General features: G+C 42.6%; 1 protein-coding gene across 1 annotated transcript; it reads left to right on the top strand.

Annotated features, from left to right (window-relative positions):
• The first annotated feature begins 8,104 nt into the window (after positions 1-8,104).
• Positions 8,105-98,296, top strand: LOC126183322 (very-long-chain 3-oxoacyl-CoA reductase-like). The gene is made up of 6 exons (XM_049925182.1): positions 8,105-8,261; positions 81,207-81,268; positions 81,346-81,421; positions 88,338-88,678; positions 97,305-97,520; positions 98,019-98,296. The coding sequence occupies exons 1-6, from the start codon at positions 8,105-8,107 to the stop codon at positions 98,130-98,132; spliced, it is 966 nt and encodes a 321-aa protein (XP_049781139.1). The 3' UTR covers positions 98,133-98,296.
• The last annotated feature ends 45,883 nt before the right edge of the window (positions 98,297-144,179 follow it).

Genomic DNA, 144,179 nt, shown 5'->3' on the forward strand with positions numbered 1-144,179 from the left:
CCGGTCTAGGAATGGTAGAACGATGGGTTCGATGACGGTTTGGATGTACCGTGCACTATTCAGTGTCCCCTCGACGATCACCAGTGGTGTACGGCCAGTGTAGGAGATCGCTCCCCACACCATGATGCCGGGTGTTGGCCCTGTGTGCCTCGGTCGTATGCAGTCCTGATTGTGGCGCTCACCTGCACGGCGCCAAACACGCATACGACCACCATTGGCACCAAGGCAGAAGCGACTCTCATCGCTGAAGACGATACGTCTCCATTCGTCCCTCCATTCACGCCTGTCGCGACACCACTGGAGGCGGGCTGCACGATGTTGGGGCGTGAGCGGAAGACGGCCTAACGGTGTGCGGGACCGTAGCCCAGCTTCATGGAGACGGTTGCGAATGGTCCTCGCCGATACCCCAGGAGCAACAGTGTCCATAATTTGCTGGGAAGTGGCGGTGCGGTCCCCTACGGCACTGCGTAGGATCCTGCGGTCTTGTCGTGCATCCGTGCGTCGCTGCGGTCCGGTCCCAGGTCGACGGGCACGTGCACCTTCCGCCGATCACTGGCGACAACATCGATGTACTGTGGAGACCTCACGCCCCACGTGTTGAGCAATTCGGCGGTACGTCCACCCGGCCTCCCGCATGCCCACTATACGCCCTCGCTCAAAGTCCGTCAACTGCACATACGGTTCACGTCCACGCTGTCGCGGCATGCTACCAGTGTTAAAGACTGCGATGGAGCTCCGTATGCCACGGCAAACTGGCTGACACTGACGGCGGCGGTGCACAAATGCTGCGCAGCTAGCGCCATTCGACGGCCAACACCGTGGTTCCTGGTGTGTCCGCTGTGCCGTGCGTGTGATCATTGCTTGTACAGCCCTCTCGCAGTGTCCGGAGCAAGTATGGTGGGTCTGACACACCGGTGTCAATGTGTTCTTTTTTCCATTTCCAGGAGTGTATTTCAAACACAAACAAACTGACTGACTCCAACAGTGACTTATTGATAATGTACCCATACTTCTCTGCGTTTTGTAAAATGCAAAACTGTATACAGGGTGATTTTGTGATGTTACAAACTTCAAGAGATGATTGAGCAACGTGTATCAATCTGAGGTAAAGGACCCTGGTCCGGAAACGACCGAGTCGTAAGTTATAAGCGAAAATGTTCTACTACCTCTGACAGTGGAGTACGTGTACTGGTACTGTTGCTAAGACTGTAAGAGCACTTACGTGTTGAGGCTGGGATGGTAACTCGACTAATCCAAAGCGAATGTCGTACTGGAATACAATATCCGTACTGTAGCAGACTGCAATCTGTGTATACAAGCTGAAATAATAACGTCGACCAGCCCTAACCAAATGGAGTTGTAGCCGGTGACGGAACTGGGCAAACAAATTGAAGAATCAGGGAAGTGGCAAGGTTGTATAGGACCAAATATTCGAGAAGAAAACATCCGGCTCATATCATGTTTCCAAGACTGTTCCAACGGTTAAGTGAAGCGGGGTAATTGGTGCCACACTACAACGGCCGAGGAGACGATGATCTACACGGACTCCCGACTTGGAAGATGCGACGCTTGCTCTAGTGGATCAGGCGCCTGCAATCAGCATGCGAAATTCATTTTTCACAGAGTAGGGAAGGACAGGGTACGTTTATGCCCGGGGCACGTTTACGCAGAGCACTTTTCTCGGGAACCGTCCTTGCTAGAGCGCTACCGACAATGCAAGATTAATACTGCCATCCACTGAGGCACCAGTTAATTGCGAAGAACATATGTGTATTTTTGTGAAAGGTAAGTAAATTTTATTACTCAAATATCGAGGCTCCTAGGGAGCATAATTTTAGAACTGAGAGTAAATAAACGTAAGTTCGTTTACAGGAGAATATTTTACTTTACAAGGTATATTAGCACAGTTTGAAACCCTGAAAGCTATTACTGTAGTTTCAAAACTAATTCAAACGTGGTGATAGGGCACTGTTACGCATTTCTGTTGGGACGCGTTTACGCACTACTTTGCTTGCCATACGGACTGACACTCCCGTCGAGGAAACTTTAAGACAACAGCAATTGTAAACGCAATCTAAAAAATTCGAGACACAGGTGAATACAATATAAAAATGGCTAAGAAAGCTATTTGAATCTAATGAATCTGAAACACAAAGAATTATGCTCGAGACATGCTTACTTCTAATATCGCCATTAGCGTTTACCCAAACGCATGTTTTCACATGGTAGCTCTCCATGCTCTCTTATCTTCAGTCATTCTCTTCAGACCCGCGTAATTTCCGCTTTCCTTTATGTCGACCATCATCTTGTATCTCCTCTTTTCTCTCAATGGCCTCTCACAAACTAGTCCCTCCGAAGCATTCGGTGGCAAGCACTCCTGTTTCAACGAATGTCCCATCCAGTTATTCTTCCTTTCTCTCATAAGCTACAACAGTCCGATTAAGAGGATGAAAATTGCCTTTGTCTTTACTCTTGAAACAACAGAAAAAGAACGCGAGAATGAGTCCAGTACCATAGCATTAAAACGTGGGCTCACGACGATTGTCACACAGGAAATGCATTCTTTTTGTGTGCATAAATTGCAGCTCGGAAATAATGAATAGGCCTTTAAAATTAAACTTCTATGTAGGCTGTGTTATGCTAACAGGTGGAAGTTCGCCAAAAAATTTGTTTAGTGTGCCAGTGAAATTTTTGTATTTTACCAAGTTAATTGGTGTAAATAAGCCTGTAATTTTGTTTACTGCTTATGAAACACATTTTCATAATTTTATTAGCCTGTTTTGGTTACTCATTATTGTATTCTGTGGCGCGTTAAAGTGCCTCGATAGGCGCGTAAACCTGCCCCGTACCTGGGGGCACATTAATGCACTCGACTTGAGTCTATATAAACTTATTTTGAATTCTTAAATTTAATGTTGAGTTATAATTATATATACCAAGTTATGCTTTAATAACCGAGTTATAAGACTAAATAATTTTAAACACGATTAATCTAACCAAAAAATTTAAAAATTCAGAAATGAAATCCACGAAAATATGCCCGCGTATCCCTGGTATGGTGTTTACTATAGGAAATGCAGCTACATCCCTACCATTCACATAAAGTGGATGCTGACTTCGGACATCATGTCACGTTCAGCGAACGGTTGTTCTAGCGCCTTACAGTCGATCCTCACTTCCCTGCGTATGTACTTTCCACGGACGAAGTCTGGAATGCAAAATAGTCGCAATAGTCGTATTTGGACCAAAGAGAATCCCCATCCTACAGTTCTGAAGAGTCATCAACACAGATTATCAGTCAGTGTGTGGGCATTTATAGCCATGATTACGTACTGGATACGTTTCTTCTTCCTTCCCACTCAAATGCAGCAATGTACATAGTATTTATCAGAGACATACTACTCAGGTCCCTGGAACATTCTCCTATTGTTACTCGTCACCGTATGCGGTTCCAACATGATAGAGCCCCACCTCGCTTTGGACTGAGGGTTTGTGAACACCTGTATCAGACATTCCCTGTGAAGTGAATAGGCAGGAGAGGCCCTGTTTCGTGGCCAGCATGTTAACCTCATCTCACCCCACTTGTGGGGCCGTATGAGAAGTCACGTGTACGAGACTGAAGAGGATCTCCTGGCAAGAATTCTCACTGCTTCCAGCACTCATCAAACGGGCCCAGGATTATTACAATTGGCACGACAGAACTTTTTGCGACGACGCCATGCCTGCATTGTCGCTGGGGGACGTCATTTTGAACAACTTTTTTCAATGTAGCAGCTTGCGATACTTGAGTATGTACGAGGTGCATTCAAGTTCTAACGCCTCCGATTTTTTTTCTCCGGACTGGAAAGAGATAGAAACATGCGCATTGTTTTAAAATGAGGCCGCATTCATTGTCAGTACGTCCCAGAGATGGCAGCACCGTACGACAGATGAAATTTTACCGCCAGTGGCGAGAATGAGAACTGTTTTAAATACTTAAAATGGCGACGTTTTCCTTACTTGAACAGCGTGCAATTATTCGTTTTCTGAATTTGCGTGGTGTGAAACCAATTGAAATTCATCGACAGTTGAAGGAGACATGTGGTGATGGAGTTATAGATGTGTCGAAAGTGCATTCGTGGGTGCGACAGTTCAGTGAAGGCAGAACATCGTGTGACAACAAACCGAAACAATCTCGGGCTCGCACAAGCCAGTCTGACGACATGATCGAGAAAGTGGAGAGAATTGTTTTGGGGGATCGCCGAATGACTGTTGAACAGATCGCCTCCAGAGTTGGCATTTCTGTGGGTTCTGTGTACACAATCCTGCATGACGACCTGAAAATGCGAAAAGTGTCATCCAGGTGGGTGCCACGAATGCTGACGGACGACCACATGGCTGCCTGTGTGGCATGTTGCCAAGCAATGTTGACGCGCAACGACAGCATGAATGGGACTTTCTTTTGTCGGTTGTGACAATGGATGAGACGTGGATGCCATTTTTCAATCCAGAAACAAAGCGCCAGTCAGCTCAATGGAAGCACACAGATTCACAGCCACCAAAAAAAATTCGGGTAACCGCCAGTGCTGAAAAAATGACGGTGTCCATGTTCTGGGACAGCGAGGACGTAATCCTTACCCATTGTGTTCCAAAGGGCACTACGGTAACAGGTGCATCCTACGAAAATGTTTTGAAGAACAAATTCCTTCCTGCATTGCAACGAAAACGTCCAGGAAGGCCTGCGCGTGTGCTGTTTCACCAAGACAATGCACCCGCACATCGAGCTAACGTTACGCAACAGTTTCTTCGTGATAACAACTTTGAAGTGATTCCTCATGCTCCCTACTCACCTGACCTGGCTCCTAGTGACTTTTGGCTTTTTCCAACAATGAAAGACACTCTCCGTGGCCGCACATTCACCAGCCGTGCTGCTATTGCCTCAGCGATTTTCCAGTGGTCAAAACAGATTCCTAAAGAAGCCTTCGCCGCTGCCATGTAATCATCGCGTCAGCGTTGTGAAAAATGTGTACGTCTGCAGGGCGATTACGTCGAGAAGTAACGCCAGTTTCATCGATTTCGGGTGAGTAGTTAATTAGAAAAAAAATCGGAGGCCTTAGAACTTGAATGCACCTCGTAGATGGAATACATTATTACAGTATGAGATTTTCACTCTGCAGCGGAGTGTACGCTGATATGAAACTTCCTGGCAGATTAAAACTGTGTGCCCGACCGAGACTCGAACTCGGGACCTTTGCCTTTCGCGGGCAAGTGCTCTACCATCTGAGGTACCGAAGCACGACTCACGCCCGGTCCTCACAGCTTTACTTCTGCCAGTTTTACATTATTACAGTACCACGGATTTAGAATTTTTGGTCTCTCTGACATCAAGTTACATGCACCATTACTAATCCATCAATCATCTGACGGTATTCGGGAGCATTCAGCGGGAATTCGGTAGGTCATGATCACGGGCCCTTAAATCGCGGCCGGCCAAAGTGGCCGAGCGGTTCTAGGCGCTACAGTCTGGAACCGCGCGACCGCTACGGTCGCAGGTTCGAATCTTGCCTCGGGCATGGATGTGTGTGGCGTCCTTAGGTTAGTTAGGTTTAAGTAGTTCTAAGTTCTAGGGGACTGATGACCTCAGAAGTTAAGTCCCATAGTGCTGAGCCATTTGAACCATTTTTGAACCTTAAATCGCGGTTCGAGACAAAGGCGGAACTTGAGTAGATTTTCGCTTGTACCTTTCGACTCGGGGTCCCATTTAAATCACGTTGTCAGTTTTCGCACCACTTTGAAATTTTATCAAGATCTACCTTTGATATGTGTGCAGCCTTTTTCAGTCAACACATCATTACAGATAACTGCATTATCTGAGAAAAATCTACTGTCATTATTTACTATTATTTTTGTTGGTTCGTTGGTTGGTTTGGGGGAGAGGACCAAACAGCGAGGTCATCGGTCTCATCTGATTAGGAAAGGATGGGGAACGAAGTCGGCCGTGTCATTTCAAAGGAACCGTCCGGACATTTGCCTGAAGCGACTTAGGGAAATCACGGAAAACCTAAATCAGTATGGCCGGACGCGGGTTTGAACCATCTTCCACCAGAATGCGAGCCCAGTGTGCTAACCACTGCGCCACCTCGCTTGCTACACTTTTGTCTGGAGAGCAAGATATGATATTTCAGTGCCTGTGTGATTCCTAATTACGATGTTCATGCATGCATGCATATCTGAAGGAACAGGCACTGCGGCGACTACAAGTGTTATGAAATACACGAAATGTATTCGCAGTTGCGAATATGGACTATGAGTTCGAGTCCATGTCTGGCACAAATTTTCACCGTCGTCATTCCGTTATACCGCTATAGTCCATATTCGGAACTGGGAATACATTTCATGTGAACGACAAGAGTCGCAGTACACTTCCCTGCGACGCGTCCGAAGTTAATTCATCTTTTGTTGATGACTCTCCAAGCGAGGTAATACGCTGCGCCCTCCTTACCAAGAAATCCATAATCCACTTAAAAATTCTGTTTGATACCTAATAATATAAGACCTATACGATCATATTTTTTAAAATGATTTCGTACCGCCTCCAGCTGTCATTTTTATTTATTGGTTGGACTATTGTACAATTTCGGTCCTAGATCATTTTTACGTATCTAAAATAGAAGCATCACATACACAATGTGTTGGCATCAGTTAAGAATTAAACGCAAACTATGTCTCATGTCAAGATGTGGTACGAAAATTACTATTACATATGCCATACAAGTATTTGCTTCTGTGTGTAGTTAATTAGCGTTCATAGTTGTTGTGCTTATGACTATACGCAACTATCATAAATTTGGAAATGTTAGCTCAGTTATTTATGGAAGCATGTCGTTATCATTAGTTGTAGAGATCTTATTCTAAATATACACTGATATACGAAGCTGATGTATTGAACGTCCAAAGATTGTGAACAACACAGGTTATTCTGTCATATGGACGTAAAAGTAGTAAGATTAATTACATTAAAAGAAAATCAAGGTACAAAGTTTACCATTAGAGCATTTATAGTCGTACAATGAAAAATGAATTAAAAATTGTGGAATCAGAATAAGACTGCCATGATTTATTATATGTTTGCGTAATCTTCATCGTAATGTGGCTCTACATGTTCACGATTATAACAATGATTGTGGTTTCTATGGCTCTGCGACGTTTAGTCGTAGAATTGGCGGAAAATTGTCCACAAATTTCTCATTGCGTAGTTCTCTTTGTTCGTTTAAAACTCTGTCAGAGGATTCGTTTAGATGGATGTAAAGTTCAGTCTCTTCCATCACGTCAATGATTTTTTCTTTCTGTATTTTATGCAGGATCCACTGTGATTTATTAATACTCGGTGTTTTGTAGTTGGCGTCTTTTAAGTATGCAGCAGAGGTGGAGGGATTACTGTCACTTATTGTTGTGTACCCTTTAATCCGGGCGCTAATAATTCTTCCTGTTTGTTAATAAACGTTGGTGTCGTACAGAGTAAAAATCTTTTCATAGTTAAAAAATGTTATATTCAACTGCATAGTTTGATCCGTGGTTTTCAGTTCATATGAGAAAAACTCGAGTTGGTAATCGCAAGACCGATTTTAAGAAATCCGTGCTGGTTGGTACGGACGAGGTCATTCAGTTCGTGATGCCTCATTATGTTTGGGCTCAGAATGTTTTCTAGGATTCTACAACAGATCATTCCTGCTGCTCTTCTTGTAGACATGTGTAGTCTATGCTTTCTTCCAACCACTGGGCACTCCTATCTCACTGCTCATTTTGGTGAGCCGTAAATATAGATGAACATGAGTAGATACAGTTCGTCTACGAAGAGAAGTCTGCTAATGTAAAGTGACGATTAATTACGTGTTAATGCAAAACACACGTGTGCTTCGCGGCTCGTCTGAGTGTTATTTAGGACTGCGAAAGCGCGGCGCCAGGGAGGGGGCAGAGGCAGCTCCCAGCAGCCAATGATGCGAAGAGAAATTGGCCGAGCTGCGCATGCGCAGCGCGAAGCTTTCTCTGGCGGTTAGCGTGCCCGCGGTGTATTCGTACGTCTCATTGTTGCGACGCGACGCGCCTACTGAATTTTGACTTCGAAATGGACGCGTCTGTGGCGACTGATGGTGAAGACGCTAGCGTGCCTTACGTGAAGATCGGCGTGTCGTGCCTGGTGGCCGCGGTCATCGTAGTGGCGTACACCGCCTACAGGCTTACTCACAGGCCGCCAAACTTGAAGACAATGGGACAATGGGCAGGTAAAATATCAGCATTTATCTTTTGTAAATAGTTTAATCGCGCCTCTATCAGATATTTCGTCATTATAATATATACTCACATCTGAGAATGTTAATGCTGAGATTTCGAGAGCAAGAAGCTGAGTTAGCGGTGATTCAAATAATTTAGTTGGTCGTTTTTTAACAATCCTAAGACTTTTCAAAATCATTTTAGGCAGAGCTCACGGCTGATTCGCGTTCCTGCCTCAAACAGAGCAGGAATTATAGGTATTCTAGATATATAGACAAGTAATAGTACAATTATGATAAGGTCGCAGTACTCTTTCGATAACCACAGAGCGAGTGCAAACAGTTACAGTGGGCCTGAGTCGTCAACAACATAACTGTCTAATAGCTTCGGTGACGCATTTGTAACGATGTGACAGCAACATATTCAAGGAGAGCAGCACCGTTATGTGTTGTGCTTCTCCGTGAAGTTAATCTACATTGTTTGACACCTTAGTCACTGTTAAGTAGATATCAGCTCCGATCAACGCCTTGAGAGAACTAGTGTAACAGTACTGCAGCGACTAAAACGGACACTGCTCCGAAATATGTATTATGTACAGGAAAGACCGAACTCGACAATCAGTGTCGGACGCTGTGTTGAAGTATGTCGGCTGAATGCCTTCCATGTGAGCAATTAACGTCTTCAGCCCCTTATTGTTGAGTTACTTGATAGTACTGTGCTAAAATCTATTAAAGACGGGTCATAATATATGTATTGTTCACTTAGTTATTCTATACTCGGTGTCGGCTCGAGAAAATTTTTCCACACAAGCGACATATCATTTTACGTCTCTCCCAATCCCCTCCATAACGCATCAGTTGCCTTTCCTTGAGCTCTTGGTATGACATTCAAAAATAAATTTAAATGTCGTGATCGTGGAAATACGTTGTTTTTCCTTTAAATTTAAGCTCTACATAGACATTCCTATGTAACAGAAATACGAGGATTGGGACTTTAATAGTATCAAGTATTTATTTATTATTTATACAAAACAGATACATGTTTGAAAGTTTTACTGCACTTCAAAGAAGTCACCAACTTGACAGCATTGTGTAAGTCGTAGGATACACTTAGCAGTGCCAGTTGTGTTGATAGTGAGTGGAGAGGTTACTGTCCGACCAATCTCAGTAAGAGTCCTGAAGAGAATACCATTAAGTGACTCCTTCAATTTAGAAATAAGTTTTACATCACTCGTCCTTAATTCCGGGGAGTGAGGTGGGTGGTAAAAGACTTACCAGCCCCATCGACCGAGCAAATCAGTCGCGACGTGCGCCATAAGCGCCCGAACATTGTCCTGCAAAATGATGGACAAGCCCTGCAGAAAGCGTCGCTGCTTCTTTCTCTAAGCTGGTCACAAGCTGTGTTCCAAAAATGAACAGCTTAGAGAAAGCAGCGCTGATGCTTTCTGCAGGACTCGTCTGTCATTTTGCATGACAATCCTCGGGCGCTGTTGTGAACGATTTATTCGATCGATGTGGCTGGGAAGTGTTGTACCGTCTACACACTCCACAGATTTAAGCCTTTATGACGTCAACTTAATTACTAAATTGAAGGTAGCATGCACGATATTCCCTTCTGAACTGTTATGGAGATTCATCGGGCAATAGGCCGCTCCACTCGAACTACCAACAATTGACGCTACTAAGGATATCCTACAACTTCCACATCGCTGGCAACGGGTTATAAAAAATCTTCGTGAATATTTTAAAGGACAGTGAAACTATGAATCATGGATCTATTTTGTATAAGTTGTAAATACGTACAGCAGCTGCCACCAATAAAATTCCCCCTGGTAAATTACTGAAACTTATTCCAGTGCTAAATATTAAAACACGAAAATTCATTGCCATTGTAAAACCTGAGATCTGCAAGAGGAGAAGCGGAAAGAATTAGACCTACTGTATTACTCTAGCTTCAATAAAAATGTGCTATCTATTAAGCCAAGTGGAAAGAATGAAAATATAAAATGTCTGTTGCCGTTTCTGGTTTAATACTGGAATTGTATAATTCTATAATTTATAAATTCTTTCACTTACCATCGGAAAAGTGGAACAGATGTAACATGCTGCAGTATATTATATTTCTTGTTAAGGAAGTCCTTGAGTGAAATTTGAGTCCAATTAGATGGGGACTTAATCGAAAAATTGACACTTCAAATAAATTTATACAAACTGTGAAAATATTATATACTGAAGTCAGTGGCAGCTCGTAACCACACATACGCAGTGACAATTGCCACTACTAATTGTGATACATTCTGCACACTAATTCCGTTGCGAATTCCTATCCAAAAAATGGTTCAAATGGCTCTGAGCACTATGGGTCTTAACATCTGAGGTCATCAGTCCCCTAGAACTTAGAACTACTTAAACCTAAGTAGCCTAAGAACATCACACACAACCACGCCCGAGGCAGGATTCTAACCTGCGTCCGTAGCGTCGCCCGGTTCCACACTGAAGTGCCTAGAACCGCTCGGCCACACCGGCCGGCAATTCCTCTCCTGTGCCAATCTTTTCATATCAGAGTAGCACTTGCAACATATGTCCTCATTATTTGCTGGACGTGTCCCAACCTCTGTTTTGCTCTACAGCTTTTACCCTCTACAGCTCCCTCCAGTACAATGGAAGTTACTCCGTGATGTCTTAACAGGTGTCTTATCATCCTGTCCCTTCTTGTCAGTGTTTTCCATACATTCCTTTCCTCGACGATTCTGCGGAGAACTTCCCCATTCCTTCCCTCATCAGCCCACCTAGTTTTCAACATTCTTCTGCAACACCACTTCTCCAATGCTTCTATTCTCTTCTGTTCCGGCTTTCCCTCAGTCCGTGTCTCAGTACCATACAATGCTGTGCTCAAAACGCACATTCTCAGAAATTTCTTCCTCAAATTAAGACCTATGTTTGATTCTAGTCGACTTCTCTTGGGTATGAGTGTTCGTTTTGCCAGTGCTAGCCTGCTTTTTATTCCCTCCTTGCTCCGTCCGTCATAGGTTATTTTGTTGCCTAGGTAGCAGAATTCCTAACTCCATATACTTCGTGATCACAAATTATGATCTTAAGTTTCTCGCTGTTCTCATTTCTGCTGTCTTCTTTAAATTGGCTGTGCTGCCACTGTTACATTATTTTGATAACATTGTTGCACAAATAATAAAACGACTATTACTATTTACAATTCGTACGCCTACTACAGCAGCAACACTTACTACTGTGTGCCTCACCATTACTGCTTCTATAACTACTGTTATCACTGATCACTTCTATCTCCGCGGAATCGTCGTGCGTTTGCGACAGACTATGAAACGTCGTTTTACCGTTTGTCGAAAATTTGGAGGTTGACACTGAACAATTACTTTAATGAGACCACTGTTCATTTCTCCTTGTAATGCTCCAAAGCATGACTATCAGTTGAGTTCGCATCAATACTGCAACACGCATGAATGAAGCGCATGCGAGAAGCCAATTCCGTTAACAGAGTTAGCGTTTGACATTCCAATAACAGCAGTTCCATCACGTGCATAAATAATGGGAGAATCGTTCGTGGTCTTGCTGTCGCTAAAGGAATTAATGTGGCTTTCGGTGCAGTTGATTAAGGAAACGAAAATGAGGACGAGCGGGCTCTAACTCGAATTGAAAGTAACTCCACTCTGTGACCAAGACGCCACTTTCTTCGCAGCAAATGTGTTGAATAACGTATTTTTCCTGTCTCAGTTTCTAAACAGCTGCTATTAATGTTTCGCTGAGAGGTAGATAGATAGTTAAAAATCTTTCAGACGTGAATCGTGGCACATGTGCATCTTTTTTTGCATGCACCACACATTCTCAACAGTAATAAAATTTTTGGCCAATACGAAAAGCATGAACCTCACGTAGCGCGATAGAAATATCTCTACATTGCCGTTGCAACTTCTACAAACTGGCGCGGAGAGGATTATTAGTATTGCCGCTGTCAAACTTCTTACTGTTTTGTACGTAACGCGAAATGAATAGGCTACAGTCTCAGCTGTCTTGGCATTATACTTCTGAAGCATAGTTAACGGCTGTTTTTGCTTTGGGTGTAAAATTCTGTTCGCAATGACATGAATAGAGAGATCTCGATTTAATTTTATTTACGAACAGACCGGTTGAGGTGGAACTCGGGAACAGCCCAGTATTCGTGTAGAAGACTATGGAAGAGAGTACGAGATTAACATTTAGCCAAGCTGGTAGGTCGATAGCTATCTGCCAGTCAACTAATTCATTAACATCAGTCACAGACTCGTGTAGAAACAGGAAGACAGTGCGGGTACTGAGCCATACGTTTGACGGAGGGGTGAACTCTGATGATTCAACTTTCCGAATTAAAAATAGTGTAAACTCAATTAATGTCAAAAACTATATATGTCGCATGACATCTAAAACATAGTGATCTGTATGAATTAGAGAAAAACCGAAGGGCTTGAAACTATGGGTAATGACGATGAGGCAGACGAAGTCACGAATGGGGGTCTATCGATCGAGCTGTCACAACGAAATTTTGTTATTAATAAAGGAAATGAATCCTTGAAAATGGGCAACTATGAAATTTTATGAATAATGTTATCTAAATTGCTTCATTAAGCGATCTTCTCAGTATTATTTGCGAAAATACGTTATAGTCGAAACCAGCTACTTCCTGTCTGGTCGTCTGCACTAAGGTTTCCGTAAAGTGCTCTAGTAGAATACCTAGTCTGTGGCACAATCAATGGCGCGGCAGGTTCCATGTCCAATCCTTGTTTAAACAGAGCTGTTTCTTTATCTCAGTTTGTCCAGCTGTCGACGAGACAAGAATGCTATTGACTGAGTCAAACGCTGTGGAGCGCCGCCCCTGCTTTGATGTCCAGAACTTGGAATTTTGGGTTTTTGAGCTACGACATCGCTTAAGGTAAATGCCGTGGTGGTTCCTTCGACAGGGCCGATTTCCTCCACTTTACTTATCCGATCCCAGCTAATGTTCTGTCTCTAATAACTTCAACGTCAAGGAGGCGTAAAACCTTAATCTCCCTTCCTTCCCTCTGAATAATGTCGTTGGTAGCTTAATAGCTCTGTACGTATGGGCCCAGTCTAGTGACAATGAGCTACACGTCACCTTGTATCCTAACAAGGCGGCCCAACTTCGACGATGAAAATTCATTTCACCATATAAACTGAAACAACTAGTCTCGCATTGAGAGTCATCTCAGCACTATAATTTAGCGACCAAGGCCACGGAGGCAGTTCAGAACCAACAACTTTGATTCGAATTAGTGAGTCAGGTGCAGTCTTGGTCTACTTGCAGCGTGCAGTGTAGTACTGCCGTTCATTTGTCCACGCAGCATATGTCTTGGCCTCGCGTTAAACCGAACGAGGTGGCGCAGTGGTTAGCACACTGGACTCGCATTCGGGAGGACGACGGTTCAAACCCGCATTCGGCCATCCTGATTTCCCTAAATCGCTTCAGCAAATGCCGAGATGGTTCCTCTGAAAGGGCACGGCTGACTTCTTTCCCCTTCCTTCCTTAATCCGATGGGACCCATGACTTCGCTGTTTGGTCCCCAAATCAATCAACCAATCAACCTCAAGCTAAACTTTGCCGACACTATCCAGAAGCACGTATTTTGAGAAATGGCGAGTAGGCGTACTTCCGGTTACAACCCTTATATGCGAACGTTAGTGGGTTTGCCTTTGTAGACGATTCGATAAAGAATACATACTCGATCATCCCGTTGAGGTAGTAAGCTCCTCCATAATTAAGTGTTAACCGCTATTTCGGGAAAAAATGTATATCTCTTATCAGACAAAAACCGCATTCTAAGGCAACAGAATTGTGTAGCATTTCTGGTTTACAAACTGTCAGCTCACTAGCGCTATGGGATGTTCGGAAAAGGAAGGAAGGTTTAAGTTAGGAGAGCTAGCTCAGTTGGGGAAAGATGAGGAAGAGAGCACCAGTGACCAGTTTAAGCGCGAAGCCCGCAGTTTGTCTGGTGCGAATTATGGAAGCCACGAAAATCCTACAATTTGACCGTTGGACAAGAATTTAAACCTGCTCCTTATTACGAGCCCAACGTCTTTACCACTGTGCCGTCTAGTTGGTTGAGTTTGCCGTGCTCATATCCTGTTCGTGGCCATAAAAGAAAAACTGTATTCTTCCTTTTTTCAAATATGATCAAGATCAAATCCAGGAGACAGCGACAACAGTGTACCTAAAATTTAACAAAGAAAAAAATTTCTTTTAATATGTTAGCTTGGTTTAGAAACGCCCCGATTACTCACTGGAAATAAATAGAGCTCAATTACTTCTTCTGCGTTGGACGCTCCGTCGACAGTCATTGGAGACGGAGCTCTTATCTCAGCTTGATACGGTAGCGGACGGGGGGCAACTGTATAGAATTTTACCTTTTTTTAGTTTAAATAGCTCAGCTCAGGATAAGAGAACAGGAACTTGGAGCGAGCTACTTCCAAATACGAGTCCAATGATTTATCTATACGTCCCATCGCTCGGGTCGCATTTGACGACTATGTGGTCTGTTGCCTTTTCTATGCCTGTTTCATTAGGCAAACGACATGTCTATTTCGGACACTGCAGCATGGGTTTAATCGTCGTCGTCTTCCGCAACTTGGAGGATTCCATTTATCTGTAACATTCGCGTACTGGAAGACAATTTCGTTCTTCCATTATAAATGATAATGAGAACAGTTACTGATCTGTATGCGGTGTGGTATTTATCATCGTACTGAATATTAAGGAAATAAAAATGCGTCCTGTTTCTATAAATTCCGTGAGACGAACTGTTAATAGTCTTGGCCACAGTATCGAATGACTTGCAACTGCGTTGACTTTAGGACGATACAGAAACCTTAAGCGCCGCCAGTCAATCCAGCAGGATCTGGAAAAAGTAAGTATTCTTCGTTGCAACCACAGGATTGTCCCATTGGAAATGAAAGTTGAAACCGCACTGATCTCCAGAGTCAGAGATAAGACAGGGAGCGCAGTTCAGCTGAAGCCGCAGAGAGGATGGATGAGAGTTCTCGGGTATTTAGCCACGCGGTGTCGTCCAAATGATGCGATATTTCGGCAGGCTGACTTGTTGCCATCTTCAAGAGGTACTGATTTATCTGTCTTCCGCTGAGCGCCGTCTTATTATAGCCTCCCTCCCGCTTTCGAGATTTTTTAATCAAACTTCTAAGTATGTGTCAGGATGGCATTATTTAGAAAGAGGTACTTATGGACACGGGGAATATGTCACCGAAATACGCCGAGGTAAGAAAATCAAGAACAGGAGAAAAAAGTACAAGGCAGATAATTTTCTTCTGCTTTGTTTACCGAAAGTTTGTTTCCTACCGCTGCCTATCGGAGTGGCGCCGTGCGTAAATCACTGCTTTCGTTATAGATAAGAGCAAGGCCCAAATCCCCTGCGAAGTTTTTCTAAATCACTTCAGGCTAAAATCATCTAAAAATATTCTGCAAGTTTACACAGGTCTAATAGCGTGTAAGACATCGAAAATCGGCACTCGGAAACATCCCACTGTCATTGCAAAAGCTATTGTCAACATCGGTTGCAACAAATGCGCAAAATGCTGTCCTTACACAAGAGCAAGTTTTACACTGCATTGAACTGTGCAGCCAGTTCTCGGAAGAAGGCCTTATCAAAAAGGCACAAACGTCAGATCAGAAGTTCTATAAGAAAGACGCGGTGCCAATAACCAAAAACATTTAATATCGTCGACAACGGCTGCAAAAGCCTATGTTCCTATGTCACAACTCCACTGATGATATTCGGCTTCCTTGCTGAAATATTTCAGTGGAAGTAATAATGGTATTTGTTTCATATCAGCCCCTTATAGTAACTTAAAGAAGCTAGTTTTTCTGTTTTTTATATGCTTCTAAGATTTGTACACCTAATATTACACCAGTACACGAAGACTTTGGTACTGATATCAGAACGGTAGCTCAAATACGTAGAATGCATTTCAAAGGGGAACAGTGTGTTATTCTGAATTGAAAGTGTAATTCTGACTCTGTTAATACACAGGGCGTCTCTTCTAAGAGTCGTACTGCACATTTTCTCTGTTGTTTCCGCAGATACTTGCAATTTCGTTTTTACAATGAGTAGCTAACAAATCCTCACCCTTTTCATGCAATGCTCAGCGTCGATGGAATGCGTCTCTTTATTCCCCTTTACAAACGGAATGATTTTTAAATAGGAATTTTACATGCCCATTCGACAGATCAGTCCCAATTTATTCTAGTGCGATATTAGTTTTATTTATGTGTGTTAACAGGGAAATAAAACATGAAGAATAATCAGTACTACAGCACTGGCCGGGCCCGTGCTGACGGCTACCACCATGCAGAAGGGTAGCTCAGTCGCTACGGGAGTACTGATTATTATTCGCGTTTTAGTGTCCCTGTTAATACATATAGAAAAAACGAATATCGCACTGGACTAATCTGGGACCGCTCTATCGAACGGACACGCAGAATTCCGATTTAAGAATCTTTTTGCTTGTAATGTGAAACAGACTGACGCTTTCCGTCGGCGTTCGGCGTCGAGGATTTACCTGTAGTATTGTTGAAGGAGACATCCCGGGATTCTCGTGGCGGAATTTAAGGAAACCACACCTTGTACTAGGTCTGATACTATTTAATAACTAGGACAGTATTTACCTGTGTAAATAATATATGTTACAAAAGTGTTTTGTGAATTTCTGCATCGCTCATCTATCGGGTACAAGAAGAACTCGGTTTGAGGAATAAGGTGACGTATGTGCTTTATATACATTGGATGTAGATCACAGAACGTTTAAAGACTTCGTACCTTAAGCTAGTTGATAACTTTTCTCCCGTCCAAGTCCGTGAACAGTGGCTCAGGACTGTGACAGTAATTTCATCATAATAACTCGAGTTAGACCCGGGAGCTTTCGTATCAGTTTTATCACTGTTTTCCTCTCTTGGCCGAGACTGTCGTGCAAGTGAGCCGACGAACTGCGAATTTTCTCTCGTGAAGGCCTGTATTGTGGAGACTGGGAAGACGTAAATAATTTGTATAGAACGCCTCGCCAGTACATCCTTAAATGGAATCTGTTGACATAATTATCCAGAAACGTACGTCAGACAAACAGGCTCTTGGTGAAGTGTCGCGAGGTATGGTAACCTTTATAAGTAATCGTGTTGTTTGTGTTCCTTTTAAATGAATAGACTGGAATACCGCTTGCTCATAAAATTCTTTCTTTCGGACAGTTTATCATCAACGGAATTTTATCAAAACTAAGCGAAAATGTTTAATGAGTATGTTACTCACAAATGATCGGCTGATTATCAAAGTGGTAAACTTTACTTGAAGAGGATCCACGTGTAGCACGTCCCAAAACTGAAACTACACATTTTCATGTAGATTGCCTTATAAATGGTAAAATAATAACTGGCTAATACTAAGCACATATTCTGGGCAAGCTGTATGAAGAAGTATGTGGAAAAAGGCTTGGACTACAATTACCATTGTTGTTCAGGATAGTGCACCATCGTCACAATGATGCTTTGACAACTGGAAATTTTCGCATTCTATGGCTTTCCCCTATCCGGACGTCTAAAGAAACTGGTAGTTGTAAGGCGCTTTCAACTTAAGCCAGTCGCAGAGGGACTTTTTTTTTTTTTTTTTTTTTTAGATCTTCCATTATCATAGCACAGGGATGACAACTACTCATGGATAAAAGGTTGGCAAAAGTGCATTGGTCTAAAGGGGGAATAAATCGAAAAATTAATATATTTAGAAAAGAGTCCCCCATTGTTAGACAGAGAATTTATCTGTGCTGCCTAGCATTCTACCTTAGGCACACGTTTCACGTCTCTTCAACTATTCATTTGTTCGTTCTCCATTTTTTTAAAACAAACTGTCCTTTTACGTGTTATTGGACTTGGCGCCTCGTATGAGGTGTGTATTAGGTAATGTAAAACATTTTGTCACTTACTGTCCGTTTTTATTTTCACTTCGGAGAATTTCGTTAAATTTTGCTCGATATTTTCGGAGGTACACACTTGCAAGAGAAGCGCTAAAGCGAAGTGACCGAATTCTTTTATTCAGCTCGTTGCGGCATCACTGGCGAGAGTAACTCAAGAGCGTTATCATATTACTTAAAACATGGCAAACTTGTAAGATTCCAATAAGCAGTAAGGCGTAGCCTGAACGGATTTTATGTCATTGTTACTCACCATGGAGCGAGAGCAGACCTGAAGGATAGTTCATATTTGTGTGTCCTGGTTTCCACATTCAGAAGACCAGTAAACCACTAGCAGACACGAACAACGCATGCTCGCCGCGCTGTTATAAACACGGCGTCTAACGGTTTGAAGAAACTGTCCTTTCACATATTTTGACATCACACATGACAAGGAGCGAGGAGAGTAAACAGGTGGATGGTTCGTAAACGCCTCAGGTCATCTATTTGGTAAAGGAGACTGACAACGTGTTAATCAACAACAATCAAGGACTCCAACACTTCATGGAATCACATAAAAAGAAATAACTGAACAACACAAGTTATATGGATACATGATAATAAAGATATGGACGGTAAGGGATGTCACAAAAGTTAGTTTACACGTTTCCTCCACTTTTGTAATAAGGTATGTAAGTGATGCAGGTTACGAGACTTCCCTACCGACGCTGAACTCAGGTGCATGGCTACAAATAACAGCTGCTACTATGTGTTACCCCAGTCTTCTACTTCGACAGTCTTACGCGTGGGTTTGGGTTATTTCCTCTTTCTCAGTAAAAGTTCCAAATTGACACGCAGCCCCCTTTCGATACGAGCCACCCAGTTGATAATATTCCTAAGCTGATTATCGTCATATCGCAGCCTCAGCATTTTACTGCAACCGAGTTTGTTATTAATGGGATGTTCGGTAAATAACTAATCTTCATGACTGTCAAAGCTGACCAGTGTGGCCGAGCGGTTCTAGGCGCTTCAGTCCTTAGGTTAGTTAGGTTTAAGTAGTTCCAAGTTCTAGGGGACTGATGACCTTAGATGTTAAGTCCCATAGTCCTCAGAGCCATTTGAACCATTTTTTGACTGTCAAAACAAAAATAGCATTCCAGAATGAATTTTCAGTCAGAGACTCGAAGCCGGAATCTTTGCCTTTCACTGACTGACCTACCCATTTAAGACTCACGACCCGCCCTCGTCGCTTGTGTTCCGCCATGTACTCTTCTCCTACCTTCCAGACTTCACAGGAGTTCTGCATAGCTTGTGGGACTAGCAGCACTCCTGGAAGAAAGGATTGCTGGTCTCGCAAGATATGCAACAGAACTTTTGTCAAGTTTGGAAGATGGGAAGAAAGGTAGTGGTGGAGCTGAAGCTATGACAGCTGATCGTGAGTCCTACCTGGGTAACGCAGTCGGTGAGCAATTTCACGTGAAAGGCAAAGATTCCGGGTTCGAGTCCCGGGTCGACACACAGTTTCAATCGGCCAATGATATCTGGGTACCACGTGACCCCGGTGCTGCTGGAAATTTGTGGTAAGGTCTTATGGGACCAAACTGCTGAGGTCATCGGTCCCTAAGCTTACGTACTATTTAATCTAACTTAAAATAGCTTACGCTAAGGACAACACACACACCCATGCCCGAGGGAGGACTCGAACCTCCGACGGGGGCAGTCGCGCGGACCGTGGCAAGGCGCCCTTAGACCGCGCTTTTACCCCAGGTGCTGCTGTTTGGACAAAGACATACAGCAAGTTAATTTCCATTTCCTTCCTCCAAACTGTGCATCATAGATCAGATACGTAACAGTATCGGGCTGATGATCGTAGTTGGTGATTCTGCAGGGCGAAGTTCTAACTGTGTTGCTACCTACAAATATTGAATATCAGAAAGCGAGAAGATTAAACCCAATGTCGGCAGTCTACTCCTCTCGAAAGCACCAAAAGAGCTGTCGATCTCAAGCTCCTCAAAACATTTATTTAAGCACTGGCTCCAGTAGACACTGAGGAAAGGTTTGCAGTTAACATGGGGCCCTGACGCTCACTCGGATGGTCAGGAGTTATATATCGCCACGTCATCTTTTCTTGACAAGAAAATTTTTTCGACTAGTCGGACAACAATAAGCTTTCTCTGGATCGAGCTCCAGTGAATCGTCGCACTTCAGCAACTTCGGCCATCGAGGCACGAGCAGTTGAATATTGGCGCTATTTGTCTATTTTCGCTTCGGACACAGAGTATTCAGACAATTTAACAAGTAACATACATATCAGAACTTACATAATTGGCGACAAAAGGCGGACACAGCAGCTTCTCCTTGTGTTTTAAGTTAGTATTATTAGTGGTTGTATCATATTAGAGGAATCACAGTGGTCTTGCCACTTCCGTCATACCTCAAATTTACAAGGTAACTTCCAAAGCAATGCATGCTAGGCTGACGGAAAAAGCAGACCATCAAAGTGGGAATCGTCAAGCAGATACGGTGTCTGAAAAGAGTACTGGAAGATTACGTTCCTAAGGGTCTGGTAGTTGTCTTCCTCCACCTTAAGAAAGCGTACGATTCGGTCGATCGGGAAGTATTTGGTGGCATATTAATAGAATGCAGAGTGGGCCCAAAAGCAGTGCAAATTTTCAAGCAAACTCTCACACGGACATAGTTAAGTATAAAATCCATCGTAAAACTCCCCAAATAGCTTGCAATGAAAGCTGTGGTCCGACAATGTCATAGACTGTATCCAGTTCTCTTCATCTGCGTGTTAGTGAAGGTTATCCGAGAATGGGAAAAGCAATTAGCCAGGAAAAGTTACTAAACAATATTCAAATCCGAGGCTCACATGGCGGTGTATCAACGACCTTGCATATGCTGACGATATGGTGATTCTGTCAGGAAACAGACAGCTGTAGAATAGATAAACACACTAGAAGGAATAAGGAGAAAATGGTGGCCTCCAAATTTGTTTCTAAGAAAACAAAGTACATAATCAACACCCAAACAGCGCCTCATCGTCCAACAGCAGAATACGGTAAAACAAAGAAAAAAAGAAGAGACGGTTTCAGATACAGTATAGCTAGCGAAATAGAAGCTAGTAATATCACTAGACAGAAGATAGCCGCCGTTTTTCGTAGCATGTATACAGCATACAAGAAAAAGGCAATCTCAGTAAAAGCTAAACTCAGGAACCATAACACTATGATTAAAACCGAATGTCTATACGCAAGTGAATGCCCCAAAATAACAAGAACGGCCGGACTGAGAGAAGCCGAGGCGTTTGTGCAAAATCCTTCGGAAAATAGTGAGTCCTAAGGTAATAGAGGGACAGTACAGGCTGGGAGGAAGAGAAGACTTATTCAGGGCTAATTGATGGCCGATGGAGTCAATAACACACTACATTTGTGGGCACGCGTAGTTAACGGATCAGTCTATGAGATACTGTTACAATACCAAGAAAATTACCTAACGAGTAAGACGCAAGAAAGCTTCATCCGAGTCTCTGTGTTCCAACAAGACTTACAAGGACTTCCACATGTAGAATGGCATACGCAGGGTGATCAGAACGGGCTGAAAATCTTGTAAGAGTGTTGCAGGGTAGATTGTGCTGAGAATTAATTGTTAAGAAAAAAATTCTGTACGTTGCGCCTTTTCCGAGTTAATTAACATTGAAGTTAGTGGATGAAGCAGCTGCGTGCGCGAATTCGTGCAAATTCGTTTGGTTTCCTAAAACCGAGCGATACAAAAATTGGACATCATCTATGCTACGAGAACAACTGACACGAATTGTATGTAGCGGGCAGGTTGAATTTGCGCACGCAATGGCCTGATCAGCTAACTTCAATGCCTATTAACGCGGCAAAAGTGCAATGTATCTATTTTTTTTCCTTAACAGTTATTTCTCAGCACAACCTACCCTGAAACAACCTTACAACCTTTTCAGAATGTTTCTGACCACCGTGTACAATGCGTGTGTGAGAACCAGTCAGGGTCTAAACCCAGTCCGCACAACCACAAGTAGGTTACTGCGGCTACTGTAAATCGTTTGTGACAGATACCCAGATTTTTCGCTCGAAAAGGACGAGGCCGATTTCTTTCACCACTTTTGTCGAATCCAGGCTTCTTGTTGCTCTCTAATTACCTCATCGCAAACAGGACGTTAAACGCCAATCTTCATCCTCTAGCCTACATTCTTAGTACAGAGACGTGGATTTCTGTACTATTGTAAGTGTGTGCAACAACATTTATATCTTTGTTAATTTTCGATGCGTGAGTTGGTTTGCAAGGGTTTTTCTTCACTATTCTCTCCAGTCCTACGCCATTCTTTTCGATTCTGGCTACGAAGACCGCGAAAGGCCTTCTTTAACATTCTCAGTATACATCACCCTGTCTACCTATTGCATTCTGTCCATCTGGAGAACACTCTACTTTGTAATAGATTCCCCCGCCTCAGTATACGACCCACCCCGGAGTCAAAATGGTTCAAATGGCTCTGAGCACTAAGGGACTTAACATCTGAGGTCATCTGTCCCCTAGAAGTTAGAACTACTTAAACCTAACTAACCTAAGGATATCAGAAACATCCATGCCCGAGGCAGGATTCGAACCTGCGACCGTAGCGGTCGCGCGGTTCCAGACTGAAGCGCCTAGAACCGCTCGGCCACACCGGCCGGCCACCCAGGAGTCAATTGGAAATTTGTGGTAACGTCTTACGGGACCAAACTGCGGAGGTCGTCGGTCCCTAAACTTACGCACTACTTAATCTAACTTAAACTAATTTACGCTAAGGACAACACACGCACCCATGCCCGAGTGAGGACTCGAACCTCCGACGGGGGAGCCGCACGGTTCGTGACAAGGCACTCTTGACCGAGCGGCTATCCCGCGCGGCACCCAGGAGTCACTTCATGCCTTAGTGATACGCACCGTATCTCAAAAGCATCCATTCTTCTCTTCCCCTCTAACAAGTTTTCTACGTTTCGAATTCATATAGGAAACACTCTTAATCACAGTTTCAGTACACTGTTCGCTTTAGACCAAAGTGATGTCGACTGACGTGAAAATGCTCTCGCTGTTGAAAGCTGCCACAGGCAGGTTTATTTCGAACATAAGATCTTTCAGGCTGCGTCCATGTGTGTGGTACTCAACATTGCCCAGCACTACTCGTGTAGACTGAACAACTCTTCCTGGCGTTTAGTTCGGTTTCGGTGAGGACGAGTGCAACGGACACCGGACCGCAACTGTGCCAGCGGGCCGGCCACTGACCTTGACGGCTTTCTCTATCGCTGGCAGCTGTTCCCCTCTCGGTCGCATTTCTCCTTTCTCCAAACTCCCTGTCGCGCCGTATCGCGGAAAACAACACCACGTCGGCGCCTGCAGACCTCAGCCTCGAATAAACGTTTCAGCGGTACCTGGACTGAAGTATCTTCACTGTTGTGAGATTTACGCCGATTACGACTCTCCTAGAGGAAAATCTGAGCACCGATTCGGGACTCGAACCCCGCTCCTCGCCTTTTGCGACAACGCTTTCCCAACAGAACCATTCGAGACCAACTTACAGCTTCAAATGCAAGTATTTCTCTCGTACAGTACCTAACTTCAAGCAGCGTCTCACACGATGCGGGTTGGAGAGACGTCTCTGAGAGCAAGAAGAACAGTCATTTTTCGGTAATTGTCATCACACTTAGTTTTTGAACTCACAACAGTAATTTTACTTCCTTCGAGCTCTGAACTACTACTGTGGCAACCCTCAACTGACATCAGTATGAAGAAAACACGGAGCACATGCAAGGGTTGAATGCCTTTTTGACAAAAGGAATGAATGTCCCCACGTGGTCTGTGACACAGCTGAACCCAAACACTAACTGAAGTATGTAATAACGAGAAAAACGTTACTTCGCTGAATTACACCGACCGTGACAGTCGATGAAAAATGCTATAAATTTACAAACGTTTCTTAAGATTGGAACATCCAGAAGTACGAGTGGGTGAACACAAACTCTAAGGGTATGAAGAGAAATGGCATACACGGAGGACTAGCAAACACTTCACGTATGTGACGGAAAAATTAGTGCTATATGAAGCTCAGCCGCGAACGAACCGGAAAAAGAAGTGGAAAAAATGATTCGTCGATGTCCAAGGGCACAACATCAAAAAAATGGTTCAAATGGCTCTGAGCACTATGGGACTTAACATCTGTGGTCATCAGTCCCCTAGACTTAGAACTACTTAAGCCTAACTAACCTAAGGACATCACACACGTCCATGCCCGAGGCAGGATTCGAACCTGCGACCGTAGCAGCAGCCCGGTTCCAGACTGAAGCGCCTAGAACCGCTCGGCCACAACGGCCGGCGCACAACATCAGTCTAAATGAGAAAATGGATGGGGTACAATGGTCGGTCTATGGGAAAGGATTTCTCATGAGTGCAAAGGATAAGACGCTACAGCAGAGATGCATTTATGGAATCAGTGAATAGAAGAACCTCGTCCCCTGCGACGAAATGGTACTGGAGAACGTAATGTGACCACAGTTGGGAACGATGGCCATGTTGTCTACAGGAGCGCAGCAAATCGTGTAATTACTGTTTGTCCGATCAATGCCGGAACACATGTGGACCTGTCTGCGTCGACGGGTCAACGGCATCCGCTCTAGAGGAATACTTGGACATGCAGCTTTCGTTCCTGCCAAGAGCTCTCTGATATTTGAAACAAATGACTGGAATTCCATCGAAAGTCGCTTTAAGAAGTAAGGGCTATCCACTATTTATTGGTAGTGACTAGTTTCGGACATTATGACCATTTTCAAACCATCCTGTAAAAACAAAGCTACAATGGATGTTACAATAATGAGGCATCAATTTAGGCATTAGTTCTTGTTACATGAAAGATTACATACCACCTTCGTAAATAATTAAAACACAGTCAAAGGTGCATGCTTGGAAATAGCCATAGAAGCTGATCCGGAATAGCAGTATACATAGTTGAAGACACAATAAACAACCCGTGGTGAACAGTACAGAGAGAAGACACCAGCAGGTAGCAGGTTAAGGTGCCAGAGGCCGCTACCAGCCGTGAGCACCAACGACCCAATTGTTTGTTATCGAAACAAACGTTCTTCTATTGTAATGATAGCATTACAAATTACACAATGACAAATAAAATAAAATAAAACCACGTTTTAGTTTTAATCGGCTCAAACTCCATTAAAACAATAGCGAACCACGCGAAAATACTGCGCCACATACCGCGTGATTTGTAAGTTACATAACCAGGATACAGTGAAAATTTCCATTAAGAGAAACGATTTTAAAAATTACAAAATAGAATACAAATATCTACGTAATACTCGCAAAAGGCACTTTAGTGTTACAAACGATGTAACATGTAGTTTTGTATTCGTACAGATACACTCCTGGAAATGGAAAAAAGAACACATTGACACCGGTGTGTCAGACCCACCATACTTGCTCCGGACACTGCGAGAGGGCTGTACAAGCAATGATCACACGCACGGCACAGCGGACACACCAGGAACCGCGGTGTTGGCCGTCGAATGGCGCTAGCTGCGCAGCATTTGTGCACCGCCGCCGTCAGTGTCAGCCAGTTTGCCGTGGCATACGGAGCTCCATCGCAGTCTTTAACACTGGTAGCATGCCGCGACAGCGTGGACGTGAACCGTATGTGCAGTTGACGGACTTCGAGCGAGGGCGTATAGTGGGCATGCGGGAGGCCGGGTGGACGTACCGCCGAATTGCTCAACACGTGGGGCGTGAGGTCTCCACAGTACATCGATGTTGTCGCCAGTGGTCGGCGGACGTGCCCGTCGACCTGGGACCGGACCGCAGCGACGCACGGATGCACGCCAAGTCCGTAAGGTGCTACGCAGTGCCGTAGGGGACCGCACCGCCACTTCCCAGCAAATTAGGGACACTGTTGCTCCTGGGGTATCGGCGAGGACCATTCGCAACCGTCTCCATGAAGCTGGGCTACGGTCCCGCACACCGTTAGGCCGTCTTCCGCTCACGCCCCAACATCGTGCAGCCCGCCTCCAGTGGTGTCGCGACAGGCGTGAATGGAGGGACGAATGGAGACGTGTCGTCTTCAGCGATGAGAGGCGCTTCTGCCTTGGTGCCAATGATGGTCGTATGCGTGTTTGGCGCCGTGCAGGTGAGCGCCACAATCAGGACTGCATACGACCGAGGCACACAGGGCCGACACCCGGCATCATGGTGTGGGGAGCGATCTCCTACACTGGCCGTACACCACTGGTGATCGTCGAGGGGACACTGAATAGTGCACGGTACATCCAAACCGTCATCGAACCCATCGTTCTACCATTCCTAGACCGGCAAGGGAACTTGCTGTTCCAACAGGACAATGCACGTCCGCATGTATCCCGTGCCACCCAACGTGCTCTAGAAGGTGTAAGTCAACTACCCTGGCCAGCAAGATCTCCGGATCTGTCCCCCATTGAGCATGTTTGGGACTGGATGAAGCGTCGTCTCACGCGGTCTGCACGTCCAGCACGAACGCTGGTCCAACTGAGGCGCCAGGTGGAAATGGCATGGCAAGCCGTTCCACAGGACTACATCCAGCATCTCTACGATCGTCTCCATGGGAGAATAGCAGCCTGCATTGCTGCGAAAGGTGGATATACACTGTACTAGTGCCGACATTGTGCATGCTCTGTTGCCTGTGTCTATGTGCCTGTGGTTCTGTCAGTGTGATCATGTGATGTATCTGACCCCAGGAATGTGTCAATAAAGTTTCCCCTTCCTGGGACAATGAATTCACGGTGTTCTTATTTCAATTTCCAGGAGTGTAGTTTTGTATTCGTATAGAGAGCGTCTTTGATGGGAACAGACCTCTCTCTGACGTCCCATAAACTCTCGACTGAGTTCGCGTTTGGCAAATTAAGGAACCAGGCTATTGATTTTAATTCTCCATAACGCTCATCAAAAAATGTTTGGGTGTAAATCGATGTGCTCGTCGTGTCAAGTGTTCTTCCCGTTCCTGGAAACGTTAAGAACATCAATGAGTGCAAATAATCTCCAAACAGTCTACCATGGAGATTACGATCAACTGACCTTTGTAGGAAGAATTATAGAACCAATAAATGTCACAAGAAAACACGCTACATATCGCACCTGAGTGACACAACTCAAAAACTCAGTACAGGGCTATTACAAATGATTGAAGCGATTTCATAAATTCACTGTAGCTCCATTCATTGACATATGGTCACGACACACTACAGATACATAGAAAAACTCATAAAGTTTTGTTTGGCTGAAGCCGCACTTCAGGTTCCTGCCGCCAGAGCGCTCGAGAGCGCAGTGAGACAAAATGGCGACAGGAGCCGAGCAAGTGTATGACGTGCTTGAAATGCACTCACATCAGTCAGTCATAACAGTGCAACGACACTTCAGGACGAAGTTCAACAAAGATCCACCAACTGCTAACTCCATTCGGCGATGGTATGCGCAGTTTCCCCTTACAGATACCTCTGTAAGGGGAAATCAACGGGTCGGCCTGCAGTGAGCGAAGAAACGGTTGAACGCGTGCGGGCAAGTTTCACGCGTAGCCCGCGGAAGTCGACGAATAAAGCAAGCAGGGAGCTAAACGTACCACAGCCAACGGTTTGGAAAATCTTACGGAAAAGGCTAAAGCAGAAGCCTTACCGTTTACAATTGCTACAAGCCCTGACACCCGATGACCAAGTCAAACGCTTTGAATTTTCGGCGCGGTTGCAACAGCTCATGGAAGAGGATGCGTTCAGTGCGAAACTTGTTTTCAGTGATGAAGCAACATTTTTTCTTGATGGTGAAGTGAACAGACACAATGTGCGAATCTGGGCGGTAGAGAATCCTCACGCATTCGTGCAGCAGATTCGCAATTCACCAAAAGTTAACGTGTTTTGTGCAATCTCGCGGTTTAAAGTTTACGGCCCCTTTTTCTTCTGCGAAAAAAACGTTACAGGACACGTGTATCTGGACATGCTGGAACATTGGCTCATGCCACAACTGGAGACCGACAGCGCCGACTTCATGTTTCAACAGGATGGTGCTCCACCGCACTTCCATCATGATGTTTGGCATTTCTTAAACAGGAGATTGGAAAACCGATGGATCGGTCGTGGTGGAGATCATGATCAGCAATTCATGTCATGGCCTCCACGCTCTCCCGACTTAACCCCATGCGATTTCTTTCTGTGGGGTTATGTGAAAGATTCAGTGTTTAAACCTCCTCTACCAAGAAACGTGCCAGAACTGTGAGCTCGCATCAACGATGCTCTCGAACTCATTGATCGGGACATGCTGCGCCGAGTGTGGGAGGAACTTTATTATCGGCTTGATGTCTGCCGAATCACTAAAGGGGCACATATCGAACATTTGTGAATGCCTAAAAAATCTTTTTGAGTTTTTGTATGTGTGTGCAAAGCATTGTGAAAATATCTCAAATAATAAAGTTATTGTAGAGCTGTGAAATCGCTTCAATCATTTGTAAAAACCCTGTACTTGAGAAAAATCGACTTAACAATTAAGTCCATAAACCTTATGTTAGTATAAGCTTCCTTAAATTTAAAAAAAGTACTGTTGGCAGTAAATTCCATTACATTTTTCGTGCATGTTGGGATATTTTACATGTATTTTTCAGTGAGGAATTAAAATTTGCGCTTTTCGACTTTTGTCATTTCTCTTGGCAGGATACGATATACAAGTGTTCAGTGCCTTATTGACACAAAGGGCCCATTACCTGATGTGGACTGCGATACTCTTGAATCCGAATGCCAGCTTTAAACAGTCGATGTCGTGACTCATCTGATTATGTCTCTTGTTTCCTGCCCTCCACAGTACCACCAGCGATTTCACGACTGTCCACTACACGTCGGCCTTCACAGGGACACTCTTGTGCGTCTTCAACTCTCGTATCTCATTGAAATTAACGAGCACACTTTTGTCCTGTCGGATGCAGGACTACATCTACATCTACATACATACTCCGCAATCCACCATACGGTGCTTGGCGGAGGGTACCTCGTACCACAACTAGCATCTTATCTCCCTGTTCCACATCCAAACAGAACGAGGGAAAAATGACTGCCTATATGCCTCTGTACGAGTCCTAATCTCTCTTATCTTATCTTTGTGGTCTTTCCGCAAAATATAAGTTGGCGGCAGTAAAATTGTACTGCAGTCAGCCTCAAATGCTGGTTCTCTAAATTTCCTCAGTAGTGATTCAACGAAAAGAACGCCTCCTTTCCCCCAGAGACTTCCACCCGAGTTCCTGAAGCATTTCCGTAACACTCGCGTGATGATCAAACCTACCAGTAACAAATCTAGCAGACCGCCTCTGAATTGCTTCCATGTCCTCCCTCAATCCGACCTGATAGGGATCCCAAAGGCTCGAGCAGTACTCAATAATAGATCGTATTAGTGTTTTATAAGCGGTCTCCTTAACAGATGAATCACATCTTCCCAAAATTAAACGTGAAGCTACGTTAATCAGTTTGGTATTTTAATTATCTCGAACAATCATGAAGTTTCTGTGATCAGGTACAGTGTTGTCAGAGGTGTAATATTCCCCGTAGATTCTTAAGCTGAGGATTCACAAATATTCAAAGTCAACATAAACTCAAGATGAAATGTTCTATCTACTGGGAACTCAGTTAATATCGCACTCAAATACCGTAACTAAATGCTGTTCATTTTGCCATATGTAGGATCATTATATGTAAAACTGTCAGCGAATATGCAAGACGGTGAATCGTGTATATGCTTTTGCAACACTAGGAAGGAGAGCAAATAAGACAATTTTACTGAGTATAATAAAGTTGAAAGAAAACAGGGTTGAAGTTTTATGTTACTTAAGGCATACGTGGTGCGAAATTTGACGGTCAGAGCTAGCCTCTGGCTGCAGCGAAGGCTGCGATCAGACTGAGCGTCGAGTCGAACTGAATGTAAATGACAGATAAGGGTACGCCATTCTCGTGCTGCTTATCTCTATGCCATAGTTTACAAATCGTAGTGGCAGTCAGAGTGGGCGAACCATTTTGAAGGCTGTTAACAGAAGAAAGGACAGAGTACAAGGAACTAAAATTGGAGATACGAGAGAACTAGGAGGGTGAAAAGGTAGAGAAAATAACTGCGAAAGGGGTACAGATTGCGGCTACACAGATGGAAATAGGGAAATCACCAGGAAATGTACCAGTAGAATTAGTGAGGTATGGCCCAGGCATTCTGTACAGATATCCAGGCAAGTTATTTAATAAACGTACGTGGGGTGGGGAGGAAATTCCAGCAGAATGGAACTTATCGTATGAAGCCCCATACATAAAAAAGGAACCAAGAAAGTTTGTAGCAATTATCGTGGCATAAGTGTCACAAGTACAATAAGCAGGCTGTACGGGAGAATTTTAAAATCAAGAAAGGAGAAGTCAGTAAATGAAGTGGAAGAACAAAGGGGCTTTAGAAGAGGCAGATAACATCTTTTCCCAAGACACATCATGGGGAAGAGACTGGAAAGGAATCTAAGCAGTCATTTGATCTTCATGGGTCTTGATAAAGCACATGACACAGTGCCACTAAAGCTACTGTTCGAGGTGCTGAGGTCAAGGGAACAGTCAAAAATTAATGTAAGAACCTCTACAAGTCAGCAGAATGTGTCCTTCAAGTAGGGAAAGAAAAACTAAAGGACTAAAGCAAGGATGCCGTCTGTCTGTCACACTCTTTACGATATATGGACGGAAGGCACTGGATATGTGGCGAAGAAAGTGCACGGGCATGGGGACTGAAGTAGGAACCAGTGTACACACATTCCTATGCTAATGATCAGGTCATTTCAGCAAACGATGAAGACGATATATCTCACAATCTTAGGAAGTTGTTGGAAGAGTTTAAGAACCTGGGTAGTATACTATCACGTAATGGGAGATATGACAGAGATATTTAACAACAGATCAGGTAGGGAAAGGCGGCTATCCAAAAATTAAATCCTGTACTTTGTTTCTCAAAAAGGAGCTTAAAAGTTATAATAAGAGACTACTTTCGTGGCAACCTCCTGGAAGGAGAAGAAGAAGAAGATCACGGGAAATGTGACTGAGTGGTATCCAGGAAGTGATGGAGAAAAGAGGAATGGAAGAGGATGATGAAAAATGGCGAGATCGACGTAATTGGCGACAGAGATGGGGGATGCGGCGGCAGCTGTAGGACCCTCTTTTCAAGAAGAAGACGCGGCTGGCGAGTGGTAGATATGGAGAACGTGCTGGCCTGAGCAACAGTCCAGCATCCTCTGTATCCAGGTAGGTCAGCAGAGCACGGGTAACATGCGGGCTTGCGTTACTTGTCGAAAGATAACGTCACGGAGACTCCGTGTTAGCGAACTGCCGCTGATCTCAACACTCCAGTCATGTAACGGTTGCTGCCTAAATGACCGTTTATATGAACCAGAGGTACGTCAATCGTCACGCTATATGTTGAGCCGGGACTTGCCTGAAAAGACATTGTGACTAGACTTGTCGGTGCGCCTCATTCCTCTTCCCCTTTAGGCCTAATGTCCACTAACAGCGTAAACTTGCGATGAAGCGTCGCACGATTTTGCACGACAATGTGTAGAAAAAAAATACTTCTAGAGTAATGTGGGCGTTATTAGCGAGAGCGAACTGGTCGTGCGTTGTTGAGTATTGTCTCGCTTCATATTAGTTTGAATTTTCCGAGCCTGTCGTGCAACACGGTGGTGGTTAGCGGGAAGCTAGTCAGCCTTGTGTAAGCACGTAAATGTTTATGGGCTCAAAAAACGCCTCATCGGATGACGAATGTTATTATAAAGTTGCGGGAGGAGGTGTCTATGGAATTAGAAGGGACAGGTAACTTTTTTTTCTTTTGTTAGTGAGCAATGAAGACGTTATTATAAATGTGTTTTTCCTACACACATCAAAAAAAGTTTTGCATCATCCCGGTTGCCAGAAATCCTGAAGATAGACGTTGACTGTGGATATTGTATCACAGACACAGTCACTTTGACTGTTCAGAGATGTCACTAAATCCGCCCAAAGATGTAAACAACCATGCATCAGCAGCACTTATTAGACGGAGGGGGTCCGACAGTCTATCAGTTCCAGCCATTCCACCAGGAAGGAGGTACACGGTTCGTGTTGTATGTAGTTCAACCATGCCTAGAGGGTCAATACCACGGTTCGATCGCGTCCTCATTGTTACTTTGTGTCAGGAAGGGCTCTCAACAAGGGAAGTGTCCAGGCGTCCCGGAGTCAACCAAAGCGATGTTGTCCGGACATGGAGGAGATACAGATACACAGGAACTGTCGATGACATGCCCCACTCAGGCCGCCCAAGGGCTACTACTGCAGTGAATGACCGCTACCTACGGATTATGACTCTGAGGAACCCTGACAGCAACACCACCATGTTGAATAATGCTTTTCGTGCAGCCACAGGACGTCGTGTTATAGGCTGCATGATGCGCAACTTCACTCCCGACGTCAATGGCGAGGTCCATCTTTGCAACCACGACACCATGCAGCGCGGTACAGATGGGCCCAACAACATGCCTAATGGACCGCTCAGAATTGACATCACGTTCTCTTCACCGATGAGTGTCGCATATGCCTTCAACTAGACAATCGTCGGAGACGTGTTTAGAGGCAACCCGGTCAGGCTGAACGCCTTAGACACACTGTCCAGCGAGTGCAGCAAGGTGGAGGTCCCCAGCTGTTTTGGGGTGGCATTATGTGGGGCCGACGTACGCCTCTGGTGGTCATGGAAGGCGCTGTAACGGGTGTACGACACGTGAATTCCATCCTCCGACCGATAGTACAACCATATCGTCATCATATTGGCGAGGCATTCGTCTTCATGGACGACAATTCGCGCCCCCATCGTGCACATCTTCTGAATGACTTCCTTCAGGATAACGACATCGCTCGACTAGAGTGGCCAGCACGTTATCCGGGCATTAACCCTATCGAACATGCCTGGGACAGATTGAAAAGGGCTGTTTACGGACGACGTGACCCACCAACCACTCTGAGGGATCTATGCTGAATCGCCGTTGAAGAGTGGGACAATCTGGACCAACAGTGCCTTGATGAACTTGTGGATAGTACGCCACGACGAATACAGGCATGCATCAACGCAAGAGGACGTGCTACTGGGTATTAGAGGCATCGCTCTGTACAGCAATCTGGACCACCACCTCTGAACGTCTCGCTGTATGGTGGTACAACATGCAATGTGTGGTTTTCATGAGCAATAAAAAGGGCGGAAATAATGTTTATGTAGATCTCTATTCCAATTTTCTGTACAGTTTCCGGAAATCTCGGAACCGAGGAGATGCAAAACTTTTTTTTGATATGTGTATTTTGCCTCAAATTCTTAAAAGCATTTTGTATTATATTTAAACAATAATAACGGTAACAATTTTTGCTCATGTTAAGGAGTAGGTGTAGTCTAGCGCGTTCTCTTCCCCTTCCCTGTGAACTACCCTAAATAAAAATGAACTCTGGCAGGAAATAAGCGTCACATGCCAAATCTGAAAACGAATATTCGAGTCGTGTTAAATCCATTTGTTTCTGGACCACAAATACCATAGGATTTCTGTAATGACAAAATGAAGATTAGTAAAATAAGGTTTTACATTTGATTAGAAGATAAGTTTAAATAAGTAAACTACTTGTGTAACTTAACTAAAAAGAAAATTAACAGCCTTGTAAAACCATTCCTAATTTCCTCTGAGGTATCACATCATAGTATTTTATTTCATATATCGACAAACATGTTCACGTTATGCTACTATACATACGTAAATGATGACAGTATTATTTAATAATACAGTACATTGTCAAGTATCTGATATTTGGAAGTATAATTTTTGTTTTCGTTTCATAGTAATCTCGATAAAAAAGTTCTAAGCTTTTCTCTCACTTCTAACGCCGCAACCGCACTTCTGTTATGCGATATGTGAAGTGGTAAATGTCTGTACTGATTATTTGTTTCAGCCAAAATCGATCTAATGCCTGCAGAGCCTTCTTGGTCTATTACTAATGTTGTGTACCAAACTATTACATGTTACATTGTTTTATGCTTTGAAAGGGCCAACTTTAATTTTTCAAGTAACAGACGCGATTTATTTGTCATTAATCAGAAAACGCATTCGACCACTTCTCTTGCGTGCGACAATCGTTTGTAGAATACCATACGCTGATGTATCAAGTTTCTGATGGAATATGGTCACATGAGATACTTCTTCAAGGATAACTCCTACCAAGACATTTGGTAATCTTTCTTCACTTCCAGGAACCTGTTTCTCTCTGCTGAATTGCAGAGTAACATGTTCTACCAGTCTGCAATACAACTGAACTATTTATTGTAGTCATAGTACATACGTCCAGAATGCTTTGGAAACTTGACTATAACATTATGTTTGCCGATGCAATGAGGAAATTTTCATTTGCCCCAAAATTTTGTCGCGATGCATTCAATTTCTCGCGTTAATGATGGAAATGGCATGTGCTGATTGTGTAAAACTTCACCCATCACACGACACATTTCGTAAATGATCCTCCCAACTGTAACATTGAACAGCCTATACAAATAACCCAGATTCTTGAATGATAAGTCGGTTGTGAGATACCAGGAAAAGTCTTAAAGTGTATCAATAACATAAATAACAGACATCAGACGACCGAGCGAGGTGGCGCAGTGGTTAGACACTGGACTCGCATTCGGGAGGACGACGGTTCAATCCCGCGTCCGGCCATCCTGATTTAGGTTTTCCGTGATTTCCCTAAATCGCTCCAGGCAAATGCCGGGATGGTTCCTTTGAAAGAGCACGGCCGACTTCCTTCCCCGTCCTTCCCTAATCCAATGAGACCGATGACCTCGCTGTATGGTATCCTTCCCCAAACAACCCAACCCCCAGCCATCAGACGGTATTATCGTTTTGTTGTTGTTACTGAAGTGAAGGAATGATGGCGAAGTCTGAGAGATTGCTTTCGGGGAGAAAAGAAAAATATGAAGATAATACATGTGACTAAGGTGGGACTGCATCCAAACACTGGCCTTTCTTCTTTCGGATGACCTTCCTCACGGACAGCGTCAGTTCAAACAACACCCAAAGCAACATTAACGGTAAAACGCAAAGCACTGGTTCTGCTAACGGAGATATAAGGAATCAGGTTGACTAGAATGAAACCTGTCGTAGTGTAGAGCAGATTACAAATAATGAAGATCATTTACTCGCAAATGATATTCAGAGACAAGGATCACAACCTAAATATCATGCAACGGCCGCAACGCAAGACAAGAGTTTTAAGCGCTTGCCCAGAAATGAAATTCAGTAGATAAATTACGATGAGAAATTGAAAATACGAAGGTTTTCTTGTTTCAAAAACAGGCCGCACAGAATTAGTATAGTAATTATCAGTTTTTGATAACTAAGTTGCCACTACTGTGTAAGGTTCCTCTACATTAAGAAGGTGAGTATACGTGCCTCCTAAGGAACAAGAGCAACGGATCTTCATTCAACAACATTCAAGTTCGTCATCTGAAATTTTCATGTCATGTGTACATTAATAGAGACGACAACGATACTACGGATTTGTGCTACAGTATTTTAATCCTCAGCGTCCTCTTTACAAACTCGGTTTTACTTTACTCTGGGTGAACTACTTCTTATGTATACATTTTGCTTGAAATTTTTGTTTCGTAATAGCAATGAATAAATCACTTAACTTGAAGTAAGCGCCAGACATTCTTCGGGCGTAACAGTTTCTCTGAAGTTGCTATATTTTTTGACGCGATCCTCAACATGGGTCAGGACGTACACATACTCATTCTAAGGTAGATGAAGTAGTGCTCATCAGTTTCTTGAAAGTCCTTATGTAAGTGACAAAATTCTCCATACCTACTTCTTTTCTATAACATGTCATTCATCCATTCTTGCTTCTGTTTTTTACTTCTTCATGTAGGAAGCCCCGTTGTATCTTACGCATATATAAAAAGTAAATCGAAGAAAGACATGGAATCCTCGTTATCCAAAAGGCCGACTGCACTCGTTTAGTTGCAATTCATTGTGAGCAAAGGACACGGAGTTGCCGCGCTATAATGTGAGGCACAATGTACGACGGTCTGTCGCATATTTACGCATCCAGTGGACACCTAGCCGTAAGGGAACCCGCAACAATGCTGACAGTCAGTGGAGTTCCGGACGTTGTCGCAGTTCTGATGAATACTTGTCTCAGCGCGAACAAGCACACTTCCTGATTTAAGGTGCGTGATAAGCTGTACGATCCTACATGTTCGAGCGAATAGTGCGTCTGTCCTCTCGGGCGCTAGTAGGGTGGGGCCGCTGTTCCTACCCGCTTCATGTGGTTGCACTGAAATCATTAGCAGATGCAATTTTGACAGTTTGACATTTTCTGCGTGCCACTTTCATGCAGTTAGTTTTAATGACCAGTAGTGTATATTGAATGTTCATTCAGTGTTCGCTGAGGTGACAAAAGTCATGGGATACATCCTAATATCGAGTCGGGCCTCCTTTTGTCCTGCGTAGTGCGTCAGTTCGGCGTCGCATGAGCTCAACAAGTCGTTGGAAGTTCCCTGCAGAAATACTGGGCCAATCTGCCTCTATAGCTGTCCATCATTGCGAAAGTGTTGCCTCTCGATTGTTCGATAGCATTCATGTCGGGCGAACCTAGTGGCCAAGTAATACGCTCGAATTGTCCAGAATGTTCTTAAAACCAATCATGAACATCTGCGGCCCAGTGACATTTCACACTGTCATCCATAGAAATTCCATCATTGTTGGGGGACATTGGCTCTGGCTCTGAGCACTAAGGAACTTAACTTCTGAGGTCATCAGTCCCCTAGAACTTAGAACTACTTAAACCTAACTAACCTAAGGACATCACACACATCCATGCCCGTGGCAGGATTTGAACCTGCGACCTAGTGGTCGCGCGGTTCCAGACTGTAGCGCCTAGAACCGCTCGGCCGCTTCGGCCGGCTTTGGGGAACATTAAGTCCATGAATGGCTGCAAATGGTGTCCAAGTAAACGAACACAGACATTTCCAGTCAATGATCGGCTCAGTTGGACCGGAGGACCCAGTCCACTCCACGTAAACACAGCCCACACTATTATGGACAATATGGGCCCAAGACCTCGTGGGGTTGTACCACGCTCAAACCCTACCATCAGCTCTTACCAACTGAAATCGGGACTCATCTGACCAGGCCACGGTTTTCCAATCGTCTAGGGTCTAACCGACATGGTCACGAGCCCAGGAGAGGCTGCTGCAGGCGTTGTCTTGCTGTTAGCAAGGACACTCGCGTCGGTCGTCTATTGCCACAGCCCATTAACACCAAATTTCGCCACACTGTCCTAATTAATACGTTCGTTCTACATCCCACATTGATTTCTGAGGTTGTTTCATTCAGTGTTGGTTCTCTGTTAGCACTGACAGCTCTATACGTAAACGTCGCTGCTCTCGGTCGTTAAGTGAAGGCCGTCGATCTCTGCAGTGTCCTTGGTGAGAGATAATGACTGAAATTTTATATTCTCTGCACACTCTTGATACTGTGCATCTAGGAATATCGAATTCCATAACGATTCGGAAATGGAATGTACCATGCGTCTAGCTCCAACTGCCATTCCGCGTTCAAAGTCTGTTAATTCCCGTCGTACGGCCATTAACACGTTGGAAAACTTTTCACATGAATCACCTGAGTACAAATGAGAGCTCCGCCAATGCGCTGCTCTTTTATACCTTGTGTACGCGCTACTAACGCCATTTGTATATGTGCATATCGCTATCCCATGCCTGTTGTCAACTCATTGTATAATGGGCGCTATCTTCCTGTGTCATTAAGCTCCTACAGTCCAAAGGAATACGTTAGAATATCACGCACACTGTTAATCCTCTTATGTACGACCAATCGGCTCTTACAACAGAGCACTACGTAGCCTCAACGCAACGATAAAAATAGTAACAACGCACGCTAGATAAACGAAGTGTAGAGAGAAAAAAAACTCGGTTGCCCGTTTATATCTGAGTCTTGCGCTTCAGTAAATCGTTTCACTTGAATGGACAGACTGGTTGATTATAACATCGTAGGCTGTACATTTTAGAAAAGCTTTCACATTTTACTTAGCCTCCGAAGTTTGTAGGGCAAGTGAAAGAGAGAGATAGCGAGAGGAATTTACGTGTGTATTATAAATCCCTTCCCTCGAAATTTTTTCCCTTCATACATCCTCTATGTTATCATAGATGACTTATTTATTTATTTTTATATATTATTTTATGATGTGTGTCTGATTTCATTTGTACTAAGACTTCAGAACACGCCCTGAGTGGAATGCGTATGTTCTGAATAATGTTCACCAAACACCAGTCTTCCATAGTTGTCCGCGACGCAGAAAACAGCACGTAGGTCATGAAACCGTTATCTTGAGGCTGTAATAAAATGTTAGTGAGGACCTGGTATTGTATAAATAATTAAATTTTGAGTTGGTTTATTTAAACAGGATGCCACTCGTTTTTTATTAGCAGAATACGAGAAACTGCACAATTATAGTCCACTTTATGAATTACAAATAATTTCCGTTCTTCACACTTTCACAGAGAAAAACAAAATAATGAACTACTTGTACTAGTTCTCAGTTACACGTCCAAAAACCAGAGACTGCCATTTAAGTTCTTAACCAAAACCAACGGCGGCAGACAACATGTTTGTCCTCCGAGAGTACCGATCGAGCCCTGATCTGACAGCCGAACCAAATCGCCCGCCATCCAAGTTAGACGCGACACGAAGATCTCAGAAGTGCTTCGTCTGCCTTTTTGTTTAGCAATTGTTTATTATTTGAAATAATGGAATGATAGCCTGCTATTGAGATATGCTTTTATATTAAATGCAAGTAAATTCACTGTTTAGTTTTTCTAATATTAATAACAGAAATTTATCATTCTGGCGCGCTGTTTGCGAACACAGAAGCTAATAGCGGAGTAGAAGCACAATTTAGGCGGTCTTTCTCACGATACACATACCGAATAAACCAACTGGCGCCGGTACCTCGCACCACATTACGTCATTTTCCCACTACTGTCTTCTCAACTGCTCTAAGAAAAGGTTCTTGTACCTGAATATGATGGCAGTAAAGCCAGAAATATTACAAGCTGTCACTGTTGCTGAAATGACGCATCTACCATACAGAGCATTCCTCACTGCAAACGTTGTTGCTTCGACTTTTTTTCCAATTACCGGGTGTAGAAGTATGAAACCGGAATTTGGTTGGAATAATTACACATCTATTGTTTGAAACTGATAAACAATATGTTATTCAAAATAATTTCCATCGCTATTCATACATTCCTCCACCTCTCTAGCAGGCTGTGAATGCCACGTCAAAAAAAATAGAAATCAGTTCTTCTTTTGAAGCGAGCCAGTCAGCGAGCCATTTTCGTCTATTTTCATACGAACTGAAGCATTGTTCGGCGAGATGGTGTCGCAGTGATGCAAATACAAATAGATGATAATCGGACGGAGCAAAGTCTGAAGAATAAGCCGCATGCCCTAGTGATGGCTTTTTCACGCAACAAAGCCGTCACTCAACAGGTAATAAACCTTAGACCCTGATCAAGAAGTGAAAAGGTCTGTCGTTATTTGATATAGGACATATCATAGGTATCTGGAGGACCAGTACTTCGATTCTTCGATTTAAAGGCATCTGTTTTCACATGTATCGAGGTAGGTATCAACGAGGGAGGACGCTAAACACTCAGCACAACTGTGAGGGCAGGGAGTTGTCCACAGTTGAGACGACCGCCGAGATCCCTTTCAATAATGAGTGGGTTAATTTATCGCTTTGCTAAATATATTAAGTGAGAATTTTTCTCCAAGAAGGAGAGGGCCTCTTTGCGACGACTGGCGTCATGTGCTGCTCGTTCTAAAGTTCCAAACGATAAAACGGGCGACAAAGGTCGATGGGCTAATGAATCACGAACTTTGCTGGACCATGGAGAGGCTGTAAGATTTGTACATCTACCAGACAAGCACATACGGTGAAACCAATACGTACTCGCGGTTCTAGGCGCTCAGTCCGGAACCACGCGACTGCTACGGTCGCAGGTTCGAATCCTGCCTCGGGCATCGATGTGTGTGATGTCCTTAGGTTAGTTAGGTTTAAGTAGTTCTAAGTTCTAGGGGACTGATGACCTAAGGTGTTAAGTCCCATAGTGCTCAGAGCCCTTTGAACCATTTTGAACCAATACGTACTAGTCCACAATAACAATGTGGCAGACACTAGTCTGATTTCAACTCCGATGAAAGATGAAAAATAGGAGACGTAAAATATAATCTGAATTGTGAACGAGAAGGTGTGAACATAAGCTTCGATTTATATACGGGGACAAGATGAAAATGGTGGTAATGTACGAGAGTGATAAAAGTAGGTAAGTTTCACCTTAACTGCCGAATAGTTTTTTTGCACGATTTTTAAAACGTGGTCGTGCTCGAGAAAGCTTCATACATGATGGATGTGGCATCTGTGAAATGCCGAAATAATGCAAAAACGAAAGTACATGTCTCAGCAATAGACAATCCAACTGATTTTGAGCGTCTATTTTTTGGTTTGGATGAGACGTCGGTACAGCACTTCACTCATAAACGAAACAGCAAATAAAGCAATCGGTGAAAGCCACTAAACTCGCGCCAAAATGACGAAGCGAAGTGTATTTCATTTATCAGAAAGGCAAAAGGGATGATTGACTGCCTTGCAAAGAGTAAAACAATAGGTGGTAAATACTATGCAAGTCTTCTAGGCCAACTGGGAGAAAAAATACGTGATAGGAAACCTGTAATGCCGGCCTGTGTGGCCGAGCGGTTCTAGGCGCTTCAGTCTGGACCCGCGCGACCGCTACGGTCGCAGGTTCGAATCCTGCCTCGGGCATGGATGTGTGTGATGTCCTTAGGTTAGTTAGGTGTAAGTAGTTCTAAGTTCTAGGGGACTGATGACCTCAGATGTTAAGTCCCATAGTGCTCAGAGCCATTTGAACCATTTTTTTGAAGCCTGTACTACAAAAGAAAATAATTATCTTTCGTCAGAACAATGCACTTGCCCACAAAAATGCATTGAAAGTGGTGAAATTGAGAGATTTTAAGCGAGAACTGTTAGAACATCCATCTCATTCGTTATATTTGGCACCTTCTCACATCTAAAAAATTAGTGAGTATAAAATTGTTTGAGTCCAATGAAGATGGTACAGTTCCCGTATATGGATGTTCTGAACATATTACAAAGTCGCACTTCAGGAGTTGAATCTACCCAAGGAATATGCTACGAATAGTGTGCATCGACATACAGGATAATTTCTCAACCTGGAGGTTCGTTTAAACCCCGGAGAGTTTTTCTAGGGATGGTCCTATGGAGGATGCTACGCTTTTGCATTTCTATGACGTCTAAATTAACTTACACAGCAAGCTATATCGGGACCTACAGTTTAATACGACCTCCGAATGAAGGTATAACTTGGAATTTTTCACATTAACAAATCAGTGCCAAAGGTTAAAAAAAAAAAAAAAACGAAAAGACATAGAAACAAGTCCAAGGGCAGACTGGTGATCTAATCTTGAAGTTTTGTTGTGTGTTACGTAACTAGTGATCCATCGAGCCACTACATAGTTTAACAAGTTTGTTTTAACGTTAGAAATACTTTATTTTGCTTCCAGGAAGAGATTGGGTTGGGTTGCTTGGAGGAGGAGACCAAACAGCGAGGTCCTCGGTCTCATTGGATTAGGGAAGGCCTTTCAAAGGAACCATCCCGGCATTTCCCTGGAGCGATTTAGGGAAATCACGGAAAACCTAAATCAGGATGGCCGGACGCCCGGAAGAGAAATTTCATGTTTCCACAGTAGAAACGGCCAAATGCTGTAGTCCAAGATTCTGACGTTTTACCGCCACAAGAATGAAATGCTTACCTCGATGTGGAAGAGTAAAGGGTCAGCCGCTAGTTGTGGCCACCTCTATGTTTTATCTGCGTAGCACACAGTTTGGAGTTCAGGACGTGTATCCTAATTCCATCCTGACTGGTGGGTTTTCGTTGCACGGTTCAGTAGTTGCAGCACTGCCTACAATAACCATCACTTCGACTGTTATTTGTGATCCACGATTTAATATTCAATTGCAGTCCTGAACATTCTACAGATGATGTGCACGTGATAATAAAAAATGTTTCACTGACATTTTAATGTTGTTTTCGAGAGAGAAAAATGAAGTATAACGTCGGGAGCGCATCTAGGAACCGTGATAGCACCCTGCAGTACTCAATATAGACGTATAAACTATATGTGAACAAGGCGAACAACTCCGTTAAATTGTTAGCTCATAAATTTGCACATGGTTGAGGCCAACCACGTGGAATCACGATAGAGAAATTCAGAACGACTTGGATGAAACTTAATGTACTGAATATCAGCTTACCTTAAAACAAAACACGTTCAAACACAGTGTTTAGTGGTCTGCCGATGGTCTCCGTCTCAACCGTTAAACACCTGGACGTTCCAACGAACTCATAAAATCAGTTATCCAGAGGAACACTGGGAGCTTCGATATAAAGGCAAAATTCTGAGACAGTGTTGCCCACACACAGAAATGACTGCGTACACGACTTCGTTGTTGTAGTTATGGTCTTCATTGTGGACACTAGTTGAATGTAGCTCTATGCGCTAGTCTGTTTTGTGCAGGTCTCATCATCTTTGAGTAATAACTGCAACTACTTTAACCTGTTTTACAATTCCTATAAGTTTATAGCGGAATCTCCGAACATGTCTTTAACAAAACATTTCTTGCTGTATAGGTGCTCCTCAAACGACTATGTCAACGTAAAGAAAAGTAACCATTGTTTTAATTTTCGTGCCCGTAAAATGGAATATGTCTAGTTTCACGGTATTACTATGATATTCTATACCTCATGGAAAGGGCCTGTCGTGGTTTTTCCTATCCCGTTCTCTTAATCCTGTCGGGAAAGGCATAGCACTAGACAGTGTTTCAAAAGCGGCTTCTCAGTTTCTCGTAGGTGAATATAGATTACACTCTCTAGTACAAGAGAAACGACTTTCGCTCATACTTCTCAGATAGAGTTTCCTTCCCAGCCGTAACCCGCAAAATTTAAAACTCCTATGCGAAGTTCACTGCCGATCTTACTGTGATTACCTCCGTTATTATTGCCAACTTTTTTTTCAATAGTCTGCGATCTACTTTCAAAACTGTAAATATCAGCTCGTAGATAGATGGAGTGCACAGACGGTCGTGAAATGTAGTACTGCAAGAGGACAGCAGGTTGTTCAAATCAGCGTACTCAGACATTTGGTATTAGTTCAAAACCAATGTATTCTACGAATTACATTGTAATGTATTTATGGGATACATCAAATCAATTTCCAATCCAATATGTTTTTGCGATTAAATTCTAATGTATGTAGCTGTCACACACGCCGTAGCATCACATTTAAACCCTAAGGCTAGACTGGAATCCGTTACCAACACTTTATTAATCTAAGATGATCTATTTGGAGAGACTAAAAACTTTTTGGGAAATAATCGTACCTTAAAACAAGGTTTTGTGCGCTATTTTATCGAAATAATGGTTTGCACTACGAGTGACAGCAGTCTACATTATTGCTTTTTGCTCAATAATATGATATTATCTTCCTAGTCCTAAAGCACGCTACGGTCGCAGGTTCGAATCCTGCCTCGGGCATGAATGTGTGTGATGTCCTTAGGTTAGTTAGGTTTAAGTAGTTCTAAGTTCTAGGGGACTGATGACCACAGATGTTAAGTCCCATAGTGCTCAGAGCCATTTGAACCTAAACTACGATTTGATGTGATGCTCTAGCAAACTCTTCAACACGTGCGAGAAGGTAAACACCCATGTGTTTACTAAGAGGTTTTCTACTTTTTGTTCCTGTTGTGCTGCGAAGAAAACGTTGCTACTGTTAACACCAGGTGGATGGGCATTATCTTGCTGAAGTGTAGCACCAAGGGAATGCTGACGGTAGGTTTTTTTTTTTTATTTTATTTCTTCTACCACTACCACTTCTTTGGAACAGTGGTTGCTGCTGAGGGTACCAACAACAAAACCAGCGGTCATCATTGATGATAAAGCATGGTACGTCCTGAGTCATGTGCATTGTTAGTATAGCCGAACTTTACAACAACCATAAATTCGTCACCTCAGGCTACAATTAGCACAAGAATACATGTACTGCCTTGCAATGACAGGTTTTCATACTTCTCTTGGATTAAAATTTGTTCAAATTTTTGGAAGAGGAGATTAATGTTTAATGTCCCGTCGACACCGGGGTCAATAGCGACGAGCACAAGCTCGGATTAGGGAAGGACGTAGAAGGATGTCGGCCGTGCGCTTTCAAAGAAACCGTCCCGGCATTTGCCTTAGGCGATTTAGGGAAACCAGGAAAAGCCTAAATCTGGATGGCCGGACGCGGGTTTGAACCGTCGCCCTCACGAATGCGATCCAGTGTGCTAACCAATGCGCTACCTCGCTCGGTTTCAAATTTTTGACGCTTCTTTCACACGCGCCATAGACTTTTTCAAACTGAATCGTTTTTTATCGACTAGAAACATGTCTGATATCACTTGATGATCCTGGAGCGCTGCAAATGTCACCCCCAAAACTATGGACGCACACTGATAGTGTGTAGCAGGAAAGATCTCTGAAACGCATACCTGATTAGATGCCAATTTATATAGTTCTTATTGCAGCTCCCTCCTTCTGCAAATATTGCTTTTAATCCCAGTAACGTGGAATGTACAGCGTATTTACTACACAATATGGGATAAGTATAATCGAAGCTTAAACGAAATTAATGATGATGATTTATTGATCCATTTTCATCTACACAGCCGGCCGAAGTGGCCGTGCGGTTAAAGGCGCTGCAGTCTGGAACCGCAAGACCGCTTCGGTCGCAGGTTCGAATCCTGCCTCGGGCATGGATGTTTGTGATGTCCTTAGGTTAGTTAGGGTTAACTAGTTCTAAGTTCTAGGGGACTAATGACCTCAGCAGTTGAGTCCCATAGTGCTCAGAGCCATTTCATTTTCATCTACAGCTGCACAATGCGCAAGAGATATTTGGATTTTTATGTTAATATTAACAATTTTATATATAATTATAACCTTGTACATAATAACACACAATAATATATCAATTAATGACGAATACTTAAATAAATGTTGTTATGCTTATACAGAGTGATAATATGCAAATGTTCTTTTGTATGAGACTACATTGGGTTAACATAGAACAAATTATTTTGGTAGATATTCATTTACTGTGTTTAAGCAGTGATCAACCAAGTACGACTTCAATTTCGATTTGAAGTGACCAATGTTCTGTATGTGTTTAATGCTATCTGGTAATGCATTGTATAGTTTGATACTATGATGGATAAGACTGTTCCGAAATAACTTTGTGTTGGCAATTTGAATATGAACATCCAATTTTTGTCTTTTATCATTGTGTAATTTTAGGTGATGAGTGGTCTTTTTGTGTATAAGTTTTGTTTTAAATACATTGTATTTTCAAGTATATATGCACAAGGAAGAGGCAGGATCATCTTTTTTTGAAACAATGGTCTACATGATTTGCAATTATCTGCCCCTTCCATTACTCTTATAATTTTATTATTATTATTTTTTAATTTTTAATGTTTTGATGGCATCTCCAGAATTTCCCCAGAACGTAATCCCTTGCCGGAGGTGAGATTGTACGACTGCATAATATACACACTGAAGAGTGTTGTAGCTGGTACATTTTTTAATGCACGCAACACAAAACAAGAAGTACTTAATTTTTTGTTCATTTGCTCAATATATGCTTTCCATTTCAAATCATGAAGAGTAGTAGAACGGAGAATAACGATTTGTTAACGGCAACGCTTAGTAGGAAGATATTGTAGTAGAAGAATGGTTCAAATGGCTCTGAGCACTATGGGACTTAACTTCTGAGGTCATCAGTCCCCTAGAACTTAGAACTACTTAAACCTAACTAACCTGAGGACATCACACACATCCATGCCCGAGGCAGGATTCGAACCTGCGACCGTAGCGGTCGCGCGGTTCCAGACTGTAGCGCCTAGAACCGCTCGGCCACATCGGCCGGCTGTAGTAGAAGAAAGGAAACAATAATTCCCCTATCCAGGAACCAAGATTACACAGAATGACCGAAGCGGGTAAGATATCAAAAATAGATTGGTGCAGATGAAGAAAGCCTGCTTCGACAAAAGAGCTCTCCAGATGTCAAATGTTGACATGGAATTGAGAAAGGAGCTTCTGCAAACGTACGCCCAGAATTGAAGCGCGGACAGTTCGAAATCAAGAGAAGAAGAAATCGGAAGAAACATTTAAAATGTGGCGCTACTGAACGATGTTAAAAATGAAGTGGACAGATACCGTATAGGATGAAATGAATGGGTACAATGGATAGATGAACCCACAAGTCCCTCGTTAGTGTGGTGTCAGCTATGGCATTCACACACAGTCAGCGCTGAAAAGAGCGGAATAGGAGAAAAATTGCTGGATCGTACAAAATCTAAAATGCAATAAACAAATTAATGAGGATGTTAGTTGTAGCACGTCTGTGAAGATGAAAGCATAAGTGTTGTTGCTGTCATGAGTCCGACGACTAGTTTGATATCTGTTGCCAAGCCTTTATCTTCGTTTACAATTTTTACCCCTTATACTCCCTACCATTACCAAGTTAAATATTCCTTGATGCGTCAGACTGTGTCATATCAACCTGTCCGTTCATTTTGTCAAATTCTGTCATAAGTCTCCTGTCTCCTACGGTGTATTCAGTACCTCTTCATTAGTTACTCGATTTGATTGTCGAATCTTCGATGTTCTCGAACAGGATAAGATAGAGGACGCCAGCAAACCAGTCCACAAACTACGATCCAGTATATCAACATCCATCTCTGAACCATCATTATTTACATGTTGCATAAAGTACACACTTTTCTGAAGATTCCCTAGTAGTAAATCAATATTGTCTGCGATGGTGGGCCTTTAAACGCGTAGTGTAGTGTGCCCATAGAGTCTGGGTACATAGGGAATTCTAATAAATAATAAAGCACATTTTAGCCACTTTTATGTTAACAAATAATATTTTCAACATGAACTCCGTGCGTTTCAATGCATAATTTGATGCGCTTTGCAAAATTAAGGCGAACGCAATCGAATAGGTCTGAATTGCTGTCAATTTTAGCACGCTGACTGGTAATGCGTTCTGTCAGGTGGTTTATCTTCCTCTAGTAAACTTTCTCTTTCAGCATACCCCACAAAGAGGAAACAAGGGGAGAAATTTCTGGTGGACGAGGGACCACGCCACATGACCACTTCTCCCAATTTAGTGAGGGAAATTGTCATTCAAGCAATCTCTAACAGCTGCAGCAAAATAGGCACGGGCCCTATCGTGTTGAAACCAGTCTGGAAGTCCCTCATCCAAAAGCTCAATTTGAGGCATCAATTTGTCTCTCAGCGCATTCAGACAAGTCTCACCGCAATTTTGCGATACGACCATCCTTCTCGTCCACTTAAGAGTATCGGCTCCACTTCTTCTTCTTTAGACAGAGCCATCATTCAAAAAACAAAATTTATTAGAATTATTAGAATTAATTTTATTATTATTTACTTATTTATTAATATTTATAGAATACAGAATATTTATTACAATTTATTAGAAATCCCTATGTACCCAGACTTTGTGGATTCCCTGTACATTCGCGATAAACGAAACATACAAAAACTGAATAAAAGTTGCACACAATATTTGGCGTATACGTCTATGAAATTAGAGTGGCGTTGAATTAAATGTAAGACGTGAAATCTTGTTGTCTGCCTGGCAGGATATATGGTTTGCAGTTGCCAGTGTAACTGGTCTTGTACACTAATAAACATACACATGCAGTTAGTACTGTGGCCGGCACCAACACTTCCGCAAGAAAAAAAAGCAGCTAGAAGTGAGTAGAGCAGTGCCGAATGCTCCTGCGCCTGCGCCGTTAGCAGATCTACCAAAGCGCCCCCTCCCTCCCCCCCCCCATCCCACCCCTTCGGTAAAATTAACTTACGGTAATCTTTTCTAGAGATGTAGCAAATTAAAAATTTAATAATTTTGTAAAAAAATTTTATTAAAATGAAGCATGTTCAAAAATATTCTTAGCATCAGTTGCCATGCACACCGATCTCTCGTTTCAGTTGCGGCTTGAAAATGACGGGTTGTCCACCTGCCGAAATATTGGTGGTTGTCGAGCCCCTTACCTGGCTCCATACCCGTAAGTTATTTGAACATTCGATACGGAAGAGGCTCAAGTTTCAAGCGAAAATATTAGTTAGGGGGACTAATAGACTACATATACTCTCGGTCTTTCCTACCTCTTTCCTCCACTGTCGTGTCTCGCTTCACTCATCAGAAGGCAGACACAGGGTAAAATCGGAAGCATTCGGAGGACAAATAGTATATATCCTTCGGCACCAGCGCGCCACTCTGAAACCTTAAAATACCGTAGCGCAATAGTTCCACAGTCGAACGTAGGTGGACTGTGTAGATGGCAGTTGTATCAACCGAGCGCACTGTTGCCTCTTAAACCACGTTAGTGACAGATGTCTCTTCGGTAGTAATCGTTCTTTTGTGATGCTACTTGGACAAAGCGACACCGTAGAAATAACAATACGACAACAGTGTGCGTTTACAGTCGCGGGCTGACGGGTAAAGCTCCTTTTCGTGGTCAGAGGATAAGAACGTGAGAGACAGGCGAACTAGCATACCTCTCCCGGTTAATTCTTAAACCATATCGTCGGTGAAGAAACAATACCGCGTAAGTATCAAAATAAGAATTTTACGTGAAAGACAAAAAACTCTCTAAAATGCCTAATACATTTCACAGCGGCGCTATATTTGCATGTAGCACTACAAGGAAATATTGGATCAAATAAAAGTATGAAACAAAAAAGATACGCTTTAGAAAGCTTAATTATGGCACACACGCGGAATTGTCTCGGTATTTATGCCATGATCTGCTACTTACGCGGTATTTGTTTGTCAGTCTCCCGGCACGACTTGACGCATTCACGTTGGTACCTGGTGCAGAGAAGGCTAGTAAGAACACGTTTTGGAGCATTAATCATTTTTTATTGAAAGATTTCATAGAAACATTTTAAATAAATATACTGTTTACATAGTTCCGATAATGTCTGCACATTTCTTCAAGAAAAATCCTAAACGTCACTCAAAGCAGCAACACAGAATTACACTGCACTGACACTCGTCACACAGTTACCTCCTCGATAATTTTCATTCATAAGGAATGTTGTCATAATAACTACGACAATTTTTAGGAAGAACAGATTTAAGTTGTTGTAAATGATCCCATTTGGATTTCTTGATTTTTAGTCTTTCCTTGTGTAATTTGGGGAGGCAAACACCTCCAAGAATTTTCCTCGGACGCCTCGCTTATTCTTGCCACACCTCGTTGAAAGAGCACTTGTAGTAAATAATACCATTTGGGCGGTACTTTAGCGCCCTCAGATCGGTAACTGTAGGCTCATTTTTTAAAGCTCTTCCAGGCCTAATTGAGTCGTACAGCCACAAACTTTTCTCTGCGTAGTTGATGGAAAAGGAGTAATCTAGGTAATGGACTTCGTATGGCTGTGGCTTTCTTCTCGCTTCTTTAGATATCATAGCGTATTGGCTAGAAAGTGTAACGTCACGTCCTTTAAGCTTGCACTCAATGGAACCGTGAACTGAGTCACATTCCATCTGAGTATGCCCTTTCTCCAAAAACTTTTGTGTAATTGATACTCCAGTATCAATTGCTAATCTTAAAAGAGCATTTGATAACATCACATTTTTGTTCTGATATGTGCAGGCGTCAGAATACAGAATGACTTGAACGGGATTTGCCTTAATCGTTCTGGATAGGATGTCCACAATGCATGAGGCAAAACATTATGCAACCAAATCACCTTGCGTTTCATTGAACCAGTACATACTGCATCACGACTTTCTAAATTATACATTGTAAAGTTATGAACAGCCAACTTTGTTTTATAATAAACTGCACTAGCACTTAAAAATGGAGCTACTTTCACGGCCTGTAGGTCCATGGTGTACACTGAACAGAGGTTCTGCTGGGCTTCTTTCTTGTCAGCATTTTCTTTGCATCCTTGCCTGCTCTTTCCGTTCTGTGTTGCTTCCACACGTCTTCACTCAAGTTACCATGCCTGTTACTACAACACAAGTCGCACTGGACTTTCTTGGGGGAAAATAAGCTAATATCACCAGCTTCTGAAATCAAGTTAAAGGTAGCCCGACTTAATGGTGAAACCTTCTCTGCATGACATTTTACCACATAGAGTTCATACAGCTGTTGTTTGGATTGTAGAATAGGCTCAAGGTACAACTTCTAGGAGGATTTCCTGCAGTAATGCGACGGAAGTTTCGGAAGAAAGTCCAGGAATTCTTTCATGAAGGTTCTCTCATCTTGCTTCTTCGTCTGTTTGATTCGACGTCGTGACGATTCTGTATCAGGACTCATCCCGTGTGTGGAATTACCCAGCCAATATCGGACAGTCCATTCTTTAACCCCAAGAGTATCGACAAACATCTTTTTGCAAACTTTATGTTTCCCCAGCTCATTTTTCAAATGATAAATGAGAGTCCTTTTCTCCTGGATTCGCCAGTGTTCTTCCCTGGACGTTTGGTTAGAATTACGTCCACAAGCTTGATAACGTAAACCTTCTTCTGATCCCATGAAATCGTTTCCCAAACTGTGTTAAATACTGCCTGCCTATCAGCAGCAGAAAACTGATGACACTTCCTTTGAACGGATTTCTGGCACATCTTCGAAATACATGTTGGACCTAATTTTATAGCCTCTCTTGGAGTATCATGAGTGATTTTACCAATTCGACTTCTTTTGTATCCAATATACGCCTCTCCATGCATTCTCAGAATTTTATTGGCATTTTTCTTCCAATCTTCAGGATGTGGTTTGGACTTCCTTTTCCTGTCACTGATTACGTCACCATAAAATTCTTGGCCTTCCCTGTCAGCATCATTATTGCTCCCGTGATCTTCCGATAATTTATCCAGAGTGTTTCGCAAACAACGAGCATCATCGCATAGCAATGAGTGTGAAGTACTTTAGTTTCTAGTGGAAACTGTGACTGTGGTTTCATTTTGAGAATTGTTGGATACAGGCACTTAAGTTTCTAGATGGAAAAATATTTATAAATTATTTTAAGCAAACAAAGATGAAGGTCAAATTCATGTATTTATGAGAACGACGGAATCAGTAATACTATTAACAATAATCCCAAGAAAATTTACCTGCGTCATTAGATGTTGCAGGAACAGCAACCGAGAACCCCACATACGAAATTAATTCTTCTTCGGTAAATGTAACTTCAGCCTTACATCTTTACTCGCCTGTTGTTCGTTCTGCATTTACGGGAGATCCTACAAGAAACTGGACAGTCTAGAAATCTTTGGCAGAAATGAATAAAGCACAGAACGAGTCAAGTGGGGGCGTTCTGGTTTATACCATAATAAGACACTTGCGGTGCTACTAACATTCAAAGGTGAATAATAAAACAATTTTCTTACCGCTGTAAGTGACTCTCAGGAACGATTCTACGCTTTCATAAGCTGATTTCAGCTGAGAAACAATTTCTTCTTCAGTAAAAAGATCGTCGTCTGTATCGATGTCCATTATCACGAATGAAGCTACAAGCATGGAACCACTTTTGAGCACTGTTAAATACGTAATAAGGCAGTAACATTGTGCTGTGGCTGCGCGTGCTTTTGTATTTACGCGGTATTGTCTACAGTATCCATAGATTGTAGATACGCGGTATTTAATTCTCTACAGTTCCGCGGTATTGCCATCGATTTATTTGCTGTGTCACACACGTGGTATTGTTTTAGATAATTTTATCACGGTAAATAATTAAAAATCCGGCATTATGGCGTTAAGAGCAGATGTGCGTACGGTCAACCACATAATCTGACTGAAAAACGAAAAATCGGCAATTTGTCAGTTACGCGGTATTGTTTCTTCATCGACGATATTCCGTCCTTGGATTGTTTTGCTGGTCAGTTTGGGCCCCTGGTGGGGGGCCTGTGTCACCGTGCCCTCAGTACGGCCCTGCAAGTGAGAAGCTTCCGTTAGAGAGAACACAGGTAACAAAGATTTACATCCTCTTCAGCAGAAGTACACTCGTACGCTCTATAACAAAACCCCTTAGTTTTCATACCGTTTGCAAAATTCTATCACGCGTCAGTGGATTGTTAACTGTAATGAAAATTCCTCACGGGGTTCCTACTGAACGTCGGATCGATATATAGGTCCGTGATTTTGCGATTACAGGTTGGAGAGGGGAACTGCCAGACAGAGAACTTTGAGTGAACCGGTGGAGCATTGTCCGGTAGCTCAAATGGTAACAACGTTCCCCACGAAACGAATATTTGCGTTCGGTTCTTGATTTGGCACATAGTTGTAATCTAAAAGGAAGTTCCAGTGTCGTCCACTTACTGAAGATGTACACTTGCTGAAATGTTTACTACCGTTGCGCTATCAAACAATCGACTGAAGTATTGTTTTCGATCCGAGCACGCCAGCTGCATGGGCTTACGTCTCGAGTTAATTTCCGAATTCTTGATCCCAAGAACTAATTAGCTATCGTAAAACTCCCCTCTATTAACGGCACTGCAGAATGCTAACAACGTGTTGGAATAAATCTTTAACCATCAGTTAATTATCCTTAAGGTCCAATTACCAGAAAATACCTGCCCTTCATCATCATCGCTGTAGCAGCACATAACCTCCCATCACTTTAAGTGCAGTGCCTCAAATAAAACGTCACAGAATTTGTGCAACAATCCTGCGGCCGCTATCGGTACTTACAGCTCAAGACGTATGTGCAATAATATTTCAAACTTCAATCCTTTTAATTCACAAGGTTCACTCCGCAGAGAAAGATATTCTGCTTTCAACCATTCCTTTTTCCCTTTAAAAGCTGCAAAAAAATCAGAGATTTTAGCATTGAATTTGTAAAAAAAAGGTCAAACTTATTACTTGGTTCTCAAGATATTAAACATATTTTCTTTCACTTCACCCTAAATTAAAAGAAAAAAGTAAGTTCATTGAACTCTATCTTTTTGAAATTATGCTACCCACTTGTCAACGAGAAGTAATTGTTTCATCCACGCTTCGGAATTCCGAACACGTAAATTCATTGAACTATCTTGGATGTATTATTTCACATATACGGTATATCATACGAAGCATATTCCGGACTAAATCATTTCATATCACATGAAACATTACGTAAATCGGCTTTCTGTTATTTCTTTACTTAACATTATTAAAATCATTCATTCGGCGCATGCTTCTACGCGCGGATGGTTGTCGCAGAAGCGGCAATAGCGGCCAGAATACGGTCTCTTAGATTTCTCGTTGAAGGCGTCGCCCATACCGTGCTTACCCTTATACCACTCCGAGGCTCACCAGATAACAAAGAACATAACATTTATGTAGATACAAATAATATAATAACTGAAATGAAAGGTGGTGTGGCTAAGGCCTCCCGTCTGGTAGACCAGACAAGGCGGGCAGGGTCGGAACCCGAGGCCTGGCCGCGATGCCTCCCCCCTCCCATCCCTGAATCACTCCCTCAAAGTAGCTTTTTTATTTTTTTATTTACCAGGAACAGGGTAAATGGGCAAAGTATCTTTCATTGGTACAAGCTTAAATACAACAGAAATGCCATCCTTCCGGCGGAAATAACACGAGACATTACACTCGTACAAGACGAGCAATTTTTTTTTATTAACAAGGTGTAGAAAAAAAGAATAATAATACTGATGTAAGCTAAGAGGTGTGAAGCAATAGACAGTGGAGTGGGGGAAATACCAGCGTGTTCTGGTATAGTGCATAAAAGAAAGGAGGCGCGTGTCCATGCGCCTACTCCACTGTGGGTTAAAATATAGAAAGTAGCGCAGAGAGTCTCAGATGTCAGCAGGGGGGGGGGGGGGGGGGGGGCGGGGGCGCTGTAGGCGTGTGGCACCATCCAACTGAGCGGGCGTGACGTAAAGATCGCGTGTAGGTAATTGGCGAAGAAGGCGCGGTAGCGCGGTCGGTGCTCGACTTCACTGTGGGCGGTTTGTAAGTACTGCCAGAAATCAAGGCGTGATCTGTCACCATCACAATACATATAGGTGATCGTCCATCCCTTGACCCATACAATCGCATGATTTTTGGTGTCGGGGAAATAAGTATCCTCCGGATGGATAAAAGTCCATGGGTCAATCGAGACTGGTGGAACGTGGAGGTAACAGGGAACGAACTGTCGGCCAAGTTTCCAGACGTCACTGGTGGCAGCACAAGTCAGTTGGTGGACATCGTCATCCATGACGTGGCAAATGGAAGAAAGTGGAGAGTCCGTTAGTCCGATGGCGTGAAGACGTCGATTTGTGGCGAATTTTCCACTTGCGACGTGGTACCATGTTGCCCAGACGTTGGAGGGAAGAAAAGGCTGGTGGATATGACGCCAAACCGTGGGCCACCACTTGGACGGATGTCTGAGTTCGATATTGTTGCTGGATATGGAACGAAGCAGTGGGGTGTAAAAATCTTTAGGTCGAGGAGAACGCGTGGTCGGTAAGTGTGTGTGAACATAACTGAAGTTGACGATTAAATTAGAAATGTGCGTCAGATGGTGCTTGATGTGTCCGACTGGTACTGGTGGTGTTATGGTCGTGGGCACAGGAATTTGCAGCAAGCTGTGCATAAGGGAGGTGCCCCTGTGCCACTGATTGTGCATGGTGGACATGAACAAGGATGCCGCTCGGAGTCGGACTCTGACAAGGCCGAGGCCTCCTGCTCGCAGGGGAAGGGTGAGCGTGTCGTAGCTGACCTTGAAGAGCGTACCGGGCGTAAGAAAGTATCCGAAAGCAGCCTGGAGGCTGCGTCCTATAGTCGATGGCAGCGGGAGGACCTGTGCGATGTGGACCATTCTGGACGCCACATGTTGATTGAGGTATTGGACACGTTGTAAAGAATCGAGCCGGCAGAGTGGATTTTGTCACACCATCGTGCGGATAGTTTGGAGTGCACGCCGAAAATTGATGGCAGCGGAGCGGCGGACGGTGGAGATGAAAATGATACCAAGGTATCGTAGTTTTTGTACACACGGGAGAGGTGCTAAGTCGTCGTGTGAGAGGCCGCGTCCAATGGACATCGCCTTGGATTTAGCCACATTCATGTTACTGCCCGCTGCAGTTCCGTACGTTGGTATCAAATCAAGTGCCGTTTGTGTTTCACTCCATGAGCGGACCAAGAGGAGGGGGTCGTCCGCATACGCACGACATCGAAAACTCTGCTGTCGCAAAGTGAGACCAGAAAGGTGGCTCATCAGACTCCCGATGAGTGGCTCCAGGCTTATGGCATAGAGTAGGGTCGAAAGTGGGCAACCTTGCCTTACGGAACGCCGGATCGCCACTAGTCCCGCCACACGGCCATTAACCTGAATCAGCGATTCGGCGGTGCCGTACAGGCGCCGGATGACATCGATAAAGGATGGTGGAAAACCCATGCGGTTCATCACTGAGAACAGAAAACGATGCTGCACCTTGTCGAATGCGCTGTCAATAGCAACCACCGCGGCGCGGAGTCTGCACGCCGCTGACAGTGCAATTAAATCGCGACTTTCTCCTGTGGCCGTTTTTATATTAACTGAGCCACCCGGAGTTGTCTTTTCCGGGGATAGAATGCTAGGCAGGACCTTGCGGCATCGCGTCGCCAGTAGGCGTCCAAAAATTTTATAGTCTGTGTTAAGCAGAGTCAGGTGACGGTAATGTGCTGTCGTCACACCCGGTGTCGGTTTGTGGATGGGGATAATAATTCCTGTGACAAAGAATGGCGGTACGGCGTTCCCCATCGTCATCAGTTCATGAAACATCGTCGTCCACCGTGACGCCATTAGTGTGACGAAAGCGCGATAAAATTCTATCGGCAATTCGTCGACACCAGGTGACTTATTCAGAGCACCTTTGTTGATTGCATCGTGGACTTCGTCACGCGTAATTGGCTCCATCAGCTCGTCCGCTTCGTCGCTGGCGAGGGTGCGAGTTAAATGTGGTAACACAGACTCCTCAGCATGGTTGTTGGTAGTCTCCTACTAGTACATTGTGCGGTAGTGGTCTACAAAGGCAATGACGATTTTGCCCTGGCAAGTGACGTGCTGGGCGCGACAGGTGTTGATCTCGGTGATGAGTCGTTGTCGTCGATGTTTCCTATCGGAGGGTATATGATGCATGGTGGGATGTTCTTGTTTCGCCGAATCTTGACACCGGGTTCGCACCATAGCTCCCTGTAGTCTACAGCGTGTCAACGCTACAATTTGCGCCTTAATCCTGCTGCGTTCCCTCTGGGTGTCGGGGGTGGGCGGCTGGGCGTCCAGGTCGCGGAGAACTGCGTAGAACTAGTCTGTAGTGTTCCGACGCCACGTAGCAACTTCCTTGCCATACTGAATCAAAGTACGTCGAATGGCAGGTTTGGCACATTGCAGCCACCAGGTCAAGTTCGTGCAGTACTTAGGTAAGCGACGTTCACAGGTGGCCCATGTCTCGGTAACACGTTGAAGACATTTGGGATCATGAAGATGGGAGGTGTTTAGCTTCCACGGTGCACAACTACGCCAGACCACTTGCTGGGGGAGGAGAATGTTGCAGATGTAGGCACAGTGGTCCGAAAAGGCCAAGGACCAAAGTTCTGCACCTTGGACTGCAGGTGTGAGTTCCCGAGAAATGTAAATCCTATCAAGGCAGCTCGCGGAGTGACTCGTCTGGTAAGTATGTCCAGGCCCATCGCCATGCCGAACTTCCCAAGTGTCGCAGAGCAACAGATCTCGGATGACAAGATGCTATTCATGACAGGTGTTGTAGTGGGGCACTTGATCCTTAGGGTGTAAGACACAATTAAAATCACCCCCAAGCAAGTAATGGTCGCAGCGTCCAAGAAACAAACGGGCGATTTCTTCTGAATAGATGAGTGCCCTGTCGCGTCTGCGGGTAGAGCCTGACGGATCGTAAATGTTGACAATACGCATCCCTATGACGATGACAATCATACCTCTGTTGGATGGAAGGTATGTGATATCGGCCACTGGAATGCCTTCTCGGGCATAGATGGCTACGCCGCGTCCCAGGTGGTCACCAGGAGAAGGATAAGTGGTATATCCCGCGATGTCTGGAAGTATGTCCAAGTGTATTTCCTGTAGTAGTGCAATGTCGACGTCCAACGCCCATATCATCTCTTGCAGCAGTTGAAGTTTCAAGGGTGAGGTGGTAATGGTGTTAGTGTTGATTGTCGCTACTCGGTAGGTTTGGAGCTGTACCCCGCTGTGGAGGGGAACTCCACCAGGGGAGGATGAAGAGGGGCGAAGCAACGGCGAGTCGTGCCGTACACCACTTGACAGCATTATCAGCAATGTAATGAGGCTTCCGTCTGGGGTAACTCTGTCCCCAGCGTGTGGTCCGGGCTTTCATCGACGTCCTCACTCCACGCCATTGAAGGTGCTGTCGTTGTCATGGTCGTACGTTCCACTTCGGTCGTAGGGGCGGAGAACGTCTCGGCGGCAGTTGCAACGGTGGAGTCCATTGGTTCAGGAGCAGCTGGGCGAGCCAGTAGAGTAAGGAATCGACATAGCCACAGTCGGCGTCATGTTGTCGTCATTCGTATCGTCGTGCAGGTTCTCTGAGGCCTCGTCGGGTCGGACGGCCTCTGGAGCATCAGGGGGAGGTGATCCGTCTCATTCCGAGACCGTACGGCGACTCCTCTTGCGCCTCTTAGGTGAACGAGAGCGCCGATGCGTAGGTGATCGGTAAAACCGTCATCGGAGCCGGAGGTGCCATGGTAGCGGCTGGAAATTGGGTGATTCGTCGCTGAAGACACTCAGATCTGAGGTGGCCTTCTTTGCCGTACCCAGAACAGGTCTTGGGTTGGCCGGCGTATATGATAACCGCGCGGCACTCGCTAATTTGCAGGTAAGATGGCACTTGGCGATGGAGATCGATGGTGATCTGTCGTACACCGTTAAGAACGCGGTACGTTTGGAATTGCGCCCAGCGTTCGGCAGTGTGGCCATGTACAGTGCCATAGGGGTGGAAAGCCGCGATAACGTCTTCCGCCGGGAGCTCGAATGGAAGTTCGAAAACTCGTATGGTGCGTATTGTTGTTGTTGTTTTAGGGGAAGGAGATCAGACAGCGAGGTCATTGGTCTCATCGGATTAGGGAAGGACAGGGAAGGAAGTCGGCCGTGCCCTTTGAAAGGAACCATCCCGGCATTTGCCTCGAGCGATTTAGGGAAATCACGGAAAACCTAAATCAGGATGGCCGGACACGGGATGCGAGTCCAAATGCGAGTCCAGTGTCTAACCACTGCGCCACCTCACTCGGTGGGTGCGTTTTCCCAAGCCTGCATGGTCGACAGTGACCGCACCGACATTGTTTCGGCGTGGCAAAAACGTAATCCATGAAACTTCCTGGCAGATTAAAACTGTGTGCCCGACCGAGACTCGAACTCGGGACCTTTGCCTTTCGCGGGCAAGTGCTCTACCAACTGAGCTACCGAAGCACGACTCACGCCCGGTACTCACAGCTTTACTTCTGCCAGTACCTCGTCTCCTACCTTCCAAACTTTACAGAAGCTCTCCTGCGAACCTTGCAGAACTAGCACTCCTGAAAGAAAGGATATTGCGGAGACATGGCTTAGCCACAGCCTGGGGGATGTTTCCAGAATGAGATTTTCACTCTGCAGCGGAGTGTGCGCTGATATGAAACTTCCTGGCAGATTAAAACTGTGTGCCCGACCGAGACTCGAACTCGGGACCTTTGCCTTTCGCGGGCAAGTGCTCTACCAACTGAGCTACCGAAGCACGACTCACGCCCGGTACTCACAGCTTTACTTCTGCCAGTACCTCGTCTCCTACCTTCCAAACTTTACAGAAGCTCTCCTGCGAACCTTGCAGAACTAGCACTCCTGAAAGAAAGGATATTGCGGAGACATGGCTTAGCCACAGCCTGGGGGATGTTTCCAGAATGAGATTTTCACTCTGCAGCGGAGTGTGCGCTGATATGAAACTTCCTGGCAGATTAAAACTGTGTGCCCGACCGAGACTCGAACTCGGGACCTTTGCCTTTCGCGGGCAAGTGCTCTACCAACTGAGCTACCGAAGCACGACTCACGCCCGGTACTCACAGCTTTACTTCTGCCAGTACCTCGTCTCCTACCTTCCAAACTTTACAGAAGCTCTCCTGCGAACCTTGCAGAACTAGCACTCCTGAAAGAAGTTTGGAAGGTAGGAGACGAGGTACTGGCAGAAGTAAAGCTGTGAGTACCGGGCGTGAGTCGTGCTTCGGTAGCTCAGTTGGTAGAGCACTTGCCCGCGAAAGGCAAAGGTCCCGAGTTCGAGTCTCGGTCGGGCACACAGTTTTAATCTGCCAGGAAGTTTCATATCAGCGCACACTCCGCTGCAGAGTGAAAATCTCATTCTGGAAACATCCCCCAGGCTGTGGCTAAGCCATGTCTCCGCAATATCCTTTCTTTCAGGAGTGCTAGTTCTGCAAGGTTCGCAGGAGAGCTTCTGTAAAGTTTGGAAGGTAGGAGACGAGGTACTGGCAGAAGTAAAGCTGTGAGTACCGGGCGTGAGTCGTGCTTCGGTAGCTCAGTTGGTAGAGCACTTGCCCGCGAAAGGCAAAGGTCCCGAGTTCGAGTCTCGGTCGGGCACACAGTTTTAATCTGCCAGGAAGTTTCATATCAGCGCACACTCCGCTGCAGAGTGAAAATCTCATTCTGGAAACATCCCCCAGGCTGTGGCTAAGCCATGTCTCCGCATTATCCTTTCTTTCAGGAGTGCTAGTTCTGCAAGGTTCGCAGGAGAGCTTCTGTAAAGTTTGGAAGGTAGGAGACGAGGTACTGGCAGAAGTAAAGCTGTGAGTACCGGGCGTGAGTCGTGCTTCGGTAGCTCAGTTGGTAGAGCACTTGCCCGCGAAAGGCAAAGGTCCCGAGTTCGAGTCTCGGTCGGGCACACAGTTTTAATCTGCCAGGAAGTTTCATATCAGCGCACACTCCGCTGCAGAGTGAAAATCTCATTCTGGAAACATCCCCCAGGCTGTGGCTAAGCCATGTCTCCGCTATATCCTTTCTTTCAGGAGTGCTAGTTCTGCAAGGTTCGCAGGAGAGCTTCTGTAAAGTTTGGAAGGTAGGAGACGAGGTACTGGCAGAAGTAAAGCTGTGAGTACCGGGCGTGAGTCGTGCTTCGGTAGCTCAGTTGGTAGAGCACTTGCCCGCGAAAGGCAAAGGTCCCGAGTTCGAGTCTCGGTCGGGCACACAGTTTTAATCTGCCAGGAAGTTTCATATCAGCGCACACTCCGCTGCAGAGTGAAAATCTCATTCTGGAAACATCCCCCAGGCTGTGGCTAAGCCATGTCTCCGCAATATCCTTTCTTTCAGGAGTGCTAGTTCTGCAAGGTTCGCAGGAGAGCTTCTGTAAAGTTTGGAAGGTAGGAGACGAGGTACTGGCAGAAGTAAAGCTGTGAGTACCGGGCGTGAGTCGTGCTTCGGTAGCTCAGTTGGTAGAGCACTTGCCCGCGAAAGGCAAAGGTCCCGAGTTCGAGTCTCGGTCGGGCACACAGTTTTAATCTGCCAGGAAGTTTCATATCAGCGCACACTCCGCTGCAGAGTGAAAATCTCATTCTGGAAACATCCCCCAGGCTGTGGCTAAGCCATGTCTCCGCTATATCCTTTCTTTCAGGAGTGCTAGTTCTGCAAGGTTCGCAGGAGAGCTTCTGTAAAGTTTGGAAGGTAGGAGACGAGGTACTGGCAGAAGTAAAGCTGTGAGTACCGGGCGTGAGTCGTGCTTCGGTAGCTCAGTTGGTAGAGCACTTGCCCGCGAAAGGCAAAGGTCCCGAGTTCGAGTCTCGGTCGGGCACACAGTTTTAATCTGCCAGGAAGTTTCATATCAGCGCACACTCCGCTGCAGAGTGAAAATCTCATTCTGGAAACATCCCCCAGGCTGTGGCTAAGCCATGTCTCCGCAATATCCTTTCTTTCAGGAGTGCTAGTTCTGCAAGGTTCGCAGGAGAGCTTCTGTAAAGTTTGGAAGGTAGGAGACGAGGTACTGGCAGAAGTAAAGCTGTGAGTACCGGGCGTGAGTCGTGCTTCGGTAGCTCAGTTGGTAGAGCACTTGCCCGCGAAAGGCAAAGGTCCCGAGTTCGAGTCTCGGTCGGGCACACAGTTTTAATCTGCCAGGAAGTTTCATATCAGCGCACACTCCGCTGCAGAGTGAAAATCTCATTCTGGAAACATCCCCCAGGCTGTGGCTAAGCCATGTCTCCGCTATATCCTTTCTTTCAGGAGTGCTAGTTCTGCAAGGTTCGCAGGAGAGCTTCTGTAAAGTTTGGAAGGTAGGAGACGAGGTACTGGCAGAAGTAAAGCTGTGAGTACCGGGCGTGAGTCGTGCTTCGGTAGCTCAGTTGGTAGAGCACTTGCCCGCGAAAGGCAAAGGTCCCGAGTTCGAGTCTCGGTCGGGCACACAGTTTTAATCTGCCAGGAAGTTTCATATCAGCGCACACTCCGCTGCAGAGTGAAAATCTCATTCTGGAAACATCCCCCAGGCTGTGGCTAAGCCATGTCTCCGCTATATCCTTTCTTTCAGGAGTGCTAGTTCTGCAAGGTTCGCAGGAGAGCTTCTGTAAAGTTTGGAAGGTAGGAGACGAGGTACTGGCAGAAGTAAAGCTGTGAGTACCGGGCGTGAGTCGTGCTTCGGTAGCTCAGTTGGTAGAGCACTTGCCCGCGAAAGGCAAAGGTCCCGAGTTCGAGTCTCGGTCGGGCACACAGTTTTAATCTGCCAGGAAGTTTCATATCAGCGCACACTCCGCTGCAGAGTGAAAATCTCATTCTGGAAACATCCCCCAGGCTGTGGCTAAGCCATGTCTCCGCAATATCCTTTCTTTCAGGAGTGCTAGTTCTGCAAGGTTCGCAGGAGAGCTTCTGTAAAGTTTGGAAGGTAGGAGACGAGGTACTGGCAGAAGTAAAGCTGTGAGTACCGGGCGTGAGTCGTGCTTCGGTAGCTCAGTTGGTAGAGCACTTGCCCGCGAAAGGCAAAGGTCCCGAGTTCGAGTCTCGGTCGGGCACACAGTTTTAATCTGCCAGGAAGTTTCATATCAGCGCACACTCCGCTGCAGAGTGAAAATCTCATTCTGGAAACATCCCCCAGGCTGTGGCTAAGCCATGTCTCCGCAATATCCTTTCTTTCAGGAGTGCTAGTTCTGCAAGGTTCGCAGGAGAGCTTCTGTAAAGTTTGGAAGGTAGGAGACGAGGTACTGGCAGAAGTAAAGCTGTGAGTACCGGGCGTGAGTCGTGCTTCGGTAGCTCAGTTGGTAGAGCACTTGCCCGCGAAAGGCAAAGGTCCCGAGTTCGAGTCTCGGTCGGGCACACAGTTTTAATCTGCCAGGAAGTTTCATATCAGCGCACACTCCGCTGCAGAGTGAAAATCTCATTCTGGAAACGTAATCCATGTTTCGTGTCACGAATTATTCTTTCACATGCCGTGTCATTGACGACTTTGACGTACACTGTACTGTTTAATATGGACAAATGGATGCCCAAGATGTCGGAAGCTGGGATCTTAGCAACATCGTGTAGGAAGCGTTTCACTTCCAAGGCCTTTGGTCGAGCGTAGTCGCTGCAGAAGCTGAATCGTAGTGTTGATTTTCTAAAACGGTTGGCCATGTTTCTAGTACACGTAAGTGACGGCCGCTGAAATGTAAACAACAGCGAGCGCGCGCGCTCCGCAGGCGGAAACAACACGTCCGCACTGCGTGGCGGCGATGCCGGCCTGTAAAAAAGTGACGAACGGGACTCGATACAGCGACCGAGCCACTCAGCGGCGGACATGTATAACAACTTAGGAAAACATTTGTAGCACTACACCGTATAAGTGATTATTGATACAGGTTCCCTTTAATTTAGTGGCTTGCTGTCCATAGTTGTAGTTCGTAAATACACTGAGGTGACAACAGACATGGGATAGCGATATGCATATATACAAATGGCGGTAGTATCGCGTACGCAAGGTATACAAGAGCAGCGCATTGGCGGAGCTGTCATTTGTACTCTGCTGATTCATGTGAAAAGATTTCCGATGAAATTATAGCCGCACGATGAAAATTAACAAACTCGCAACGCGGAATGGTAGTTGGAGCTGGACACATGGGAAATTCCATTTCGGAAATCGTTATGGAATTCAAAATCCCGAGATCCACAGTATCAAGAGCATGCCAAGAAACCAGATTTCAAGTATTGTTTCTCACCACAGTCAACGCAGTGGCCGACAGCGTCCACTTAACGATCGAGAGAAGTGGCGTTGGCATAGAGTTGGCAGTGCTAGCAGACAAGCAACAAAGAGAGAAATAACCACAGAAATCAATGTGAGACATTTGACGAACAGTGCGTCTAAATTTGGCATTAATGGACTATGGCAGCAGACGACCGACGTGCATGCCTTTGCTAACAGCACGACAACACCTGCAGCACATCTTCTGGGCTCGTGACCATATCATTTGGACCCTAGATGACTAGAAAACTGTGGCCAGGTCACGTGAGTCCCAATTTCAGTTGGTAAGAGCTGGTGGTAGGGTTTGAGTGTAGCGCACACTCCAAAAAGGAATGGACCCAAGTTGTCAACAAGGCACTGTGCAAGCTGGTCGTGGTTCCATAATGATGTGGTCTATGTTTACATGTCATGCACTAGGACCACTGGTCCAACTGAACCGATCATTGAGCGGAAATGGTTATGTTCAGCAACCTGGAGGCCATTTGCAGCCATACATGTGCCCAAACATCGATGGAATTTTTATGCATGATAGTGAGCCATGTCACCAGGCCACATTTGTTTGTGATTGGCTTGAAGAACATTCTGGACAATGCGAACAAATGATTTGGCCACCTGGATTGCACAACATGAATCTCATGGAACATTTATTGGACATAATCAAGAGGTCAGTTTGTGCACAAAAACCGGCACTGGTAACACTTTCACAGTTATGGGCGGCTGTAGAGACAGCATGGCTCAATACTTCTGCAGGGTCTTCCAACAACTTATTTATCCCACACCACGCCAAGCTGCTGCACTATGCCAAGTGGAAGAAAGTCCAACATGATATTAGGAGGTATGCCATGACTTTTGTCACCTCAGTTTGTTTTAGTTGTGGTTGGTTTTGCAATTGTAATGAGTCTGTTTAGATTGGTCCAAAACAATTCGCTTTATTTCAGACCATCACCAGTGTTTAAGTTGTTGGCTTCTTATGTCACACTAGTATATTCTCACAGGCATTACAGTCAGTTTTTCAGTAGGCCTTCACACTGCACTGCACATCACAGTGTTTATGTATAGTATCGCATTATTTTGTTACAAAATTTCAAAACATTAATAACAGGCTATGTTTCATTGTGAACGAGATTATTCTTCATAGCAAAACCATTTTGTCTATGATAACTTCTTTGTTTGCTGTTAAGCAATTTGAAATCAGACAGGAGTGTCCAGTGGTGCTAAATGGGATAATAGTCAAATGATGTCCCTGTCATTAACAGCAGTCGATACAGAAATCAATTAAATGTGGGAACTGAGTTTAAGCTAAATAATATGTCAAAATGGAGAGAGTTGGCACATAATGGACATTTTGTAGAGGAAATATTGATGTTTCTAATTGGGTTCGGATAGATGATGAACTCTGCAATTGCTCGGATTAGGAGCTGCATAAGCTGCAACAGAATACAGCAACACTCATTGCTTGACACCAGGAAAGGATGAATTTGGAAACATATTGTCAGTTTTGAGCAATCATTGGCATCTCAGAATCCACACAAAAGTCAGTAGTGCACTCAAGTACTAAAGGATATACTGCTATTGTAAAAACTGCTGAACTGCTTCATGGATTTGGGAGTACAGAGTTACAAGTTAACATATTGGATGAAGAAAATTGTGTGGTTATACATGCAGAGAATGGTCAAGTGCATTTCCGAATAACAATTTGAAATCATCCTGTAAATAAGATGTAAACATAACAATGAAATACTACTACATACATGTATGATCAATTTGTTGCCTGTTGTACTGAGATCCTGCAGAGGTATTAATAAACGTGTGGGGCATGCAGAGAAAATGACAGAACTAATTCTGCCAACAAGAGACTATGTATACATACAGTTCCCTAAGCTGAGGGCTCTTCCAGAACCACATTATAATATGAGACTTGATGCCAATGTGTGCACTGGAGGGGTTCCCTGGTAACATTATGATGCATAACCCACTGTAATATCTGCAAAGCACAATGGAAAACTGGGCAGTGACTGAAGATGTCCCTCCTCTGGATGTATACAGAACATCAATACAGAATATGACAATACAAGGTTTATAATGGGGTCCAATACTGTGGAAGATGCTGTCCAGCATGGTTTTATGTAATGTCTCCCATCGCTATACAAGTGCCTTCTGGAGGTCAGAATATATGCAGTCCTTTGACTCATATTAAATTGTATGAAGTCTGGAGATCAAGTCTGCCATTCTAGATGTGTGATGCCCTCATGTTGCAGATAATATTGAAACTACCATTGCAGGATGTCATTCCCATAGGTTCTAGCTGTTACAGTATACCAGCAAACACAAACAATAGTGTATGTGCTCAAAACATGATGATAGTCCAGATCAGAAAATTGGCACCACCATACTGGTCAGTTTCCATAATGCTGGTAGTGTTGTAACTTACATCATGGGCGCTCCAGATGAACAGACTGCCAGAATCATTCCTCAGGTCGAGCTGTGGGTCATCCATCCCTCTGTCCATGCATGGTGGTCTAGACACCATGACTGATTATAGATTAGATTAGATTAGTACTTGTTCCATAGGTCATGAATACGACACTTCATAATGATGTGGAATGTGTCAGGTTAATAAAAGGGGTCTATACATGATATTACATTACACAAAATATTACATGACACTTAACAATTTTTTTTTGTGAGGAGTGGGGAAATTACCCACTTACTATATCCAAAAACTCATCTTATGAGTAGAAGGAGTTGCCATTCAGAAATTCTTTTAATTTCCTTTTAAATGCTATAAGGCTATCTGTCAGACTTTTGATGCTATTAGGTAAGTGACCAAAGACTTTTGTGGCAGCATAATTTACCCCCTTCTGAACCAAAGTTAGATTTAACCTTGAGTAGTGAAGATCATCTTTTCTCCTAGTGTTGTAGCCAAGTACACTGCTATTACTTTTGAATTCGTTCGGATTTTTAATAACAAATTTCATAAGTGAATATATATTTTTTGAGGCTACAGTGAAATAAGTGTCTGCAGGATGATCTTGGATGAGCTCCAGCAATTATTCTGATTACACATCGTGCAATGAACACTCTTTTAGTCAATGATGAGTTACCCCAGAATATGATGCCATATGAAAACAGAGAATGGAAATAGGTGTGGTAAGCTAATTTACTGAGGTGTAGATCGCCAAAATTTGCAATGACCCTAATAGCAGAAGTAGCTGAACTCAAAATGTTTCAGCAGATCTTCAGTGTGTTTTTTCCAGTTCAATCCCTCATCAATGCATACACCTAGAAATTTTGAATATTCTACCTTAGCTACTGATTTCTGATCGAAGTCTATATTTATTAATGGTGTCATTCCATTTACTGTGAGGAACAGTATATACTATGTTTTGTCACAGTAATGAGAGCCCATTTGCAGAGAACCACTTAATGATTTTCTGAAAACATCATTTATAATTTCATCAGTTAATTCTTGTCTGTTGGGTGTGAAAGCTATACTTGTATCGTCAGCAAAAAGTACCAGGTTTGCATCTTTGTGAATATAGAATGGCAAGTCATTAATATATATTAAGAACAGCAGAGGACCCAAGACCAAACCTTGTGGAACCCCATTCCTGATAGTTCCCCAGTTTGAGAAATCACCAGTTTTTTGCATATAATGTGAACTGCTTATTTCAACTTTCTGCACTCTTCCAGTTAGGTATGATTTAAATCATTGGAGCACTGTCCCATTCATACCACTGTACTTGAGTTTATCTGGAAGTATTCCATGATTTACACAATCAAAAGCCTTTGAGAGATCACAAAAAATCCCAACAGGTAACTTCCGGTTACTCAGAGCATTTAATATTTCACTAGTGAAAGTATATATAGCATTTTCCATTGAAAACCTTTCTGGAAACCAAACTGACATTTTGTCAAAACTTTATTTTTACAAAGGTGTGAAACTACTGTACAATACATTACTTTTCAAGAATTTTGGATAAGGCAGTCAGAAGAGAGATTGGGGGTGGTAGTTGTTGACATCAGACATATCCCCTTTTTTATGCAGTGGTTTAACAGTGGCATACTTCAGTCTATCTGGGAAAATACCCTGCTTCAGAGAGCTATTACATAGGTGGTTAAGAATCCCACTTATCTCTTGGGAACAAGCTTTTATCATCCTGCTGGAAATGCCATCAATTCCATGTGAGCTTTTATTCTTGAGAGAGTTTATTATCTTCCTAATTTCAGAAGGAGAGGTGGGTGGCATTTCAGTTGTATCAGATTGTGTGGGTAAGGCATCTGCCATTAACTACCTTGCTTCTTCTAATGAACATTTAGATCCTATTTTCTCTACAACACGTAAAAAATAATTATTAACAATGTTTTCGATTTCCAGCTTGTTGTTTGTCAAGTTTCCATCACTTTGATGGTAATGCCATCATTCTGTACTCCTGGTTGCCCTGTCTCCCATGTAATAATATTCCAAATTGTTTTGATTTTGTTATCAGAGGTATTAATCTCAGACATGATGCACATGCTTCTGGACCTTTTAATAACCTTTCTTAATGTAGCACAGTAGTTTTTATAATATTTGGCTGTTTCTGGGTCATTACTCTTTCTTGTTGTTATATACAGTTCCCTTTTGTGGTTACAAGATATTTTTATTCCTTTAGTAAGCCAAGGTTTTTTGCATGGTTTCTTATAATTAGATTTAACTACTTTCTTGGGGAAACAGTTTTCAAATTCTCTTACAGTGTATCATGAAATAAGTTATATTTTAAATTAGCATCAGGTTCCTTGTACACCTCATCCCAGTCTAACTGCTGAAGATTTTCCCTGAAATTTCTAATTGTTGAGTCATTAATTGAATGCACAGCTTTGGAGGGTAGTTTTGAATTACTGAATGGAGCTATGTCATATACTATAACTAGCTGAGCACCATGATCAGAAAGGCCATTCTCAACAGGACAAGAATTTATGGTTTTAAACTTATCTTGGTCTATAAAAGTGTTATCTATCAATGTGCTGCTGTCATTTACTACCCGAGTAGGAAAATTAATGACAGATGTCAAATTGAAAGAACTGAGCAAGACTTCCAGGTCATTCTTCCTATTACACTCTTTCAGTGAATCAACATTGAAGTCCCCACGAATAATAATTTGCTTTCCCCTATCTGACAGATAGCACAACAGGGCATCCAAGTTTTCCAGGAATAAATGAAAGTTTCCTGAAGGGGACCTATATACTGTTACAATTATAAAAGAGCCCTCCTTCAGTTTAAGTTGACAGGCACGTGCTTCAATGTGTTGCTCTAGACAAAACTTTTTTGTATCCAAGCTTTTTACACAGTGATAACTTTTGACATATATGGCAACTCCTCCTCTCACCTTATTCACTCTACTCATATGTGCAGCTAGTTTATAACCACTGATATTTACCTTTTCCATATCAGACACAATGCGATGCTCAGACAAGCATAGTATATCTATTACATTATCATATTCAATGTCATCTAAACGAACCAGGAGCTCATCTACTTTATTCTTCAATCCTGGAATATTTTGGTGAAAAATGGTAACATGAGTCACAAAGTGAATTTGTGTGACTGAAATGCATCTAGCATGTCACCAAGAATACAAAGCAACCTTGCGAAGCCTACAATACCCAGTGTATCTGAAAATGTGTGACCCATCAGCTGCCGAGTGGGCTCTAGCTAGGACACGTGCTATTCTAGTTATATATCTCTGGTCATTTAAGGTAAGATAATGATCCTGGCACTGAACTGAAGCACATAGTCACCATTACCAATACTGTAACTGAATGTTTCCTTCATCCTGGAATCTTCTCCACAGCTGTGAAATATGACATGGTCAACCTTATACTTGCAGCCCACATTTCCAGGCTGTGTCTGCCAATAATGCAGCTGCTAGTTATGTCATCAAAATGTGTTTACTGCACCATCTTGCTTCCATATGATTCAGATACTGTGTTTCAAATGCACACAATGCACAGTAAGAATCACTACACCAAATAATTCTGTGGGATGACTAGGATGCAGTAGCCAGTCAGATGATCCAGATTTCGATTTTCCACAGTTTCCCTTAATTGCTTATTGGCAAACATTGGGACTGTTTCTTTGAGAAGGTCATGGCTGATCTTCTTCACCAGTCTGAACTTGTGCTCTATCTGTAATGACCTTGACATTGCCTGGACATTAAACTCTAATCTTAGTCCTCTGTTTACATGGACTCTTATTGCAAGCACTCTAAGCAGTCTTGTACAGCATGTCATCTACATCACATCTTTTCGTGTGTCCCACCATAGTTTAGTCCACATTGTATCCCCATAAATCACATTTTTACAGAAGTTTATAGGTCTCTTAGCTTATGGAATGTAACTGCTCAGTACTATGCATTTACATTATCGCTCCCCATGTCATTGAATGGTGTGTGGTCAAAGTAGAATGGCAATGTTACCCCTCTATATTTCATTCACTGATGCTATGTAGGAAGAACCATTGTTGGTATCATTCTGTATGGCCCTCAATTTCTTTAATTTGACCACTGTGGTCACTATGCAGTCTGTATGTAAGGGTAATGTGTTTCTTGACTCACAGAGGAAAGTATATTCAGGGAATTTTGAAAGTAAGGTCCCATATGGTGCACAATTTATTTCTTGCAGTGTCTCTACAGAAGCTGATTGATTATTTATGTTATGTTCTCATACTGTTGACACAAATCTGTGATGAATCATGCAGGTCCTTTTTGCACCTTCTAAACCTCTGTGGTTATTCCAACTCGGTGTCAATAACAAACTATCCAAACAACACTCAAGCGTTGGTCTAATGTCAGTTCCATAAGCGATGCCTTCAGTGGGTGAAATGCACTTCCACCAAATTTTTCCAATATATCACAATGTAGTATGTGTCTTCCCCATAGCTTGATTTATACAGTTATTCCACATTAATTTGCAGCCCTAGATTCTTGACAGAAACCTTTATTGTTATAAGAAGGTAAGCCTGTACCCACCTAGGATCAGGAGAGGGCAGTTGAACCCCCATCACCCAGAAAAAAATTGTACAAACAGAACTTGCGTCCTACCCTTCTCAACAGGTAGATGTATTAATTATGTGGGGGCTGAAAAAATAGATATTGGCTATTAACAAGTGAACTTGGAGCCATTTGTGGGTTCTTGTAAGAAAGTGAAATGTTTTCATTAATGAATGAGTGTCAGTGCCCCCACGCGCCAAACCCATCACATTGGGAGAGTTTACCTCCAATGAAACATTAATCATTCCATTCCCATGAGCACCGCCCCCACAAGTATGTGCAAGGCTTATATAACTGAGGAGTGCAAATGACCCAGATGTAGCCCACTATCAACTATTTTGCCCCAACAGATGTCCACCATGTTGGCACCTGGCTCACCTTGATGTATAAGGTTATCTTTTAAAGGTTTCAAGTATCATTGCATTTGCTGTGGGTAAGCTATGCCCCCTTACTTATAAAAACGACAGAGAACTTCAATCTAGATTGTTGGATGTGGATTTGAAGCCTGTTCATCTACACCTACATTTATACTCCGCAAGCCACCCAATGGTGTGTGGCGGAGGGCACTTTACATACCACTGTCATTACCTCCCTTTCCTGTTCCAGTCGCGTATGGTTTGCGGGAAGAACGACTGCCGGAAAGCCTCCGTGCGTGCTCAGATCACTCTTATTTTACATTCATGAACTCCTCGGGAGGTATAAGTAGGGGGAAGCAATATATTCGATACCTCACCTAGAAACGCACCATCTTGAAACCTGGACAGCAAGCTACACCGTGATGCAGAGCGCCTCTCTTGCAGAGTCTACCACTTGAGTTTGCTAAACATCTCTGTAATGGTATCACGCTTACCAATTAACCCTGTGACAAAACGCACCACTCTTCTTTGGATCTTCTCTATCTCCTCCGTCAACCCAACCTGGTACGGATCCAACACTGATGAGCAATACTCAAGTATAGGCCGAATGAGTGTTTTGTAAGTTTCCTCCTTTCTTGATGTACTACATTTTCTAAGGACTCTCCCAATGAATCTCAACCTGGAACCCGCCTTACCAACAATTAATTTTATATGATCATTCCACTTCGAATTGTACTGCACGCATACTCCCAGATATTTCACAGAAGTAACTGCTACCAGTGTTCGTTCCTCTATCATTTAATCATGCAATAAAGGATCCTTCTTTCTATGTATTCGCAATACATTACATTTGTCTATGTTAAGGGTCAGTGGCCACTCCCTGCACCAAGTGCCTGTCCGCTGCAGATCTTCCTGCATTTCACTCCAATTTTCTAATGCTGAAACTTCTCTGTATACTACAGCATCATCCGCGAAAAGCCGCATGGAACTTCCCACACTATCTACTAGGTCATTTATATATATTGTGAAAAGCAGTGGTCCCATAACACTCCCCTGTGGCACGCTAGAGGTTACTTTAATGTCTGTAGACGTTTCTCCATTGAGAACAATATGCTTTGTTCTGTTTGTTAAAAACTCTTCAATCCAGCCACACAGCTGGTCTGATATTCCGTAGGCTCTTATTTTGTTTATCAGGCGACAGTGGGGAACTGTATCGAACGCCTTCCAGAAGTCAAGGGAAATGGTATCTACCTGGGAGCCTGTATCTAATATTTTCTGGGTCTCATGAACAAATAAAGTGAGTTGGGTCTCACACAATCGCTGTTTCTGGAATCCATGTTGATTTCTACAGAGTAGAGTCTGGGTTTCCAGAAATGATGTGATACTTGAGCAAAAAACATGTTCTAAAATTCTACAACAGATCGATGTCAGAGATATAGGTCTATAGCTTTGCGCATCTGCTTGATGACCCTTCTGGAAGACTGGGACTACCTGTGCTCTTTTCCAATCATTTGGAACCTTCCGTTCCTCTAGAGACATGCAGTATATGGCTGTTAGAATGGGGGCAAGTTCTTTTCATACTCTGTGTACAATCAAATTGGTATCCTCTCAGGTCCAGAGTACTTTCCTCTGTTGAGTGATTTCAGTTGCTTTTCTATTGCTTGGACACTTATTTCGACCTCAGCCATTTTTTCATTTGTGTGAGGATTTAGAGAAGGAACTGCAGTGCGGTCTTGCTCTGTGAAACAGCTTTGGAAAAAGGTGTTTAGTATTTCAACTTTACGCATGTCATCCACTGTTTCAATGCCATCATCATCCCAGAGTGTCTGGATATGCTGTTTCGAGCTAGTTACTGATTTAACATAAGACCAGAACTTCCTAGGATTTTCTGTCAAGTCGGTACATAGAATTTTACTTTCGAATTCACTGAACGCTTCACGCATAGCCCTCCTTATGCTAACTTTGACATCGTTTAGCTTCTGTTTGTCTGAGAGGTTTTGGCTGCATTTAAACTTGCAGTGAAGCTCTATTTGCTTTCGCAGTAGTTTCCTAACTTTGTTGTTGAACCACGGTGGGTTTTTCCCGTCCCTCACAGTTTTACTCAGCACGCACCTGTCTAAGACGCATTTTATGATTGCCTTGAACTTTTTCCATAAACACTCAACACTGTCAGTGTTGGAACAGATATTTTTGTTTTGATCTGTTAGGTAGTCTGAAATCTGCCTTCTATTACTCTTGCTAAACAGATAAACCTTCCTCTCTTTTTTTATATTCCTATTTACTTTCATATTCAGGGATTCTGCAGTGGCATTATGATCACTGATTCCCTGTTCTGCGCTTACAGAGTGAAAAAGTTCAGGTCTGTTTGTTATCAGTAGGACCAAGATGTTATCTCCATGAGTCAGTTCTCTATTTAATTGCTCGAGGTAATTTTCAGATAGTGCACTCAGTATAATGTCACTCGATGCTCTGTCTCTACCACCCGTCCTAAACATCTGAGTGTCCCAGTCTATATCTGGTAAATTGAAATCTCCACCTAAGACTATAACATGCTGAGGAAATTTATGTGAAATGTATTCCAGATTTTCTCTCAGTTGTTCTGCCACTAATTCTGCTGACTCTGGAGGTCGGTAAAAGGAGCCAATTATTAACCTAGCTCAGTTGTTGAGTGTAACCTCCATCCATAATAATTCACAGGAACTATCCACTTCTACTTCACTACAGGATAAACTACTACTAACAGCGACAAACGTGCCACCACCGGTTGCATGCAATCTATACTTTCTCAACACCGTCTGTGCATTGGTAAAAATTTCAGCAGAATTTATCTCTGGCTTCAGCCAGCTTTCTGTACCTATAATGATTTCAGCTTTGGTGCTTTCTATCAGCGCTTGAAGTTCTGGTACTTTACCAACGCAGCTTCGACAGTTTACAATTACAATACCGATTGCTGCTTGGTCCCCGCATGTCCTGACTTTGCCCTTTAAATACAGGTCCAATGTCTTAATCAGTGTGCCACCTTGCTCACCAATATCTAGAAACATGTATAGCTTTACAGTTGCTGCAAGATTTATCCCAACACCTGAATGTAGGACAAAAGAGAACACTACTTTACATCACACAAATTTCTATTATAGGAGTTCACTATTTGATCACATAAGCTGGAATCTGAGAACATTTTGAGAAAACTCACATGCTTTGCTGCAACAAGTGCAGATGGGTCAACAGTAGTTCACAGCATTTAAACAAATAACAGAAGTATGTAAGGGGGCCTTCTTCACCTCAGACAAACTTAATTTTGTTTCATATTCTCCCAGTCTCCTCTTTTCCTGTGAGGAGAGTTGTGTGCAGGTAAAGAAAGTAGATATCTCTTGGAAGAAAAAGCGAGTATTGCTGAAAAGCATACACATATAGCATAAATGCGCCAATATATGAAATTCTGCACTAAGGTAGTGTTATAGGCCCTTTGCTGTTCCATATCTCTATAAATGATTTAGGAGACAATCTGAGCAGCCATATTAGGTTGTTTGCAGATGATGCTGTCATTTATGGACCAGTAAAGTCATCAGAAGATCAAAAAAAAATTGCAAAATGATTTAGAAAAGATATCTGTATGGTGCAGAAATTGGCAATTGACCCTAAATAACGAAAAGTGTGAGGTCATATACATGTGTGCTAAAAGGAATCCGTTAAACTTCAGGTACACAATAAATCAGTCAAATCTAAAGGCTGTAAATTCAGCTAAATACCTAGGTATTACAATTATGAACAACTTAAATTGGAAAGAACACATAGAAAATATTGTGGGGAAGGCAAACCAAAAACTAAATTTTATTGGCAGGACACTTAGAAAACATAACAGATCTACTAAAGTGACTGCCTACACTACACATGTCTGTTCTCTTTTAGAGTACTGCTGCACGGTGTGGGATCCTTACCAGATAGGACTGCTGGAGTACATCAAGAATGTTCAAAGAAGGGCAGCACATTTTGTATTGTCGCAGAATAGGGGACAGAGTGTCACTGAAATGATATAAGACTTGGGGTGGACATCATTAAAATAGAGGTGTTTTTCATTATGGCAGAATCTCCTCAGAAAACTTCAATCACCAACTTTCTCCTCCGAATGTGAAAATGATTATCATAATAAAATAAGGGATATGAGAGCTTACACAGAAAGATATAGGTGTTCATTTTTTCTGAGCACTGTTTGAGATTGGCATAATAGAGAATAATTGTGAAGGTGGTTTGATGAACCCTCTGCCAGGCACTTAAACGTGATTTGCGGAGTATCCATATAGATGTGGATGTAGGTGAATAGAGGAGATGAGACAGCACATTGTGCACACTAAGTAGCTAAAGAACTACACTGAAATTCAAACAAGGACAATGATGAGCAGCGTGATGCAGACACAATGTATAACCCTTCATGCCTACATATGCAAATGTATCATTGCAAATGCCACATGTGTTGACACAGTAGTATTTCCCTGGCATTTCATACTAGTACTTGCTTCTTACTACAACTTATACATGCATTGATTGATTATCCTAAGCACTCTAATAAGATAATCTACAAAGGATACATTTCAATTTCTTTAGAACTTCACCAGCTCATAGATGGGTGTAATGCAGACAGTTCCATATGTCAGCCATCCTTCAGTGGCCCACAAGAACTATATCTGTCAGCACAAGCTGGCTGAAATGAACTGAGATGATAGGCTATATGTCTTTAATTACTTTGGTCTTGAGATGATTGGGATTCCTGTACATTAAATGGACTCAAACTCAATTCCCCCACCCCACCTTCAGAGTCAAATGCCACAGCTGAACAATACGTTTTGTAAACATTCATTGCCAGTTTTGTAAAGGCCTCATCACTACTGCTGTGGAGGCCGAGTTGTCACTGTTGTTATGGTAAGCTGAGTTTGGGAGTTCGTGAAATGGCTTCTGGTGCAATACACTGCTAAGACAATTTCTCCCTGCCACTATTACACAGCTATGTCCCAGGGTCAGGTAACAGGATAGGAGAACAAAGGTTCTACAACACTCCAACAAATTAGTCACACAGTTACACAAATGAGTGAAAAAGTTTGCTTATCTTTGTGACTTGTTGAATAATTAAGTCTGCAACAGTGCTTGTAATATAACACAAAAACGGCCCTCAATGGCTAAATGCAAGTAATCGTATGTAAACTTCACAGTACATAGCAAATGCAATTTATAACAACTGTCTGTTCATGTCCAAGAGTTCACTAAACAATGTTCCCTGTCAAAGTCAGCCCTGGATGATGATCTATAACCGAGTGGGTGAGCACTGCTCTACTATCTTTTGAGTACCCTTCTGTCTGTTGTTGCGTGGTCATTGGTGGATTGTACTTGGCCAGCAGTTGGCTGTGGTGAAGTCAATATCTTCACCCTCAGCACTGCCTGTGGTGCTGGTAGAACTGGCACAAGTGATGAGTCTCTATGGCATTGGCACCAGCTCACATTGTACAAACGTAAAGCAATTAGTCCTCACATGAAATGTGAATTAAATGTTCACTATGATCCCAAGAAAATATCACTCCATACTAACAGCTCAACATTTGGCTCACACTGTTAAATACATTATTCAATTCATTACTACCATCTTTCAAAATATGCACTCCACTGAGTGCCCCCTTATCCTTGAACAAGCTACACTGGCTACTTGTTCCACATTTTCTGAAAATGCTACCACCATATACCATTTGATCTAATTGTACCTCCATTCAATCCTGTATAGCAGATGGCATCTTACCTCAAACAATACTCTTCTCAGGCATGGAAATATCCTTTTCCATAATGACAACATTACTCACTAAATACATTCCACTTCCATCTTCTTCCTCATAATCTTATCTCGCCAAACCATAAAACCCTAAGCTGATTGTAAAGGCCTAAAATATCATCTGCCTGCAACAGTGCCATCATCAAGAAATCATCAGCAGCAATGCATCAATTCCACAAAAGCATCTTGGAAGCTCTTATCATTTTCAAATCAAGATAATAAAATTTTAAAATTACATGAGTCATATTTGTCATGTATTAAATATTTTAATACTTATTTTTACTAACAAACATTATGTATATTACATCTGAGAAGCAGGTAAGCCAGTTTGAATGGAAAGCAACAAAGATAAAACAGATGAGTGATTCCAATACTTTTAAAAAATATTTAGGGATTTTCAAAAAATTTCATTGTCCTCTGTCATCATTCAGCGCTCTTTGACCAGTGCAATAATTAAAATTTATATGTGGCAGGTATACTTGTACACTAATATCAAAGGCACAGTAAGTTTTCAGATAGTGGCACATATTTAATACACATGCTTATGAAAAAATGGAAGTATCTCAACTAACATGATTAATAGTCATCTTGGTCATGCAGCAAGTATTCTTTATGGATTGATATTGTGCAGTAATTATTTCTTTCTATCAGACATGAACTGCAGTACTTTGTTTTGTCAGCAAGATGGGGAAGGAAATCTGAATCAGGTATACTACTCTTTAAATCCAAACACAGATTTCAGTTATGTTAAGATGGGATGATTAAAGTGAGCAAAAATATTAATGCTCATCCATATCTCAGTCAAGCCACATCTGAACATATCTACCAGTAGGAAGTAGGTACTGTCATTAACATAGTGTGCTCATTCAGAATAACATTTGATCTATGAGATATAATTGGTAACCAAATCAATCACAATTTGTACTACAAGAATAACAAAAGGAGCAATTTAATACCATTAAGCTGTGGCCCAGATCTTCATAAACATACCTCCATCTTTACTGTAGCAAGAAGGCAGGTTTCTTTGGGCATCCTGAAATGTAATCCCCACCTTTTGATTGCAAAGAGATAACAGATGGTTCATGAAACTACATGACTCTTCTGAATCACCATTCATTCACTTGCATCAAACTAATATGTTTTTGGTGAAGGTAAAAGGTTTTTGAGGTTGCTGTCTGACTTTGGTAATTTATAATGTGCAGCTCACATTGGACTGTGATTGCAGAAACAATTGTTTCTAATGTTATGTTCTGACATTATTGTACCACATTTTATGTGAACAAACAGACACACATCAGAATGGAACTATTACTACCACCATCATATGCCTGAACAGCACTCTTTTGAGTAGCAGGATGGATTGCCTTATCTATATTCTGCTGTACCTATACCCTGGCATCAATGTGAACCAAAAGGTACTACAACTCATCAGTGCAGACAACCTTTTTTGATGTTTTGTGCATCCAATGGGTGCTTTGTGCATCCACTGGGGTGTAAATGGTATAGATGCTCACTGCAATTTTGTGTGTGTGTGTGTGTGTGTGTGTGTGTGTGTGTGTGGAATTCATGACTGATCTCTCCTGATATGCCTTAGACACGGTGAACACGGTGACATGTGAAATGCCCAGTGGCTGCGCATCCTGAAACATCGGGTGTATTGTATATCATGCAACTATGATCTGGACTGATAATATACACTGGTGTCGTGTGTATTGCCACCCCTACACTCAGCTCTCCCACTCATAGCTAGTACAAGATTCAATGATATCCCAGTCATGTGAAGCCTAGTGACATTTGCTGAATTTCCCCAGAAGATTATGCCATAACGAATAACTGACTCAAAGTAGCAGTGATAAACTATCTTTCTGGTATCCATGTTTGTGGCACCTGACAAAATACACATTGCAAATGCTAAGTTGTTCAGTTTATTTGCTAAGTAATCTATGTGTACCTTCCAATTTAAATTTTTGTCAAGATTTAGGCCTAAAAACTTCACGTGGTTTGCTTCTGTTATATCCTGATCATTGCAAGTTATCTTTATTTCACTCCTTTCTACTGATTTAGCTCCAAATTGCATCATTTTGGTTTTAGTTACATTTAGTTTTAGTCCATTTTGATAGAACCAAGATTCAAGTTTTTCTAAAGTATTTTTGGCCTTTTCTGGAATATTTTCAGATGCCTCATTTTCAATTAGAACTGATGTATCATCAGCAAATAAGACTGAATGAACATCAATAGCAAGTGGTAGGTCATTTACGTAAAAAAGAAACAGATAGGGACCCAATATCGAACCTTGTGGGACTCCTTGGGGAACTGTTTTCCAGTCTGATGAATAATTGGTTCCATTTGAAGTTAAAATTACTCTTTGTTTCCTACCTGACAGGTAAGAGCTAAACCATTTTAAAGCAGTGTCTCTGATTCCATACATCTGTAATTTGTGGAGGAGTAATGCATGGTTCACTGAATCAAAAGCTTTAGTCAGATCACAGAATATACCTGTGACCTTTCTACCTTTATCTAATGTGGAGCATATTTTTGGATAAACTCATTTATAGCATTCGCAGTGCTTTTACCCTGTTGGAATCCGAACTGGTTTTTAAAAATTATATCATCTACAGTAAGAAAGTTATTAATTTGTTTTGCTGCAATCTTTTCAAATACTTTAGAGAAGACCGGCAAGAGAGAGATAGGGCGGTAATTCCCCATATCTTCTGTCGATCCTTTCTTGAATAGAGGTTTGATCTCACCATATTTCAATACCTCTGGAAAGCATCCCTGTTCATAAGATTGATTTATAATAGTTGACAGTGGTTGGGAAATAATATCGTACACATACTTGATTACAGATGTTGTTATTTCATCCCACCCATGTGAGGTTTTGTTTTTTAGAGACAATATTTCCTTTTCCACATCCCTTTGGGTTATTTTTTCAAATTGTTTAAAAGATGTGTTCTGGCTGTTTTCCAAATTTGTGATGCCCTGATAGAATGTCATATCCACATCTGATCTTACTACGTTTAGGAAGAATTCATTGAAACAACTTGACATCTGAACAGGGTTTACTATAATTTCATTTTCATGTCTAATTTTCAAAATCTCATGAATTTTTACTTTGGCTCCTAGCTCAGACTGAACAACTGACCACACTGCTTTTGTCTTATTTCTGTGTTCTCATATGAATTTATTATTTGCCATTTTTTTAGCTGCCGCTACAACTTTCCTAAATACAGCTTTATATTGTTTGACATAAATAACAAAATCTGGATTTCTGTTTGATTTTAACTCATTGTGGAGCTCTCTCTTTCTGGCACTAGAGATCTTTATTCCTGTTGTAATCCATTTGAGTTTACCATAACTTTCTTTTGCTTATATCTACGAGGAAATGATTCATTAAATACCTCTAAGAAACAATTTAAGAATTTGTCATATTTGATCTGCTGTGTTGACAGTTCTGTCCCTCCAAAACAGAAGTTGTATCTGATTCAATTACTCATTAGCATTTATCTCAACATCATGCATGAAGGCACAACATGCAACAGGGCAAATCTCACTATTCTGTGCTCTTGAATCAGCTTATTCACAGTCATCAAATTCCTTGCGTCCATGCAATAATCCCTTCTTTCCTTCATGAAGAAGAATATTCTGAATGTTTTACACTATTTTATCTGCTATTTGCATTTGTTTAGTAGGCAGTAGTTCATTAAGGGAATCTGTGCATGTGAGACTTGTGTGTTTCATTATCTTTGAAATCATATGTACTTCTGTATCAAATACAGTGCATTGGTTTTATAAGGTAGTCATACAATTGAATTAACAGCCAAAGGCTGGACTCATCTTGTTTAGGCCCATCAGTGCAAAGAAGAACAATAAAAGTGACAATGCTTATTTATGATACTACAATATTTCAGACTGGACAAACACACACACACACACACATACACACACACACACACACACACACAGAGGGAAGGGGGGAGTGGAGGAATGAGAATGTGAGAATGAGTATGAGTGGTGGTGGGGGGGGGGGGGGAGAGAGAGAGAGAGAGAGAGAGAGAGAGAGAGAGAGAGAGAGAGAGGAGGTGTTTGGTGGAACGATAGTACAGTGCAGATTCAGACTTGTTACATTCTAAGTATCATGGGTACAATAGGGAGAAAAAAGTAAAGACGTGGACTTTCACCTTCCATACTAACACAATTGTACATTAGTTACAAAAGTGAAGATTTTCTATAAGTAATTTATTCAGTTTAACATGTGTCAGTACTGAAACTGGTTTCAATTTACTTTTTCAGTTGTCACAGGAGCAACAGATGGAATTGGGAAAGCTTATGCATTTGCTGTAAGTATTAAAATTATTTTTACACTCAGAGACAGCTGACAGATCCTTCTCTTATTAACATTTTATTATATTTTCAGCTTGCAAAGAAAGGACTGAACATTTTGCTTATCAGCCGATCTCGTGAAAAGTTGATAGCTGTTGCAACAGAGATACGTAAGTTATTCTAAGATACTTACCATTATCAGATGTCCTATTTTTAGGTTGCAGTTATAATTAGTATTTCTGTGGATTTCCTAGTACCTACTGCACCTTTCACATTCCATGGGTCGATGAGGCATGTATGAGTAACATAACAGGTAGCACATTATTTTAACTTGTTCATCACAACAAATACTTACAGATTTGTAATTCATTTCTGTTGATAATATTGCAGTTATTTCTCACAATCTGCTTTTAAAACACCAGTAACCTGATGCACACGCACGCGCGCACACACACACACACACACACACACACACACACACACACACACACACACACACACATGGTTCATCTATCAGGTGAGCACATTAAGCTTCTGGCTTTGGAAAAAAGACCATAAACAGCAACATTTAGTGTGCCTGCAAAGAATGAATAAATATGAATTATGCATTTGATACAATATCACTGTTCAGCTATTGGGAAGCCGATTGTGGTTGATGGTACTGATTAGTATTCAGTGGTTATTTCCACAGTCAACAATGAAGGTGAATGAGAAAGCAATATGTCTCAGCTGCTCAATACATTGTTACTTATTTTGAGACAAAAGGGTATAAAACAGGAAACAGAGAGTGCACAATATAACTATGATACAATTTTAATGTTACAAATTGTGTAAGTATAGGATGGTGTCCTAAAATGAAACACCTACGTTAGAAGTATGATCCGAGTTGTCGGCTGACAAGGTACTGATTACGAAAGAAGTAGTTAGTAGCTATTAGTTTTTGTAGGATTTTTTAAATTCAGTTTTTAGTGGAATTCTGAGAGTTTCATCTCTTCTTCCATCAACTTGTAAGCTGTGAAGTATAAAAACTCATATTAAATGAACTTTTGGTAAATGTTTTTACCAAAAGTTTGTGGGAATTCCGTGACAACAAAGAACATCACTGACAGTCAACTGAGACCATGTGTGAGAGATCTTTGACTGTCAGTTCACTAACTGATTCTAAATATAAATATGTACTGTGATTGTACCACCTCAGTGAAAATAAAGCATGTGCCTACTCAGATTCAGGTTGTGTTATTATACATCCTATATCTCAGTGTAGCTCTATATTGGTGACCTATGATGACCACGTTCATGTTTAGTTTGGGACATGTACGGTTACTGTGCAACTACAATATTGCCATTGTGCCTTCATTGCACAGCGCATTTCACACATCTGGACAGCAGTTCTTATGCTATGGTACCCAGGGTTAAGGACAGCACCCTTCAAGCCCCTCAGGTTATAAAAAGTAATAGCGACACTCTTCATGACAGTGCTTTGACAGTGAACAATGGTACTGAAAAATTGAGTACGTCAGACAACCTATTCTGTGATTTCGCAATGGACTCCACTTCTCTCAAAAACCAGGCTACTTCCGAGCCACATCAGTCCAGTTGGTTGAATTTGCATTTGATAATTTTTGCTGGGGTGCTCAATGTGCACAAATTCTTTCACTCCAGGACTCATGCAGCCGGCTCCTTTGTGTTCCAACATGTCTTCTGTGCATCCAGTTATGCCACTTACAGAACCTAATTGCACTGCTCTTCTCCCTCTATGGATGTCACTGTGGCAACCTGCTGGACTAAAGATGCATTTTAAGCTACCACTTTTTTTCCTGATCAACCAAATCTGTGGTTTGCCATCATGGACAACATTTTTGCTTTGAGTGAGGCCATCAGTGATAGCACAAAATTTAACACACTGCTTAGTCACCTGGGTAGACAGGTGGATATGATAAATGATATCATCCTTGCCCCACCCTCGTGTAATAAGTACAAGCTTGCTAAAATGTCACTCCCTCACCACCTCATCCACTTCCTGGGAGAACAGTTACACCATATCGTCTAGAGGGAAGATTTAAAGGACAGGACTCTGTCACAACTATGGGTTTGGTTAAGCACTCAATTTGATTTACACCTCATGCCCTGTCTTACACTATGGACATTGCGGGCCATTAAGCTGCCCAGAAATTCAACTGACCATGTTCACCAACGAGCAAGAGCCATTTGATGCATGCTCAAACTAGTAGACAAACTATTTCCATCATTCAGCATCAACAATGTATTAATAACACTGACAACAATGATGTCAAACATGACTTGCAACCATGGTAGGACCACAACTGACCTTCCGCCTATCATCAGCCGAGCTGATCTCACCCAACCTCCACCATACCTAGTGTCACCACACCCAACCAGACCAATGACCTATGCACCATCACAACAAACCCCTGCCCACTCACAATCTGCACCACACCCATGTCTGTGCAGAATTCCTTCTACCGGTACCATACACAATCTGATGACTCCACTCACAACTGTCATCCATCGTGTGACTTACCAAACTCAAAGTATGGATTGCAGAAGGTGCTCTGAACCTAGCAGGTTATCTAAGCCAAGTAGACACCCAGAACGATGATGCCACCTTGCTCTCATCAGGACAACAAACTCTTCATTCTCAGACCCATCAGTGGCACTGCTTCCTTGTCAACTCCAGCTTGGAAGTCCGTACTTTGCTGCCCTCTTCTTCATCCCTAAAGCCTGTCTGCTCAGCTGTCCAGCTCTGAGCAGAAAACAACTATTATTGAGTGTAAGGATCTCAGACATGTACACTGGACCTCAGTTTTGATGACATTTTCACCTAGACATTTTTAGTTAGGGAAGTGGGTGAGTCAGCACTTGATGCAGACTTCCTCCAACATTTCTGTTTGGTTCCCAATCTGCCCAGTGGTGTTTCAGCTGCTCTACAATAGACGTTGATGGCCATATCCCCTCAGCAGATCAGTATAATGGCACCACCCACTTTATGCAGCAGCTTCCACCACTCATGATAACGCCCAATAGCTGTCGATAATGCCCAATAGCCTCCACATCATGAGACATATTCAGAAGGAACAACAGCTCTATTTTGACATGCATGTGGCAAATATCCTGGAGCACCATCTTCATCTACCAACACAAAGTTCAGTACTGTGCTTTTCATTCAGACCCCTCCCACCTCTCTCTAATGTGTGTCTGTGCTCTTCCTCGCAAAACTGGCTTTGCACAAACTTGTGCACCCCCCACCCCCCACCCCTACCCTCTTCTGTTGTGCATCATAGACTGTGTAGACTACCACCACATTTACTCTGGGTCACTAAGGCAGTGGTAGATGAACTACAGATTGGCATCATCAGACCATCTGACTGTTCCTGGGCTTCACTCAACAAACTAGTTCCCAAAAAAGACGGGTCTGTCAGATTGTGTGGTGATTACAGAGTTCTCAATGCTTGTACTATACTGTACTGCTACCCAGTTCTGAACATGCAAGATTTCACTCATTATTTGGTGGACATCTCTGTGTTTAGTTTCACTGACTGCAAGAAATCTTAACTGCAAATCCCTATGCACCTGGGCAACATTCACTAAACAGTTATTATCACACCTTTTAGCTTCTTTGAATTTATGTTTATGCTGTGCCAACTTAAGAACACTGCTAAAACCTGGCAGCACTTCATTGACGGTGCACTATTCAAGTTTCTGTTTCGTTATCCCTATCTCGACGCCATCCTAATTTTCTCAACAAATGATGACTCCCATAACATAAGTCTCAAACAAGTTTTTTATTTGCTCACTGACAGTGGAGTTGTGATCAACAAAGAAAAATGCCAGTTCTGACAGAAGGAAGTTGTTTTCTTTGTTCATGTAATAAACACCTCTGGCATTGACCCTACAGCACAGTGTTTAGAGACTATTCAACAACCGCTGCCATCGCAAGAGTACCAACAACTATATCCATTTTTAGTCACAGTAATTTTTTATTGTAGGTACCTTCCACAGGCAGCTTCCTTCCAGATGCCATTCACTCAAGCTCTTACTGGAAAGAACACTACTAGCAAATGCAAACTCACGTGGACATCAGAAATGCAATCTACTTTCAAACACATTAAAGACTGCCTTGTCCATACATCAATTTGGTACATCATCTCCCTGACTTCCAGATCATCATAACAGTGGACATGAGCACTTCCGCTATTAGCACTGTCCTGCAGCAAGAGGTTGGGGGTGTGTTCAACACCCACCCTGGTTTTATCACACAAGCTCCCACCTTCGCATTGTTTGTGGTCAGTGTATGATCAAGAGCTACTAGCAGTTTACAAATCAATACATAACTTCAGGAAATACATTGAAGGATGCTTTCTGATTATTTGCATGGACCACTGTCTGCTCACTGACTTTCTCTGAAACCCCCCAAGGGACACTTGCCTCGCGACAGTTTTGGCACTTGGATTACATTGTACAGTTCACTACCAATGTTTGTCATCTCAAAGGTGCAGAAAATGTCATGGCAGATTACTTCTCATGCATCAACGCCATGTCATCCCACTTTGACTATGAACAGCTTTCCAAAAACCAACAGCAAGAGCAGTAGATACATGCTGTTCTCACAACCCTTCCATGAACCTACAGATTGAACTTCGAGCAATCCTGGGTGCAACCCACCTGATTCTCTGTCACATTACACAAAGAAGATCATGCTCTCTTGTTCCCAGAAGATCATGCTCTCTTGTTCCCCACCACCACATCATCTTTGACCAGTTACATAAATTGGTGCACCTGTGCATAAGTCCAATTATGTGCCTGGTGATGGACCATTTCATATGGCCTATTGTGAAGCTTTGGACCTGTTTGTGTGTCCCGTGCTAAAAGAGCAATGTTTCATGCCATCCTCAACTGCCCCTGGGTCACTCTGAAGTTCCAAGAGGATGTTTTTAGCATGTGCATGTCAATCTTGTGGGACCAATACCCATCTCTGATGGCTATCAGTACATCATGTCAGAGATCAACCACATCACTCAACAGGTAGAAGTTGTACCACTCAAATATATAACTGCTGACTCTACCACCAAAGCTCTTATTGACATGCAAATTTTATGCTTCAGATGTTCCAGGTCTAAAATAACTAACGAAAGTCAGCAGTTTGAATCTGTTCTCTTCCTCGAATTGTGCAGCATGGTCTGCATCTGTCACTTTAGAACAACAACCTATCACCTACAGAGTAACTGGCTCGTCGAGCAATGGCACCACACCTTAAAGACAGCTCTCATGTGCCACGACTTTGAACAAAGACATTACCGCTGGTACTTCTGAAAGTGCTTACGGCCCATAAATATAACCTCGGAGCTTCACCCACTGAAACTTTGTACAGCAAAGTGTTCTCCCTCTGTGCGGACTTTGTGTCCCAATAACCTTCAACTATACCCTCACACTTGCCCAGCCTGGTATCATAAGTAAAACAACACATCACTCACCTCTGCATAACTCCCCTTCTTCTGCACTCAATGCCTAAAGTTTTCCTGATTGTGAAGTCTCGATGCTGTGTGGTGACACAATATAACTAGTCTTGCAAGCCTCATTCTCATGTCACCACAAGCTGCTTCAACAGGATGACCACACCTTTGACATATTATTACATGGGAAACCTACAAAAGGGTCCATTGATCATCTTAAACTGGCACAGACCGTGCAAGAAGCTTTACTGAACAATGTTCTCTGGCAAGCTCCCCCTCACTAGTCTGGCAAACAGCCCTCCCACCAGCAGTGACATACCACCAGTCATCAAAATGCACCTTGATATCCATAACTTTCTCCTGGAGGATCCTAACATTGAGTTGCCTGACAATGACCTTCTCATTGAAGGGCAGCATCCTGGCTGCCAGACTGCAGACAGCTCTATTGCCCATCACTTCAGGGAAACAGTTAACACACCACATGATGTCGATGCCACTGCTCTCGCCTTCCACTTCTCCATTGATGGTAACTTCAACATCATGGCTTCACACCTACACCTTCTGAATCACGCAACCTCACTGGCACCTGGTGAACTCTCTGCCACCCCTCCAACTTCTGACACCACCACGCACTCACACTTCGGCCACATGCATCGAGTACTGGTGCGCCTTCACAACTACCACCTTAATGTTGTGCAGTGTACTTTGCCTCCCAGTGTTGAACCACAGCAGGCTACAAAATGCCTGGCATGTCCACATGGCACCCTGGCAACCTCTCTGTCTTCACATTTTCTCACTGCCCCTGCACTCCACTCTCCCCTCACAGTGCTTAACACTATAGGGTGGACAAGGGGAGGGGGGGGGCAGGGGGAAGGGGGGAGGGGGGTAACGGGCTCTGTGGGAACTACATGACAACAAAGAACTTCGCTGGTAGTCAACTGAGACAATGTGTGAGTGATCTTTGACTGTCATCTCACTTAACAACATCTGAGTGTAAAGATGTAACTTCATTGTACCGTATTAGTGAAAATAAAAAGTGTACATACTCAGATTCAGGTTGAGTTATTATACATCCTACATCTCGTCCATAGTGTAGCTCTTCAAATTCATTTAATATGAGTTTTTAATACCTTCAATAACTTCTTAGGTCCAAAGAATAAATTGTGAAGTAGAATACAGTAACTGCAATGGATACTGGCAAGAAGGACTGAAAAAGGCAGAGCAGTATACAAAAAGAATCGGAGAGATACAAAGAGAAGAAATCATGGAACAAAAGTGGAGAGAAGAACAATGTGATGATGGAATTTGGACAAAGACATACAAGGAACACTAGCAAAGACACTTCACAATTTTGTTTAGTTTAATGTTGCCTCCTTGAAACAATAATTTTTGAAAAAAAAAAATCTGTCACATTAAATTATTCCAAATGGATACCAAAATAGTTCCCTGAACATCTCTACAGATAATTTTTACCAGCATTTTTGTCGTTATGGCCAGAATTAAAAAGAGGGAGATGTAAAGTCATAGTTATTAAAAATATTTAGTAAGTTAATAGTATATTTCCAGAAACCTATTATTCATTAAATGATTAAAACCTTTTTATTTTTTCTTTCAGAAAATATCCATAGAGTCTCCACAGAATTTGTACAAGTAGATTTCACAATATATGACAACACTACCTATTCTCCTATAGCAGAAAAGTTATCAAGTTTGGATATTGGAGTTCTTGTCAACAATGTTGGAATGAGTTACTCTTATCCAGAGTACCTGCATGATGTGCCAAATAAGGAAAAGCTGTTCCTAAATATTATAAACTGCAATATTGGTTCTGTAACTCAAATGACACAACTAGTCATTCCTAGCATGCTAAGCAAGGGAAGAGGTGTGATAATCAATGTATCATCAACAGCAGCACTTATTCCAAGCCCGTTGCTAACTGTATATGCAGCAACTAAGGTACTGTATAGCCTTGACACAATAATTTTTTACAGTATTGATTTATTTTAAATCTACTGTCCAATTCACTACATGACACAAAAATGTATTTCAATGTACAGTCAAGTCTCCGCCTTAAAGCTCCTGTCCAACTGTGTTCCCGCTATATTAAATATAATCTCATCTGAAACCAAACTACACTCCTGGAAATGGAAAAAAGAACACATTGACACCGGTGTGTCAGACCCACCATACTTGCTCCGGACACTGCGAGAGGGCTGTACAAGCAATGATCACACGCACAGCACAGCGGACACACCAGGAACCGCGGTGTTGGCCGTCGAATGGCGCTAGCTGCGCAGCATTTGTGCACCGCCGCCGTCAGTGTCAGCCAGTTTGCCGTGGCATACGGAGCTCCATCGCAGTCTTTAACACTGGTAGCATGCTGCGACAGCGTGGACGTGAACCGTATGTGCAGTTGACGGACTTTGAGCGAGGGCGTATAGTGGGCATGCGGGAGGCCGGGTGGACGTACCGCCGAATTGCTCAACACGTGGGGCGTGAGGTCTCCACAGTACATCGATGTTGTCGCCAGTGGTCGGCGGAAGGTGCACGTGCCCGTCGACCTGGGACCGGACCGCAGCGACGCACGGATGCACGCCAAGACCGTAGGATCCTACGCAGTGCCGTAGGGGACCGCAGCGCCACTTCCCAGCAAATTAGGGACACTGTTGCTCCTGGGGTATCGGCGAGGACCATTCGCAACCGTCTCCGTGAAGCTGGGCTACGGTCCCGCACACCGTTAGGCCGTCTTCTGCTCACGCCCCAACATCGTGCAGCCCGCCTCCAGTGGTGTCGCGACAGGCGTGAATGGAGGGACGAATGGAGACGTGTCGTCTTCAGCGATGAGAGTTGCTTCTGCCTTGGTGCCAATGAAGGTTGTATGCGTGTTTGGCGCCGTGCAGGTGAGCACCACAATCAGGACTGCATACGACCGAGGCACACAGGGCCAACACCTGGCATCATGGTGTGGGGAGCGATCTCCTACACTGGCCGTACACCACTGGTGATCGTCGAGGGGACACTGAATAGTGCACGGTACATCCAAACCGTCATCGAACCCATCGTTCTTTTTATGGCGGTGAAGCCGCGACAAACACTTCGCTGTAGAAACGGCTTACGAAGTCACCGCCACACTTTTAATAGCGGGCCGACCGGTCCGCTGGAACAGTGAACAGAAAGATGAAACCCAAACACTCTGATTAAATAACAGTCGGTACTTATCTTTATTACCGAAGATACAGAAAAACAGTAGTGAACTCCGTGTCTACAGAAATCTGTCTAGATCGAGTCGGAGCGGCTAGGTCAGCGTCGGCTGACGACAAACATCAACTCTGCTGCGATGAACACACAACGGACTCGCAAGTACACAAATCGGCGGCGAGCATAGCACTGAGCGGCGAATACAGAACTGTCCTGGCGCTCGCGACTCCAGCGCTTAAGAAGCCAGAAGCCAGTGGTGGCGCGCGCAGACTTCCGGCGATTTCCTGTATCGCTGGCGCTGCTTATGCGGACGGCGTCCGGACTTTGATGCTGCCAACCTTTTGGCAGCGGGCTCGGCTGGCACCACTGGCTAGGATATAACAGTTCTACCATACCTAGACCGGCAAGGGAACTTGCTGTTCCAACAGGACAATGCACGTCCGCATGTATCCCGTGCCACCCAATGTGCTCTAGAAGGTGTAAGTCAACTACCCTGGCCAGCAAGATCTCCGGATCTGTCCCCCATTGAGCATGTTTGGGACTGGATGAAGCGTCGTCTCACGCGGTCTGCACGTCCAGCACGAACGCTGGTCCAACTGAGGCGCCAGGTGGAAATGGCATGGCAAGCCGTTCCACAGGACTACATCCAGCATCTCTACGATCGTCTCCATGGGAGAATAGCAGCCTGCATTGCTGCGAAAGGTGGATATACACTGTACTAGTGCCGACATTGTGCATGCTCTGTTGCCTGTGTCTATGTGCCTGTGGTTCTGTCAGTGTGATCATGTGATGTATCTGACCCCAGGAATGTGTCAATAAAGTTTCCCCTTCCTGGGACAATGAATTCACGGTGTTCTTATTTCAATTTCCAGGAGTGTATATACATAATAATTTATTTCTAGTGAGACCTTGCATGTTCCTATGACTACACAAGATTCACTAAACCACACAGCATAAATTTCAGTATTTTTTCTTCGAAAAGGTTGCCGGTGATAGCTGGTTTTCTACTCTTCACTCATCCTATTGAGTTATCATTCCATCTTTAGTAACCTACCTGTCAACACAGCATTACATGCTTTTTCTTCTATTTTAATGTGTTTCACTGTTTTTGGTAACATACGTTACATTTTCTGCGCTATATACTGCCCAGCAGCCACTTCTCAAATTCTGATATTGCTGAGCAAATCATTATGTCGATCAATAGAGACCACACAATGGCTTGTCCACACTAAATATACTTAAATCTAAGCTGAGGACCTGATAGTAATGCACTGCTGGTTAGCTGGAATGTCATCTTCTGCTAATGGAATTATTGGGGTGTGCTAAGGAGAGGCGCTTAGTCAGCGCATGACCCTCTCCTGTCTACATTGGCTATCCAAAATCGGAGCTGCTACTTGTTCCAGTATCCCATCAGTTGGCCCTACAAAGCAGAGTGCATTCGCTCCTCATATTCCAACCAAGGAAAAATCAGTGGCCGTACTGGGAAGAATCAAACTTGAGTCCTCTGTGCGGCAGTTGGATGTGCTGACAGCTTGATGACAGAGGATGATGTAACACATTTTCCTTGTGGTAGGATGATCCTTGCTTTCCATTGTCACCGTAGCACATGTACTGCACGAGCAGTTAAGGCACTGGATTCACATTCAGCAAGATCGATCTCCAAATTCCAAATCTGACTATACAAATTAAGGACAAACTTTCTAAATATTATTTTGAAAATTTATTTTGTTACCAGAAAATCTGTTCATCTCTGCATACTACATTCGACTAAAATTTTCACTTGAAGAGAAAGTATCACATCCTTTATTATGGTAACAACAGCACCATTTTTAGGTACTTCTGACTGAGTATTCTTCAGATTCATTTCAAAATTATCTTGCATCAAGTTCATCTTTATCACTGTAGGTGACCCTATTGTCCCTATTTTGTTCCCTTCTGTAGTCGAGTGGTCAGCACAACTGACTGCCGTGTGGAGGAACTCTGTTCAATTTCCAGTACTACAGGGTTTTGCTTCATGAAATGGCATGAAAGGGTGCACTCATCTTCATGATGTCAATAGAGGAGCCACTCGACCGAGTAGTAGTGGCTCTAGGTCATGAAAACTGTTAACAGCCAGACCGATGCCCCTCGATATCACATCTGGTGGTGCCATTGACAGATGACACTGTGGTCAGTTGATACCATCAGGCCCACTGAGGCCTGTGGGCAGAGTTTACATTTATATTTATTTGTCCTACCTATTATGCTGCAATATCCTCTCTATTTTGCTGATGACATTTTGTGTCAATTGCAATTGTCAGTAAATGCAGTTCCGCCATCAGACCTGATGAAGCTGGTGACAGAGAGAAACTTGCTACGGTCTGCACATACAAGGCACACCACTGCCTGAGTGATAGGCTGAACCTCAGAACCTAGCCACATCTAAACTGATGTGCAACATATTGAAATGTAAATAAGACTTGCTACTTCAGACTCTCTTTTCAGATTTTCTCTGATGCTGTCAATGCTCACTATGGTTGATCAGATAAATGAGAACTGCATCCTCATTTGTAGGCTCATCTTTCTCAAATTAACTTGTAACTGAAGTTTTTAGGGTGTGGACAAGTAAACCACAACACCAGTGTCCAAAAGTTAAATGTAATTAATAAAAGAGGAAGGGTGAGCAATCACATTACCATCAGGATTTACTCACAAACCAGGATTACATTACCTAAATAGAAAAGCTGTAGTGTGTGGTTTGAATAAGAACAGAGAAAGATAAAAATCAATGTATAACTCAATATGTCTCATATTAGCATTTTTTATGAGCAAATTTGGTGAAATTTGTAACTCATTGCCAAAAATATGTCACGTGGACCTAGTTTAATGAAATAGAATTCTCTGATGTACACTTCATTCTCAGTAGGATTGGTTACGTGAGAAAATGTCATTTTAAGGCTTTAATGATGGTTGCATCATACTGGAATTGTTAGCTGTAGGGCAATACAAGGTTGTCCAAGAAACCAGTGCACAAAAGGGCTGGTGTCTGCATGATGAAATCCATCAGTTTCTCTATAACAATTATATGCCGAGCTTAGAATTGTGCCAGTTGTTGTGGTTTCCCAGAAATCTATCTATCAGAGGCTGACAGTAGTTGCTGTGTATGACGGTGTGTGTCATTCCCATCATCCACCCCATCCTCTCCTCTACATGTTCACTGTGGAATCAGTTACATCAAGATGGACCATGAAGAAATGTACACTTTGACAGATAAACCCAACTTTTGTTTGCAGAATATGTCTTGCCATACACTACTGCGGAAAGAAATTTGAAGGCAGTATAATCACAGGAATATTGTCAAAAGAAATCTGTTTGGTGGCGTCCTGATGTGGGAGCTTATTATTTTGAGCGTGACTGTATAAAGCCATATTTTACTTGGCGGGTGATGGAATACTGTTAATGCCCAAAGGCATAGAAATGTGGTTCTGCAATAACATGTATAAGTTTTCAGCAGTGCAGTTGGTTCGGACTATTGCAAGCAGGGGTGATCACGATCATCTGCATTACGCTGCAGTAGCATACGACTTTCTCACCAGTGAGATTTCTACTGATGGGACTGGCCAGTGCAATCTTCCAGAATTTAACACTATAAATCAAGAGCTCACAAACTGTGAGGTACACGGCAAGGGGAGAACAAAAGGTGTTCGTATAATTTAGAATTACAATTCTGCTTCATCATTTGGAAAAGAGATTTAACAGACACTGAAATACTCCATACAACAGCTTGATATATAACAGTTATTTATTTCTAATTTCATTTAGAAGTGATAGAGGAGACTGCGAGACATGAATTTCAAAAAAGAAAATTTGTCATTCAATTTGTTAGGAAAAACAAGCCTTTATTTTGAAATTTATGATATATAGCTCTGAAAACACATATATATTGATTTTTCCTGAAAATCTGAGAGAAAATACTAAAGTTTCATGACCATTTTGAAGTCTTTATCTTAAATTTACAGGGTGTTTCAAAAATGACCGGTATATTTGAAACGGCAATAAAAACTAAGCGAGCAGCGATAGAAATACACCGTTTGTTGCAATATGCTTGGGACAACAGTACATTTTCAGGCAGACAAACTTTCGAAATTACAGTAGTTACAATTTTCAACAACAGATGGCGCTGCAGTCTGGGAAACTCTATAGTACGATATTTTCCACATATCCACCATGCGTAGCAATAATATGGCGTAGTCTCTGAATGAAATTACCCGAAACCTTTGACAACGTGTCTGGCGGAATGGCTTCACATGCAGATGAGATGTACTGCTTCAGCTGTTCAATTGTTTCTGGATTCTGGCGGTACACCAGATCTTTCAAGTGTCCCCACAGAAAGAAGTCACAGGGGTTCATGTCTGGCGAATAGGGAGGCCAATCCACACCGCCTCCTGTATGTTTCGGATAGCCCAAAGCAATCACACGATCATCGAAATATTCATTCAGGAAATTAAAGACGTCGGCCGTGCGATGTGGCCGGGCACCATCTTGCATAAACCACGAGGTGTTCGCAGTGTCGTCTAAGGCAGTTTGTACCACCACAAATTCACGAAGAATGTCCAGATAGCGTGATGCAGTAATCGTTTCGGATCTGAAAAATGGGCCAATGATTCCTTTGGAAGAAATGGCGGCCCAGACCAGTACTTTTTGAGGATGCAGGGACGATGGGACTGCAACATGGGGCTTTTCGGTTCCCCATATGCGCCAGTTCTGTTTATTGACGAAGCCATCCAGGTAAAAATAAGCTTCGTCAGTAAACCAAATGCTGCCCACATGCATATCGCCGTCATCAATCCTGTGCACTACATCGTTAGCGAATGTCTCTCGTGCAGCAATGGTAGCGGCGCTGAGGGGTTGCCGCGTTTGAATTTTGTATGGATAGAGGTGTAAACTCTGGCGCATGAGACGATACGTGGACGTTGGCATCATTTGGACCGCAGCTGCAACACGGCGAACGGAAACCCGAGGCCACTGTCGGATCACCTGCTGCACTAGCTGCGCGTTGCCCTCTGTGGTTGCCGTATGCGGTCGCCCTACCTTTCCAGCACATTCATCCGTCACGTTCCCAGTCCGTTGAAATTTTTCAAACAGATCCTTTATTGTATCGCTTTTCGGTCCTTTGGTTACAGTAAACCTCCGTTGAAAACTTCGTCTTGTTGCAACAACACTGTGTTCTAGGCGGTGGAATTCCAACACCAGAAAAATCCTCTGTTCTAAGGAATAAACCATGTTGTCTACAGCACACTTGCACGTTGTGAACAGCACACGCTTACAGCAGAAAGATGACGTACAGAATGGCGCACCCACAGACTGCGTTGTCTTCTATATCTTTCACATCACTTGCAGCGCCATCTGTTGTTGAAAATTGTAACTACTGTAATTTCGAAAGTTTGTCCGCCTGAAAATGTACTGTTGTCCCAAGCATATTGCAACAAACGGTGTATTTCTATCGCTGCTCGTTTAGTTTTTATTGCCATTTCAAATATACCGGTCATTTTTGAAACACCCTGTATGACATATGGAAGTGTAATGTTACACTGTTAACAGTTTCATACATACTTACGGAATTTCAATTCAATCAAACAGAAAGGGGCATAAATATTGATTTTAAAAGGTTTTAAATTACAAAGACACATTTGCAAACACACAGGGTTAATAAATCTTTTGAAAAGCAAGGAGAGAGTGGAGGGATGATTTTTCGCCAGGTCATATGTTACAGTCCTTACAGATGGGGAAGCTCTGCTGTAGTTTATGTTTGCAATGAACAGACGAAACTGATTACAGCCCATCAACCAACACCAAGAACTCTTCCAGACTTGCTCATGACTTTACCTCAAGAATGGGATTAACTGCCAGTGGAACTTTTAATGAAGATCATTACAACACTATCATATTATAACATAAAGATACCAGTTATCAAAGCATAACTGCAATATGTATCATCTTCTTACAACTTAGCTTTCCTCGGCTGAAATGTACAAGGCGTGTTTTTTAAGTACGTACCATTCTGCCATGCCGCGGCCGCAGCACAGCGGTCGGCGTTCTGCACATGCGCACTGGGTACCTACATCTGTTGTCTACGCACTGACACGATTACAGTCTGATTCTTCCTTGCTTACATTGTGTACTGAGTATTTAAGATGCCTCCGATAACCGTGAGTCCCGCCGACTGTGAAGTATGGGCTGTTATAAGATTTCTTAGTGCTAAAGGCCTAAAAGCAATCAATATTCATCATGAGATCTGTGCAGTTTATGGAGAAAACATTATGAATGGTGGATTGGCAAGAAAGTGGATGAGAGTATTTAAAGATGGCCGCACAAATGTGCATGATGAACAACAGAGTGGACATCCTTCTGTCGTTAATGAAAGTTTGGTGCAGGAAATGGACAATAAGGTGAGAGAAAACAGATGCTTTATGATTTCCTCCTTGTGGGAAGACTTTCCTAATGTTTCTCGTAGTGTTTTGTATGGCACTGTGACCGAGCACTTGAATTACCAAAAATTGTGTGCACATTGGGTACATTCAAGAAATCCTTTGAGCACATTTGGAGACTTATGCATATGGTGTTGGCTCTGGATTCCATTTCATGCTCATTAAAGCCTGGTCACATGTACTTATCATCCCCATGGAAGTCTTGTGAACATTGCATGTTCACATGGTGGAATCAACATTGATATATAAAACATGTGTAGGGCAAACTCAATTGGTGTTTGTGGTCATCTTGTTGCATCACAGGCTTCAAAGAACTCTCATTGAAAACCGCAGACAGATACAGCAGAGTGAGCTATATGGGCTTTTATCGAGCAGGTCACATAGGTATCAGGCTATCAAACACCCATGTACAGCAAACTAGAAACTGGAACTCTCAAACTCTGATGAAAACTGCCTGGATTAGTGATCATTCCCATTTTGTTTGAGACTGTTTGATATGGTGGTATCTGTTGAGGAAATGAATGATGATCTGCTTATGTGTTTTTGAGTAATTTTTCTGTAAAGAATAAAAGTTTGCTTGTTAGCATACCTAGTTACTTTTCTATGCAGTTCAGTGGTTCAGTGTAGGTTCCGTAACATTTTCCACCTAATCCTTTGAATGGTGTGCATCCGTGGATGAATTAATGAAGATAAGACTTGATACATTTTATTTTTGTTTGTTCTTTGTCATGCATTTTATTTGACAGGTGCAGTGCAAACTCTGTGTGTGTGTGTGTGTGTGTGTGTGTGTGTGTGTGTGTGTGTGTGTGTAGAGAGAGAGAGAGAGAGAGAGAGAGAGAGAGAGAGAGAAAGATGAAAAATATATTGTGCTTCCTACAGAAAGATTAAAGTTCTTGAATTAAATAATATAATTTCAGGCATACACAGAAAAATTCTCGAGAGACCTTGCAGATGAATACCGGCACAAAGGTCTAGTAATACAGTGTGTTTCACCTGGATACGTGGCTACCAAAATGAGCAAAATTCGGAGACCATCTCTCATGGCACCAGATGCCAAAAAATATGTTGACAGTGCTCTAAAAAAAGTGGGAGTGACAGAAAGTACAACTGGATATTTTCCACACAGTATTCTGGTATGACCATACTCAAAAAAAGCCTTTAACTTTCTGAAAACATAAAATGATTTTACAAAAGAAATCATAACTTTTGACTTTTCCATTTGACACTGTTTGACACAAACTATTGCAACAATAATCAATAATACTTTGTGTAAATGGACCTGAAATTATCAAAAGCTGATTTAACGTACACAAGAGCTCATAAAGGAATCTTGCATAAGGGTACGCAAGGGTGCTGTCAGTGATACTTAATAATGATGTGGAAACAAAACAGCATTTGAAAGACACACTACATTCAGTGGTATTCCATTTGATGATGAGGTCTTCATTGGAAAAGAAACAAAAGTTTGATTTTAAAGATGTATTTTGCATGAGCCTTGCCTTATTTTCAAATACGATATGTTATAATTTTGTATACTTACTGCTCCATAATAACTTCAACTATAATTTTTCTCTACATATAATGTAGCAATTCTTTGAAAATAATTTTAATTTCAATTACATTATTTTCAGGTCTTTACTGTGAAGACAATAAATCTTATCTGCCCACCACTTATAACATTTATCATCAAAAATACACAACATAATATACGCAGGAGGTTTTTAAAAAAGGGACTGACTTACTGAAGCAGATAAAAATGTTTAATAATAAGAATTTCTACAAACAACTAAAATCCTGGCAAGCATCTGAAATGTCAGTCAGGAAAACAACCAAGTGTCTGTTACAGAGATAACAGAACTTTCCTAAATATGTGGACTTGTGAGAACTGCAAGATGGAACCAATGCTACAGTCCAGAAGCGTGCTGAAGAAGGGCAAAATACGAATTCCATGTTCTAATAGGACACACATGTGCCCCTTAATTTGTCACATTCTTGCCAAGAATGTAAATATTTTAGAAGTGATACATAATGCATCACCGATTTTAGCAACACAAATATGTACCATAAAAAGCACATTTTCATGGATACATTACATGTTGTTTGTTATTTAAAATTGTTACTTGAATAAATAATGTTGTACAAAGCAGTTAAGATTATTGTTAAGTTCCCAATTCTGTCTTTTTATTTTAACACCTCTCTGTAACAATCAAATGAGGCTGATGGTAATACTGAAATTCATCTGTGTCAGTGTCTCTATATACTGTATAACCATATGCATCAGTTATTTTGGAAACAGAACAGAAATGAAATCAGAAATGAGAGGACCGCAAAGTTAAGTTAACTAACAGCTTATATGTTTTATTTTTAACTGATTTTGAAGTAGATAGTGTCTTTTCACAAGAAAGTACGAGAACTTAAATTATTGCATTGAAAAGGCTAGCAATTATATGAAAAACAGCTGTTACCAAAAAAACTACACACAATGGAAACAAGAAAAGGAAACAATTCACTGATATGGATAAACAGGGAACAAAAAAGCATGACATTGAAAGTAACAGTAAGTGGACTAGAATATTCTGTAGGCCTGAAATATGAGAGGGAAGAAAGATAATACAGTAAATACCAACAAGTTAGCTACTACATAAAACTGAAAAAAATCATTTTAAAAGGAAAAAGTCACCTAAACAGAAATAATGTAGCTCACAAGCGCAGTATGGGCTGGAAAGTTATTTTTCTAAGTCAAGTAAAATACAGATCAGCATGACAATGCATGCTGCATGTGTGAGAAAAATTTAATTTCAAAGTATTGCTGTTTTCCATACAAATAACACAGTGTGTTCCTAACCTCTTGGAACAAAATAGGATAGGTGCTGGAGCAGTCCAAATAGAGAACTTTGAGATACAAAACAAAAAATCAGAAATCTGCCAGGCATAACATTTGGAGGCTGGGGGGGGGGGGGGGGGGGGGGAAGGAGATGAGGAGGGGAAAACAGGGATCAGAAAGGAGAGGGGCATAGAATGGGAAAAGACAGGTGGGTGTGTGGCATAGAGCTGCGCACAATGAGAGTGCGCATGCGACACTGCTTCCCTTGCTGGAACACATGTCTTTGTTTGTATGAAGAATAATGTGGACACTATATGATAGTGTTCTAGTACATCTCTGCCTTTCAGTGTGGAGACATCCCAACAACATCTACACTGGATGATGATTTGGTCTAGGCGTCAAATGACATGGCCTACCTGTTTGTTGGACCTCAACCCTTTCAATTTGTACCTGTGAGTGCATCTGAAAGAAGCTGTGTATGCAGAGTTCATCCTGCAAGTGCAGATTACTGTTAAAGAGAATGAGACCATCTTAACCAACAGTACACAGGCAGCCAATGTATTTAACAATCACTTCTTAAGTGCAGGAGAAAAAATAGTTGAGAATAGTTCAAAAGAAAAAGCCAGGCAGTACATGGATGAGTCAGTTTTGAAAATTTTTTGTCAGATTAAGTTTCATCTAACAACCTCTTGTGAAATAAGGAAAATTATTAAATCTTTGAAAAGTAAATGTTCTGTTGCAGTAGATGACATCTCTAACAAGTTATTAAAACAATGTGGAGCAATTACAGCTGATGTTTTGAGTCACATATGTAATGCATCACTGAATCAGGGTATTTTTCCAGACAGGTTAAAATAGGCTATTGTCAGGCCTCTCTACAGAAAGGGGGAAACAACAGATGTCAACAATTACTGGCCAGTATCCTTGCTTACAGCATTTTCAAAAATCTTTGAGAAAGTAATGTACTCAAGAGTGGTTAGCCATCTCAACAGTAATGGGATACTTAGTAAATAACAGTTCAGATTTCAGAAATGCTGTTCCACTGAGACAGCAATACACAATTTCACTGAGTCTTTAGATAGTAAAATGTCACCAGTAGGAATAATCTGTGACTTATCCAAAGCATTTGATTGTGTGAACCATGAGATTATGTTAGAGAAATTACAATTCTATGGTATAAATGGAACAGCATATGAGTGGTTTAAGTCATATCTACAGAACAGGAGGCAAAAAGTCTCTTTATATACTTCAAGTGATTCAATGGAGTTTGCCACTTCATCTAACTGGGGTGAAATTACATTAGGTGTTCCACAAGGTTTGATCATGGGTCCCCTCCTTTTCTTGATATACACTCCTGGTAATGGAAAAAAGAACACATTGACACCGGTGTGTCAGACCCACCATACTTGCTCCGGACACTGCGAGAGGGCTGTACAAGCAATGATCACACGCACGGCACAGCGGACACACCAGGAACCGTGGTGTTGGCCGTCAAATGGCGCTAGCTGCGCAGCATTTGTGCACCGCCGCCGTCAGTGTCAGCCAGTTTGCCGTGGCATACAGAGCTCCATCGCAGTCTTTAACACTGGTAGCATGCCGCGACAGCGTGGACGTGAACCGTATGTGCAGTTGACGGACTTTGAGCGAGGGCGTATAGTGGGCATGCGGGAGGCCGGGTGGACGTACCGCCGAATTGCTCAACACGCGGGGCGTGAGGTCTCCACAGTACATCGATGTTGTCGCCAGTGGTCGGCGGAAGGTGCACGTGCCCGTCGACCTGGGACCGGACCGCAGCGACGCACGGATGCACGCCAAGACCGTAGGATCCTACGCAGTGCCGTAGGGGACCGCACCGCCACTTCCCAGCAAATTAGGGACACTGTTGCTCCTGGGGTATCGGCGAGGACCATTCGCAACCGTCTCCATGAAGCTGGGCTACGGTCCCGCACACCGTTAGGCCGTCTTCCGCTCACGCCCCAACATCGTGCAGCCCGCCTCCAGTGGTGTCGCGACAGGCGTGAATGGAGGGACGAATGGAGACGTGTCGTCTTCAGCGATGAGAGTCGCTTCTGCCTTGGTGCCAATGATGGTCGTATGCGTGTTTGGCGCCGTGCAGGTAAGCGCCACAATCAGGACTGCATACGACCGAGGCACACAGGGCCAACACCCGGCATCATGGTGTGGGGAGCGATCTCCTACACTGGCCGTACACCACTGGTGATCGTCGAGGGGACACTGAATAGTGCACGGTACATCCAAACCGTCATCGAACCCATCGTTCTACCATTCCTAGACCGGCAAGGGAACTTGCTGTTCCAACAGGACAATGCACGTCCGCATGTATCCCGTGCCACCCAACGTGCTCTAGAAGGTGTAAGTCAACTACCCTGGCCAGCAAGATCTCCGGATCTGTCCCCCATTGAGCATGTTTGGGACTGGATGAAGCGTCGTCTCACGCGGTCTGCACGTCCAGCACGAACGCTGGTCCAACTGAGGCGCCAGGTGGAAATGGCATGGCAAGCCGTTCCACAGGACTACATCCAGCATCTCTACGATCGTCTCCATGGGAGAATAGCAGCCTTCATTGCTGCGAAAGGTGGATATACACTGTACTAGTGCCGACATTGTGCATGCTCTGTTGCCTGTGTCTATGTGCCTGTGGTTCTGTCAGTGTGATCATGTGATGTATCTGACCCCAGGAATGTGTCAATAAAGTTTCCCCTTCCTGGGACAATGAATTCACGGTGTTCTTATTTCAATTTCCAGGAGTGTATGTGAATGACCTCCCTTCTTATGTGAAACAAGATGCTGAACTGACACTGTTTGCTGATGATACAAGCGTAATTATTAATCCAGTAAAAGAAAGTCCAATAGAAAATGATACAAATAAGGTCTTTGGAAAAGTTATTAATTGGTTTTCTGTGAATGGGCTTGCTCTGAACTTTGAAAAAACACAGTACATCCAATTTTCTGCTGCAAAAAGTATAATTCCTTCAATAAACATAACACATCAAAAAAAGTCAGTAGCCAGGGTAGAGCATACTAAGTTTTTGGGTGTACATATAGATGAGAATCTTGATTGGAAAAGTCATATTTTGGATCTCCTAAATAGACTAGGTTCAGCAACTTTTGCAATCAGAATAATTGCCAATTTTGAGGATGTAGAAATTGGTAAGCTAACATACTTCGCATACTTCCACTCTCTGATGTCATAAGGAATAATATTCTGGGGCAACTCAACACTAGGCAAAAGGTATTCACTGCTCAAAAGAAAGTAGTTAGAATAATGTGTGGGGTTCATAGCTGCACATCTTGTAGGCATCTGTTTAAAAGGTTAGGAATTCTTACAATTGCTTCACAGTACATTTACTCAGTAATGAAATTTTTTCTCAACAACATGGACCAGTTTAAAATCAACAGCGACATTCATGATTACAACACCAGAAAAAGAGAGACCTGCACTATCCTCCTTTACTTAACCTATCTTTGGCACAGAAAGAGGTGAAATATGCTGCTATGAAATTTTTGATAAATTACCAGATGAAACAAAATATTTGACAGTCAGCAGTAATAGTTTCAAAAACAAATTGAAATCATACCTCCATGACAACTCCTTCTATACCATATATGAATTCTTGAATATGAGTAAATAAACCTGGAGATATAATATATGCATTTTGTGCCATTTAAGGGAATGGGATAGATAATACAAATATTTAGGTATAACACTATAATGTAAAAAAAACCTTGTTTCCTGTGAACATTTCTTGTGCATTTGACACATTCCACATCATAACGGTTTTTCCATGCTATTTATCAATGGAACATGTAACAAACTAACTAACTGACACTGAAACAACATATTCATACTGCCAGTGATGCCATTCAGTTGCAGGATGGCACATTTAAACATGTGAGAGAACAAATCCAGCCTTTGTTAATCCTGCTGATTATAATTTATTGGGCATCAGATGTTTTCTCATTGATAACTACAAAGACCACTGACAGAAGGAGAAAAATCATATATTAAACAATGACTAAGCAGATATTACCAACAAATAGCTAAAATGCAGAATTTTGCTAGTATGAATTTAATGCAAACCAACTATGAATAGACACAGGATTTTTGTGCTAATCAATACTAAAATGACATATATGTTATTCCAAACACACAAGAAATGCAAATTGCTGAAATAATCCAATTTAATAATAACACAAACTACTAGTTTTTGGACAGCATGATGCTTTTGACTTTATAGATCCCAATTACATTAGCAGCTAATATCTGGGGCTAAGTGACAATGTAAACAAGAAAAAAGGGCCAGTTTGGCACAAATAAATACTGAGTATTAATTATCATGGGCAGGATCAATAGAGGATTAAGGGGTTGGATTAAAATGAGAAAACAGAGTCTGCATTTACTATTTAATTCCTGTATTTACCCATTTTTCATTCTCTATTATAATAAACACAAATTTCTTTACTCAATTTATATGAATAAACACTACATGGTATGCTGAACACTGACAATAACCAGACCAAATTAAAACATTAAGTTCAATTCATGGAGTATACACAATGGGTCAACTATTAAGGAGAATATCTATCAATTGATGAAAACATAGTGTGCTCTAACAAAGACAGCATCTCAAGTAAAATCTGTGAGCAAAATATCTCTTTTAAAATGAAAACTAGTGTGAGACAGGAGGGTGGGTTAGCACTTTTGCTGTTAAATTGTGATTTAGGAAAAAAAATATTAAGTATTGTGAAACTTCCTGGCAGATTAAAACTGTGTGCCGGACCGAGACTCAAACTCGGGACCTTTGCCTTTTGCGGGAAAGTGCTCTACCAGTATTGTATCCCCACAAGCTAGCAATGATGATATCCTACCACCAAGCAGCAATACAGAGGGGGAATTGACTAGTTTGTGTGGGGGCCTCCTGCCTGACGAGGATAGATGTGATAGGTTTTTGAAAAATAAAAATTTTTCTCTTTGTTGAAATATGGTATCTAGCTTGGATATTGGGCTGCCATCCACAGCCTCACACCTTCACTGTGGGATGCTGACATGTCAAGAATTCTCATGGGGAGGGGTGCTGAACAAGGGACACTTTCAGTGAAGGAGGTGTCACATGGTGCCATGGGGCAGACATGCAAGGGTCTGCATGGATACATGGCTCTCTCTTGCTCACCAGTGGTTTTAGCACTAAGACACACCTTTTCTGCTATCCCATGCCACCATTTACACTTTGCACTTAGTGATTATATCTCCCCTTCTCTAGGCAGTAATGTATACCCACTTTTGGAAATAAACCTCGTCAGGGGCCATTTTTTTTGTGGTTAACCTTTCGATCTTTTGTTGTTAATTCAACCATCTTGGATGCCTACTCCCTCAGCTCTCATGCCTCCTTGCACAATTATGGAGTCAGATACTTGGGATTCACTTCATCATCTGAACTGGAATAGTGGTCCTTTTAGGCTGAATGTCACCAGTACCTCACATGTTAGTAATTGGCAAACACCTGGCACAACTTCTGGTGCAGCCTGTGGCCACCACTGGATTGAGTTACACCAGGGCTGTGAAGCATACTGACTCTATCCTCAACACGCTGTGTGTATCTCCAGGATAGCACATCCAGCACACATGTGTGCATGAGCTCCCCATTTTGCTACGCGTGAGCCAACCTGACTCGTGCCGTACTCGTTGCTACCTCCAGCCATGCTGAAATCTAGTTGGCCACTTCCTCACCACTGCCCAGGCTCTGTTCATCTCAATGCTAGTTGCTGCCTTCCTGTTGCCTAATGCTGGGCCATGTTAGATGACCTTGCTGCCATTGCCGTGAGGATTCTTGACTCCACCACTGTTTCCGTATCACTGCTGTCCGCAGGCTGTCCAATCCAATGTGACACACCACTGCTACCATCGTCACTGCTGCCTTCATATGCAACACTGTTAATGTATCACTCTGCTTTGACATACTCTCAGCAATCTGCTTGTGAATGTATAAGCCACCCAGCAGCCAGGAGGCAAAGATAATCTTTGCGCTCTAGGGTTTGTTTTATTTCCTGTGCTATTTTGAGTCATTATTGTTAATTGTAGCCTCCCCCCCTCTTTCTTTTGTAACCATGACTCATACACACTATCAGAACAATAACACTTCTGAAACTGAGGAAGAAGACTTTGTTGGGTCCTTGCAATAAAACTGAACAACCTGCTCATCAAAAATATGGGATTAGAAGAACAGAATGATAATTTGCAAAGACAAGCCCATCCACAGGAGGTATATTTCAATGTCGAAGCTACCCTTGGTGAAGTTAGAGGAGTCAAAACCAGCTCAGCTACTACCCCGCCTACCAGTGCAAATAGTTTTTCTGCAGTTAATTTTATTTCCCTTCTTGGCAAAACTCAAAGACAATGTGAAAAACTTTTTGCAAAAGTCCACAATGTGGTTCACATCTGCACTTGGCCTGACACTTTTCTGTTGAATGTAGCATGATTTAAGTTAATCAGGGATGCATGCATCTATGTAGAGTCAGTTGACACATTGAAAAATGGCAAAAGATTTTAATCCTTGACAAAAGGCTTAATAGAGCAGTATGCTGATAAGCAGGGTGATAGTTACTACTGCAAGAAGCTGTTCACCATTGTTTAAAGATCGCAAGAAGATCTCTGTTAGTTTGTGAACTGGATAAAGGCTATCTCATGCAACACTTATAGCCTTTCTCAGGATACAAACTGCAATGATGTACTCCTTGAAGGATCTGAGGCCAACAAAACTGATATTTTCACCTGTGGTATGAACCCACAAAATGGTAGAGAAGTGATGTTAGCCTCCACCACCTCACTTTATGAAGCAGTAAACCTGACTTTGTTATATGAAGAAGCTGGATGCTTTGTTGCTGCCCCAGAACTTAGCAGTGAGCTGTGCCATGTGCCTACTGATGAATCAGTTTGTGGCCAATGCAAGCTCACTGGTCACACAGCTGGTACATCTATAGCACTGCACTGTGCCAACTGGAAGGAAATTGGGCATTTAAGAATGCACTGTTCACAGTACTGAAATAGATCATTTTGTGGTCAAGACAGTCAGAACTGTGGCCGGGAAAATGTGATTTTTAATCAGGGATATAGCAAGGGGCAGGCTCATTCACACAATCCCACCCCCAGTACAGCCAGTTAACCTTGCAAATTACAGAGGTTAAGGAGGTGGCAAACAGGATTATGAGAGGAGAAATGCAAAGAAAACCAGTCTGAATTTTAGTGTACATGGGTGCCCAGATAAGCCTGGTGTTTCTTTCTCCCAGCAACAAGCAGCCATTAAAACTGCCCTAGTGTCACCATAGTGGTTTTGATACTGAAGTTATAAACCCTGCAGGTGTGTGTTCAGCTGCAAACAAAGCATTCAGTTGCAAATCAATTACACCACCTATTAATTTGAGATGGAAGATATTAGACAGAGAAGGCCTGATTCTGAAGTCATACTGGGAAATGATTTACTGAGCCAACATGAAGACTTGATTGGTTTCCAGTCACACACTGTCAAAATTGGTGGAGCAATAATTCACTATTTTGGTGGTGACAGCACCTCACAGTCATGAGAAAGTCTCAGGAAGGGGACCATTCCCTTAAATTCTGACACAGTGCATATCTCGGTGTTGAAAGCATCCAGCTCTGTAATGATAACTGGTGGTACCAGAAAAGTTCCCTGGTTGACTGTCAAAATGCAGGAGCCTAAGTAGACTGTCTTTATGACTGAACTGTTCACTCAGAATTATGTCCTTGATAGAATGCAAGTACATGTGAAATAAAGCCTGGGCAGAGCAGAAACCATGGGAGAGAAAATACAAATTCCTGTGTGTTTAGATAATTTTGGAACATAAGATGTAACAATAACAAAGGCAATTATACTTGCCAGCGTGCAAGAATATTCACAAATAGAGAATCTGTTTCTGCAAGGCGGGATAAGAAAAGAGCAAAATCATTGCTGGTCCAAGAAGTGTACACAAACATGCCACACTTGAAGGAACAGTTGCAGAATAAGTTGTTCCATTTATCTAACTCTGAACAAAGGTTGTTATACCAGGTTTTAGAGGAGTATTGGCAGTTATTCAAAGAGAGGCAATACTACTGCTACTGATCTTGTATAGCATGAGATCCCTACTGGAAATGCAAGGTCAATTACCCAGAAACCATATTTCTGTATCAACTATAGTTCATTATGGAAGAAACTGTGATGTCGTCCAAAGAGCGGGGTGCCAAAGCAAGGCTGGTACCTCACAACAGAACCACAAGAGAGGATAGTTGCTGACAGCCACAGCAACAAATAAGTGATGCTGGCGTAGCCATGCCCAGAAGAGTTTCAATACACTGCTGTTTCCACTCTCCTACTTATGGCCAACCATAGTACCACTCAGCCAAGCCCATGACCATCAGTGAGCCCGCATCTCGTGGCCGTGCGGTAGCGTTCTCGCTTCCCACGCCCGGGTTCCCGGGTTCGATTCCCGGCGGGGTCAGGGATTTTCTCTGCCTCGTGATGGCTGGGTGTTGTGTGCTGTCCTTAGGTTAGTTAGGTTTAAGTAGTTCTAAGTTCTAGGGGACTGATGACCGTAGCAGTTAAGTCCCATAGTGCTCAGAGCCATTTGAACCATTTTTTGACCATCAGTGAAGATGACAGCATTGTCTTCTTACTGCACCAGCAATGCAAACATTGAATTATTCAGATCTCTACATAGAAGTTATTGTCAATCATACTTTGAGTGAAGGGACTTGTATCTTGTCAGCATCAAGTGGTATGTTAATGTTCAGTGACAACTATAAATACTCATGACATTCCTGTGGGAATGGATGGTACAGAGTTAAGTAACTCATCAACTCATCTTCTTTATGTTATAATAAAGTACTCTAATATTTTATGTATTATAATATCCACTTGAACTCCTCCTAGTGAAACACAAAGAACCCACTACTGTACCAATAAGTGTAAAAAAAAAAAAAAAAAAAAAAAAAAAGCTGTTAATGATGAGAAGAGCTGCTGCCTATGTGTGGACATGAGAGCCATAAACAAGGTCACCACATCTGATACCTATTCATTGCTGCATATTCATGAAACACAGGACAGGTTAAGAAGCAGTAAGTTTCTCACTACTCTCCATATGTGCTCAGGCTACCATCAGATCCCAGTAGCCCCTCAGGACTGACCTACACAGTCCAGTCACATTAATGCGATCACCACCTACATTCGATATCAACCTGCAATAACCACTCACAGATGGCAAGCAGCAGCACTAGCAATGCAGCGTATATAAAGTTTGTTGTGGGGATGCAGATAACAGTGAAGCTGGTGTCATAATGCGCAAACGTAGCAATTTATCAGATGTCCTAAAGGGTATGATCATTGGCTTTCGGGCCAAGGATGGAAACATTTCCAAAACAACTAAGCTGGAAACTGGTCCTGTGCTTCTGTAACTACAGTACACTGTGCATGGCAAAGTGGCACTATCCAAAACTGACACAGAGACAACTGTGGGGCACCACTGGCCCTACACAATAGGGGTGAATGATGCCTGCAGAGATGTGTACAGGCAAATAGACATACAACTGTTGAACAACTAACCACCCAAATGAACCAAGGGGCTACCAACAGTGTCTCCTCAATGACCTTTCAGCAAATGTTGTGGCGTATGGGTTTCCACATTAGACACCTGGTTCATGCACCCATACTGGCTGCTTTCATTGGTGACGAAGGTGGAATTTGCACACCAGTACCACAACTGGACATCCACTGAGTGATGAAAGATGGCCTTTTCAGATGAATCACATTTTGTGCTCTATCAGACAGATGCCATTGGCATGTACTGTATCAGACATCTGAAAGTAAACACCCTGCAACAGCTGCTGGAAGAATTCAAGTTGGAGGAGCAGGCATTATGGTCTCGGGAATGTTTTTGTGGATTCCTTGAGTGATTTCATCATTCTGGAAAGCACAGTGGATCGAAACAACTATGCTTCTATCCTTGGGGACAACGTCCAGCCCCACATGCTGTTTATTTTCCCTCGGTATGGCAGCATCTACGAGCAGGACAATGGAACGTGTCATAACCTGCAGTGTATATGCATGGTTTGAAGAGTATCAGGATGAGTTTACTGTACTCACCTGGCCAGCAACTCCTTGGATTTAAACCCAATCAAGATTCTGTGGGACCAGCTCAGTTGGGCCATTCACGCCAGGGATCCTCAACTGAGAAACATAGTGCAGCTGGCCATGGTACTGTAGTCAGCACAGCTCCAAATTCCTGCTAGTACCTTCCAAAACTTTGCTGATTCCCTTCCTGCTCATCTCACAGCAGTTCACACAGTGAAAGGTGGTTATTCAAGCTTCTGACAAGTGGCACATTAATGTGACTGGACAATACAAAACAGCTTCATTGTACCTTCTGGCTTGTACATGTTTTACGGATGCCATTTGGTTTGAAAAATACACCTGCCACATTTCAAAGGTTTGCTGATTTGTTGTTAATAAGTCTGAAACCCACTACCTGTCTGATTTATGTGGATGATATCATCATTTTCTCTAGAAATACTGAAGAACCAGCAAATTGATTGACAAACAAATTGATGAGGTTAAAGAATGCCCTTATACATTTGAAATTAGAGAAGTGTACTTTTGCAGAGTCACAAGTCCAGTACTTGAGACACATTATCAGCTCTGATGGGGTAAAATTAGACCCACAATTGGAGGAAGCCATGGATAACTTCTCTTCCGCAACCAATGTAAAAGAATTATAAAGCTTTCTGTGATTAAGTAATTATTATCATCATTTCACAAGGGATTATACCATTACAGTCCAGGCTATTAAAGAAATGAGTAACTATCAAATGGTCTGCAGAATGTGATACTACCATGCAAAATGTTTAAGAAGTTTTTATACGTTTATCTCTATTGATAAATCATAACTTTGAAAATCCATTTATACACTTCTGTGATGCCTCAGTCTTTCCTGCTAGTATTCTTTTGAGCCAAGAGCTCTACAGCAAAGGAAAAGCTATTGATTATGACACAAGCACTTGGGTTCCTGCTCTGACAGCTGGGTCCATGGGTGACAGTGGTAAGACTTACGCCACGCGCATGTGCTTACAATTGAGGTTTAAAACCAGGACAGTTAACGGTGAGGCATAGATTAAAGGACTAGTTTGTGTAACATATGAAGTAATGATATAACTTTCCATAAGTGGTGCAGTAATGGAACAGGTAACCTCTATTCACTCTCTCTCAATACAAATATCCATGAGGCATAGATTAAAGGACTAGTTTGTGTAACATATGAAGTAATGATATAACTTTCCATAAGTGGTGCAGTAATGGAACATGTAACCTCTATTCACTCTCTCTCAATACAAATATCCAAAAAGGCTCCAAATAAAGTATATACAACAGTTTGTATGCCACAAGCAGATGGCATTTAATTGAGTGACATCAATTATATTTAAGATTAATGGCACTTCTCTAAAGCATCTAGACTACTTTATAGGATACATAAAGATTCTTGTCACACAACCATAGCACATAAGGATGTCTAGATCAGAGAATATATCTAAGCCATGCCTGTGGTGGTGGATTCCATTTCTTCTTCGTTGCACTGTTCTGACAGCAGGTGGCTTGTCTCTAGGTGGATCAATCAGAACAACAAGTTGTGGTGGCACAGCATTCCCTGGATATGGTTTTAACCTACTAAAGAGCACTATCACAGGAGGATCTGGTAGTTGTATTTCTGCATTGACAGGGAGTCACATGTGTAACTTGAAAAGGGACTTCAAAAGTTGAAGTAAGCTTTTTAGTTTGCCTTTCTTAATGGCACGATTGTGCAATAGCACTGAATTGCCTGACTGTTATGGAGGCAGTACTGCTCTTTTATTTTTCATCTGTAGTTGCCTGGCTGTAGCCTTAATGTTGTTACATCAGGCTTGCCACCAGAGGCTTTAAGTCTGTGTGCTAAACTCCTCACTTTTTTTGAGTCCACACTCAGCAGTAACTTGTGTATTTTAAGGGGGAGCTCATTGGGTGGCAACAGACTACCTCAAATGATGTATGCCCTCTTGACTCATTAATTCTAGTATTTTAAACTGATTGTATAAAAGGAATGTATCTGTCCCATTCAGAGGCTGTTCAGTTGATTTAATAGGATAACATCTGTTTAATGGCTTTATGAATATGTTCAATGTGGTCATTTGCCTTTCGATGAAAAGAGGTACTTCTCTGCTTTTTAATTCTAAACAGTTTGCACAATTGTTCAAGTAATGAGGAGTTGAAATTTGTTTCCTGACCAGTCAGAATAATGTCAGGGCTGCCAGCCTATAGTACCAGGTGATTTACAAATGCTTTAGCCACAGTTACAGCCACCAAATCAGCAACCTGCACTAGTATTGGGTATCTGGAAAGGTGATCAATTACTGACAGTAATTCTCTTGCTGGGTTTGAAAAAAAGATCCCATTGCATCAAGGGCTGTGGTTTCAAATGGTTCGGATGCTTCTGGTAAGGTGGGCAAAGGAATACGTGACTGCACTGGTTGTGACTGCTGAGTGAAAGGCAGACACTTGTGAATATACTTATCAATGTCACAGAGCCAACTGGGCCATGAATACCACATGGCAATATAGATATTCATAGTGAATCTGCCACCATGGGAAGCTTGTATGCTATCATAGCATTGAGCACTGATACATGTCTGGAGTGACTTTGGTATCACCATCCAATTTCCCAATGGAATTTTGCAGTTCAATACACTGTCCTGTGGCATATTGTTGGCATTCAGAGTATTTTTCCTGAGTGTCTTTTAATTCTGCTATTAGTACTTCAGTAGCTTGCACTACTTGAACCTTTCTACTAAAGGTATCTGCATTTTGGTGCATTTTTCCAGTTTTATGATATACAGGGTGATTGTAATTAAAGTTAAACTTTCAAAATGCTGTAGAAATAACACCATTGGTCAGAATGATGTCAAATTGCAACAGAATATTATCGGAGAATGGGGAAAACATATAGCAGGAAAAAAATATTGTGAAAATTGATCAATAGATGGTGCTGTATGTGTCAGAATACATAAATGAAAACACCTGTCATGTGCACGACCCATTGAAGTTGGTATAAACACGCCGGGTACACGGATTTTCCTCCTTTCATGTCTGCAACATTCACCAGGACTGTCTCAATGTGGGATCTCACTCTGCTTGTAAAGCTGTATTAACAGAATGATGACTGTGCACACGTTGCTCTGCAGAAGTTCTGGACACTAAAGGGTTTGAAAAAAGGCACTGGTCTGATGACTGCCGTGGGTCTGGAGAAAGTGATTCATAAATTCGAAAAAACAGGTTCTTTTGGTGTGCAACCTGGTAGAGGGAGGGAACAAATTGATTTGACGTCATTGGAAGCAGTGGCCACAGCAGTGCAGGAGGAGACAAGTGGTGGTGTGCAAATGTGTAGTGCACAGAGAATTGCCCAGACATTGGACATACCCGTGAGCATGGTGCGTAAAATCCTACGAAACATGCTTCTTTGCTAGCCATTCAAAATTACTTATGTGCACAAGTTGCTTCCTCTTGACCTGCCAGCAAGAAAGGCCTTTAATTTAGAATTTCTTGCTCGCATGGAAGTGGACAATGATTGGCCATGGAAGATTTTGTGGATAGACTTCCATCTGATAGGATATGTCAATATACAGAATTGTCGAATACAGACAACAGAAAATCCACACGCAAATCAACCACTACCACTTCATCCTGAAAAGGTCACTATGTGGTGTGGGTTTATGGCACCGTTTATCATAGGGCCATATAATTTCGAAGAGACAGGTGTTTCCAATCCTATTACCTGTACCGTCACTGGTAAGCGCTATGAGTGTCTTTTGCACAGCATCATTCCAGCTCTCCAGCAGCGTGGATGGGATTATTTTTATGCAAGGTGGCACACCTCCTCACATTGCAAATCTAGTTAATCAGCTGCTGAAGCGCCATTTCAGAAACGCTAGAATTATCAGCTGCCATTTCTCTACAGCCTGGTCGTCCTGATCACCTGGTGTCATCTGTGTGTCTCCTGGCTGTGGGGCAATCTGAAAGATGTTGTGTTCAGTGATCCAATTGCAAACATCACTGCATTGAAGGCAAACACAGCGCAACACATCCTTAACGTGACCTCAGAAACACTTCAATCAGTTGTGGAACATGCTGTTTCTTGATTTTAACTTGTTGCAGAAGATGGTGGACAGCATATTGATAATCCGATTTGATTTTGATTGATGCTATTTAAGCAGTATTTAGCCTCAGGACAATTAAAAACTGATGTGAGTGATGCTTTTTATGTTGTTTTTGGGCTCAGGACAGTTAATAACCTATTTTTCCATACGATGTGATAGGACCTTCAAAAATGGTTCAAATGGCTCTGAGCACTATGGGACTAAACTTCTGTGGTCATCAGTCCCCTAGAACTTAGAACTACTTAAACCTAACTAACCTAAGGACATCACACACATCCATGCCCGAGGCAGGATTCGAACCTGCGACCGTAGCAGTTGCGCGGTTCCGGACTGAGCGCCTTAACCGCGAGACCACCGCGGCCGGCGATAGGACCTTGCCGTGATGGATGGGCTTATGTAACTAACAGTATCACACCTGTACACCCAAGCACACTGAGTAGTACAGCTTGTTTAATGTCAAACATACACCTTAGGCATTGTTGTATGATTCATTTGTCGTTTGTAGTCAACCACTTACAGTGCCATCTCTTGCTACATTTTTTAACTATCTATTTTTCTTCTGCCATACATTTTCCCCTTTCTCCAGTAATATTCCATTACAATTTGACTTCATTCTAACCAGTAATGTTATTTCTACAGTGGTTTGAATGATTAACTTTAATTATAATCACCCTTTACTTCATAATCATATTCCACTAGTTTTAAAGAATAATGTGTCAGTCAGCTACTGGACTCCTTTAAATTCAACAGCCACAACAAGGTGATGACACATACATGTACACAAACAAAGCTGAAGAGAAAATTACTTACCATAACTGGTCACTGTTTCAGTTCTACTAAATTTTCCTTTTGAAAATGCACACTGGTGTAGGTTGGTATCAGCTGACATTATTATTCATCCCTGCATGTAACTTGCACTCTCCATTCCCAAGTTTGGCATCAAATCAGGCATATTTACATCACATAATGTCTTGTTGCAGAAGTCACAGTATACTTACAAACATGTTACACTTATAATCACTATATGAAGTACAACTGAGGATTTCAGCAAACGGAAGCTAAATTGCAAGCCTCTATGTAATGATCCGGACAGCAGCATGCTGTCTCCCCCTGTTGATATGAACTACCAACAGCTACTTTTGCAGAAACATCTTGTTCTAACAAACATGTGCCCACCGTTGGCTCATCCCTGTCCTCAGTATGACTTAGACTACAGGTTACCTGTTGCTATTGAGAGTTATTATGTCGATTTGGATTTCCCCTTAAGATGTGTTGGCATTAAACAGCTAACCATCACTGTAGTTTGGGGTCCCTGCTCACTCATTCACTGAATCATATGTAATGGTGATAGAATAATACATGGTTACTTTAGACAATATTATTATTAGGCTGTAAATGTGCTGATTATTGGTTGGTGTCTTAATGTTTTGATATTTTGATGTTTCGTGAGATTCATTTCCTATTTATGGTGTTATTATAATCCTGTATAGCTGCTCAATCGTACATACTTCAAGTGCTTCTAACTTAAGGGTGGTTTTGCATTGTTATGCTGGATGTTGCCGACCCAACTTGGTCATTTTCAGTGACAATTCCAGCTTCTGTGGCCCCATTTTTGTATTACCTAACTAACAAATAGATGTTTGAAGAAATGATATCGCACTCACAACAGACAGAGGCCAGTTCTGACACATTTTGAGTAGTTCAGTTCCTTCTACTACTGCAGACACGCAGCCACAGTCACCCGCTCTGCCATATCAGTGAGTGACTGCCACTGGCTGCTTCTAGCTTAATTTTTGAGTCCACCATTGTATAATCGTTGCTGTCCATTTATTATGTACAATGATATAGGGCTTGTCATATCTTAACACAAGGAAAAACTTAAATAATAGTGTCTGTATACAACTCATGCAGACAATTAAATTTAATAAACAAAAGCAAATCATACAATACATGTAAATTCATACAGATAACCCAATACACAAACCAAACAAATTCTAAGTTTACATTATATCCAGTGACACATAGCTATGTTTAACTTAAGTTATGGATGTCCTCAAATTCATAAAATTTATGTACTCATCAACACTGTAAAAGCTTTCACTTATAAGTATTTTCTTAAGCTCATTTTTAAAAATGTGCAGGTTTTGTATCTTATTAACTCTTAAGAGAAGTGCATTAAGAAGAATTTTGGATGATATACTACATTTTTTTTGATACAGGGTTTCTTATGTAATTCACTATGGAAGTCGGTTCTGTGTCTAGTTTTATAGTCATGGTAATCACTGTTCAATGAAATGAGCTGGGGATGGGATTTAAAAAAGCATATACTTTCATAGATATAAACAGATGGAAGAGTCATAACTTTCAGTTCTTTGAATATTTCTCTACAGGACTCCCTAGGTGCAATCCCTTTTATAATTCTTATTGCTCGTTTCTGAATAGTAAAGGAGTGTTGTGCTATTTTTATTTATTTTATTTACTTTTTGGTTTATTTATTTGGTCCTGTTGATTACATATTATACAGCCAGTGTACAAGTAATATAGGACAAGTCAACTGATGCAATTACAGTAGTACATTAACATTTATACATCACATTGCACAGGCATTGGTTTATTTTAAAGAACAATTATTTGCATGCAGTATTAAAGCCTGCAGTATGCCAAAAACAGTTTAAGTGATTGTTTAAAATAGTAGACTAAGTGACAGTGCATATTTTTATGCTACTGACATATATAAGGAAGTAAATTTTCTTCATGGTCATGGTTTGAATGAATACAAGTTTTAACTGCATTCCTTAAGAAGCGGTTTAAGCAAATGCTCAAGAGAGTGGGATACGTGGGAGTTCACATTTTTTCGTAATGAAACAGATAAATTTACATCTTTAAGGGAGGGCTTTTCTTAGGCAGTTTGTCCACACTCTTGTACATCATAACTCTAAGCATTCATTCATTTTATAGAAAGTTTGTTCGATGAGGAATAATTTTAGTTTCCTTTTGAAAACCTGTACATTATTTATTTCCTTTTTTAAATATTGATGGGGAGCTTATTGAAGACCTTTATACCTGACTCAGTAACTCCCCTATGTACTTTAGTGAGAGTTGCAGAGCCTTGGTGAAAATTTTTCACCTGTCTTGTGTCATGGTTGTGCATGTCACAATTTTTCTGAAACAGTTCCCAGTTGTTGGCTACAAATAACATCAGTGAGTATATATACTGACCTGTGATGGTAAGTGTCCTGAGAGATTTGAAGAGACCTCTGCGAGATGACCCCACATATTAGCCTCACTGCTCGTTTTTGTATTCTGAAGACTTTTTCAACACCTGCAGCATGTCCTCAGAAGATTATGCCATAGGAGAGAACAGAATGGAAATATGCAAAATATGACAACAACGTTATTTCTCTGTCTACTAAATGATGGAGGGCTCTTAGTGCAAAGCACGATGAGCTAAGTATCTTGACCAGCTGATCAATTTGTTATTTCCATCTTAGGGGGCTGTCTATCTGGATACCTAGGAATTTTGTATGTGTGGTTTCATTAATTTTGTGATTGTTAACATGTATTTCAGGAGCTTTATTTTTTTTTTTTTTATTATTTGTCAGAAACTGTATCATATTGGTTTTGGAAATATTTAAGGTTAGGCTATTCACAGTGAACATTTGTGCACTTGAGTAGAGACTGTCATGGCTGTATCCTGCATTGTGGAGTTGGGTCCTTTTATGAGGATACTTGTATCGTCAGCAAACATTACTATTTTTGCTCTGTTGTTAATTGTGATTGGTAGATCATTAATGTAGATCAGGAAAATTAATGGCCCAAGAATTGAACCCTGTGGGACTCCATACTTTATATTTCCCCAGTCTGATGTTAATGCTGTTCCTGTCCCTCTTAAGACAACCCTTTGCCTCCTGTTCTGTAAGTATGATTCTAACCAAGTCAAAGATTTGTCTTTAATGCCATAATGTGGAAGCTTTTTTAAGAGTGTGTTGTGATCTACCCAATCAAATGCCTTGACAAGGTCACAAAATATCCCCATTGGATACCTTTTGTAATTTAGTTCACCTAAAATTTCATCGGTTAGGTTAAATATAGCTCTGTCTGTGGAGGAGCCCTTACGAAAGCCGAACTGTGTAGGAGCCAGTAAGCCATTTTGTGTAGTGTGGCTATAAATCCTATCATACACTATTCTCTCAAATACCTTTGAGAATACTGGCAGCAGGAACATGGGCCAATAGTTGGATATTTCATCCCTTGCTCCACTTTTGTGGATTGGCATCACTACTGCATGTTTTAATCTATCTGGGGACACACCAGTTTCCATAGATTGGTTACACAAATAGCACAATATATAACTGATTAAGTCTGAACATGAATTTAAAATCCTACTTGATATGCCCTCGTATCCACAGGAATCTGAGTTTTTGAGTAATTTTATGGTTTTTTCAATTTCTTTAGGGGTTGTACTTCTGAAATGAAGTGCTACTTTAGATGTTATTTGCATGTGGTTAAGTAGTTCAATAGCTTCTGTGTGAGCCTGTTTATTATGGTTCACTGTTTTTTCAGCTACAGAGAGAAAAAAATTGTTGAAATCTGAGGCTGCAACTTTGTGTTTATTATTGTCAGGTTTTATGTTCCTATACTATGATGTGCCATATGGTTTTTATTTTATTGTTTGAATTGCTAATTTTTTGTGCATAGTGCAACTGTTTGGCCTTCTTGATTACACTTGTTAGAATTTTACAGTATTTCTTGTAATGTAACCTTATTGCTGGGTCTGTACTAGTCCTCTGTCGTACATACGGATCTCTCTTTTTGTTACATGATATTTTTATGCCAGTAGTTAGCTACTCTTTCCTTTTATTACAGGTTGGTTTGATTTTAATCTCTCTTTGGGGGAAAGAAGCTCCAAAATGTTTAAGGAATAAGTTCAGGAATGAGTTGAACTTCTCATTCACTGTGTCAGCCTGGTAAACTTCCTCTCATTGTTCATGGCATAAACTATTTCTGAACAAGCAAGTAGATTCAGCATTTATTGATCTAACATGTTTAACTTGGTGCAATGGCCATGTGTTGTTTTTCTGCTGGTAAGTTTTAGGGTTGTCATTTGACCGTCGTGATCAGACAGACCATTTGTTACTGCCCATGTCATCACTTCATTGTAATATGGGGGATCTAGGAACAGATTATCAATCAGGGTCTTGCTGTGCCCATATACTCTTGTTGGGAATGAGATCATGGGGAGCAGATTGAAGGTTAACAGTAGTGATTCTAATAGTTTCTGGTTGTTATTTTTTGTGGGTAAGTTTATGTTAAAGTCACCACATACGATGACATTACTATTGTTTCTATAACAATATATATTGTTTGAATGTCTCCCATAGGTGACCTGTAAACTGTTACTATGATCAGGAACTGTGTTTCAAGCTCTAATTTGACTGCACAACAATCAAAGTGCTGTTCAATACGGTATTTAGATACATCTATAACTTGTGACCTAATAGTATTGTGTGTGTAAATTGCCACTCCACCTCGTCTTAAATTGCTTTGACAGTAGGAAGAATCAATTTTATAACTATTTAAATGTAGCTGATTAATTTCTGTGGCTTCCAAGTGATGTTCAGTTAAGCAGAGCACATCAGGAATAATTCTGTCTGTGTCAGCTGTTTCTTGAAGTTAAAGCAGCAGCTCTTCTTTTTTATTCAAAAGACGTCTTATATTCTGATGAAATATTTTTAAACAATATAACTTATCAATTATATTTTTAACTGGTTCCTTAATGTTAGTTTTCACACAAGTTAAATTATCAAAAGGTACAACATTTACACTGTGCTCTCTTATGTTCTTTAGCCTAAAAAAGATCTTATTTGAGTGTTGACTATTACTGGAATGTGTTGCTGTGGAAAAAACAACTATTTTTCTTTTCTGTGGTTGGCGATGAAACAAATTTTGTCATTACTGTTGAATTTGTAGTAAAACTATTGCTTGTGCTTCTTTCACTTAGTTTTTGTGCTAGGAACCTTTTCCCAAGACTGTTCAAATGAAGCCCATGTGAGTTATGGAATCTTCAACCAACACCACTTACATCTAGAACATTTACAATTTTAAACTGTTTACATATGTTTGAGAGCTGTTCATTTGCAAGTTTGATCTCACTGTTCATACAAGACGACTGATGTAAGTCATACCTCTGTGGAATGTTTACATATATTACATTTGTGTGTCCTAGATAACACAAGCATTTCTTTAGTTCTTGGCAGGCTACTGATGTTTCATTGTGGTACACGTCATTAGAGCCGCCGAGTAGTACAATGAAATCCTTGGATGACAGCTTACCGATTTCTTCTGAATTTATATACATACATATTTGAGAGAGAGATGCCCCTGGCTTGACAAATCCTGTTGCCTTCACAGTTTCAGCAGTTTCATTTATACGAGAAGCAATCTCTCGACCGTGACTATCAGCAAGAATCACAAGCTTCCTCGGAATACCATAATGCGATTTATGTTGACAGATGGTTTTCGGGACAGGAACAGCAGCATCACACAGAACTTCAAGATCTCCTTGTTGAAGTTCAGAAGCAGTAGTGCTAGACTTGAAAAACTCCAAAATATGACACCATATCATAGTAGACTATGCAAGAATTCATAATAAGCACTCATCACTGTTTCTTCACTGCAGGAATTTTTCAACATTCTTAATATGTAACAGCATTTACTTAGTTTTTCATTGAGCCATTGTATATGTTTATCCCATTCAAGATGCTCATCTAAGCAAATTCCTAAAAATTTAGTATTTGAAGCTCGTAGTATTCGGTGCTTGCCTAACTTCACTATTATGTTAGGGATTACTTTATTTGAAGTATACCTGTAAATCATCCATAATGCTTTCTTCTCATTAACAAATAGACTGTTTTCTCTAAACCATTTAACTACTTCTCCATTTGTTGTTTCTATTTTTTGTGTAAGTCAGTCATGTTCGAGTTTTATTAAAGAGACTAGTATCATCAGCAAATGGTACAGCATCAGCTTGTTTTAAATAACTTGGTAAGTAAATTTTGAATATCAAGAACAGCAGGGGTCCCAAACACCGATCCTTGGGGTACTTCATGAGTAACTCTCATATCCAGAAAAGAAGGAGTAACCATCATGGACTATTTCCACTCTCTGGTATCTATCAGATAAGTATGAATTAAACCACATATGAGCAATGTCATGGACTCCATAGCAGTATACTTTTCAAGCAAAATTTTATGATCAATAAGATAAGAAAGTCTAAAAACAATCCACAGTTTATTTCATTATGATCAATGGAATTTAGAACAAGTTTTAGGAAATTATATATACCAGTTTCAGCTGATTTATTTTTTTTCTATGACCATTTTGTTCATTGGTAAATATTTCACATTTGTTCAAAAAAGCAGAGACTTTGATACATTATTCTTTCAAAAATTTTTGAGAAACAAGACAACTTTGATAAGGGTCTGTTGTTTTTTACATCATCAGGATCACAGGTTTTATATATTGGTTTTATTATTGACATCTTAAGTTCTCTTGGGAAAGTACCAGTCCTGAAAGAAACATTAATTATATCAACAAGCAGAGGAACAATATATTAGCTGTGTTGAATTACTTTATCAGGAATGCCATCAGTATCTCAGGAAAATTTATTTTTTAATGTGCTGATTGCATTCTGTTCTGGCATAACCACAAGCACCAACATCAAGATGAAGAAAGTGAGAGCAAAGAAAGCAGTGAGACAACATCAGCCAATTGCTCGCTGACTAGGATTGCAAGATGACAGGAGCAGCCTCTACAAGAAGATAATATAAGTGCTGCTCCTGCCAGCCTTGGCAGCACAATACCAAACTGGGACTCACAGACCAGCATAGTAATAGCACAGTACTAAAGAAGAACACTATGGCAGCAGTGATGTGTGATCCATATCAGTTGCTTACAGGGACCTTATATACAGCAAAGGATTTGAATTGGTTGCATGTCGCCCATTGCTTGTGACACTGTTGTAAGTTCAAAGTTAAGTATTATCAACCTGCTTTATTGAAATAAAAACTATTAATGTGATTTTCCTGAATTGTTGTATAGCTATTCCAAGAAAGCAGCACCCTTTAGGCACCCCATAAGTGACAAGTGGGCAGGGCCCCACATTGGCAATGAGGACTTTCAATTCAACCCCACGCCTGACAGCAACGTAATTCCGTTTCTTTGCTGGTGCATTAATTTTCAAATGGTTCAAATGGCTCAGAGCACTAAGGGACTTAACATCTGAGGTCATCAGGGAGTGGCTATGTACCTAAAAGACAGTATTCCATTCGAGTGCACAGACATGCCATGACACTGCACCAAACAGATATCTGAATGTTGTGCAGGGACAGTTGAATGCAGTGAAACTAAACTTCTAATTGTTGTTATTTATAGGTCACTTAACTCTGACTTCAGAGTATTCTGCTCAAGCTAGAGAGGGAAATTAGTTATATGTGGTACATGATGGCACAAGAAAAAGAATGTTGGTAGATCTCCTAAATTCATATGATCTGATGCAGACTATGTTTTTTCCAACTAGTGTGCAGCGGTATAGTAGCACAGCCATAGACAATATTTTTATTCATTCTTCATTACTAGAAGGGCATTCTGTTAGTAGAAGTGTGAATGGCTTTTCAGACCATGATGCACAAATTTTAACACTAAAAGGCTTTTGTACTCAAACAAATATCATATTTAATGACAAACTATGTAGGAAAGTTAAACCAACAGCAATAGAGAGTTTTTTAAACCTTGTCAAGGAACAACAGTGGCAGGATGTTTATAGTGCCGATAACATAGATGATAAATACAATGCTTTCCTGAACACATTTCTCATGCTCTTTGAGAGTTTCTTTCCCTTAGAATGTTCTAAACAGGGTACTAGCAGTAATAGGCAGCCCGGGTGGATGACTAGTGGGATAAGGATATCTTGCAGAACAAAGTGGGAATTATATAAAAATAATAGAAGTAGTCACAATCAAGCTACAGTAGCCCATTATAAACAGTATTGTAAGGTGCTTAGAAATGTTGTCAGGAAGGCAAAGAGTATATGGTATGCAAATAGAATATCTAATTCACAGAATAAAATTAAAACCATACGGTCAGTTGTGAAGGAAGTGTCTAGTCAGCAGCACAAGGTCGACGATATAAAGTCAGTTCACAGCAAAAATATTTCTGTTACTGATAAATCAGATATATGTACAGTATTTAACAATCATTTTCTGAGCATTGCTGGTGAATTAGACAAAAATTTAGTTTCTACAGGGAATCATATAGCTTTCTTGGCAAATGCCTTTCTGAGATTCATGTCTGAAATACTCCTCTGTGATACAGACAAGAGGAAGATTGAGTCAATAATTAAATAAATGAAGACTAAGGACTCTCATAGTTATGATGGAGTGTCTAGCAGAATATTTAAGTACTGTGCTGCACATATTAGCCCTGTAAGTTATTGAAAAGGCTGTGTATATAAGGATAACTGATCATTTTATATCACACAATTTGCTATCAATTGTAGAGTTCAGCTTTAGAAGTCATTTAACAACTGAAAATGCTACATTCTCTTTTCTCTGTGAGGTACTGGATGGGTTAAACAAAAGGTTTTTTTTATTTAACATATGATTGGGTTGATCACAGAATATTACTACAGAAGTTGGAACATTATGGAATAGGGGGAGTAGCTCACAATTGGTTCACCTCTTATTTTAGCAACAGGCAGCGAAAGGTCATTATTCACAATGTTGATAACAGCTGTGATGTGGGATCTGAGTGGGGTACTGTCAAGTGGGAGGTGCCCCAGGGATCAGTATTGGGGCCACTCCTGTTCATTACTTATATAAATGATATGCCCTCTAGTATTACAGGTAACTCTAAAATATTTCTGTTTGCTGATGACACTAGCTTGGTAGTAAAGGATGTTGTGTGAAACATTGGCTCGGTTTCAAATAGTGCAGTACATGACCTCAGTTCATGGCCTGTAGAAAATAAACTAACATGAAATCACAGTAAGACTCAGTTTTTACAGTTTCTAACATACAATTCAACAAAACCCGACGTTTTAATTTCACAGAACGGGCATATGATTAGTGAAACTTAACAGCTCAAATTTCTAGGTGTTCAGATAGCTCAACGTGGTAATGCGGATGCACTTTTACATCTTCCAATTGGCCTGATACAGACTTGGACACTTCTGCTGCATCTTGTTGTCACATCAATGCTCAGGATTCTGAATTGCTTCAATCATTTCTGCTGAACTATAGGAAAATTGCACAAGCCATGGAAGCTGATTCAGACTGGAAAAGAACTCTGTAGTGTGCTGATACTTTGCACGTTGGCATAGCCTCGCTATACAGCAAAGGTGTGATTCTTATTCAAAATGACAGCAGACAGTCATGTGTGTTGATCCCCAATGATTTGCAAAAATAAGTGTTGCAGTTACTTCACCAAGGACACTGGGGGATTGTTTGTACAAAACAGTTAGCGGGCCGACACTGTACTTGGCAGGAAATGGACACCCATATAGAACAGATGTTGTCACAGTGTCACGCATATGTGGAAAATCAGTCCACTCTGCCGCAAAAATTCTCTGCTTGGCCTAAGTTTCAATCACCATGGCAATGTGTGCACACAGACTTTGTGGAACCTTTTTGGAACACCCCTCGGTTAATTATGGTTGATGCGTATAGGAAGTTTCCTTTTGCTGTGCCAATGAACTCGACAATGTCATGCAGCACAATTCAGGTGTTGTCCTCTATTTTTTGCCTAGAAGGTTTACTTGAAGTCATAGTGTCAGACAACAGCCCTCAGTTCAGATCAAATGAATTTGAAACATTCTGTGAATGCAATGGCATACAGCACATAACAAGTGCACCATTTCATCCACAGTCAAACGGCAAAGCGGAACATTTTGTCAGAACCTTCAAGCAGCAGATGGCCAAACTACATTCCGCACATACCAGGGATCAAGCATTGCAACTGTTTCTTGCCTCATATTGTTTGCACCCACAAGATGGACCATCACCAGTGGAATTGCTTCATGGCTGCTGCCATTGGACACTGCTCCACCCTCCTCAGCATCCGGCACTGAAGGAAGACCGCAAGTATCGCTTCGCACCGCATGATATTGCCTTTTACAGGGTTTCTAGTGGCAGCAGACGGTGGGCGTGAGGCGAGATAGTCCGTTGATTTGGCACTTACATGTATCTTCTTTCAGCTCTCGATAGCTTGCAGCGCCACCATCAAAATCAACTTCACCTCTGTCATGTACACTGTAGCATCGTGGGTTAATCCGATGTAAACAATGAACAGAGTGACATTCCAATTGGTCTCTGTAGGACTGCTAATTCAATTGATGGCTGTAATGAATATGGTGAAAGGGAGGAAGTGGATCTTTCTGAACTAGAAAATGTCAGAATCAGGACAGTTCAAGAACTAGAGGAACTTACCGGATTAAGTGATATACAAAAGGATGATTTAAAACAAATTTTGAATAAACATTATGAGGTATTTTCAGATCAGCCTGGATTAGTTCGAAATTACGAATGCTATTTAACGGTGAAAGAAGATGCACATTTTTTCAAAAAACCATTTGCAATTCCAGAAGTGCATAAGGAAGCCATTCGAGACTTAATACAGAAAATGGTCAATTGGGGGATAATGGAAAAGGCTGTTAGTGTATACAATAACTCATTGGTTGTAGTACCTAAGAAGGATGGCTCAATTAGGCTGGTTTTAGACGCTAGGGCGTTGAATAAGATTGTTTTACCAGAGAGTGACAGGCCAGAAAACACTGAAGAACTATTACAGAAGTTTAAAGGGGGCTAAATGTTTTACTTCTATGGATGTTGTGTGTGGATACTGGAACCTACCTCTGGCTAAGGAATCCAGAAAGTTTACAGTGTTCCCGTTTGAAGGATGATGTTACAAGTATAAGGCTGTGCCTCGATTGAATATCAGTTTTTGTGCATTTGTCAGGGCAATGTCTCATGTTTTAGGTGATCAATTATTGAGGTGAATTACTGTTTATGTGGATGATGTATTGATTTCAACTTCCACTTGGGAAGAGCACTGTTTGCTGTTAGACAATGTGTTAAATGCTATTGAAATGGGGAGGGGGGGGGGGGGGGGTGAAATTGAAGTTAGATAAGACAGAATTTGTCAAAAAAAGAGATTAAGTTCCTGGGAGATATAGTAAGCGGGGAAGGAATTATGCCTGATCCAAGTAAAATAAATGCTATTAGGGACTATGCAGCACCAACCACACGTAAGGAACTAAAGGAAATGTTCAGTTTGTTTAGATTTTATCGCAAAATTGTGGCAAGGCAATTATTCAAATGATCCTTGTTTAAGGGAATTGTTGAAGGAAAATGTTCCCTACAAGTGGGCCCCAGAATGTCAAACTGCTTTTGAAAGACTTAAGGAAACACTAGTGAACAGCCCGATTTTGAATCATCCAGACTTTTCAAAACCTTTTTGTTTAGGATCAGATGCTTGTGGTTATGGCCTGGAGGTAGAATTGTACCAGACTGAGATGGTTGGAGAATAACAGGTCCGCAAAACAATCGCATTTGCAAGTCCATTATTACAACAAGTGGAAAAAAATTACAGCATCTCTGAACTGGAAGCTTTAACAGCTATTTTCGGTTTGCAAAAGTTTGAGCAATACCTGTTAGGACATAAAGTGTTGATTTTTGTGGACCATACTGCTCCAACTTATTTAAATACTTGTCAGCTCAAACATGGTAGACTCAGGAGGTGGTCTATGTATTTGCAACGATTTAACTATGAGATGCAGTATATAAAGGGTGCTGGAAATGTAGTGGCAGACACGCTATCCAGAAGTGTAAAGAATAAAGAGCAGTGGATGGATCCTGTAATGAACAGGGATTGTGATTAGATACTGATCGCAGTCTTTCAACTACAAGGAGCAGAACTGATTTCCAGCACTGTTTCTTGGTTAAACCATTGACAGCATCCTTAGACGGTCTTCCCATTCTTGCCCAGGCCCTTGTATGGACACATAACGATACCATCTCATTACAGACTTGTTGAGTCATGAGACAACTGAGGCAACAATGCTCCTCCCTCCTATCCCTGGCATAGGTGATCAGCAGAGCAGGTTTTCAACCAATCAGCACAAACCTACATTGACACATTTGTTCTAATAGTGAACTAAGGTACTGACCAAAACTAACATGAATGTAAATGAGATGACTTGAAAGCCACAGGGAGGTGGACTTAAGTGTGTTTAATATTGTCAGTAATGTATGTTTTCTTGAATGAAGTTGTCTACGATGAATGTGAGAGCTACAGAAGTTGGCTTGAGTTATGCTTAGTAGTTTCTATAAGGACCTATTGTATACAATGTCTGTTTAACCCTTGGAGTACTGCAGACATGATATGCTGTGGTGCTCCACCTTGTCCCAGGGCCTGTGGACGTTGTTTGCCACTGAAGTGATCTTTCCCGTGGGCCCTGCAGACGGCATTCGCTGTGCAGCCTGACCGGTAGTTGAGTCCTAATAATGGCGTATACCACTGCCAATTCCACTGCCTGTGGGCCTGCGGATGTCAACAGCCGCTCAGGGCTGCCTGCTGACCCGTCACAAGTTCTTTTGTCCCATGCACTCCCTGGGATGGATGTACCCTATTTATTGTTACGTGCCGCTAACCTGCTATCTGGGAAACACTCTGCTATGGATTTCGCAGTTGCTGTTCGACATTCGTGCTAGTTGGTTCATGTGATCTTCTGCATTCTGCTTCTGTGGTGTCATTTATCCATTTGCGTTTCATCAGGTTTTTTTAAGAGTGCTGTCACTTTTGAGTTCCACAGACAAATGACACATTGGCGTCATTGCATTGATGAAGAGATACTGGAGATACTGACAAGGAGTGAGTGTGGCATCTTCAATGAATGTAGTGACGATGAAGATCCATCAGAAGAGTCTTGTACTAATAAACCTCCACGTACTTCACCTAATAGAGCTCACCAGGACAGTTCTTCTTCAGATTCTGAAAGTGAAGATGAATCGATCTGTAAAAGGCCACGCCATAGTGAGAATGAGAAATTTGACTGGCAAAAACGTAATTTCAGTCCAGCACTTCATGCATTTGATGACTCATCTTCAGGACATAATTGCCAACTAGCACCTGATTCAAGCGTTCTATCCTTTTTCATGCTATTTCTATCAGAAGATCTTTTGAAATTTATAGCACTTGAAACGAATCAATTTTTCACTTTCACCATGGCAAATATGTCAGAATCAGTTCATTCTCAACTATCCACCTGGAAAGATACAGGTTTTGAGGAAATGTATAGTTTCATTGGTATTTAGCTTCTCATGGTTCATGTTGAAAAGCTGAGAGTAAAGGAATATTGGTCCAGAGATGTACTTCTGAGTACTCCAATTTTTGGCGAAGTTATGCCCCGTGACCATGAGCTGTGTTGTTTACAATTGCATTACTGCACACAAACGACGTTTTCGTCAATTAACAGTTGAAGAACATTTGTCTTACATGTCGACACTGATACTGTTAAACAGTAAATTCTTCTTGGCAGACATAGTTTGCAATGACTCTCAGTCAGTTGATTAAGGAGTTGAAGTTATCTGCCAAAGCATCTACTAAACAATTACATTAAGGAATAAATATTTACATGTTAAATCTCTACATTGTGGCTCGTATCTGAGAGGCAACATTGATAGTATAAATCCAGACCTTCTTTTTGGCATGGTCACATGGAATTTCTCTTGTTTTTACAAATGTACTGAAAGGATGGCAAACTGAGCTGAACAATTTACTGCATCATTTTTACAGTGCATCTTTTCAATGATCCAGAATAACATGTGACTAAAATAATTGAAACAAATTTCTGTTCTTCACTTCTAGCATCTTATTTGGTGTGCACACTAACAATCTCTATTAGTAGTTCAGTAGTTTTAGTGATGTCCTGTAGGCTATGGCTTCAGCACTCTAGCTACTAGTACCCAATTTAAAGATAAGACGTGCACAATGAGATGTATGGTGGGTGTGCATAGTGTGCACACAGAGAGGGTGGAAATGTTGACTGCAGATTTAGTGGAATAAAATTTTTTACCACACCTACCCACACACAGTCCATGCAAATAGCATTCCAACATCAGGTACTGCAGACAGGGGATGTCACTGCAAAGCACTGGTGACAGAGGGACTAATCCAAAGTACCCTCTACCACACCAGCCAATCAGAGGACAGGGAATAGTCACATGGGGAAAGCAGAGTGGGCTGGCGAGAATGCACCGGTACCACAAGGGTTCTCTCTTGCTTGCCAGCTCTTGTCCCAACTAGATATGTTACCATTTTCCTCTTTCTTGTCAATATGACCCTCAGTCTGGCTGTGGTAGCCTCCTGCCACACCACAGTTTGTATCTTCCTGTATCCCTTAGTAGTAGGACATGGAGAAATAAATAACAGTCATTGAACCAAAAACTTACATTGTTGTATTTTTGATGAATTTCCTGACACTCTGGGATGTCAACATCCCACATAAATCTTAATCTCAATCCATCCAGGCACAACTGGCATCAGATGCAGGATTAGAACTCACTGTTCTGCCCAGGTTATTGGCACACTCACTTGTAGGTAGTTGCCACATGGAAGACAGTTGGATGTACATTGTTAGCCTGTGGCTTGGCCATATTGGGCTGGGCTGCTTAAGTGCAAATAACTCTGGTGTCAGAACCACCACAGCAGGTGAGGATGTGCACATGCATACTACCGTTGTGTTTGGCCACAAATGGTCCTTTTTGCTGCATGGGAACGCTCTATAAGCTAAGCTGCTGCCATGCTGCCTTCACAATGCCTCCACACCAACTAGAGTGTCAGTCTGGCATGAGCCATCTGCTACACTGCTCGCTGTCCAACTGAGCCTTGCCATCATGCCACTGTTGGCCTATGCACGCACTGACATTGCCGCCCTCATCGCCACAGATGTGCCGTGCCATGCCGCTGACCTCATCAACACTGTCATCTTCCTGCTACTGCAACCAACATGAGAAAAGCTGAAGTCTCACTGTCATGCATGCCTCCTCTTTGCTGCCATCTTTCTGCAAGCTGCTGCCATTTGAATCTGTTGCAGTAGATAATGCCACTCTAGTTCGAGAGCAGGTTAATTGATTCTTGTTACAAAAATTACAGTGACAGGAACAGGTTGCTGATTTACTTCATCAACGTGAATGCAAGACCAGGCAGGTGTCAAGCCAAACAACTGCAAGTACCTCTAGGACCTCTGCAATGAATCAGTAATTTTGTATCAAATGCTGATACCATCCTTCCTGCAGTCTCTTTCGTTCCCTTGTTTTTGGGTAAACTTGGGACGAATTTTACCATCTTCTTGCAAAATGTCTGAGATATAGGATGTATGGCTTTGTTTATTAAATGTAGCACTAGAAGAACAAGGTGTAAAATAATATGGAGCCAAAAGAGGAGCTAATGGATCCTTCGTCACACTGGTAGCAGCGACCCCTGAGTGTAATGTTGGACAAAATTGCCAATATCATGGGCAAGCAACAAAAATTAAAACAGAAATCTCCAGTGCTGCCCCATAATGTACAGTTAACGAGTACTTTTCTGGTGGTTGTACAATAGGTCACACGAGCGATAGCTTGACGCAAAATTGGAGGCAAAATTATCAATAGCAGAGTCCTATGCAAAATAACATACACGATGCAAGGGTCCACATGAAAAATGACACAGATGGCAGACCTCCAAGTAGCTGTGCTATAATATATCTGGATTAGGAGAGGAAATGGTTGGTTGGTTGGATTAAAAGAGGGAAAGGACCAAACTACGAGGTCATAAGTCCCTTGTTCTGAATGAAACAATGCCACAAGTGTGAAAATACAACAAACAAGACTGATTACACAAGAATGATGAAGGGCAACAAATGTGTAATTGGAAAAAGGGGGACAAGAAAACCACAGAAACACAAGAAATGGGATGAAGAGAGTAAAACAACAAAGCAGATGACCATGGCTGGCTGACAATGAGAATAAAGAGGAGAAGTCAGCCACTCTGTGTAATATTCCTCCTTTTGACTTGTGTGTGTTATTTACTATCCCGATATATAAAACCAGATGTAATACTTGCATGTATTTTGTATTCTCTGAATTGGTTTACAAAACATACTGTCATGCAAATCCAACTGTAATATTCTTATACTATACTGTTAATAATAAGCAATGTAACAAACAGAAATACGGTTACCTATCCAGACAGCAAAACCACAAAAACAAGTGTAATAACTGTGTATGTTAACCTAAGGAATAAGCGTCAGACTTTAACTCGTTTCTTCAAATAAGTCATTAGTTCAGAGGTATGGCAAATAACAGTAGTTAGACTACTAATCTGCATCAATAACAATATATGTGCTTGGTGGAACACTATTATTCGCCAGTCTAATTAGGCACACCTAATGAAGCTGAGTAGGACAGCTGAAAAGATTGCAACTCCCTGCTTACCTAACAGACTTCACTTTAGATTTAGATAAAAGATAGTTCAGCAATACAAGAAAAAGTTTAGCTGCTCGAAACAAAACTACAGCACCCAATTGCTTAATCAAACAGACTGATTTCATGAAAACAAAAGTAAATTTGGACAGGGGGGGGGGGGGGGGTTTCTACATCAACATATTTGGTACTCAACATTTCATTGATTCACTATAAACTGTTTAACATTACTATTTATCACCATTAATCATCAACTTAGTATTTCCTGTCATTAATATGTAATTTGAAAGCAGCAAACAATTTATGTAATGTGGTCTCTGAATCTGGCATAACCTTACATAATTATTTTAACACAGAAAATAATATCAATGTTAATTATGAAATTCTCAGTTATTCTTTCCCTCAATTATTTCACTGATTAATCACTGATTTGCCAACAATATATTAAAGATTTCACAGTCTTGGCTGAATATAGGTCACTCGGAATTTTCATGTACCAGGTTAGGATCCTGCTTGGTTTATGAGCGGGATAAATTACCAGGTGGACGCAATTGTTAATTTGGATGATGGTTATTATTCTTAAAGCACATTTCAACTTCCTGGCACACACTATAATACATAGCTAAAATGTCGTACCCTGTAAGCTGTGATCAGCGATGGTGGCATTGGTGGCAACAACTGCATTAATATCAGAAAGGCCAAGAGCAGTTATCCATGTCGGACTTATTTCCTCTTCATAGCGATGATCCATCTTATAATCAACAGCCCGTTTTTCTCCCCATACCAGGCTGTGATAAACTGCAGTTTCCAACTCAGGCAAGATGCAACAATACGGCACACTCCACACTATGCTGGCACTGTACATGCTGCCTCTAAGATCACTGGCCACCGACTGACTTTGTTCGCACCCGCCAAAGCACGCCAAACGTTTCCGCTCCCATCTTTTCCTACGCTTACACAGCTTTCTGTTCCTAATGGAACTACTCCATCTTTTATATTACACATACAGCCCTAAGTGAGTGCCAGTAACTATTACATACTTAATTACAATATAGCACCTTTTTACATTTAATAATTATAACAAATAGATATCTTTGCAATACTTAAAAGCAAATATTACACCATTTCTCTTAATATGTACATTCATCTTAATCTTATCAAAGACTTTCAGTATCGATTTTGCTTCACACAAGATGTCTCTTCCCTAAAAGCACTAGGGTGGAGGACACAGAGGGACAAAGGCCATGCGCTAAAACTTAGATCAAATGATGAAACCCACCCTCATGAAGAAAACGTTATACTAAATAAGCGAATCAGGCGTTGTCAGATGAAATTAGCGGCAACAAGGCCGGTAACCCAAGATTCCATCGCCGGGCAGTCAAAGTAGGGCATCGCAGCAGAAGATGGGCCACTGTCAACCGGACACTGCACCGACACTGAGGTGTGTCTTCACGGCACAGGAGGTAACCTTGAGTCACCCAAGCATGGCCAATGCAGAGCCGGCCGTGGACAACTGATTCCCTGCGAGAGGCCAGCATGGAAGACTTCCATACATTCGTACTCTCCTTAATGGCACGCAGTTTGTTGTGTGTACTGTTATGCCATTCCGTCTCCCAAAGTCAAAAAACCCTGCGGCATAAGTCAGAATGCAGGTCAGGTTCAGAGATGCCCATCTCCAGAAGCGGTTTCTACATAGCCTGTTTGGCCATCCTGTTGGCAAGTTTGTTGCCTGGGATTCCAATGTGATACCGGGTCCAGACAAACAACACTGAATGACTGGACCATTCCATGGCATAGATGGACTCCTGGATGGTCACTACCAAAGGATGACGAGGGTAGCACTGGTCGATAGCTTGTAGGCTGGTCAAGGAGTCAGTACACAGGATAAATGACTCGCCTGGGCATGAGTGGATGTGCTCAAGAGCATGAAATATGGCCACCAGCTCTGCAGTGAAAACACAGTAGCCATTGGGCAAGGAGCGCTGTTCTGTATGTCCTCCACGAACATAGGCAAAGCTAACACGACCATCGGCCATCGAGCAATCAGTGTAAATCATTTCATGGCTCTGATACATTTCAAGAATTGAAAGAAAGTGACAGCGGAGAGTCGCAGGATTAACTGAGTCCTTAGGGCCATGTGGAAGGTCCAGGTGAAGCCACAGCCTAGGTTGACACCATGGAGTTGTACGTGAATGGACCTCAAGTATAGGGGGTAAAGGGAAGTACTCCAGTTCAGACAGAAGGTATCGCATGTGAACCGCAATCGTTAGCCCTGACATGGGCAGCTAATGCAGGAGACGGGCTGCCACAGTTGGGAAACGGAGATGGTAATTCGGATGCACAGGAAAACTACGAACGTGTGCAACTTAACTGGCGAGCAGTTGTGCACACCTAACCTTCAATGGAGGGACTCCAGCTTCCACCAGAGCACTGGTCACCAGACTCATTCTAAAAGAAGCTGTCGCTAGGAAAACTGCACAGTGGTACCCTGGGTCGAGTAAATGCAACGGCGAGGATGCCACTGAACCATAAACCAGACTTCCATAGTCAGGGCAGGATTGAACAAGGGCTCTGTAGAGCTGCAGCAGCATAGAGCGATGTGCACCCCAGTTGGTGTTCCACAGGCAGTGGAGGGCATTGAGGTGCTGCCAGCATTTCTGCTTAAGCTGATGAAGGTGAGGTAGCCAAGTCAATTGGGAATCAAAAACCAGTCCTAAGAATCGATAAGCCTCCACTACAGTGAGTGGATCATCAGCAAGAAAAAGTTCTGGTTCCGGATGAACAGTATGATCCTGACAGAAGTGCATGACACATGACTTCATGGGACAGAAGTGCACAACACACGACTTCGCGGCCAAAAACTGCAAACCGTAGGCTAGAGCCCATGACTCCGCCTTGTGAATGGCTCCCTGTAGGTGCCACTCAGCAACACCAGTACTGGAGGAGCAGGAAGAAATGCAGAATCATCGGCATATAGAGAAGGAGAGATGAAGAGCCCTACAGCTGCCACTAGACCGTTAATGGCCACTAAAAATAGAGAGGCACTCAATACGGAGCCCTGTGGGACTCCATTCTCCTGGATACGGATGGGACTATGGGAAGCACTAACTTGGACACAGAAAGTAAGAAGCGACAGGAAATTTTGGATAAAAATTGGAAGGTAGCCAAGTCAATTGGGAATCGAAAACCAGTCCCAAGAATCGATAAGCCTCCACTACTCGTATAATGTGGCAAGGATATGATGTCGCCAGGTGGTGTCATAAGCTTTTCGTAAATCAAAGAAATGGTAATCAGGCGTTGGCACCTGGAAAAGGCTGCTCGGATGGCAGACTTGAGGGACACAAGATTATCAGTGGTAGAGTGACCCTGGCAGAAGCTGCCCTGACATGGAGCCAGTAGGCCATGTGACTCCAGGACCCAACCCAACAGCCAACACACCACACATTCCAGCAGCTTACAAAGAACATTGGTGAGGCTGATGGGCCGATAGCTATCCACATCAAGCCGGTTTTTACCGGGTTTAAGCACCGGAATGATGGTGCTCTCCCACCATTGCGATGGAAAGACGCCATCGCACCAGATCCTGTTGAAGGTAACGAGGAGATGTCGCTTGCAGTCAGATGAGAGATGTTTAATCATCTAAATGTGGATCCGATCTGGCCCAGAAGCTGTGTCGGGACAATGTGCAAGGACACAAAGGATCTCCCACTCTGTAAATGGGGCGTTATAGGATTTAATGTGGTGTGTAGTGAACGAGAGGACTTTTCCCTTTCAGCCACCGTTAGAGAGTGCGAAAGGCTGGGGGGTAATTCTCTGACGAAGAGGCTCAAGCATAATGCTCAGCGAAGTGCTTGGCAATCGCGTTTGCATCGGTGGATAACACGCCATTTATGTTAAAACCCAGAACACCTGTTGGGGTCTGGTACCCGAAAACACATTTGATCCTTGCCCAGATTTGGGAAGGTGACGTATGGCACACAATGGTTGAGACGTATCTCTCCGAACACTCCTGCTTCTGTTGTCTGATAAGATGGCGAATGCAGGCATGGAGCCGTTTAAAGGCTATCAGTTGCTCCAGGAAAGGGTGCCGCTCATGATGCTGTGGAGCTTGCCGACGCTCCTTAATTGCTTCAGCAATTTCCGGCGACCACCAAGGGACTGTCCTTCGCTGGGGGCACCCTAAAGAGCGAGGGATAGCATTTTCTGCCGCAGAAACGATTGTTGTAGTCACCTGATCAACCATCACATCGGTGTTACCGTGTGGGGGAGATTCAACAGTGACAGCAGACGTGAAAGTTCCCCAGTCCACCTTGTTTAAAGCCCATCTGGACAGGCGTCCGTGGGCCTGATGCCAGGCAGTGACAGGAAGATGGGGAAGTGGTCACTACCACACAGGTCACCATGTGCTCTACAGTGGATAGATGGGAGAAGGCCAGGATTGCAAACCGAGAGATCAATGGCCGAATATGTGACATGTGCTACATTGAAATGTGTGGGGGCACCTGTATTTAAGAGGCAGAGGTCGAGTGTGATAGTAAATTTTCGACATCGCTGCCTCGGCCAGTAAGCACGGTGTCACTCCACAAGGGGTTATGAGGGTTAAAATCTCCCAAAAGTAGGAAAGGTTTAGGGAGTTGATCAATCAGTGCAGCCAATGCGTTCAGGGGTACTGCACCATCTGGAGGAAGATATATATTGCAGACAGTTCTTTCCTGTGTCATCGTTATCCAGACAGCCACATTTTCAAGAGGGATTTGAAGGGGCACAGGTTTACTGCATACTGAGTTCAGGACATAGACGCAAACTCCACCTGACACTCGATTATAGTCACTATGGTTCCTTTAATATCCCTTAAAGCCATGGAGGACAGGGTTCCGCATTGCCGGGAACCAGGTTTCCTGGAGGGCAATGCAGAAAGTAGGTGTAAAGCTTAACAGCTGCCGTAGCTCAGTCAGGCGGTGGAAAAAACCGCCGCAATTCCACTGGAGGATGACATGATTGTGAGGCTGGGAAGGCATGGAACATTCAATGAGGCAGTTTACGCCTCAATGTCACCTGCTGCCACCGATTTATTTACTGAGCAGTCTCTATCCATGGTGTCTGAGGGTCTGGCGAGATCTAGGTCCTCAGTGAATGCCAGAATCTCCACGTCATCCTCAGAAGCAAAGTTTGTAGGTAGCAGTGGTGTGGGTGCCACTGCAAGTTCCTTGGTCTTTGGGGTCTTCTTTTCGGACTTCTCTCGCTGCTCCTTGAGTTTCTCTGGCTGGGAGGCCCTGACAGATTCAGTCTCCGGGACTGAGGATGATCGTGAAGCCCTACGACCATCTACTTTTGGGCAGTTCAGCCATAGGCGGGAGTCATCTTTCCCACTAGCAGAAACCTGAGAAGGGAGTGACCCAAGGGACCCCTTCCTATCGAGAGGTGCTGAAGAAGACACGCTACTCCAGCTGAGAAGTGAGATCTGGTATCCCCGATGGTTGCGGGACCAGTGATCCCGAGGTAGGTGGTGTGGGAGCAACAGGGAGAGATGTGCCCCCCACCATCAAGGAGGTAGGTGTAGTCTTCCATCTCAGAGAGCCGACAGGAATTCGCGGAACTGATGGGGCTACAACTGTTCTTGTAGCAGCGGCATAAGAGATGGTCATAACCACAGGATGTATGCGCTTAAATTTCCTCTTACTCTCAGTGTATGTCAGTCAGTCCAGGGTCTTGTATTCCATGATTTTTCTTTCACTCTGTTTAATCTTGCAGTCTGGCGGGCAAGGCGAATGGTGCTCTCCGCAGTTGACACAGATGGGAGGCGGGGCACATGGAGTACTGCAATGTGATGGACATCCACAATCTCGACATGTGACGCTGGAAGTACAGTGGGAAGATATATGGCCGAACTTCCAGCACTTAAAGCACCAAATAGGGGGAGGGATATATGGCTTTACATCACAGCAGTAGACCATCATCTTGACCTTCTCGGGCAATGTGTCACCCTTGAAGACCAAGATAAGGCACCGGTGCTGTTTTTATCAAGCCTTCCACCTATCCAAACTTGTCATCTAAATGGTCTACAAAAAACTGTGGCTTCATCGAAACAAAGGAGTCCCAATCAGTTCTCGTACATACGAATTACCAGGGTGAATAAGCAGGATGGCCTTTGCCAGGAGTCTTGTTGTCCCAGGGTGACAGGCATCGGGAACGACTTCCTACACCTTTTTCAGGTGGTGATAGATTATAAGACACAAACTGTGCATGCAGTGTGAGGCCACTTCCACAGGCTCTGCAGAACTGAGTGTATGGGTATTAAAAACTAAACCCCTGTTACAATCAGCAGAGGTATGGGAAAAGTTCTCTGGACTGACGTTAAAACCTGAATATCACTGAGGTCTGACTTTTTGGTTGATCCATTCAGCAAGTTCATGTCAAAAGGAGTATAAAGACCGAAGTAATAAGGAAAAAGTTTTGTGTACCAATGTGTGTTGATAACTTTGGCCCGAGACAGCTAGGAATTCCATGTAGAGCTATACTTCCTAGTGTGAACAACAGTTTAAACATAGCAAAAAAAAGTAGATGCCAGTAAGAAAGGTTCACACCATTGCATCCTCACCAAAAAATCAGTTGTATGAGAAGTTAGTGCACTTGTCTGAATCAGAACAGATTCTTTTGTACCCAGTTTCAGAGGAATATACATGGTTATTTAAGGAATGGCAGTATTTGCTATCAACTAACTACATGCAGCATTAATTCCCACAGGAAATGCAAAGCTGATTACTCAGAAACCATACAGACAACAATTTCACCTATAGTGCGTTGTCGACGACCCCTGATACTTACCCCACACCCTGTGTCAGTGAAACATTGGAGATTTTTAGGTATTTTACCACCTTGACAGGCACTCTGGTTATCACCAAATTCCAATTGCACCACAAAATCTTCCAAAGACAGTTTTCGTGGTTCCTTCTGGACTGTATGAAATTTTACATGTCTTTTGGTTTATGGAATGTGCCTGCCACGCTCTAAAGATTTGCTGACCTGCTGCTGCTGCTGCTGAGAGATTTGCAACCCACTAAGTGTCACATGTGTTTAGATGTTATAATTTTTTAGAGAGCAACTGAGAAACATAAGGAGAGATTGATTGGGGATGGGGAGGGAGGGGGGAGGGGAAGGGGGGAATGGCCCAAACAGTGAGGTCATCAGTCCATGATCCAAGTTAGCAGAAACCAAGGGAAGAACATCAACAGCGCAGCCCAGTCAAAGGGAAAGGAAAACGGGCAAATAAAGAGGCAGAAGGAATGTTGGGGTGGCTGGAAGAGTAGAGAACAGGAAACAGGATGGGTATGATGTGGGAAGGGGGGAGGGAGGTTGACAAGGGTGAGAAGAGGGGGTATCCCAGAGGCGCTACATGTGATAGGATTCCAGCACCACCGCTGCCCCATCCTAAGCCCTACACTAAATCGTGATCATGATGCAAAGAGGATAACACCAGGGGAAGAAGGCACAAGAACAGGGGAACCAAAATGGCATAAAAGACTAGACAAAATGTTGGGAACAGGAGGTGGGTTCACAACCAGTGTGGAGGCGATGCTGAACGCTACCAATGCAACAGCAATTCTAACTGAGGGACTCTAATTCCAGAAGGAAATTTAGGTACTTAATTCTGGATAGACAAACCACTTTCACAAAGAAAGCTGAGGATCAACGTAACCATGTGATGGTTATCTGCTAGTAAGTGAGAGGGCGTGTTTGGTGTGAAGGGCCAAAAGGAGGGGTCAGTCCAGCAAAATATGGATCACCATGAGGAGGGCCCCACAACTACAAAAGGGGGAGGGACAGCTGCTCATTATGGAGTAAAAAACCATAGGTCAACCTGGTATGGCAGAGACAAAGACAGCAGAGGACAATAGATTTCTGACAGAAGAAGTGGAGGGAAGAACGTCATGTGGCAGCAGTCCCCTACTTTTCCAAGATTGAGTTGTCAGAAGCATACCTCCAGCACCCCTTGGATGAGCCCCACGGCACCTTCACATTGTCAATACACCTTTCAGTCTATACCAACAACAATGCGTGCCTTTTGGCGTCGCTTAAGTGTCCACAATTTTCCATCATTTTTTAGAACAGCTGACAACCTGTGTATCCCGCTGCACCAATTACCTCGACGATATCATTGTTTCAGGTTCTTCCAGCAAAGACCGCCTTAGCAATCTCCGAACGTTGTTTTCTGTTTTGCTCCATGTGTGTCTCAAGTGCAATCTTACCAAATCTCAATTTTTTGAGCTGTCAATCGAGTACCTAGACTCTGAGGTTTCTTGCACAGGGTCAAACCATTGCATCACCATGCTGACATAATTGCAGCTTTGCCATGGCCAACCTCCATTAATGAACTGCAGGCATTTCTAGGTAAAGTTGAGTACTACTGTAGGCTTTTACAGGACGCATCCACTTTTCTCAGCAACTGCACACACTTTTGAGTAAAATATGCCTTTTCTTTTGGTCCCCAGCGTGTGACCAAGCATTCACTTTGCTTAAATCTAAGCTCATATCTGCCCCGTCTGGCCACTTTTCAGCTAGGTCAGCACCTCGTGTTGGGTACAGGTGCCTCGCAGCATGGTCTTGGCGCACAAATATGCAGACAGGTCTAAACAACCCACTGCTTATGCTTCTAAGACTTTAATTTCCGCTGAGCAGTGGTATTCTCAGATTGGAGAGGAGGCTTTAGTGATTGTGTTCACCCTCAAGAAATTTCACGTCTTCTTGTAAGGTTCTAAGTTCCATTTAATCACAGATCACAAGCCATTTGTTGCTCTTTTTAACCCTTCAGTTCCCATACTGGACGAGGCAGTGCATCATTTGCAGAGGTGGGTTCTCTTCCGCTCCCATTATCATTATCAGATCCATTACCAGTTGACAGTGCAACACGTCACTGCTGATGCCTTATCTCGCCTTCCAATTGGGACGGATCCAGCATTTGATCAGGACAGGTTGCTTTGCTTCTATTTAGATACTGAGAACCATAATGTGACCAATGGTTTTCCCATCACTAGTGCCACGATAGCACCGGCCGTCGCCACAGATCCTATACTTAGTTCAGTTCTTTCTTTTGTGCAGCACAGCTAGCCAGCAAAAATCCCTGGGCCATGCATCAGATCCCTTGTGTCATTACTTCTCCCTCCAGCATCACCTTTCTATGTTTGATGGTGTTCTTTTGTTAGCTACGGAGGATGCTGCTGCCTGGGTTGTGATTCCCACTTCCTTATGCCGTAATGTATTGCGGCTTCTACATGTCAGTCATTGGGGACTTCTCACACCAAAGATTTGGCCCGCTGGCATGTGTGCTGGCCAGGCAAAGATGAGGACATTAGACAGTTTATCGCCACTAGCAATCACTGTGTTCAGGAAAAGGAAGCCCCAAGAGTTTCTTTTTCCCTCTGGTCGATGCAGCAGCACCCATAGGAGCGTCTACATGTTGATTTTGCTGGGCCCTTCCTAAATCAGTGTTGGCTCCTGGTAGTGGATGCCTATTCCAAGTTTCCCTTTGAGGTGCACTGTCCATCCACATCTGCAGTGCCCACTATTTTGGCGATGTCTAATATTTTTACAATTGAATGAATTCTATATACTGGTTCCCAGTATATTTCTTGAGAATTTGTATCTTGGTGTCAGGCTAGTGGTGTTCACCATCTGACACCTCTCATTTCATCCTCAATCTGACAGTGAGGCTGAACACGATTCGGACATTTAAAACTCAGATGCAGTAGTATGTATCTGGAAGGTACCCTGAAGCTGCTTCAGACCATTTTTTGAGTTTGCACAATTTCATTCTGGAGGGGAACAGGAGCCCGGCAGAGTTGTTGCATGGACGCATCCAATGCCGCATCTGTCAGCATTACTGGCTGTACGACAGATCTGGCAGGTGTGCCTGTCTGGGCTCATGGCTTTGGCAGCCAACTGAACTGGATTCCTGTTGTCATCTAGCATTGCTGCGGCTGGTGCTTGTGTGTCGTCCACACTTCTGACAGGTGAACATCCCGTCACTTCGACCAGCTGCAGCCATGCATTGGGCTCATGCTGGAGGGCCCACCACCTCTCCCACCACCACTGGTGCCTGTTCCTGTGTCAAAGACAACACGGTTCGTGCCGCAGACGGGGTTGCTGCCTGGCAGATCGCCATCTGGGGTTTTTGCCCCCACCCCCACTCCTTGACTGCCGCGGTGCCAACCGCTGACCTCGACGACGATGCTACGAAGACACCATGCCCAGTCCTGTCCTACAGCCCCTCATGAGACGGGGTGATGACACGCCAACCTACCCCCTCAACATTTCCGTCCCTACCAGCAAGGGCCTGCCTGCCACATACTGCAGCAGTTGCTAGCATTGAGCAATGAAATGGACATCAGCACTGTCCTTGGTGTTTTCTGTGACTCACGATCTCAGTGCCTTGTGAGATCGGTTTGTTGTTTTCTTTTTCTTTTCTCCCACAGAACCAGTGATTTTTTTTCCTGCATCGTGCATTTTCTGTGCCTCATATTTTATGTATGTACGTACATATGTATGTATCTATGGGGTTTCCCCATCCCCTAGAAGGGAGGAGTGATGTACCTTCACTCATGATGCGCACAATTTCAGAGAGCGCATGTCCATACTGCTCACAGGCCCGCTTGTAGAGGCCAGGGGGTCAGCCCCCTGGTGAACATTATTTAAAGCAATCACAAATGAGTGACAATCATAGTCCAGACAGCACAGAACTAAGGCCCAATAAAGGCTGAGAAGAGTCAAATGATCCATGTCCCACGAGTTATGGGCAAGTAAGCAAAGAACATTCAGTTAACGGAAACAGCCAATCTTAAGGTGGATGTGGGGCAACCAAGTATGCTTTTTGCCAAAAAGAAGACCCAAGGAACTGAACTGGGGGACCACAGTCAGGCAATGGCAGTCAAAGTAGAGCTCTAGATCAGGATGGACCATAGTACAGTGATAGAAATGCACCACCTGCTATTTATGGGGAAGAACTGAAAACTGTGCAAGAGAGTCCATGCGGAAGTGCGTCAGATGGAAACCTGGAGCTGTTGTCCAACAGCGGCCACCAAGTGGGTACTAGCCAAGATATTGAAATCATCCACATACAGAGCAGGGTTGACCAACCGTCTGATAGGGGCCATGAGTCCATTAATAGTGATGAGGGAAAGAAGGATACTTAACACGGAATCCTGTGGAATACCATTCTACTGCATCCACAGAGCACTTGAGAACAGTGCCAGGTTGAAATAGGAAGAACCGGTGGGATACGAACTGGCACATAAAAATCGGGAGGTGGCCTCAAGATCCCACAAACGGGGTGTAAGTAAGATGTGGTGGTGCCAAGTTATGTCGTAGGCCCTCTGAAGGGCGGAGAAAACTGTGATAAGATGACAGTGCTGAGAAAAGGCCTGCCAAATTTCGGCTTCCCACCATAGTAGATGATCGATCAGAGACCATCCTTCCCAAAAGCTACATTAGTAATGAGACAAAAGGTCCTATGATTTGAGGACCTAACAGAGCCAACAACCCTCCATCCACTCAAATAACTAGCAGGGGACATTGGTCAGACTGATCAGCGGTAACTATTGAGGAACAATGGATCATTACCGAGATTAAGGACAGGAACACAATACTGTCCCTTCATTGATAAAAAGGAAAACAATTGAAGCCAAATATGGTTAAATACCTAGACGAGATATTGTCATTGTGGAGTACTAAGATGTTGACCCAATTGATTACTTATGGATGGAATCAGGACCAGGGGCTGAATCTTGGGAAGAGGATAAGGGCAGAAGTAGTAGTTCACATTCTCTAAAAGGTTCACTGCAGGATTCTGCATGAAAAGGGATAAAATATAAGTGGGAAGCTTCAGCCCACTGTTTCTGGAGGAGGGAGGCAGCTGGATAGGAGGCTGATGCCAACACATAACCCGCACCTGTGACAAAGTGAGGCTGATACCAACACATAACCCACACCTGTGACAAAGTTACTGAAGAACCTAGGGAGAAGCTTAGGCTGTGGTTATATTGGAGCAAACCAGTGCTCCTCAGTGCGCATGATTATAGTGACACTGTAAGCAGGGCAGCAGGGAGCAGGGTGCCACAGAGCGAATCAAACATGTTAGTTTCTGAATACAGTGACAAGAGCGTTCAAGTGACTCCGCCTGCAGTTGAGCAATTCTGGCAGCATTCACCTGTAACTGGGGGTAGCAGCATCAGTACTGTTGCTGGCACTGTGTTTCTTTTGCTGTACTGTTGAGAAAACGGTATCAGCGGAATCTTTTATAGCAGCTGTTTTTTACTTGGCGTCCTTTGTGGGATCATCAAAGATAATATCATCACAACTGATTCATTCTGGACAAGTTATGTGATGAGGTGACAGCAGAATTACAGACTATAAGTACAGAATGTATTTCATTAATCTCTTATTTCTGTCATTATTTTAAAATGAGAGGCAATAATAAAGTTGAAGCAGCATAACTGAGAAACACATGAAAATTACATTTTATTATATGAGAAAAAGTTTTCAGTACTGTCTCATTTGGACAGTGTTATTTGAAGATCTGTTGAAGTTTCATCATCTGATAAATGCCTTGCATAGGACACACTATTTCTACTGTATGTTGCTCATCAACACTCGGGGTTCCTTGTAGGACAATGACAGTGCTGTGGTGAACACGTACATTTCACAATATCAATGCCCAATGTGCAGCTCCACTCTCTGCTGTTGCACTGCCCCACTGTAGTCTGGAACTTAGGGAATTGCAAAGCTTGACAACGATCATGGATAGCGATGTAAATGGCTGTGCTCCAACACGGGACAGGCTAGCAGCAAAAGGGGCTGATCGAGCAGGCGATGCCATTGCTGGTGGCATGAATAATCGTATCACAAACATCATGGACAACTTCATCAATACAACCTGACAAAGAGAGGGTAAACAAGACCTGGGAGGTATACAGAGGTCAATAAGCACGACGGAAAGTGCAGTGAGGTAACCTGGTCTTTGGGAGGTGGGAAGGGAACAAGATAACGAAAAGGAAATGGTCGCTATCACATAGGTCATTGTGCAGCGACCAGTGTAATGAAGGGAGATGGGAGGGGAAGTAATGAAAAGATCACTGACAAAGAAGGTGCCATAAGTGTTACTACAATGGGTAAGGGAACCATCATTAAGTAGGCATAGGTCATGGTCCAC

The sequence above is a fragment of the Schistocerca cancellata genome, chromosome 4 (assembly GCF_023864275.1).
Source record: "Schistocerca cancellata isolate TAMUIC-IGC-003103 chromosome 4, iqSchCanc2.1, whole genome shotgun sequence".
Lineage (NCBI taxonomy): Eukaryota > Metazoa > Arthropoda > Insecta > Orthoptera > Acrididae > Schistocerca > Schistocerca cancellata.

What these genes read in the sequence shown, in the direction of transcription:
- LOC126183322 (XM_049925182.1), top strand. Translation starts at nt 8,105, where the DNA reads ATGGACGCGTCTGTGGCGACTGATGGTGAAGACGCTAGCGTGCCTTAC. An exon ending in GGAAAGCTTATGCATTTGCT is followed by an intron (nt 81,269 to 81,345) that starts GTAAGTATTAAA and finishes TTATATTTTCAG; the next exon opens with CTTGCAAAGAAAGGACTGAA. An exon ending in AGCTGTTGCAACAGAGATAC is followed by an intron (nt 81,422 to 88,337) that starts GTAAGTTATTCT and finishes TTTTTCTTTCAG; the next exon opens with AAAATATCCATAGAGTCTCC.